Genomic DNA, 144179 nt, shown 5'->3' with positions numbered 1-144179 from the left:
GGACCCCCGGTGCTGCCGGCGGTGCCTTACCTGCGGGGGCCTCTCCGGAGGCTGCAGTCCGCGCCGTAAATCCGTGTGCCGGGTGCGGAGCCGGGCGGGCGGGCGGGTGCCCCCCCGGCCGCCCCGGGGCCGCGGAGCCCCGGCCGCCCCGCCGCTCAGCCCCGCGGCGCCCGCCGCCCCCGCCGCCCCGCCTCGCCGCCCGCCGCCCCGCCTCGCCGCATCGCCGCCGCTGCCGTCGGGGGCTGCGGGCCGCCCCGCCGCTCGCCGCCCCGCCGCCGGCCCCGCGGCCCCGCGCCGCGCTCCGCCGTCCGCGGGAGGCGCGCTGGGGGCGGGCGGCGGGGCGGCGCGCCGATGCGGTGAGGAGCGGGGGGCCGTCCCCACCGCCCCCTCCGCCCCGCGCCGCCGGGGGGAGACCTGCGACTCCCCCCCGAGCCGGAGCCCCCCACCCTGTCTGCAGGACCCGGGCGCAGCCCCGTCCCCCGGGATTCCCGTTCCCCGGAGCTGGGGTTTCCTCCACTGCCTTCCTGCGGCCGGGGACCCCCATCTCCGTTCCTGGCACCCGAGAGCAACCCGTCTTCCGGGATCCCGTCCCTATGTCGCTGGAGGCTGGGACTGCTCCCAGACCTCGGGACACCTGTCCCCGTCCCTGGGACCTAAGAACAACATCAGAGCCCAGAACCCCTGCCTCTATCTCCCCACCTTCATCCCCATCCCTGCAGCTGTGGTCCTCAGCCTAGAAGGTCCTGGAGCCTGGGGTCCTAGGAGTCCTCAGCCCCAGGCCCTGGAGCTAGTCTCAGTGCCAGAGGCCAGGACTCCCTGTAACCATCCTGGGGAGCTGTGATGAGGCCCAGAGCCCAGAACACTGTCCTTAAGCCCTTCTCCTGGCTATGACCCCGGGGTGGCTCACCTGCTCTGCTGGAAAATGGGGAGGGGGCTGTCCAGTCTTTTCCCCCACCCCGTGGCCTGTCCCCCATAGCAGAGGTCCTACACCATCCCAGGATGGGAGCCCAGGCTAGTCACGTGCCGTGTCTCAGTGTCACTTTTCCAGTCCCTCTCCTGCCCTTGCTATGCCTTCCTACCTCTCCCAGCCCTGCCCAGTCACAGGTACGATGGTTCACTGGGGGCATTGCTGTGGCAGCTCTGACCCCAACGGCACTGAGGGCACCCTGCCATAGGTGGGTTTTGTGTTTGTGGGTGGCTGACAGGGACATGGGACAGGACATGGGAACTGATGCCACAAGAAATCTCTTTAACTCCACGGGCCTTGGCAGCGGCTGAGGTGCGATGAGTCCCGTCTCAGATATCCAGCCTCAGTTTGGGTGTTTCCTGGGGTGCAGAACCAGTGACCCAGGAGAGGCGGCTCTTTGGTTAGCTGTCTTCATCACCGAGGATGTTCAGCACTGAAAGGTGACGGGCAGAGGGATGCCAGCCTGCAGCTCTGCTCGCACCCCTCCTACCTGCAGCCTCACAGCGCTTTGCCAAGAAAGAACCTTTGCACCTTCACTCTTTGCAAAGGAAATCACTGTCCCTTTGTGGCATGAATGGGGGACCCTTATGAGATGCAGAATTGGCTGGCCCAGAGTCTCCCACTGCCTCTGAAGAGCAGTTTCCCCTGACAGAGCTGAGTGGCTCAGCTCCCTGATGTGGCTGCAGTTCCTCTGCACGGGGATGCTAACTACTGGGAAATTATCAAACCCAGAGCCAACAGCTTCTTGAGGCTGGAGGCTGCTCTGTAACGCCGGGTTGGTCACACATCCCCAGGGGAGGCTGTGAGTGCCAGCAGATGGAGGTGGCTTCACAGCCTCTTGCCTTTAGCCAAAGCTGCTCCAAATGAATGAACCTTCTGCAATTATGGATGGGGCTGTGTGAGAAGGGGGCCCTCTCAGGCAGCTGAATGAAAGCAGATTAAGGCAGTAAGTGTGTTTATATGAATATGAGCTTAATCCACTAACCAGATCAATCAAAGCTGCAAGTGATGCTTTTCCCCTGGAGTGCCTTGCTGCTGCTGTGCCTGTTGTACATCGCTGCAGGAAAAGCAGCTCTGCTTGGTGTATACAGCAGCTACCCTCCTAGATCTGGACCCACTTTATCTATGCAGGCCAACCATAACCCTAATTTCCAACGATATTAACGAGCAATACTGTAGATTGCTATGAGGGACCTGTGGCCATGCCAGGTATGGCAGAAAGGCCTCTCTTGGAGTTTGAGCACCAATAATATAGTTAGAATGTGAAGTCTTGCAAAACAGGGCGATTTAGAGATCTCTCTGTGTATTCCTGGTCACTTATCACACTTATGCTGAATTATGCTTCACTTAGACAACCTCTAAGGTTGCTACTCCAGTGAGGCAAAGCCAGCTCTTATGCTAATGTGACTATTTGTTAGTTTAATAACTCTTACTTGCATTTACTGTGCAGCTTAATATCGTCAACACTCCTTAATTTCAGTGTGAGAGTGCTTTTACAGTGAATTATAACAGTAGAGGTTAATTTGCAGAAATGCAACTTTCCAACTAGCCCATATCTGTGGAGTTAATAGCAGAAGATATTTCCATGCCATCCCACCTGACCTCATGCACACCACAGACTGCTTATGCAGTTACTTCTACACCAGACCTTGTATTTGCCTTAACCATATCTACCCATTTCTTCAGCATGGAGCACGTCTGTATTTCCAGATCACTTGTGAGCCCTGCTGAACTTCCCAAGACTGTGTCTCTCCATGTTCTGTGCTTGCAGGTCCACTCTGCCTTACCTCCCAGGTATGCTGGGTGGCAGGAGACATTACAGAGCAGGCAGCATACGGGACATGAGCTTGGAGAGATTAACTGTGAATCAAAGCACTGGTTCATTTAAGCCAGTTCAGAACAAGGTTTAAGGATTTTAAGGGTCCCTGTTTGGAAATATATGTTAGTTGGTTGTCTGTGTCATAAATCTCCCCATTTATCCTGCTGGAGCTGGATGAATAATTGAAAAGAGGTTTGTGGCTAATTGATTTGCTGATCAGTGGAAAGAAATCATGAATAATTTATCTGACGAGTATTACTCAACCATCCATAAAGCTGGTCAGTTACTGAAAATAATTAGTTGCAAACACTTAATTTTTCAGCCGATGGCTTTGTCCATTTGCAAACGCACCTCACGTTTCTCGCCCTCCAGCGTGGGCCCCCAGGGATTCCTCCTGGGCCCGGTGCAGTGGCTGCTCTTCACCACAGCCTGAGCACTTCGCCATGGCTCTTCTGCTCCATCCACTACTTCACATGCCACTGGCAGGAGCTCTTTTCTGCTTCATCCTCACGTTGCAAAGTTTGCCCTTCCTCCCTGGGTCCTTGCAAGTACGGGCCCTCTGGGTTGCATCAAACTTTTAAAGTAGGATTCAGCACACATCGTCCGTGTGGGATCAAGGTGTTTAGCAGCTTTGTTGGTGGAAGGGGAAAATGTAAGTGCATATATGCGTGACACCATCTGCTCCTGGCTATTTTGAAGTGGCAGATTTGCTCTGTTGGTTTAGTCCCATAAAGGTACCTGTGCACCCAACTTTCTGGGCAGAGATGTTGCCCTTTGCCTGCGCAGCCGGGCTGGTGAAGGGACGGAGCAGAGGGCTGGGGTGAGCACAGCAGGGGAGGACTATCCCACACTGCCTTCCAGACACGCCAGGGCAGAACCAGGCTCCAATTCCATTTTTAAGTCTAAACCTTTAAGCAGGCCACATAAGCCTGTCATTTTTCCTGCATCTGTACGACTCCTGATCCGTCCTTTGCAGGTGTCCCTTGCAGCACCTTGTGCAGTAAGCACAGGCACCTCTTCTGGGTTCCAAATAAAAGAGAGGGAAAAAAGAGACTTTGGGGGTTCTATAGGATTGCTATTTATTTTCCAGTTCTCACATATTAAGATTTCTGAGAAAACAAACAACCTCTGGAGGCTGGTTGATGTTATTTGCCTTCTAGCAGAAATCCTATCAGATTCTCCTGTGGTTCTCAGATCCAGCAGGGGCAGCTCCCCTCCCTCCTCCTTTTCCACCCCCAAGCAACACACAAGCACCCTCCCCATTGAATTAGCAACGTCTTTGCCCTGCAGCATCGTCTGAGTGACTTCCCAGGCTCACAACCAGTTGCAAATTTGTTCTCTCCATGGCTGGGAACACGAAGCAGCAGGATCCAGGAGCTGCCTGGCACGTGAGTACTCCTGTGCCAGGCTGCTGTCGATTGGGAATGAGAATATCCTCTACCAGTTGAACCTGGGGCGATTCAGAAACCCCTACAGAAGTCATACTATGTTTAAGTTTAATGGAAATAGGACGCTTGTCTGAGCACATGAGCTTGCTGTCCCCGTTCGGGTGCAGGGAGCTCCCTCCCTGTGGGAACCCCAGCAGTTTGTGCCAGCATCCGCAAGCCTTGAGCAGTTTGGGGGAATGATTTTGTGGACATCTCAGAGGATGCTCAGCCTTGTGCAGAGCTGGCGAACGCCCCTGAATGTGAGCTGGTGCTGCTGCTGTAGCCTTGGAGAGCTGCTGCTGCTTTCTGCACTCGCCTGATCTGCAGGAAGTTCACAGCCTGGGACCAGAGGGCTAATTTCATTGTGCAATGTTTGTAGCCAGAGTCAGGAGTTTAGTTATGTCTTTCCTTTTTTTGCTGGCTCTCAACAAAGCCATGACCACTCTGCTCTGTGCGATGCTCAGCCATGCCTGCGAGAAAGGGGGCTTCTTATACCACATCAGGGAGGTGGGGGACATAGGTTGCAGATCTGAGGGTTTGCAGTTGAAGTCCCTGCTTTGGGTGCTTACCTCCAGCTGCTCGTCGCTGACGCCAGGCTGGGAATTTGCACAGGGTCCTTATGACCCAGAGAAAGGGGATGTGCACAGTCCTTCGGGTCTGGGACCCCAGTTCCCCTGATATCTTGGAGAACCCCACACACACTGGGATGCAGCAGCTCTGTTGCTGTGTGCAGCCCGCAAGAGTCAGGATGCAGCCCGGGACACCAGTTCTTCCAAGCCACTCACAGCTAGTGCCAGGGGACCAGCCAACATCCCTTCTCCTTCCTTCACTCTCTCTCTCTCGGGGTGGTCCTCCCCTGGGACTCTGCACACTGCCAGGGACAGCTAACCCTGGCTGCTGCTCCGCCACCTGAATTTACGGTGCTTTAATGTATTCCTCCCTTCCCCTTGCAGCAGATGCTCTGTGTAAATCAGCGCTGCAGATGAGCCATGCTGCTCTACACCAGCTGGGACTTTTGGCCCTGGAAGGCTTTGTTGTGGCCTCCAATAAATACCACGAGGCATTAGCCCGGGCTGAGCTGCCTGCCAGCCCACCCCACGCACCCAGGGAGGCTCCTGCAGCCTGTGCCGGGATCGGGTGAGCCAAGATGGTCCTGAGAGCAACGGAGAGGAGATGTCTCACGTGTGTGCATCTCTTCACCAGGGAAAAAGGGCGGTGAGAGAGATGTCCTGGATACCCACCTTACCTTGATGCCTTTATCTTTGCAACCAGCTTTGGAGAGAGCCTGCCTGGAAGCAACAGCAGTGATGCACGGGTATTTTTCACCTTCAGATTTGCTGTTGGGCTTGTTTAGGTGGAGGATGGGCTTAATGGTCCAGGCTTAGAAGAAAGAAGGGGGGAAAGTTTGCTCAAGACAACCTAATTGATGTTAATGAGACAGGAAGGGCTTTGTGCTGCAAACACCAGTGTTTGTTTTGTGGGTTTAATGCAATTTCTGGCTGGGTTTGATTACTCTGGGGAAGTCCTCTGGCCTAATAAAAGAGCCACAGGGAATTAGCACTGATAATTTCAGATGCTGCTCTCAACCCGAAACAGCACAGCCTTCCAGGGTGGAAGCAGAACCAGGGAAAAAGTAATTGTGAATGGATTCAATTAGCTCCCAATTACCAAACAGTTTGGGCTGCTCTAGTGGGTGGGCAGCAGCCAGGGCTGGGTGCCCAGGGAGAGGGCACAGCAGGCAGTGTCCTCAAGTGGGATGACACCGAACACTCTCGGGCACCCAAAGGGGGTTGATGCTCCCAAAAAGGCAGGAAATTGTCTGTGGAAGGTCTTGCAGGGTTTTTTTCCTAGTTGATAATGATGAAAGTGGTTGTTTTCAGGGCAAAAATTCTTTTTCAAACCCTGGGTATTTGGATTGTGACTTTCCTAGAAAATGGTGTAATTCCCACTTTCCTATAAACTGAAAAAATGGGACCACAATGTGGTTTTGTGCTTTTTTTTTATTGGTATCTCCTTAAATGGAAGGGGAAAAAATGACTGTGAATCTCAGTCTGAGATTCAGCCTGATTTTTTGCTGCTGAAAAAGTGTTCTCCAGAGAGCAATGTTTCCACTGAGAGGTTTCTTCATGCCTGCGAGTGGCTGCCTGTCCCTGTGGGCTTCCTGGGGTGCATCCATGTCCAAATTCACCCCAAGCAAAGGCTGGGGTGAGGAGACGGCTGAGCTCATGATGATGACACACCTTCCTCCTGGCTGTGGCCGAGAAATGCCCCCAAGATGCCAAGACCTGGCATGCTTTGGGAAAATGAGGACAGAGATGGTGCCCAGCTCCTGCTGCTGTTCCCGGCATTGCTTGCTGCACCCTCACCGGGCACCTCCCTGCTCGCCCTCCCCCCCCCTCCTCCCCGGGCACCCCCTTGGTGTGATGCCTCCTGCTGCTGTTGGTGCCAGGGGAAGGCAGGTATTGCCCTTGGAGGGACACCAACCATTTGAGTCAAGTGGCGCCTTCTTATGGCAAGGGGAGAAGGGGGCAGAGGGAAGCATTTGGTGAAAACACAGCAGTTTCTTAGCTCTTGCCTTCTAGACAAGCAAAGCGTGGAGACAAATCACCGCAAGCTCTCCTTGCTTCCATCAGTAGGAGGGAAAAGAAAATGCTATTTGTCTTTTTTTTTTAATTTCTTTCTTTCCTTTTTTTCTTCCCTTTGCAAACAAAACTCAATAAAATAGTCTCTCTCCCTGAAATTCCTTTCCCCTCCTCCAAATCCACCCCTGCAGACACAGGTTGTGGCCGGTACACAGCTCCGCACACCTGCGGAGACAAGGCAAAGCCACATCCCCATCGTCCCCAGCCTGTCCTGGCCACTCGGCCACCTGCCAGAAACATGCCAGGGCCCCGGGGACAGGCAGAGTCACGGTGGCAGGGGCTGAGCAGCACCGAGGGGCTGAGTCACAGGGAAGCAATGCCTCTGCATCCCAGGGAACGTCATGGGAAGAGCGGAGAGGGAGATAAAGATTATTTATAGCTGCAAGAGCAATTATACGGAGCTGGTGTAGAGGAGCTGGCGGGCTGCCGGCTGTGCAGGAACAGTCACCCCTGGGAGGTGGTGGGACAGGGGTCCAGGAGCTCATGGGGGGTTGGGGGAACAAAGCTGTTCCTGCTGGGGCCGGGGCATGCCTGAGCATCTGGCTGGCTATGCTCCATAGGAAAACCAGGAACAGTTACTGTCCACCGCTGCTTTTTCAACATCAGCATAGCTCTGGGTCACGGTCCCCAGCTCCACATCACTCGGCTTCCTTCTGGGCTTGAAAAATCCCCTTTCCTGTTTTCTTGCCCCCTTGAACAAAGGATTTGTTCTCCTCATCGCTTTTGCTTCCCGGATCAATTTGCTGCATTTCACATCGGTTGCTGTCTATTTTCCCACTCTGGCTGTTGGTGGATTTTGCTTTTTATTATTAATTACTCTTCTTGCTCCTCTGCTGGGGAAAATGCTTCCCAGTTCATTTTTAACTGGTGTTAAGGATGTTAAACAATATTTACTAGAGATAAATATTTTTAAACGAGGGGGTCTGGACAGGCTTCTGGTCACTGCTTTGGCTTGCAGCTCTTTCCAGAGGTCAATGATACTCTGAAATACTCCCTCATACCCAAAGCTGAGATGAGGCCGTGGTCTCACTGTGCAACTTATGGTTGGAGACCGAATGGCTGTATAGGGAATGCCCAGCTGGAGGCAGTGCAGTGAGACACCAGCTCCCCGCAGAAGCTCAAGCAACTGCAAAGTTGGCTTATATTTAATTTCAAATGCCTTGAAGGTTCCTGTTTGATTTCTGGGAGGATTTCAGACTAAGAGGGATACAGTTGAGGTACATCTGGGACTCTTTGCAGGGCACTTGCTGGGCCTTTCAGGAGAAGCTGGGGTGGTGCTGATTGCTTTGCTCAGTGAGGAACAGATGTCCCAGGTGGGACGAAGGCCAGGGGAAGAGGGAGTTGCACAGCACCATGCACATCAGAAGCAGGGCAGTGGGCTGGCAGGCTGCAGGCAGCAGTACAGCCCCAGGAGGGTGAACTGCCCAGAAATGGCTTTGGAGGCAACTGATGGCCTTTCAATGCATTTTAGAAAGAGACAAATGATTCAAGCCCAGAGCTGCAGAGGAGCAATTTGGATAACAAGAACTTCTGTCTGATGAGATAGATCTATCAGCTGAGGTTTATTAATCTGAAACTCCGGTTGAAGCTGTCAAGTCAATCAAGGAGGAGAGCTGCTGGCCTTGCTTCTCGCCCTGCCAGTCAGCCAGCCTGGTGGGGCGAAGGCATGGGAAGGCTCTGCACATCATCCATCCTTTCCCTTGAGTTTTATTTTAGCCATCGGAAAACCTTAAAAAAAAAAAAAGATTGGGAAATCTCGCCAAAGTCTCTGTTTAAAGGCTGCAAGCTCAAGCTTCAGAAATTAGGCAAGGCTAGTTTTATGGTAGGTGGTTTGACCTTCGTTCTGCCCCCATTTACATTACGATGCAGTGTTTAGTTAAATGATCACTTACTCCTTTCTCCTGGGGCTTTTCTCTCATTCCAGTGCACATGGAGCAAAATTAAAGTTACGTAGGAACCACAAATCTGGCCTTTCCCAACATTTGAGTACTTAACTTGCCGCCAGAGCAATATTTTTTTTTAGCAGAGCTTTTTGTCCATGGTATCTTAAATAATTTGGTATCGGTTCCATTCCCACGGAATTCATTGGATAATTAGCTCTTGGTTATAAGTGAGAAGCATACAGCATCGTTACCTTGCCTCCCCTAACGCGAGGCTTTGCATGTCGCCGTGGTGCGGTTTTTCTATTAAAGCAGACTGGTTGTTAAACGCCCCAAGAGGCTCTCTTGATTCACATGCTGCAGACCAGGCTTCTATATTAAAAACCCATTTAAAGTTCCCCAGCAAAATGCGTGAATTAGAAAAGTTAGATTGTATTAATTCTTTCTCGAATGTCCCAAGGATAAGCAAGCCCAGGATGCTGCGCTCTGTTCCCATACACTGCTCCGTGCTAATGTGCACTAATTTTCCTGGGGAGCTGGAGGTATTGCTGTCGAGCGGTGCTCTTACAAACAGGTTACTGGAGCTTTGTGCAGGGAAAATGGGTTTATTTTCTGCGGAGAGGATGGTGAATTTGCATCTCAATGAATACTTTTTCCTTGAAGGAATTTTCCATTGTAGGAGTAACAAATTATTCTCATGGGTAAACTGCTCCAGCCCTCTCACCTGTGGGATGGGCGTCCCCAACCCTCGCAGCCTCATCACAAAGGTGCTGGCAGGGAAACTCTGGCCTGGCCAAAGGGTGCTATTAAAAGGCAAAGGGTGAGGACAAGCCATCCATGCTCTGTGGGCTGGCTGCACGGCACAAGTAGCTGCGCTGGAGACGACCAGTACAATGGGCAAAGCTGCTCAGCATCTACCTGAGACTGAAAATGCCACAGCAGCTGGAGGATTTTGTATTCATCCCCAAACTCCCCAGCAGCTGGAGCCAAGGAGGGGCCGTGGGGAAGGGGTCTGAATTGTAGCTGCATGGGAAGACACTGCTCTGGAAAGGAGCAGATAATCGTGGTGGTGATGAACTGCATGAATCATTCAGAGGGATGTAATCTTGCGCCATATGTTATGTGTCAGTACGTGGAGAACATGTCGCATCCATTAGGATAATAATTGCATAGTTCATCTTCTTTTTTGGCAAAAAAATATACCCCATTCTCTAGACTCAGCAGCACTTGCAGGGCATAGATAGGCTGCCTGTAGCACTGCGTTCCTGCGCTGGAGAGACTGGGTACCAAGGGCAAGCGCTTGTGTGGAAGGAGGGGAGGGGGAAAGAGCTGGTTGGGAAGGGAGGTAGGGGGGAGGATGTACTGCTTCAGTAGGCCAAGAGGGCTAAATAAAACATGAGCTTTTCTGTGGGCATCTGCAAGGAGGTCAGGATAGAATCATAGAATCATAGAATGGTTAGAGTTGGAAGGGACCTTAAAGATCATCGAGTTTCAACCCCCCTGCCATGGGCAGGGACACCTCCACTAGACCAGGTTGCTCAAAGCCCCATCCATCCTGGCCTTAAACACTTTCAGGGATGGGGCATCCACAAGGATGGATGCCAGGCCCTGGGTGTAGGAAAGCCAAAGGCTTTTGCACACTCACATCTTCCTCATTTCCAGCCAGAAGTGCTCCAGCCTCTGAATTTTGTTAAGCCTTTTCTGTGAGATTAAACAGCCCCCCTGCTGCTAGAAATGCCCTCCTTGCTAGGGCAGTGCAGCAGTGACCGGTGCTCCTGCCTTTCTGCAGCTCCCTGGAGGGCTGCATTGGAGAACCTTGTGGAGCAGGATGGGTGGCATGGGCATGGGGCGAGCGGCTGCTGTCCCTGAAGGACCCCAGGCACTGCGGGCATCATGTGCAGACGGGGTGACAGCACCTGCAGCCAAACCACCCTCCCAAGGTGCGCCGGGTGGCGCAGCTCCGGGCAGGAATTAGTTTTCATTAGCAGTTTTCCAGGCTTTTAGGCAGCCAAGCAGCCATGCCTGAAAGACTCCGGGGTGAGCTGTCATTATTGCACAAAGGTAGCTAAGCTCCCAAATCCTATTAGTGGAAAGGGAAGAGACGATGCGAATGGCCTGAGGCAAGACAGCATCCAGCTGTGACAGCCATGGAAGGACAGCATCACCTTCCTGCACACCTTGTATTGCTTTCCCACACACCGGCAAGGCTGATGGTCTTTTCTCCCCCAGGCCAGCTGACCCGGTGCAGCCCACGACCTTCCAAAACTATGCAGCACCTGTGGTACCCACCATCCCTGCTGGGGACTGCCCAAACTGCCCACCTCCTGCCACCGTCCTCCCGGGCTCCTCTGCCCACTTCCTGCTCTGTGAATGCCTTTATACATCAAGGAGCTAAAATCCAGCCCTTCAGCTCCAATGTCAAGCTGAGCTGTGGCTGTGGCTCTCCTGCTGACTTACATTGGCTTGGTGGGTGAAGGTTACTGTGCAAATTAACTATATTTAGCCTTTCAGGTTTTTGTAAGACACTTGATTCAAGCATTAGATGAAATTTTGATTTTAAAAAAATAGCGCTGCCTAACATCAATAAAGCATACGTTAAGAGGCAGAAAAATTGGCTAGGCTGGAAATTGCCATCAGCAGGGAGTCATCACCCACGGCTGCCCACCGTCAAGCCTGGGAGGCCTCCAGGCTGTCCCACGCCGTGGGCAGGGAGCGATGCCCGGTGGCGAGCAATGCCTAGGAGCAGTCCTGCGGGCACACATGGGCCCTGGCACACACGCACATGGATGCCTGAGAGGATGGAGCCATGTTTTTTCTCTTTTAGAGAGCAAGTCATATGAGGAGAGGCTGAGGGAACTGGGCCTGTTAAGTTTGAAGAAGAGGAGGCTGAGGGGGGACCTCATTGCCCTCTACAACTACCTGAAAGGAGGTTGTAGAGAGGTGGGTGTTGGCCTCTTCTCCCAAGTGAATAATGACAGGACCAGAGGAAATGGTCTGAAGTTGCGGCTTGGGAGGTTTAGATTAGATATTACGAAGAATTACTTTACTGAGAGTGGTCAGGCACTGGAACAGCCTGCCCAGGGAGGTGGTGGAGTCACCATCCCTGGAGGTATTTAAGAAACGTGTAGACATGGCACTTCAGGGCATGCTCTAGTGCCCGGGATTGTTGGTTTGTGTCTGTTTGTGGGTGGGTGTGGTGTTTTGTGTGTAGTGGGTTTTTTTGGTTTTTTGTGGTTTTTATTTTATTTTTTTTTTGTGGTTGGACTCAATGATCTCAAAGGTCCCTTCCAACCATGAAGATTCTGTGATTCTGTGATTCCATTTTCACTCCAGGGGACTGAAGGAGAGCTCTTGTGCACAGCCTCTCCTGTCTCATGCTGCCCGTCTGCCACAGGAGCCTCCTGCCCGTCTTTGTGCAAGTCCTGCTAACAGTGCTCGCAGAGGTACTTCCAATTTCACGGCTCTAATTTATCCTCCCTGCTCCGCCTCCTCTCCAGCGGCATAAGCCCATAAGGCTTTTAACAGTGCAACAGCACTGAGAGACCTTCAAAGAGATATGTCCCCTGCAGCGAGTGGGCACCGGCGCCTCTTCTTTCTGAAAACGTGGCAGTGAGAGATGCCAAATCCCTTCCAAAACAAGAAGCTCCGTGGGGCAGAGCTGTGCATGGGTGATGCCAGCTGGTCCTGGGGAGCAGGATGGGTTGTGGGGCACCCCAGAAGTGCCAGGAGTAGCTGGGGGGAGACAGCATTGCCCCAAGATGGGGGTGCCTCTGCTCAGCTCACACACCATCGCCCTCCACGCTCCAGCATTGATTTTTAGGTCCAAAGGGCTGAAAATAATCACACGAGGGAACGGTGGGTTGACTTTTCTTTCCAAGCAATTTTTATCCTTCTCTGATTGCCTGGAGTGTCCCTTGGACATTCCAGTGATAAACTGCCAAAAAAAATAAAGCTAGTAGTGTTTGCCATTTCTGCATCCTTCTTACTGGCAGAGCATTGCAAAGGGCTTAACAAGCCACCTCTCGTGACACAGCGGAACAGCAGGTGTCCTGCATCTCCAGCTCCCAAACTGGGAGGACTGGGAAATTTTTCATTCACCAGAAATTCCAGCAGATATTTTAAGAAGAAAATGCCATCGCTCAGAAGGTGAGGTGGCTGTGGCTGGAGCTGTAGAGTGAGGACCAGCTGGGAGTTTGACAAGGAAATGCATGCTTGTCAGAGATGTATGGGGGTCCCTTTCGGGTCCAGCACCCAGCCCAGGATTTTGGGGAGCAGACACCAACCTCACACTACCCAGAGCCCTTTTTCTTTGCATTTCCCATCCTGATAGTGCAGTCAGGACTGGGAGCAGGGGCGGATGAGAGCACAGATAGCTCCAGCAAGCTTTCTGAGGCTTTCCGCATGTTATAGTCTCTGTCAAGTGATTTTCACCCCCCAGCAAGTTCAAGGGAACGTGGTGCACAGCAAAGAATTACAATAAAATTGAATTATTCTGGCGCAAAAAATTTTTCTCCTTGCCATTTGTCAAGCTTTCTGCATCTTGTTCCAAAGCAAAGAAAAATCACCCAGCAATCCATCAGAAAGGGGAAAAACTTTAAAACATCCAAAGCAGGTGTGCTGGATGGCACAGCATCCAAGCAGCCCCCGGGGTGCTTTAAGGCTGTCTGCCAGGCTGTTGAATCCCCCCCCAGCCCATCCCCCTGGTGTCATGCCCCTCCAGTGCCAGGTGATTTCTGACAAGATAATCTGCAGCAAAATAGCTGATGTTTAACATCAGACAGGACATTCCCGGGTGAGACTTCTTCCAGGGGGAGGTTTATTTTGCTTCCATGAGGACTGGAGGTAGTATGGTATTGCAGAGGTTGTGCTCTCCTGAGCCCCTGATACAGCGTGCTGGGGAAAAGTCACCTGCAAAGATGAATTTCCTATCAATTTCTATAGCTAGATGCCCAATCTTCTGCAATTCCTTATTAGGGAGGTAAGCAGCACACGGTGATGGGAAACTGCAAGGAGGGCTTAAACTGCAGAGGGGTTTTCTGAAAATCCAGGAGTAACTCATTTTGGCACACATCTGACAGAAATAACTTGGATTTTGTTAGCAATATGGGGAAATGAAGCAAATTGTTGCCCTTCCCTCCTCCACCCAAAAAAAGTCATTTTGAATTGGTCAAACTTTATGAAATTGGAATGAAATGGAATTTATCTTGCATTGTTATGTGGTTTTCCCCCAAAAACGTCCTGGGAGAAAAAATGAGTCAAAGATTTGCCAAAGTACGCTGAGATTTATTTCATTTAGAAAGCAGAATTCTGAATTTTGACTCTAATTAGATATTTGACCCCCTGATGCCATCCCCAAAGCTGCTCCATCGAACCGTAGCAGACCACATTCAAAAGAAAGACACCTCCAAATGCCATCCATCTCTCCTTCTGCCTTTGCTGTATGCACCGCTGGGCTGTGTCCTACCTAAGCTCAGGCCCTGAAAACTCAAGTTTAGCCTTAGAGAAGTCCAGATCCCACCATCCATCCTTCCTCCGTGCCGTCACACCCAAAAATGAAGGAAACGAGGCTGGGATGCACCCAGTGCCTTGCTTGGGAAATGTGGGGACTGCGGAGAACCCGTGAGTGCTTCTGGGCACAGCCGGGGGATGCTCTGGACCTCAGACCTCCATCTCTGCCTGAGCCCTCTCTGGATTCTCCTGCCCTGCTTTATCCTGCCTCCTTCGCAGGTCTCGAGCAGTGGATGCACCCACTCCTCCTCCAGCCCCCACCAGTTTGCACAGCGCGTAAGAGTTTCTTGCCTGCTTGTACTGGGGTTTACAAAAGTGTAAAGGAAATGCCATTGAGGAGGAAAACACACTGCTCTAAAAGGGACAAATAGGGAGAGGGGGAGCTTTGTAGGGTATGTGTTTCTTCTTTTTTCTGAAGTGAGATTATACCCAAATTCACATCTTCCTCTGGAAGATTTTCATGAAATAGTATTTTTTGGATGAAACGACTGAGTCAAAAGGTGTCCACCCAACTCTATTCTGCTTTACCACATCTATTTTATCTGTGAATACTGCTTTTCTCAGCAGACCAAGGACTTTCTATTCCTTTTTTCTTTTTTTCTTGGACTAGAAAAGGTCAAATTGATAGAGTTTGTTTGAGCTTCCTAGAAGAAGCTGTATTGGACTTGGCATATGTCATCAGGAGTGCAGGAAGCAGCAAGATGTGGCTCAGTGGCTGGATGGGTGAAGGGCTGGGGATCAGGACGATTCAGCCCACAAGGCAGCGCAGAGCAGAGCACCGAGTGGGGACCGAGGTGACTCCAGCAGCGCTGGGTCCCCTCACTGTCCCTTCCTCCCACACAACCCAGCTGGCATCTCTGCTTCCCCCACCACTCATTAGATGCCATCATTAGTGCTGCTGGAACTTCAGTGCTGATTACAGCCGCTCACCCCAGTGAGGCGTTTGTAGGGGCAGATAAGGAGCCACACTCTCCATCAGTCCCATCCCAGCAGATGTCTTGGGAGCGCTTCAGAGCCATCTATTCCTGGCTTTTCTGCTTGGTCTCAATGGATTCTGCAAATGTTGGGGACCCACCACAAGCACTGTGCTTGCCCAGGGTCCATGGGAGGTGAGGTGCTGCTCCTTGGCCAAGGAGACCTCCCACCTGACAGCCCCCCTGAGTCCTCAGCCTGGTGGCTTCATGGCTGCTCCTGTTGTATGGGGGTGGCTCCTGTTGCAGACATCGGATCCCACCAGTTAGCTAAGGGCAGCCCCCTAAAACACAGGCAGAAAGAGCAGAATATCAGCGATGCCAGAAATTTCGATCTTTGCCTCGCAAATGGTTGACTTTGTGTCTTAAGGGTTTCTTCCCTGCTCTTGGAGCTCTGGGTGCTGCCTGCAGTACGGTTCATCTCTCTTTGAGCCACGGTTGCCTGCACAGTGCCAGCTGGCAGGAGTTCACTTTGACAGCCCATATCTGTCAGCAGCCAAATAGCTTGAACTCCGGAAGGTATTGCTGTAGATAGTAAAGAAAAAAAAAAAAAAAAGGTGTCCTTTCAAAGAATTTTTTTTTTCTTAAAAAGAAAGGAAAGTCATAACCGTTTTCCTGTTTAAAAAAAAATAGTTTAAAAGTAGTGCTTTTTGTTTTGTTCTGTATAAAGCGATTCTTAAAAATTGCTTTTCAGAGAGGGTCTTTGCCCCCGCCCAGCAATGGTACTCAGGGCCAGGCTCTGCCTCAGCACCACCCTGGTTTTACTGGGTGCAGAGCTGGACAAGTCAACAACTCTGCTCTTTTGCTCCTCTGACAATTCTGAAGAGTAAGAATAATCTGTCATGTTTACTTTGTGTCAGTGTCAACACAACACTTCTTCAGACTTTTTTGGTGGCTTGGAAATACCAAATAAATTAATAATGTCATTCACCATTATGCAAGAAACCATTTCTTTGAATCCCAAATGAGAGAGGCTTTCAGTTGTGACCAGTTTGTCACTTGTCTTTACTTTGAATGTAACTAATAATTCTGTTGCTTGAAATTAAAAAAGAAAAAGGAATTATTACATATGGGGTGTTTTTTGCAACTGAACACTTCACCATTTTTTTCTCTTTTTTGGGAGAGGAGACAAATCCAATTTCCCAGATTCTTCTCCAAGACATTTGGCAGAAGGTTTCCCCCGGCCCTGGGCAGCGATGTACAGGAATCCCTGGCTGCGAACGTGATGCCAGGAGCTTCACCTCTGCCTTCCATGACCACTAGTGCTGCCGCTCCATCCTCTCTATCCCCTCCATCCTCTCCATCCCCTTCATCCCCTCCATCCTCTCCATGGCCTCTCCCAGCCAGCCCTGGGGAAACGTTGCTGCTTCTCAGAGTCTGCAGGCACACACGCCATAGGAACCTCTGTGCCTACCAAACCTGCTCTCAGATAAGCAAGAAATACACATTAATCTAATTACCAGAGTCCTGTAAGAGCAAATATTTAGCTAGTGAAATCAAGGTAAGGAAAAAGGAGCTAGTTTAAAATAGAGCCAAGAAGACTTTATACAAGTGACATCTTTTCCAAAAACAATGTCGTTCTCTGGGCTCGTGGAGACGGTGTGTCCCCAGCACAGCACCTCTGCCTGTCTGCATATCTCAGCCCACTGGAGATTGAGCACAAGGGACTTTGACCCAACTTTGAGCTCCAAACCTGGTGATTAGCTGCTTTTGCAGCGGAAACGCAGTTTGCATCTCATCTCCTTCCACAGACACCACTGTCCCTGGCAGAGCCAGCCCTGGGGAACGCACTGACCCCCTGCCCTGCCATAGGACAGCCTTAGGTCCAGCTTGCCTGGATGCTTGGCTGCCAGCAGTGTCAAGCACTCTTGTTCCAGTCCCCCTGGCCGTGGTTCCAATGGCTTCTCACCAGATACTCTCCTTGTGTTGGCTCCTGCCCGTGTCCCTCATCACCCTTCATCCTGCAGGGCTCATTTCTCCCACTCCACAGGAACGTGCAGCTCCAGCGTAGGACTTTCATGGGTGTTATTGGTGAGAACTGGTTGGGACATTTTTACTGGGAAGTGTATGTGAGGTTTGTAATCAGAAACCAGCAGTTATCTGATGAAACATCACACTTCTCATCAGCATTCAGCCTTTGCTTTACTGTTTGTGTTTACAAAGCAGGAGCAAGCAGACCCATGTGCCAGAGGTGACGCTTGGGAGGGATGAGCCTTTTCAAGGCTGCCAGAGCCAGAGTGTACCACCTCCTCGCAGGAGCAGAACATGGTCAGCCACCATGCATCACCCAGAGGTGCCAGCATCTCCCCTGGGGTTACTGCTACTGAGCTATGCTAGCTCGAGTCATTAAGCTTGATGCTTTCTTCCGTGCATTTCAGGTCTCTTTGGAGCTCCAAATCACACCTCTCTTAGGGTTAAAAGAGCCACCGCTCTGCTGTGTTCCCTGCAGGACCAGCTCCCCACATCCCTTCTGGGCCCCAGGCAACAAATGTGAGGGACTGCCCATAGGGAAAGCGAGAGTAGAGCCTTTCCTACAGAACTGGCCTTAACTACACACTAAATTTGGGTTAATTATGAACACATGCTCCAAGATAAAACTTGAAGGAAGAGCTGAGCATCAAATACACAATGAATCTAATTAACGTGAACACAGCTAATTAGATTTGAATCTGCTCACAGTATTGCGTGTGCGCTTGAAACTGCTGGCTTTATGGGAGTAATTAAAAAAAGTTAAGTAGGTTTGGATTCACAAATTAAGCAGCCCCAATGATGTCCTTTTAAGCATGTGGTATTTCCATATATTGTTGTTTTATTTGATTTCTTGAAGAAACTGTTAGTTGTGGACCATTTATTCCTCCAGAAGCTGACAGATTTGAGTTACCAGAGCTGCCACCATTCTTGCACAGGGAGATGGAGATTTGCAGGAGTGAATCAGCACAAGCCTCAAGGGGGAAAAATGCCTCCTGCCTGGGAAACCACCTGCAGAGCAGCAAGGGCAGGAGCCCAGCTGGGGTGCTGCCACTCCCTGCCCCACTCCTTTGGGGTGGTCAGATCTAAACTTCTCCCAAACACCCCCAGGGGCTTTCCACAGTTGGGAACGATGGAGATCAAGGCAGGTCCTAGCTGTGCAAGCTGTCCTCCCTGCCATGAACGTGCCCTACTCCTGAGGCTGGACCATGGCTGCTGAGCACACCTGGGTAGTACTGGGAAGTGTGAGTAGGAAGCGTCCCTGGGCTAGCTCAGGTGATGGCAATCAGCCTGGGGCAGGGCTGCTGAGGGATAAAAGGCAGCTCCAGGCTCATGGGAAGGTTTTGGGAATGGGAGCAGCCTGGGAATGTTGTACAGGCTCACAGGAAGAATTGGAAGCTGCTGCAAGGTCCTCACGCCAGCTATTGTTGTAAGTGTACAGAGAGAAGATGGTGAATTTATGACTGAGAAAAATAGTGTTGTGCTTCTCCCTATGATATCTAGAAATGGTGAGTACCTGTGTGTTAAGCAGCCTGCTGGGGCAGCTTCTCTCCCTGGGAGGGAGCAATCCAAGGGTGGAGGCTCTTGGAGCTCTGTTTGGGTGAGCCTGGAGGTGGGAAGGTTCCTGGAGAAGGGCTGTGTGGGACTGTCAGCAAATTCTGCTAGTCCATCCAAAACATAGTGCAGCTCCTAGAGTCCCTTGCAGCCTACTGTCTAGTGATGGAGGGGGCCTCTGTATGCAGTGGAAGTACATACATTAAATAAGATGTATCACATATGTTAGAAGGGCTTACCCCTAATGAAACTGAGCTATCCTAAGTCCTTAAGGCTGTTGCTTTGGCAATCTATTTGATTTTTCTTCATCCACTGTAAAGGAGGAGGGAACCGTGCTCTTGATTGGTGTCCCATGCTTCTGACTCTTGCTTCTTCTTACTGTCACATAAAAATGTGGTCTGGTTTAGGCTCCTGACAGCCTCTTTGTAGCTGGAAATCCACCACGGCTGAAGCTTGGCTAAAGATTGCCCTTGTGTTCCCATCTTCTGGCCAGTGGGGTAGGGGGTCCATTCTTGACTGAAGCCCTGCATGCACCCTGCACAGCCCCAGATGTGCATTTCTTACCCTTTCTCTGCTGCCTCCGGAGCCTTCTGCCTGGTTTTAAGGCCTGGTTTTTTGTGTGTAGTACCTGGGGAAAAAAAATGGCTTTTTATTCAAACTGTTTACAAAGTGGGAAGCAATGGAAACATGCCTGGGAATTTCAGATACTAGCACATCCAGCAGAGGCAGTTGGCTTTTCTTAATTAAAATGAGCGTTGTGCTGAAATACCTAATTAGATTCAGGCACCTGTAGCCAGACAACTGCAGCATTATGTGTTAGCTATCGTGGCAGAGACATCGCTGCTGCACTCAATGCCTCTTGCCTGGCACTGGCTCAGGTGGCTGCTGGGGCTCATTGGGCTTCCTCATGCCAGGCACAGTTCTTGTGGGTCAGAAGCAGGGTGCTGGTGCTGTGTCCCCCTCGCGGGGACAGCCTCCTGTCCCTGCCTGTGATACCATCCTGGAGAGATGGGAATAAGTGTTGTATCCCTTGGTCATGGTGCTGCTCCCAAGTTGCTACATGCTCCCAAAGCTGAGATGTGTGTCACCTCTGCCTGCTCCATCGTGCTGTGCTCTGCTCAGCATCCTCTGCCCTTCAGGCAAACCACTTCTCAGGCTGAAACTTGTCACCTAGGTCATGTGTTGTGCCACTTCCTGAGGCACTACATGCCTGCCACAGTCCTTGGTGCACCAGGTTCAGGTGGCACGTTCTGCAGTGCTTCTGGGAACAATTTTCCAGCATGAAAAAAATGAGCTTGACCCTTTGTATACAACTCTCTCAGCCAAAGTGTCTGAAAGTTTAGCTGATCAGGAAACATCTTTTATCCCCATCCTGGTAGCCAACACTCAATGGACACTGAGATAGACCATAGCAGCAGCCGTGGATTTCAGGAAAGTTGAGTTTTTAAAACTCCCAGCCCCAAGATCAGAGGCTGGAAAGGTTGGTTCCATGGGACACACTCCTTGTTGGAAATACTCAGCTCACAGAAGCATCTCCAGGGCTGCAAGAAGCTGGAGCAGGCAGTGATGTACCTGTTGGGCTACAGTCATACATGCTGCATACATGGTCCTGGGGATGGAAGATGATGTCTGCTTGTGCCAAAATGGCCATGTGGCTCTGTGCAGACCCTTGGGGTTGTGTCACTGCATGCCAGTATGGTGCAGAGCTTCCTTCCAGCTCTGTCAGCAGATCCCAGGACCTGCCACTTGCAAGCTGCAGTATGGTTGCCTGTGCTATGGTGGCATGCCACAGAGACCATCACAGCACCCTGCATCAGACCCTCTGGACCTCCCCCATCTGGGACCACTGGGTGAAATGTCTCTAGGGCATGGCTTGGGTGGTTGAGCTCAGCTGGCTCTGTCAGGCCATCTGCGTGGGAGCTTGCTGGGGTCGAGACCAGGAGAGTGCCAAGTGCTGACGCGCAGCTTTATCGTATGATCGATCCAGTGATGGAGGGAGCTGGGAGTTAATGAAGCCAGCCGTGGAGTTAGACAGGTGAGAATTGCTTGCGTTCCCTTAATGTGGATGAATCACCAGTAATGCCTTCCCATCCCTTACTGTCGGGGCAAGATGGATGGGCTCCCCTGCAGCCCCCAGCCCTGCTCAGGAAGTGCCGTAGGGGTACAATGCAGCAGGGTGCCTGGCCCAAAAGCTGGAAGAGGGATAACCACACCTCCTGAGGAGATGGGATGCTGCACAGGGAACAGCAGCCAGGCCACAATTTTGGGTGCTGAGAGGGAGAATGAAACTCCCCTGAGCCACCGGAGCAATTTCATGAGTCACTGAGTCCTGAATTACACTCCAACCCACCCATCTGTCATGACTTGGCTTCAAGACAGAGCCATGAATGAGTGATCTTCCCACACAGAGCAGAGCAGAAACAGACGGGAATACGCCCTGTATTTTCAAAGTGGAGGTTTTGATTACCACGGAGCACAATAACTGACAAGCGCCTTGTGGAGTAATTATTGTTGTGAAAGTAAAACCACCACCGCTTGCCGATGAATGTGCTGCGAAGCACTGCTTTGGCAACACAAGATACAACACCAAAAAGGGATGTCTACTTGCAGCATGGTGATGCATGCATCTTGGGAGGAGGAATATGGGGTCTAATGGGGAGAAGGAGATGTGGCTACAGAGCATTGAAGCCTTTGCCTCTGCAGGGCATGCAAGTTCCTCCGGGAACACAGCCAGAATGTGGCAAGGCTCCAGAAAAAGATCCTGTAGATCATTGTAATGTGACTATGTCTTACAACTGCACAGTGTGTGCAAGAAAGGGACGTTGAGATCAGCTGAGCCTTGTTCTTTTAAAAACTGTTAGCTGATCTATTTCCCTGTTTGAAGACCTCTGACAGCTCAGTGATGCTCACAAGCCCCTGTGCCAGCAGCAGTGGATGGGGAGGCTGGAGGAGATGGATGTGTGGTCTGCTCCTCATGCTGAGCCCTCTCCCTCCCTTCAGCTGCGCAGATTGGAGTTATTGCCACAGCATTTCCCAGTCTTCTTGGATCCAAAAGCACATCAGTACTTATTTTGTTTAATTTACGCTCAGTATCCTGCAAGGAGCTTCTTACAGTTCTATCCCCAAAAATATGTGCAGAGGAAAAGGTCAGCTCTTCAGGGCCCAGCACTTTATAAAGCCCATAGCAAAGGGATATAATATTGCAGCTAGAGTAGAATTGGTTTCTCTGTTACCGAACCCCCCCCTTAGGTCGCTGGTGTGTTTGCTCCGAGTAATTCATTTCTCTCCATTTCAGCTACTTCCCAGAGCACTTCCCGCAGGGTGCTCGGCACCCCCACTGCCCAGCTCGGAGCAGGGGGGTATGGAGAGCCTTGCTCTCAACAAGACTCCCAAGCATGACGTTAGGATGTAACCTGGTTTGGAAATGGCATTTAACCCTCCTTGCTCACAAAGTCTTTGCTCGTGGCAAAGTGATATATCTGTGGGGGCAAAAAAAAAATAAATACCCTCTTCATTGCTCAGTGAACAGCTCACTCGTTCAGCTTTTACTGCTTGGGTAGTACCAGGCAATTTTGGAACCAGTCCCTGTCCAAAGTCCATTTCATTTCAGAGCAAATCAGACTCAGAGGTTGTTTTCTTCCAATTGTGTTTCTGGCTTGTGAGGAGCTGAGACAGTTCCAAACAATGCTCTTTCTCTTGAATGCTAATGAATACTGGGTTTCACGGAGCTATCAGAGATCTTCCCAGCAGACTCAAGCTTTCTTAAAACGGGGTGGGGGAGTATTTTTCTTCCTCCCTAACTTCGGGTGGCTCCCTCCATGCTTCTGCATGTAGTGCTAAGATCCCAGATGACATCTTTGCTTTCCCAGGGAAAAGAAGCTGGTCCATTCTCCAGTGGGCTGTGTGACTTCCAAACTGGGGAGGGATGTGCCATGAAGCTGACATGAAATGGCATGATTGTGGCTATTTGCACAGATGGGGGGAAAACCGGATGTCAGTCTGGGTAAAGCCTTGAACTGTATTCAGGGAAGCATCCAAACATGCGTGTGTACCCATTATCAGCCAAGTTACTTCCCTAAACTCATTTGAAGAGATGCATTTCGAGCAGCATTCAGGAAAAAAAAAAAAATTGATTTTTTTTCTTACTGGTTCAGTGACCAGAGTTTTTTTTTTTTAAAAAAATCCTTATTTCACATTGAATAAAGCACTGGATTCAGCTTAAAAGAAAACACTTTGGCTTTGTTCTGCAGTACTTACCATTCTCATTTAAATTTAACTTAATTTCTAAATGAAACATTTCTAACGGATCACTGGAGCCTTTTGGGATTGTTTCTATTTAATATTATGACTTAGAAACCATAATATTTTGGGGAAGGAAAAACACTGCCAAATGTGCAAACATTTAGTTGAGTCCGAAATGGCAAACACCATCTAAACAGATGACCATGTTTCCTGAGCCTTGTTTGGGGCCCTCTGATGCCAGGCTGAGCTGGTGTCTTGGATGTTCCTTCCAGACCTGAAGAAGCTCTAGGTTTTTTTCCTCGTCCATGTGAGACTGGGTGCTGTTTTGGCATGATGCACAGGCAGGGCACTGGAGTTGATAGGCTTCATGCTGGGAGGGGATGTGTCTGGTTTAGGTTGGGGGGCACCCCCAGCCTCATCCTGGCTCTTTGGGTGCCAGGTGCCCTGCCCCAAGTCATGGGCTGGGGGGGGGGACTTTAAAACCTTTGCCCTGTTTTTCCCCCTGCCTCCCACACCCCTAAATTATTCACTTCATTGCAGAGATCTCATGAATTATTGATCCCAGGTTTGGTGTCTCCTAGCAACATGTTTACTTATTCCACCACCATCCCTGTCCAGTCCCTTGGACGGTTGGGTTGTCTCTGGCCCACCTCCCTTTGCTGAGCTGGCTGTCACAGCGTGGCTGAGACCTTACCTCTAGCTCTGCTGGGGGAGATAGGAAGGGTATGTCTGAAGCTCTGAAATGAAACTCTGTGGGCTTGATGCCACCTTGGGAAGAGTCAGTGCTACCCTGTGGATGCTCCCATCTAACCTGAGCTGGATCAGCTGCTCCACAACTGCTTGCTGCTGTCAGAGCCCAGATCAGCGTGTGAATCTGAGTCACTTCTTGGAGACCTCAGGGAATGGAGGATTAAGGAAAGCAAGCCAGCAGGGATGAACTTTTCCTAATAGTGTAGTCGGGAGAGGGAAAAACACCCCAAAAACTACCTCTGTCTTGTAGCAAACTCATTTGCTTGGCTGTTTCCCTGGGAGAGCAGATGAGCAAGTGGTGAATGAGAGAGAGCTTTTCAGTACCTCCCAGCTGTGGCCTCCCCCTTGTATCTCCACCTCTGCCCCATCCCTGCAGTGTGCATGGCAATTACTGGGGATGACCCTGCAGTTGGGTGTGTGTGTGTGCAGGTGGGCAGCAGCTGGATCCATTGCTGGGAGTTGACCTCTCCATCCAGCTGTGCAGATGCCCTAGTGAGTGGGTTCCCAGAGGAGCCCAGGTGAGCGATGCTGGATGGAGCTGGGCTTCCCTACACAGCACTACTTCAAGCGATACTTCTTTAGGCTGCTCCTTGGCACAGTTTTCTGCCTGGAGGCACCACACTCAGGTGAGTGGGATCCAAGTCCCATGTTTCTCAGGACTACCCCTGTGCTGTAGGGGCTGATAGCCACTGGGCAAGGGGAACCTTGAGCACTTGGGGCCCAAGCTAGTGATCCCTTATAGCTCCCCTCTAAGCTTCTCTGTGCTTTAAGCTGAGCTTGGGGCTGGCTTTGGGGCTAGCATGGGTTCAGAGGGTGTACCTGCAGCAACCCTCTCCTTGCAGCTCCTGCCGGAGCGGTCCTGTGCTTGCTGCAGGTGCCTGATTGAATCCCTACCGCCCATCTTAAGAAGGGGCTGATGCAGCCCCGTGCTACAATTTCCTATAAAATGCCACCTTCTCTCCCTATGTTTCATGCATAATTCAGAGGATCCTCTAAAAATAAAGTTCCCCAGGCAGCCTCTGAAGCCTGAGTAATTTGCCTCCAGGATCATGGGAGAGGTGAAGAGCTCCGTTCTCCTTCGGGGCTGCTCATTAGCAGAGAGGTTAAGGTCTGGCCGAGGTCCCAGGGGGGCAGTCACTGCTGGTACCGCTCAGGGAGCAGAAATCCGCCTGGTGCAGTGCAAGATCAAGGCCTTTGCCATTTGAGGGGGCACAGCCTGGGCTCTGCCTTTCTCTTACTGCAGGGCCAGCCTGTGAAAAACCTCCACTGACTTTTTTTTCCGTGTTGTGTTGTGTTGTCTTACCAGTGACCTGCGGTGACAGAGTAATGCTGTGGGGGTTTCGGAGAACCATGTCATACAGAGCAAGGATAGCATAGGTTGTTTGTTAACAAGATAATAACAACACGATGACTGTATTTAGCTGTTACATGTTGACTTACATGAGTATATACAAATTTCTGCTACCAAATTGAGAGCTGCATAAGGTGAAATACAGTACATCTTTCCATGGGAATGTGTTTTGAGTATGCTACATCACCCCCAATCCAAGGTTTAATACCCCTGGGTAAGATTAAAAAATAAAAAGGCAAAATCTCACCCTTCCCTCCAATGTACTCTGCTCTTCTGAGACACCTTGATGTTCTTCTGCTTTATGGAAACCAGGTTTTATGCACCTAGGTCCTCCTGTTCAACTAGTGCTCAACTTTACCCATGTTTAGTGACTTAGTACAACATTTGAAAGGCTGCAAAGGGCAAAGCTGGTAAAGTCTGTTCCCTCCTGGCTTTAGCGTGCTGGCAACCCGCAGAATATTGGCCAGAAACTCTTTTCTGATCAATGGGCTGATATAGCATAAGGGAGATCCTTGTTTAATAATAATCCTTAATTATGCTAATTAAGTAAATTCTCCCTCTGCCTGGAGGAAGATCCCTGCTGATTTGCCTGCCAATCTGTGACAATGGCAGGCATTCCCATGGGTGGGAGGGACAGGTGGGCAGCAAAGTGGATCCCAGTTCTTCCCTTGGTTAATGGCCTTGATAGCAAATCCCAGGAAAAGCAGACCATTATAAAAGCAGTCAAAATGCTCTGTTTGCTGTTCAGCCCTGGATGTTTCCAGGACTTGCAATGCACTCACATGTGCCTGAAGGAACCCTGAGCAGCCAGAAGTGGATGGTTTGGTCAGGAATAAGTGATGGGCAGCAGACAAGAGCCCCTTTGCATTTTCTCCTGGTCCATTAGCCCTCTCCTGATTTCCCAAAACAGCAACCAAAATAAATAGTTCTTTTGTACTGGTATGACAATAATAAATGGTTTGGGAATGGCTCTGTGCCCTGCTTGGGCAGGGATGCGGTCCTAAACTCCTCTGAATAAAGCATCCTGGTGCACATACCATCACGACCCCAAGTGCCAGCACAGGGGTCTGTGCTGCTGAGGTCTGGAAGACCAGGATAATCCCTGTACATTGGACCTCCTTGCTCCTTTCAGTGTGGTGTGAACTTACACAGTGGACCTCAGCATCACAGGGTATGGTGAGTAATAAATATCTACATGGCTTTGAAAAGTTTCTAAGCAATTAATTGAAAATAAACCTGTCATGGACAATTATCCACAGCAGCGGGACTAGGTTTGCTTTTGGATGGCTGTGCTCTGTCATGCCCGGTGTGTTGCCCATGACTCTGCTGCACAGCTGATGGTGTTCACTGGTTCCACGAGCATCTCTGCGCAAGTTCAGCTGCTGCCCTGCAGCAAGCTGCCTGCGTGCAGGCCTGGGATTTGCACAGGTAAAGGAGATTTGTCCAAAGGAATTATATTTGCAGCGTTTCCAGTACTCTGTGACAGGCAGGTGTGTGGAGATGCTTCTGTTACAGACCTGAGAGATAAGGGGACTACAGATGAGAAAGCAGCTGGGGACTGTGCTAGACAATGACTCCTAATTTAAAATAATGTTTCCAGGCTGTTGCTGTTGGTATGGGACTTCTGATGCTTTTAAAACAAACCTCACCTCATTTTTCCTCTTTGATTCTGATCTAATCTCTCTGGAAGGTGACGGGGAGACTCTGGGTCTTGCTGACAGGGCTCTCCTTGCCTGTGCCAGCCTGAGCGTGGGACTCCAGCCCCACGACTGCGACTTCAGCGAGGTTGGGAAATGGCTGAGATATATCTTATTGGACAGGAAATCAATATCTAGTTTTAAGATACTTTTCTATTGCTGTTGATTGCTTTATATTATATTAAGAGGCAGTATATTCACTTGGCTTGCTATCACATTATTTCAGAGCTTTGGAGCTCATGGCAATGTTGAACATATTTTTTTGCTCTTCCATCAAAAATGGGAATTCTTCTCCATCCCCTGACCTTCTGTGTTAGCAAAAATAATGCTTCTTGCTTCAGAGCTAATGTTTTCAGAATGGAAAATATGTGTAATTGAATTGGAGACAGCTGCTAGGATTTGCAGAGAGCCTGAAATAGTTACTGCAAGATACAAACTGCTGTGTGCATTTTCCTGTGCTCCTACTCATAGCGCAGGAGGCATTTTCATTACATGGTTTTCAGCACATCCAAGGAAGAAAAGATCAACACAGGAAAACGAAGGGCAGAAGAAGATGGAGATGTGCAAATTCAGCTGTGCCATCTGGTAGCAGGTTGTGAATGCTGCAAGCAATGTCCCTAGCTCCCTTGATGTTGCAGAGGCATCCAGCACTCAAAGTTTCTCCTTCACCATGGTCAGAAAGCACAAACCTTGCTGGGGTCCAGGGACTGGAGGAGCTGGAAGTCAGACTGGTTCCCAGTTATCCCCAGGGCAGTCAGTTAGGCAAACCCCTTGGCTTCAGAGGAAGACACCACTCCTGCACCCAAAAGCTCCTGCACCTGCAGCAGCTGGGACACAAGGCAGCTGTTTATTTCTTTTTAATCTAATCAAAGCAGGCACCTGGAGTGGATAGCAGAGCACAGCTCAGATGCCAGGGGTGGGGTTTGTAAGCAGGAAGACTGAGAGACCCTTGAGGGATCCTTGATCTCATTACCCATCCACAGGAACAGCAGGATTCGTTTGTGCTGTATCGTTCCCACCCAATTACCGAGCGCTGCTGGGCAAAGCTCCGGTCGCGGCACTGGCAGGATTCTCTCGCAGGCAGCGCCAGGGTCAACAGCTCTCTGTGCTCTTCTGAACAGATGGGCAGCGAGGACTAAATGTAAGAGTTGGGCTGAGCTGACATACGAGGGATGAAACAGCCCATGTGGGCTCACATCTCCCCACACCGGGGGCTCCGCGCAGCTAGGAGGAGAGGGTGAGCCATGGCTCACACGAGCTCCGGGCTGGGTCTCTGCTCTCCTACCAGCGAGACGCACCAATGTCTGATATCTGGTTCAAATGTTTTATTTCCCTTGGAGGTGGCCAGCTGAGAATAATGCTGTGGAATAGTTCAGGGAGAAAAGGAAATTTTGGGAACACCAACTGCCCCTCCCCACATCTGTGTTTGGTGAAAACAAGGTCATTTCGGCAAGCCCAGTTCCCTGCAAAATGTTTTGGGCAGAGTTGATAAGAAGCTCTCCCTTTTGCTAGCAGACTCCTTTGGGCCTTTTTCAAGATGCAGACAAAGACATCCCCTGTCTCACAGATCATCCCTCAGCTACAGCAGGAACGTGCAGTGCATCGAAACAACCCTCGCCACCACGCACCCCTGCTGTGGTGTTCTTGCAAGTGGATCACCAGACCCATGATGTTCTCCCTGTCCCTGTGCCCCCTCAGCACTGGCCGTGCTTATCAATTCAGCATTGGGTAGGTCTACCAGCATTCCTGGAGGTGCCATGTCAGGGACTGCAGCTGACTGGAAACTAAACGGGCTTATTTGGCCACCACTGAGGACCTCTGGGGAACACCACCTTCCCATCCTGAGTGGTGATTCCCTGCTTGGGGCAGGTCTGAGGACAGGCTCTTCCTCTGCTTTTTCAGCTGCTTTGCCTGGCAGAGAGGCCCACAGTCCTGCCAAGCCTACAGGTTGGTGCCACCTTGGTGCACCCTCCATAGCTGTTTTAGCCCTGAAGTGTGATGGGAATTGCTACAAGGGTCTCAGATTTAGTGTCTGGAATCAAAGCTTGGGGCAGGTGATGGTGCATCAGCAGTAAATCTGCCCTGTAACCGAGCTGTCCTCTGGTCAGCAGCAGTGGCAGCTGCCTGTGTGGGCTTCTGCCTGAGAAAATCAGGTGCTTGCTCCTCTGCACAGAGCAGGGTAAAGTGCTCTCTGAGGTCTAAGCACAGCTTTCTGCTCCTTAATCCTAAGGTGTCAGGGGCAGGCACTTTGTGTAGGTTACCATCGTGTATTTCCAGCCCTGGGTGGAGGCTCTGCAGCTCTGCTTTCCATCCTGCCCTCAGGCAGCTCAGTCCCTGCCCTTCTGCTTGGTCCCCACACGCCCTGGCCAAGCGCAGCCCTGTAAAATCTCACTGCTGCTTTTGTCCTTCGCTGCTGTCAGACCCCTCCAGCCTGCCCTGTGGGCTGCAGTAAGCGGCTGTGACCACCCCGTCCCTTGCTGGTGCATTTGTCGTCTTGCACGGGAATTTCTAGGCTTAACACAAAAGGAGCCTTGGCCACGTACCGGCACCTGAGCGATGCCGCGGCTGCCAGCTAGAGAGAGGCTCCGGATGCTGCAGCATTCAGATATCTGTCCCTTTACAGTACTTTATAAATTTAGGTTGGGAATATTTGTTTTAACGGCGTGACCCATTTAGCACATTCTAACGTCTCCTGCTGAAGTGACAGTTTTAACATTCCCCTTTAACCAGTACAGATTGTGCCACCCCTGGGTAATGTGTTAGCAAATCACATTGTTAGCGCTGTGCAATAAACCACTTTTATCTCGTGCTGAGAGAAGCTGCAGAGGCTTCGCCGAGATGGCACTTGCTTTGCGAGCCGGAGACCAGGTTTGGAGCTGGCTGATATTGGCTGGCCAGCACCATGCACAAAGCTTGAGCCTCCAGGAGGGGGTGATGGTCTGCCTGAAATAGGGGGCCACGGCTAACAGGGGTGCTGAGCACCACTACAGAAATGATCTCAGCATCACCTGAGGGTGGAACAAGCGGCAGAGGCTAAACTCTTCTCTTGCCTCCCATTGCTTGCTCTAAGCGAGTGCCCTGGGACAAGGCAAAGGCAGCAACAGTGAATACTGAATCCTTTGGCAGCGGTGGAAGCCCTGCCAGTCCCATGCTGCATCCCTGCATGCTGAAGACTTCCTAAGTTGAAGTTCTCAAGCAGAATAAAAGTTGTCATTTGATGTTCCTTTCAAATCCTGGAGGTGAGAAAATGGGACGAGGTCCCTCAATATCTCAGCATCTCACCAGAGAGCCTGTTACAGGTCCCTGTGACAGAGGACACCAAAGGAAGCTTGGCATGATATACCTATTATTCCCATAAAAGTTAATTCTTCGTTTTTTTTGCCGAATGGCTCCCCTCATACACACGTGTTTATTTACTGAAGTGGCCAGATCTGTGTAACTTCAAACATCGGGAAAAAGAGTAAGCATTGGAGAGCACCAAGTTATTTAGGACTTCAGAGGGACCCTTAAAGTTCACCCACATAAAGACCTGCTGCCTCCTCCCTCCATGCCCTCACACCCCATGCTATGCCAACAGTAAAGCTACAGGATATGGTTGGATTTTCTTGGCTGACAGAGGTGGGGTTTTGCTCAGCACCTCTGCTCAGCTGGGCAGTAATTTGAAAGCCAAAGGTAGCCCTTCGGGTTCTTCAAGATGGCAATCTGCTTTCTCCAGAAAAACTCACAGACCCAAAGGTAACTGCCATCCCAAGTCCAGTGAAACAGCAGCAATCTCTCAAGAGAAGACAAATGGCTTTGTCCAGAAGAAACACCACCAAAAATGGATGGAGAGATGCACAGCCCATGCACTACTCCCAAACTGTAGCTCTCTGGAAAACTTCTTCCTACCTGCTGGGCTCCAGTCCAAGCCAGCCACTTCCCAGGGAACGTGGGCATCCTGCAGCCACCTCCCACCTATGCCTGCTCCATGTGGTGCTCCTCGCACTGTGGGCATCCCAACCTCTGCCCTGAGTCCCTACGCCCACCTGAGCATGTGTCCAGGGTAGGTGTGAGGACTCTGTGACCCTTGGGACACCTTCAGCTGGATTCATGCTGCAGGTGATGCTTCCTGCATTTCTGTGCGCTGGCCTGGCACCATAAATTATATCTAACTGCTGTCACCTGCAGAAAGGGAAAAATAAATCTCTTTGGCCAGGCATGCCTTGGAGGGCAGATTGCTGTAGAAGTTCAGAGCAATTCTGGCAGCTTTGCAGGTCAGAGGTTCCTGTGTCTTGCTACGGGGAGGAGAGGGCAGCACTGGCCAACGCTCTGCAAGAGCTCTTAAATCCTGTAGCGGCACTAATGCCATGCATATCAATTTGCACTGACCCTAAAAGCCACAGGATGAATTTACTGCTTAAGAAGAGGTTTTTAATGTACTTTGCATGCTTTAGCATCATTAATGGATTAATGAATTAGGCTAATGATGACTTTTGAGTTGCATATAGGCCTACATACAAATGCGTAGCCTGCTCCATGGGACTGAAAAGATAATTTCCCTTTCCTTTCAGGCCATTAGGCAAGCTGGGAAGAGGAGGAGATGCACAGATGCTGAAAGCGGTTGGAGATGAGACGCTGTGTCAGGCAGCACTGGTGAGTACCTGATCATCTGACCAAGAGTGCTCTGAGTGATGGGTCCCAGAAAGGTGGCTGAGGCTGAGCAAAAGAATCAGGGAAACATGAGGGAGGGGTGTTACCTGCCCTTTGGGAGGGAGAAGGAGAAAGAAACAGGTAGGGGGGACCAGCAAGAGAATAAATGCAGGGGACAGAGCCTGGGATGGGGAAGCTGGGGAGAGGAGCTGTGGCGGCTTCAGTTCCTGCTCAAAGATCACTTGTGATGAAGCTACATGCTCTGCATCAGGACTATTTCCAGAGCATCTGATCCAGGCTGCTCCCTGGCATCCTTGCGCAGCCAGCCATAGCAGCTGGGCAGCCGGCCAGGGAGCATGGTCCAGACAGGTTAGTGACCAAGCAGCCTGTGTTTCTGTGCTACTGCTATCCTGTCCCTACCACGGTCCTACCAAGGGGACTCTACAAACCCTGCCCCTGCAGAGCGAGGAGGCCCTTTGTTTAGCCATCTGCCCTGGGATGGTCAGGGCCGTTCTCATCCTGGGCAGGACTTAGCTGATGTCTCTGCCTAAAAGTACATGATACACTGCTTCCAGATCTGTTGCCAGCATGATTTTTTCTTCACTAAGTAAAAGGGAGGAAGAACTGGTGCACTGTAATGATTTTCCTTTCCTTAGGTTTGGCTGAATGTTGATATTGGCTCAAACACAAGGAGGCACAACAATATCTAAGGAGCAGCAGTCGCAGGCAGACTCACAGGAAAGACTTTCATCTCTCAACCAGGCCTGGTCACATGGCTGCAAGGCTCAGAAAGGAGGAAAACAACCCTTTCCGCCCTGGGCACACATGAAAAACGAGCAGCACAAGAAGGCTGTGGATATACTGGAGTTAATCCAGTTGACGCCACCAAGACATCAAGGTGGACAGAGCACAGGACAGACAAAGGAAGACCAAGAGCACTGGGTCTGCTCAGAAAAGAAGCCTTGAGGGATGATACTGCTGCCTGCAACTACCAAATAGGGGGGTTATTGAGAGGACCAATGAATGCAGCACAAAGAAATTCAGAGTAAAGCTTCCCCAGGAACAGATCCAAAGGAAATGCCCCACGTCTCTGCCCCATGCTGCCTTTCTACTGCCCCTCCTGAACTGGCAGAGTGCCTTACATGGGTTTTTCCTTGTACACCTCCATTTGTTTTCTCCTGGTACAATCTCTTCCTCTTTAAATAGTGGTCCCAGCAGCCACAAGATGGAAAGATGAGTTATGTCTGGCTTATGAAGTTGCCAGCTGGAGTTACAATGAACTATACTTATATCATAAATCATGTGCCCGACCTCTCTTCCCACCGTGGTTCGGCTACAACTTCTCTAATGTGAAAAACACTCAAAGGGTGGAAGCAGCATTTTGTCCTGGTCAGAAATAAGAAGCTCACAGCTTCTAGCTGGTACTTGGGCGAGCGTAGGTTAGCTCCAAAACCTCTCTTAGAGGGTTATCCCTCTAAAAATATCACACTCGTGATTCAATAGGGCATTGATCATGCAGGCTTTTATTAATGATCAAGGACTGTGATGATCAGCCAGGCAGAAAATACAGTGTAATTCTTCCAAAGTGCCGTGCAGTTGTGGATGAAGACACTGTCAGGACGCAGAGGAATTATGAGTGCTCACGAGGAGTGTAATGCTGTGCACAAATGGACTGATGAGATCTTGGATGAATAAAAAGGAAAAAGCTAAGCAGAGATATGGGTTGGTATTGGCACTTACTGACTTGCCTACACATCTAAAAGCACAGGTAGGAAAACCAGGAGAGCTCAGAGAAGGGTCATCTCTAAAAGCCACTTTACAGGGAGAAACGTAATGGTCTCAATCCATTTAGTTTGTCTGAAGATTGAGATGGTTTGAACACAATTTTGTAAGAATCTATGTGAGGAGATTATACTTCCAGGTCTATTTATTTAAGGGCTTGTTTATACACAGGGCTCTTAAATCTAGCAGGCAAAGCCATAAAAAAGATTAAGGACAGAATGCCCTAATGTTTTTATGCAGGGAGCATAATTGACCCTCAGATGCTCCACCACAACTCCAGGCAAGCTATTCCATCATGTGGCATTTCAAAGCCAGATTTCAATGACTCTTTAAAGAACCAGGGTGTAGCTAGAGGTAAAGGCTCTTGCTAAGCTGGCTGGAACAAGCAAACGATGCTCTGGGGGGGTCTGAGCAATGCCCAGTGCTGGGTTTCTCAGAGCAGGTGCCCTTCCATGGAGCAAGGAGCATCCATGGATGGCTGGGGACTGTCCCCATGCCTTGCCAAGGAGTGGGCTCGTTGCACACCAGCCTCCAAACGAAGTCCTGGGGAGGAGGACAGGGGCCAGCCAGGCAGCAGCTGATGGCCCAGCAGATGCAGCAGTTCAGGCTATCCAGCCTTGCATCTGCAGGCAGAGCCCGCCAAGGACATCAGGGAGAAAACAGGCTCTGCTCCTCTACCTCCTCATCTCCTATTCCCTTTATTTTTTCCCTGCCTTGTTGCTGGGTAACTCTGTTTGCCCAGCATGGAAAGACTCTGTTTTCAGAAGAACTCAAAACCAAAGCGTTTCTTCTTCAAACATATGAAATGATTAATCAGAAACTTTGCTTGGTTTTTTTTTTGTTTGCTTAGTTTTTCTATATAACTACAGCCAGTAGGAAAAAGAAAAAAAGAAAAAAAAAAAAAAGGAATACTTTTAAAAACTTTTGACTATGAACATGAATAGATCTTTTTGCTGCTCTTGGCTAACCTCACCTTAAAATTAAATCCAACTTTGAGGTTTCAAGGCTGTTATCACTGTGTAGCGCTTAAGACAAGCAAAGAGTGAGGTGTTGGTGTGGCATGTGGGGGGAGAGTTCTTCCCCGGGCCAGGCAGGGGCCCTTGTCCTGTTTTGATGCACGGTCTTTCACACCATGGGCTGATTTTCCCTTCGAGGACATCCCACTTCTGCTGCTTCTCCTGCAGCGTTTGCAAATGCCTAGCGGTTTCTCTATGTTAAGCATCAAGCCCTCCATAAAGCCAGGGAAAGCTTCGATTTCTCTCTTCTTTCATGTCACAGAGCCTGCTCAGGGGGCTTATCACAGGCTTAAAGATAGCTTGAAAAATGGCCATCAAGTAAGACCTCCCATTGCTTTCTTTTGAGAACAGGTCACCTCTGCAGGGATGAGTATGGGAGCCAGCAGCGCTTCTGTCTCGTACACTGCCTTCGGGGACCCGGACTTTCCCTGGCAGATTTTTCTTTCCCAAGTGCAGATCAGATTAAACTGTTATCTCAATCTAAAATGCAATGGATTTCTCTTCTGGCTGCCGCAGCCCACGTCAGAAGCAGATATTATAGCACAACACAGCCTGTGAAACGCTAATCAGACACCTAACGGGAAATGCTTAGAATAATGAGCTGAAAAAAAAAAGCTCTGAAATTCATTCCCCGTGGCAAAGGGGAAGCTGGAGGGAAGACAATTTGCTGTGGTCCAGGAAAGCGCTGTATTTCTCAAAAAGAGAGATGTGAAGCAGTCCTAAGCCTATCTTCTGAAAATTACTTAGCACGCACAAAATCAGTTAAAATGGGCATGATGGGATTTTTCGTAAAGCAGTGGGTCGCTGCCTAGCTTTTATTTGTGTGTATAAATAAGAGCGTATAGGGAAGCGTTTATAAATAAGAGCGAAGAATAAGTTGCAGGGAGGCAGCTTTGCGCCCTAACCCAGGGAAGTATCACCACGTGCAGGCTGAGATGAATCCGCAGTGGTGATGGCCCAGAGCTTTGGGGTAGGTCTTCCTCCTCCTCCTCCTCCTCCTCCTCCTCTTCCTCTCCTTCTGCTCCTTCTGCCTTCAGGCTGTGCCCTGCCCCATCCCGCGCTCCCGCTGCCAGCCATTGCCATTGCGCTCAGGCTTCTCCGCGGCGTTCATCAAAGAGCAGGCTGTTGACGGATGCTATCTCATTGATCTCATGCAAACTCTGGTGAGAAATACATAATGCATGATCCTGGATTTAGGCACAGCAAGCTGAATCACTGCTGCTTCCCCAGGACATTTTAAAGCCTCTTTTCAGCTGTATGGGACCTTGAGTTGGATCAGGCGTGGCTGGATTGGCTGGCTTGCACCGGCTGCAGAGAAGCGATGCTCAGGCTTCGTCTTCTGCCTCCAAGGCCAGGCAGCACGGGACTGCACTCGGAAAACGCACGTGATTTATTGCACTTCCCTGCAGGGAGAGAAGCACCAAAGGGAAACGTGATTGACATCAATGTACATAACTCACCAAATCGTTTCATCTTGGTGCTGATGTTTGCGGCTCCCTGGTCGCAAACTCTGCTGGGGGGCTCTCCATGGGACGACTTCTCCTACATATGCCAAGCCTGGACTGCAACCAGCTCCAACAAATAAATGGGTAAAAACTGGGTGAAACGAGAGGCAGCCTATTTCTCAATACCTAATGCTTAAAATGCTGGGCTTAGTCAGTCCCCACCAGTGTGGGAAGGACGGAGGCCAGGGGAACCAGCGTTCCCCTTCCATCCATCCTGCTCTCCTGGCCGGGCAGGGCCAGGCATGGGCACCGGCCAGCTCTGGGCAGCATGGCTCAGTCCTCCTTCAGGATTTACTCCTCCGAGCAGCTGCTGTGGATTTTTGCTGCCACACAATCACGCTTGATTAGTTTCTGGAAATACGGAGCAATATTTCCATTGCAATTTATTACAGTCACTGAGACGTAAACTCAGGAAGAAGGGAACAACAGGATGCTGCAGGAAAAGGCTTTCAGAAGGCCGGGGGGGGAGGGGGGGAAGAAAAGAAAACCCTCTCCATTTATTAGCTATGAAAAGCTTATTGTAACCTAATGCTGTTGAGGAGCCACACCTGCCTAGAGAGCTGTTCTTAAGGACGCTGCTGGGAGGCAGTCCTGAAGAAAAGAAACTGGATGGCAGAGCAGAAATCAGGGGAGCAGGACAGGCACGGCGCAGCTGTGCGTGCTGAGAAAGGGCTAACAGGAAGAGAAGAGCTAATTGCAGGAGGAGTGGATTTAGCCACTGTCTTTGCTCTCGCAGGAGGCATTGCTCTTTGCTCTCCCTCAGAGAGAGATGGAGAGGAGATGTACTTCTGAATATTGAAAATCAATGCTTCTGTGGGTATTTAGAGAATTACTCCCAGGTAATACGTGTCGCTATTGCATCGCATAATGGAGCAAAATATAGCAAGAGTTGAGGTTTGCTGCTGTAGCTCCTGGGTGCCCACCTGGGACCACGTGCCTCACCCAGAAGCAGTATCCCACCTTGGGATGTGCTTATCATTGCACAGACACCTGCTAGAGCAGCAAAGACAGTCCTTCAGGAGGAGGAGGAGGCACTTCACTTGCACTTGGTTAAATTCAAATTGAAATCAGTCTGTGGGTGGTTGCTTGAATCCTTGCCAGTGGGAAAGAAGGTGAAAAAATAAAATTATTTCTTTACCAATGACCTTTTTCTCTTGCGTTTATCTTGATGCTCAATGTTGTTCTTGATCAGCCAAAGAAGACAAAATGAGAGGAAAATTCATTTAATTAAAACATTGCTGAATAAGAAAATATATTGGTCAGAAATGATATGCTAGTGTAAATGTCTAACACATCTCACTTTGCAAGGCCAGGAGTTGAATTGTCCCCCTGCAATCCCTGTAAAAGTTCCAAAAATGGAGAGACAGCTGGAGGAGGGAACCCCGGGAACAGATTGAGCTGATTTTGGTGTGCTTTGCGGGTGAGTCACGTCTGTGTGAGAGACGAAAGCTGCTCAGGACATCACGGGGACTTCATAGCCATACATTTCCAGCACACATGCACTGTGCTGTGCTGGCCATCCCACTGAGGGCCAGAAGAGCTTTTCTGTGCTCCAAACTCATCTTCTCCATGGGGTCCAGCCAGGCAAGGCAAAGGCTGAAGCGTGTTGATTGCTTTGTGCCAACAGACTTATGCAATGAAAAACCGCGGGGTTTTGCTCAATAACACACACGCAGGGGAAAAAAAAAGCCATGAATTTAAAGTTATTTGTGATTGAAGCATTGAGCTGCTTCTGCCAGGCTGGACCTTTGGGCAGGTACAAGTGTGATGGACACGCTCTGTCACTACTTCAGCAGCAGCAGGAAAGGCCAGGGATAAGGAATGTCCTGCAGGAAGGATGTGTCTGGGAGCAGCTTCCAAAACCTCGACAGAGTCAGTCCTCAGTACATCGAATTTAAGCACAGGGTTGCAGTCAGAATAATGCATGTAGGGGAAGACAGATGTGAGGATGGAAACTGCTCCAGCCACGTCTGTGGTGCTGTGGCCAGGTCCTGGAAGGCCTGAGTTAAAGGATGGGGCTGGAGATGTTGAGGTTTTCATGGGCTGGCTGAGGATGAGCCACGTGGCAACCAAGAGGCTTAAGGCATGTGCAAGTAGCATGCAGTCCCTGCACACCATCCTTCCCTCGTCGTGGGGAGAAATGACTGTGGAGCCAGGGCCAGGGAGGAGGGAGAGGGAAGGAGCCAGCAAGCATTATAAATATCCTCCAAAAGCTCAGTAGGTAGGTGTGACTCTCCAACTAAATGAGCGGTGATTAGAAGTGAAGCAGGAAATGTGATGAGGATGGAGATGCCGATGGAGTAAAATTCGTGCTCGGGTGGCCATTGACGAGTGTCAGCGACTTACCTTCGGTATCTCAGCACTGACGGTGCCAAGAGCCTGAATTTGAGGTTCAGCCTACACAGAAATGCTGTGTGCACACTGCACATGGGAAAAAACAGGTGGGGTGAGGGATGCTTGCCTGCGCTGCCTGGCAAGGTGGCCTCCAGCAAGGGACAGCAGAGCTGGGTGTGCAAAAGCAGTAATTGCCTGTGACCTGCGGCACTCCGGGGCTCAGGGTTTCCGATGGAGGCAAAATCTTTTGAGCTAACTATCTAATGAGGGTGGTGAGAAGATGTGGTCTAGCCAGACCCTGCCATAGAAATAGGCCTGGTGTTGCTGAGTCGGTAATTGGTGATGATTTTTACGGTGTGCTCCAGCCCCGGAGGAGAAGCTGCTGTGCTTCAGAGAAGATGAGCCTTGACACAGGTTTCTAACCAGGCCAGGCAAAAACACCGCAGCGAGAAATGCAATCAGAGATGGTCCTGCTAGTGTCAGCATCTCACTGGGGAACCGGTGTCAGAAGCAATAGGGCTGAGAGAGTTAGAAAGCCCAGGTAATACTGGTGTCCTGTAGAGACTTGGGCACCTCACAGGTCTGGGCAGGGAAGATGGGCATGCCCAGGCTGCGGGCAGGGTGACGGCTGGCAGTGCCCGTGAATCTCTAGGGCCACGTTTCCCCCGGGTTTTGAGCTTGGCAGGACAGATGGCTCTGTGGCTACAGCCAAAACTCATTTATTCTGAGAACTGAGCACAGACCCTCTGTAAGAATGACCCAGCCTGCAGTAACGCCTCGTGCCACTGTGAAGGGCCGAAGCTGATTTACTACCTTCCTTGTAAATTTAGTAACTTAGAGTTAACAAGAGCAAATGGAGGGCTCAAACCATAAACACGGGCAAGTGGATGACAGGTCTCTTCTCCCTCTGCAGAAGCAGAACTCTCTTGCGGCTGCAACATTGCCTGAAATGAGATTTTCCATGTTTTAAAGGCTTTGCATTTGGGGATGTACCTGGGGAACCCTAAAACCAGCTCAGAGGTCCCCAGTGCTGCCCCTCTGGCCCTCGGGGAGCTCACGGGGAGCAGGGTCTGGCTCAAGCAGCACCTGGAGGACGCCCCAAGAGGACTCCGGGGGTGTTCTGTGCTAAATAACACATCAGCCCCAAAGTTATGCATACACCAAATAATTCATAAGAAGAAATGAATTATTAAATAACTCCTCATTATTGCCATTCTAATTACACACCATTAATTTCATACCTAAAAGGTGCTGTAATATTCTTGCTGAATCATATCTTGCTAGTCTCAAATTTGAGGGTTTCAACATGCCTGTGGGATTGGAAGATAAAAGCAAAGATGGGGGGAGCCAGGGCAAGCATTTTAGGGGCAGATCTGCAGTTTCACCACTCGCCTTGCAGCAAAACAAAATCATTTTGAAAATCCCCTTCCCCCAAACCCCAGGCTATTTCCAACCCCCCAAATCACTGTGCTTTTTTCTCTTACTGCGTACAACCGAAATATATTTTAACAGGAGGGGTAGTCTCCTACCCAGAAGCCAGAGGGTCAGTCTGCAGGACAAGGATGAGTTTGTAGGAAACCAAATCTTGTCCAAAGGGTCTCACGGTGCCTGGGTACTCCTGCGGAGCAGCGAGACTGCCCACGGTGCTTCATCCATCCTGGGAAACTACATTTTCTGGGCAAGCCATCACATTTGGGACCTCTCTAGGTGGTTCCCCGTGGTGGGCTGTGTACTTTGGCAGCTTCCCCAGCATCGCCAGGGTCTCCAAGGAGTGCCACTAATGGGCTTTGCACAGGTCCCTGCTGCAGAAAGAAAAAAGAATCATTCCGGAGAAATGGCAGTTTTGCCTGATTTGTGGGAGTTTCCTTGTGCTTTTATGGCAGCCCATAAAATGGATCATCTGTCTTAAAAGACGTGGGCAGGTAATTGCAAGCTCGGCTGAGGTGTGCCTTGCATACCGGTGCCTGCTGGGGAGTGCGGGAGGACCCAGGGGGAGGCTTCTAGCCATCGGCCCCAACCAGCACACATCACTGCTGCATTTTCACCAGCAGATTGAGCTGTCTGGGGACTTTTCGGAAAAAGCAGCTGGGCGGGGGGGATGCTCCATTCTCCTTAGGAGAGCAGGAGACAGCCACAACTCTATTTTCAGCTGAGGTTTCCAAGGCATTTGTTTACCAGCACTGCCAACGAAATCTGTTATCGCATCGGCACTGCTGACAGCTCTGTTTGGAGCTGGCTTTTCAGGGAAAGCACCTCAAGAGTGCTAGAGGCAGCGCCGGGGTTTTGTAGGAAGGGCATGCTAGTTGCCTGCACTTGCCCATCCCTGAAACCCATTAATCAGCACCCCACTGCAGGGACCCTGCTCTCCTTACCCTTGCTGGGATGAAACCAGTCCCTGCTGACTGGTGCCAGGGGATCGGTGTGTCCCCTTGGGGTGCTACCAGCTCTGGGAGCAGGACCTGGGCTCTCCCTGTTGGAGAGCAGTCCCTGGCAGCTGGATGCTTACCGGCCATTGGCAGGGTTATGTGTCTGGGGTGGCTGGTGCCACCATGATGCCAGCGTCCCTGCTCATCATCACCCTCTGAGCCTGTCTCATCAGCCAGGTGCAAACCGGCCACATTTGTACCTGATCTTCTTGCCACACCTGGGATGTGCAAGGACTCAGGAGAGGCTCTCCTGGAGACTGTGGTGGTGTGTCTGCTGTGCTCCTCTCAGCTAGTCATTAGGTAATTACCTGGAAAGTCCAGGGTTTACCTGGATGAATTTATTTATTGCACCCATGCTGCTGATTTCTCCCAGACCCACAAGAAGTAAAGAGCTTTTCCCAAGCAGTGACACAAGTGGCCGGCATCCTTAGGAGCTGCATCAGGAGACACTGAGATGCTCTAGTGGATCAGAGAGCAGCGCCAGGATGGGTACAACCACCCTCTCTGTGCCCATGTGCAAGGTATCATCCATGTGGGGTTCTTGTCCTGTGCTCCTGCTGCTGCTGTTACCACCAGGACCCCCAATCCATGCACCCCGACTGCCCGATGCCACATCAAGGCAAGCCGGGGAGTCAGTGTGCTGCCACCCTGGCAGCAGCCTGGGGCATCCAGCCCTGGTCCGGCCGGGGTCTCCATCCCTGCAGAGCTGCCACGGACACCCAGGGGAGTAAGGGTATGCTTCTCCCCACAGACAGGGAGATCAGCCATGGGCCTGAGAGGTCCCATCTGGTCCTGTTTCAACAGCCCTTGGATCAGGGTGGGGGAAGTGATTTGGAGAGCGTCCTGTGAAGATTCCATCCTCATGTCAGCCTCCCATCAATTTCCTGAAGTAATGAGGAGGTAATTAAATTTTGCAGGGAAAGGGAAGCTTCACTGATGGCAGGAGCATATTGGAGCTCCCGACCTCATCAGGGAAAATGCTAGGCTCCAAATTAAATGCATTTACTGTTTCATGTACCCTTGCTTACAATCGTTGTAATGAATCTGGGAATTAATTGTTTGCCCATTTAAAATAAGTCCCCTCTTGCACTGTGCCGTGCTCCCCTCCTCCCAGCCCTCCGTAATTTGATATTCTGGTTAGAAAACAAATTGGCATTCATTGGAAAATCAATCTTTTCATTGTTTAACTCTCATTTCTCCGGGGAATGTGTGGGAATGGAATTACATCCTCTGATATGAACCCTCTCTGAATGCCTAATTGTGGCTGGGGAGCAGAGAGGCTGCCCACATCCCGGGAGCCGCCGGGACCCTGTGCCGGCAGCATCCATGGTGTTGCCTAAGGAGGAGCGCAGCATCGGTCCACACCGGAGAATATCAGCCAGTTGCCCCGGTAATGAGCCCAATAATAGAGTCTGTCATTTATTAGCTGGGATAAAATGGAAAGTGCTTGTTACGGCGGGTGAGATGACAACAAACAGTGCGAAGAAAAGCCTGAAGACACACCGTATTGTGTTTATTCAGGCTGAGGAGAGGAAGAACAAACAAAATATGTCCTTTCACGCTGGTTTGAGAAAAGCTCGGCTCCTGCACTTCCGCATCCTGACACGCTGCTGCTCCTGCAGCGCTTGGCCTCAGGCCACCAGGGTCCCCAGGGACAGGGGCTGGCGGGTCCCCAGGGTGCTCTCGCAGCTTACACCAGCCATCCCCTTTGCACAAGGACAGAGCAGTACCCACTCAGGACTTTTCTTTTTCCTTGAAAGAGGGCACTTTCTAAGCACGGCAGGCAGCTGGCCTGACAATGATGCTTTTGCTTCCCATGGAGACACTTGCTGCTGAAATAAACTGCTATTTTTATGGGTAACATTGGTTGTCTTTTATACTTATTGCAGGAAAATGAATAGCCACTTTTACGCAAAAAGGTTTTACTGAAATATCAGAAAACACTAATGAATACACAGAACTAAATTACATGGTACCCCACAAGTCAAAACTCCCAGACAGAGATTTACAGCAAAACGAGTAGCAGGCGAAGATAAAAGCCTGCAACCAAAGCTGGTTATACAGTTAATCAGGACAATAAATTTCTGAAAAAGCGGGCTGTCAGTCCCTTCCATCCAGATGCCCAGCTCCATTTCAAAGCTAAATAGCTTGCAGTTGCAAAGAGTTAATGCAGCAGATAAAGCATGACCGCAAAAGCAGCTTCTGCATGTCTGAGGGACGAGGTTTCCCCTGACCCAGCCAGTGCCTGCCAGGGTGAGCTGGGTGGGTGCTGTGGTGCAGGGAACCCCTGAAGCATCTCCCTCTCAGGGCACAGGCAGCAGAGGGGTTCCTTTCCGACCTGCCAGAAGTGCAAACATCTGCCACCAGCTTTCCCCCAGCCAAAATGAAAGGTCCCATCACTTGGCCCCATGGGACAACACTGTGTTTGTCTGTGAGCCTGGGGCACATGTTCATCCCCAGGCTGGGCTGTCACTCACTCGCTCGTTTGTCCTCTCCCCCTCCCTCTCTCCGTTCACAAATTAGCAACAAACATGTTCCAGGTTGTACTAATTAGTTGTTTGGAAGATTTCAAGGGACCGTTTGGGTGAGCATATGTTGCCCCTGGGAGCTGGCTCTGCCAGGCTGCCTCCCCACCGCTGCCTGGCAGCCGCCCCACAGCCACCCCGGGGGCACCCACTGCCCACTGGCGTCCCCCATGGGGCACCTGCCCAACACAGTGGGTCTACCCGCTCCTCCACACCCCCCCGGCAGGCCAGGAGGGAAGATTTGGGGTGCCTAAAGTTAGGTGTACAAGGTGCGGTCACACTGCCAGCATCCTTTTGCACAGGGGGGCTCCGGCTCCCTACATCCAGCCTGTCCCTCACCCATTTTGTCCCCAATGTGGGTTTGGCGCAGGGGGCATCAGCAGCGGTGCTGTGAAAGATGGCATGTCACTCTCTGCGGCCCCGTAATCGCATTCCCTTCCTTTGCTCATATTCTCACTTAGCAACACTATATGGGCATCTTTGTCAGGCACATATTAGGAACCATTTTTCATAAAAAATTAAGGGCTATGGAAATAAAGTGACCTCTCCAAGCACTTCAATTACACTGTAAGGTAATTGTGTCTTCCCCAGGCCTCCATCACGGTGTTTGGGAGTCTTCAGCAACAATTTATGTATTTATTACAGTTTAAGTATCCTTAGCCCTCAGCTCTTTCCAGTAATGAAAATATATAGCGCAAAACCCAGCAAATACAGACTGAGCCGTGTGTAAAATATGATGGCAATCCTCCTGGCCATCACACCACAGAGAGAAGTGGCAATAACCCTTCTACACCCTCACAGGGCTGCAAAGCTGGGCCCATGTGCTGGGTCCTATGACACCTCCATAGGGCATGCACAGGCGGCAGGACAAGGGGAACCGGGGCAAAGGGTTGGGGCTAAAACCATTCAGACTGGGGCTGATACCAAGGCAAGGCAGAAAGCCTTTCCCAGAAAAAAAATACAGATTTGTTACTGTTCTTGGCACTAAAGGTTGATTGCAACTGAGACAGAAAAGCAAAGCAAGCTTTTTTTTCTTTTGTTTTGCAAAGCCTTTTTGTGTGCAAACTTTTTTCTTTTTTTTTTTACAGGTAAGGGATGCAGAGGCTGGAGACAGGCTCAGCTCGTTACGCATCAGGGGAGCATCCCCAGGGCCAGCTGAGGCCATCTCCATCTATAAAGGTAGTGAGGCTGGGGCTGCCTCTGCTCAGGGGTTTGCCCAAAGCAGAGTTAGGACAGTGAGGCTTTACTTCACCTCTTGATGTGCTGCAGATGGGATGCAGGTGAACAAAAAAAAAAAAAACAAAGATAAAAAACAAGATAAATTGGGCCCTTCCACTGCCATCCCCAGCCTTGAAGGGGTCTGAGCATGTTGGCAGTGAAAAGTACTCTGAAGGGACAAGACTTTCTTTCCCCCTCAGCTCTGTGAAGCCGGTCCTCCTGGGCTGCTGAAGATGAAACAGAAAGAGCGCCTTGTAAGATGTCACTGGAATAAAGAAAGTCAAAAAGCAAATTTTTTTTCTTGTCAGAAAGACACCAAGTCCTACACCTTGGGTGAGAAAGAGATGATTTAACAAGAAAAAGATGTCACTAAATCCCTGAGCTATAAATCTCTCTTCTTGCAATCTTGCAGCAAAAGTACCTAACAGCCTTTCAGCGCAATGCCAGAGCAGGAACCTGTGTTGGGGATTGCAGCTAATGTAGGGTAAAATGTGCAAATGGGGCCTGGCTACTTGTTTTATAGTCATAGGAGAATTATACAGCAGCCGGGAAGTATTTCCTGCCCCTGCTGTGTTACTGGCTTATGCCTTGAAGAAGGTACAATCAGCATTAAATGTGCCTGAACACCTCAAGGACTATCTGCTGGGGGCACCCTGAAAGAAGCATGTTGTAATAAAAACCTTTTGATCATTCATTCATGTAGCATCATCAGGCAATTTAGGATTATTTAACTTTTTTTGCAAATTAAAAGGAAGAAGAAAAAAAACACCTGCTGAGTTAAAGCAGAGATCAGCACCTGCTCCAAACAACCGCCCTCCCACCGGGTCCAGCTGGTGATGCTGTGGGGAAACCTCCCTCCACCGGGGATATGGGTGATCACAGTGAGTGTCAGGCAAGTTTCCCAAGGGTTCAGATGGCCATTTCCTGATACAGAAACTGTTAAGGCTGATGCAAGAAGATGCCGTATTGCTGCAACGATTTAATTGCTGAAGAAGTGGTAATTGCTTAGGGAGTAGTGACCATGATCTGATTGTAGCCTGTACAAGCAAACAGGGGGCAGCCCCAGCCAGTAATCCAGCTACTAAGCGTTTCAAAAGGGCTAGCATAAATCAGGGGAAATTACCAGCAAAACTGACAGGGTGGAAAAAATAATAATGAAATGATTGTGAATAGAAAGTTAAAGAGCTCTTAAAGAAGCATTTAAGAAACAGTGAAGGAAAAATTTTGCCAGAAGTTTAGCCTGACAGTTGTTAAAAATAAGAAAACAATAATTGGAAAACCAGGAAGGGAAAGGTGTCCATGAAGAAGATGCTAGAAGAAGCACACGAAATTGGGGTGAGAAGCAAAGTAATAAGGTTTTCAATGTTGGTATAGATGCCGCTATTACAAGGAGGAGAATTTAAGCAGTTAGAAAAGAGAAAGCAGATCCTCCTGTGGGCAGGAAAGGCTCGCAACTCGGAGGGGGCAGGCAGGTGTGATTGAAAGAAGGAGGGCTCACATCTATACCATCTGAAGATGATGGATGCTTGCTCTTCTATTTGCACTAAAGAGGCGTATTTTAAAATTGGCTGACCTACCTAGCTACCTCTCCAGAGCCTGCAGCATTGCCTGGGTGACTCCTGCCCCATAGTTAGTGGCTGAACCAGACCAGAGCCGCCTGCCTCTGGCTGAAAATGGGTGGAAACTGTGAGTCTGCAGACACCATCCAGGGATGGATCGGGACCAGGCGAAAGCCATGGTTTTGCCACCACCCTCCTGCCCTCTGCTCCCCGTGGCTTTTTGAGGGCTGGTCTCCCAGGAGGACACATGGAAGCCATGAAAGTAGCTATGTGCCCACCACTCCCCAGTGCCCACAGACTGGGTGAGAAGGGGCCAAAACCGGTGTGTCCACCCCAGCCTCGGTATGCTGGCTCTTAGGCACCAGATATGGCCTTGATATTGACTTTCTGGACCTGAGCTCAACTTCTGCTTCAAGGGTAAATGACGAAGGCTTTCAGGTCTATAGCAACTCAGTGACACTGACACAGTAGGCAATGTCCCCTGGGGATAGTTCAGGTGAGCAGCAGCATCCCTGCCTGGAGAGGCAGGAGCTGCTGTGGATGGGCTGTTTCAGAAGCATTGCTGCTCACCCACCCTCCTCCTTGGAAGCTACTCTTGGAAGGGAAGTCGCTTCCCTTGGTAAGCGAATGCTCAGTATTTCACTGCCCTTTCCACCATGGAAGCTTTCTGGAAGAAAGTGCCACAGAAACCCTCTGCCCTGATTTTCAAGTTCAGCTAAACATCAAAAAGCAGATCTGCCACCTAGCTGGAGCACAATCTGGAGAGCTGCTGGCACAGCTGAGGACACCACTTCCTAATTGCAGCAGGGTCACTTCTTGGGTTGCCAGCTCTGTCATCGGAACAAATTGACTTGGTCAAGTTTTACTTTTGGGTTAAATCTTTCCATTTTGATCCCAAGGAGAACAGTTGGGAGTTAATGAGTGGCGTTTGTTTCCCAAACCCTGCCAGTGCCACAGCCGTGAGGGTGTAATTATCTCTAGCTGGACATAACCTACATACAAGCCTGGGCTTGCTGCTTTTCATACCCTTGTTTTTATTGATCCTTCTTTTTTGACTTGTTCTTGCTTCCTCTTTTTAAAGACTTCTAAATTTATGGCCAGCTCACAGGGAGCACTGCTGCTGTAATGAAAAAATATAGCTGTAACTTTCTGGCTGTTTTCTTAGACCCTCGTTATGTTTGTTTTCATCTGAACACCATTTCCGTACAATGGTTGCAAACAATATTGTATTAGCCTTAATTTTGACCTTGCCGCAATTTCTACCAGAAAATTGTTTCAGCTCGGAAATGGCCAGATTTACTCTTCCGGCCAATGAAAATAAGTCTGCAAGGTTGAAAAGAAGATGTCAAAAAGCAGGCACTAAAGATCACTTTAAATGATAACAGTTGCACTTGAAGCAAAAATAATATACAAAGCTTTCATCTAGCAATTTTCATCCTTGGACAGCAAAGCGCTTTACAGCCGAGTTCACTGTCAGCAGCCCTGCTTCTAAAAGTGAGCAGAAAAATGGCTTTTGCTTTCTTTGCTGTGCTCCTCTACCCAAAACCAGCTTGTTAATCTGAGATTCGCCAGCTCTCCTGCTCCCCCGGGACATGCCCGTGCCCGCCTGGCTGAGCAAAGATATTCGCAGTGACTGCCCCGGGGGACCTGTGGGGTCCAGTACTGAGCCCAAAAAGAGGTTTGCTCCTGCCTGATTAGCTGAATCCTCCTGTTTTTTTCTGCCTTCCCATTGAATCAGAGAGTTAGCTGAATCCTCCTGGTTTTTTCTGTTTTCCCATTGAATCAGAGAGTTGGCTTTAGTCTGAGAGGGGGTAACGCAGCTACTGGCTTTTGTGCCCTGTTGGCTCGTCCTCACGCTGCAGAGGTGGCTGGAGCTGAGGTCTCGCTACCCCTCCCAAAACACGTCACATATCTCCTGATCCCTGGGTATGTGGCCAAACCTGGGGGGCTGAGCACCATGGCATGGTCTGAGCCAAACATTGGCCCGGGACCGGGAAAACCCAGATAATGGTGCGAACACATCCTGAATGTCCCCAAACTTGTCAGAGCAACGCTATACATGAAGAAGATGCATCTTGCAAGAGGAAGGGCCAGGACTGGGCATGGATACCTGAGATTGGCTTCACCTCCAGGTTGGGGATCCCTCAGCTGCTGTCATGTCTGAAGGCAAAACACTTCTCCCTGTATTGAATGGGGCATCGGCAACATGCGGAGAGAGGTTGAAATAAGAGTTAAAACAGCAACCTCCTGCTCTCTAGGACTTTGTTCTGTTGGGGTCTTGCTGCAGCTCCCCATGCACTACCTCAGAACATTTCATCTCTGTGGGTGAATGTGGTTTGTTAAATAAACCTTGGTGTCTCACATTAATGGTTCTGGACAGCCTGTTTCTTGTCTTTGTGTCCCTGGGGATGAGGACTAATTGGGATAAAACACTCACTGCCGAGTTAAAGGAGCCACTGCTGGGAGGTCTCCATTGCCCCAGGAGTGGCTGCTCTTCACCCCAGAAATGCAGGCTGCAAAATACCTTTGGAGGTCTGATGCCTGGGGAGACACAGACATGGCACAGCCCTGCGATGCCGCCCACCGGCTCCTACCTCTGCGTCTACACGCAGGGTCCCGTGGGTGACAGTGAGGACCCTCCTCACCCCACGGCTTGGCTCGGCGGCTGCACAGGGCACGTGGTGCCTGTAAAGCACCGACACCAAACGCCTGGCTGCCGGCTGGGGGGCGGGGGGCAAAGCTTGCTATCGGGCACTTTCTCCCTCTGTGCTCATTTTCATCGAGTGCTTTTCTGAAGCACTGCTGAAAGTGGGTGGGTTTTTCCTGAGCTGAGCACTGCCTGATGACACCCTGCCACCTACCCACCGGTTTTCTCTTACACCTATGTACGTCTTATACCTGCCTTACACCCTTTCTGCAGAGAAGAGTACCCGAGTATCTGAGATGCACCAGAAATGCCCGCTGAAATCGCTGCAAAAGGTCTTTGTTTAATCCCATCAGCTGGCCAAGGGGCAAGAGGTTACACCCCCTTACTGCTATGGAAATGCTGGCACCGCAGAGTTTGCTGCCGGGTAAAGCTCAGCAAGGAAATCATTCCTGCTGGAAGTTTAATTGCAGCCATTAAGCCTTTAATCTAACTGTGGTCTGTATCCCTAAATGGCGATGCTGTCCCTGAAATACAGGCATACATCCACGTACCTGCTCACTGCTTGTTTAGCATTGTGTTTACGGCTATTTTTAGTGAACCAGAAGCAGGTAGTTACACACTTATTTGGCCATAAAATTCATTTTTAAAAAAATAAAAACAAAAAACCCACACAAAAGCAAACCTATTCATCCTTGAAAAATAACCCCCCAGCTCACAGTTCCACCAACCATGAGAGCCGTTTGCGGCTGGCTGCCTTTGCCTGGTTTTCTGCTGTCACAGCCCCATCATCTGAGCCCACATGGGATACAGAGGTCCCCCCACCCCACCAGCTCAGCCCCCTCCCTGCCACCGCAGCCGAGTCCTGGCCCCAGCCTGGGGCCAGAGCCACTTTGCAGGGTGTACAGGGGTGCACAGGTGAGAGGGAAAAGCCCATCAGTGTACGATGCTCTCCTCTCTCTAATTAGTGCAGACCAGCCTAGCCTGACTGAACTGCTCCCCTTCTTGTGCTTGTGACAGTGACTTCACCCAGCTGCCCCATCACGCTGCGTGTGGTCCCTCCAACACGCTCATGGATGCTCACAGCAATTATCATTCCTAGAGCTCAGGATTAGCACATGCACCTTAAGAGTAACAGGATGTGCTGCATGGTGATAAAAAGGGAGGACCAGTGTGGCTCACCTGCTGGGGCCAGGGAAGACTACGACGGTGACTAGCAAGGACTCGTTCACCAATGGAGGCTGCTGGTACAACTGGGCTGCAAGTCCCTTCCTCTGGCTCTTTGTGATCTTCATCAGCAAGGAAAAGCCCAAGAGGCCCCAGCAGAGCCCTCTGGAACTGCGTGACAGCCACGAAGCTTCCCCATGGAGATGGATGGCTGCCAGAGACCCACAGGCTTCCCAGCCCACCTTAGGACCAGGTTCAGGACTCTCAGCTGTAAAGCAGAAAGAGCTTTTATTTTTGTCCAGCCAAGTTTAAATGAGCTGTCCTGTGAGAAAACAGATGCTTAAAAGTTATAGACAAACACAGACAAAGTGGGATACCCCCCAAAAGGCTGCTTTAAATAGAGACTTCATTTCATCTGGATGTCTTGTTCCAGTAAAATCTTATCTGCAAGTTTCAGGGCTGCCTGGGAAATCTTGCTGCCTCACCAGGGTAAAGGATATTTAAAAAGGATTAAAGCTGACAGTCTTATACCGAAAGCGTATTTTTAAGACATAAGCAAAGATTCAAGAGGAAAAGGTTAGTGGGCTGTTGAAAACGCAACTGCATTTAGGCTAATAAAGCTTAATTTCTAGTTAGATAGTAACAGACTGACTGTGATGGGCCATGCTGACTGCTAAGCTCAGGTACTGGTGATGGCAGGGAGATGCTGCAGCAGTGATGGGGAGGGAGTGGAGCCAGAATCCTCCTTTCAGCACAGACTCCCACCAGGCCACTCACCCCCAAACACTGCTAAGGTCCTGGGTGAGCAGCAAGCACGTTTTGGGGCGGGGAGAACAACAGCAGCCTCATGAAAACAGGCGCTAAGAAAGGGTTGGCTGGTGTATTTGCACCCCACAGTTGAGAAAAATGTCAACTTGAGTTTAAAGTATATTAGACACTAAAGAGCCCACTTCTCCTTCTAGGTGGGAGGTCTTGCTCTTTCCCCCATCCCACATCGATGGCAGAAACTCTTGCATCGATGAGGGCTCAGCTCACCTGACAGCTATGCAGTAACTCAAATCAATCAAAAACATCGTCTCCTTGGCCATTACAGCTCGCTCTAATTAGCTTCAGCTTCAAAACAGAGCAAGTAAGATATAAATTCTGTTTCGCAAAGCTCCTGTCTATATTCCTCCCCAAATATTGAAATGACATTTCTGCCCACTGAAAATAGGACCTTGGAAAAGACTCTCTGGATAGTTCATTTGCTGGAAAAAGAATTGACAGACCAATTAATCTCGCAGCCTGTGACTTTTAAACCAGGGCTGTCAGCATAGGCACTCTGGGATGAGAGCAAGAGAGGCTGGATAAATATCACAAGACACTGCTGTTCCAGAGACATCAAGCCTCTCCCTGGTGCCTTGCACCATGCCCCAGTCTGCCCACCAGCCGCAGGGACAGCGTAACTGCCTGGGTGCCCATGGGCTCCCCCGAGCTCAGCCCCATGGAGAAGCCCACGGCTGGGCGATTTGTGCATGGCAAGCTCCTTACGCCAGCCCTCCATGGCCTGCAAACCCCAACGCCCCTTGCCAAATAACTGCATGCACTTGTGAAAGGCAGGCACCACCACGTGGCTCAGCCCCACCGGCCACAGCAGCCGCAGGTCTCCAAGGTCTCCAAGTCTCCATCACACACCTGCCCCCCAGCATGGATTGAGGGGTGCAGCTCACACCACAAGGCCTGGCGCCACGTTGGCTGTGCTTTAGGGAGGTGTGGGCAGAGGGTGGCAGTGATGGCTTTGCAGGCAGCTGGATGTGTCTGCGACCTTCTCACACAAATTATCGGATCAGCCTTTCAGTCCCTCTTAGAGCATTAATTACCTTGTTCCTCATTTTTATCATTATTATTCTTTTCTCTGCAGGTACAGAAAAACCTTGGGCTATCAGGCGCTGTTTGGCAACAGCTTAAATCCTCTCTGATTCCTGCACTTAATCTTTGCCATGCAAAGGGCCTCGGCTGGGTATCAGTTTCCTTGGCCCCATCTCTGAAGAGCCAGAAGAAACAGCAGCGCTTTCATGCCGGTTTGTTCTTGCTGCTATCTCCTGATCCGCAGATTGAATACATCACGCTGCCTTCTCCTAGCCTTGATCCCAAGGCTGGATTAATGGGATTAACTTCCAGCTTTCTTTACAACCTTTCTCCCGAGAGCTGACTTAAGTACCACCTAGTGACATTCCTCGGCATCCGTGCTGCACGCCGGTGGGCACTGGTGTCCCTTCCATCCTTCCCTGGCAGCAGTTTCCAGGCAAGAAGATGCCCCAGGAGGACAGGACAGTCCAAAAACTGATGGTAGAAATGCTGCCGAGGTGGGATTGCTGTGACCCGAGCTGTGGCAAGTGCCACTGAGAGCCTGGCAATTGCTGGGAGCTGCCCGCTGCCCCCCCTCCCCACCCACAGCCTGTTTCTAAATTCACCGGGAAACGGAGCCGCTCATTCCAATGCAGACCGAAAATTCCCACCGCGGCCCACACTGCAAACGAGTTAGACCTCTGCGCTGCCCCTGACGCACAGGAAAATTGCTTTTCGACTCGGCGCTTACAAAAAGCAGCCGTGCATCACTTACCAATATCGAGTCCGTTTATAAAAACATGTTTTTGCTCCGCTCTAATTGCTTCAAATGAAGCAATTGCATTACGTTCCCTCCCTTCATTGTACCTCGCCGACAGACGCTCTCCACCAGCTCGCTAAGTTTGCCCTCAACATGAATTAGATCTTGGTGCTCAGGTGGTGGAAAAGTGGCTGCCCTGCCCGTCATACCTTGCTGAGATGCAAATGGGCTCGAACAGGTTTCCCAAACCCCTAACGCAGGCTGGCAGCAGGGGACCAGGAACCGACCAGGCTGGGCAGAGGTCCTTGAAAGAGGAGGGCTTAATTTAGGAAAGAGAGAGACCAGGCAGACCTTCTCTGTGAAGCAGGGATGCAGCCACGCTCCTTTGCTCACTCTCAGCTCCCAGCCAGGGGCTTTTGGTGCTGTTTCTGCAGGCTGAGGCTCATCCGGGCTCTGCTCCCATCCCAGCAGGTTTCCAGGTACCTGGGGGGATACCTGGAGTCTTGCAAGCTCCAGACAGCAAAGTGTCACTTCTGTGCTAACCTAGCACTTAGAGTGAAAAGCAGAATAAATAGTCTTATAAAGCTGGAGCACTTAACTGTGATACAAGTTAGGCCATAACTCACCTGACCTTGTATTTCACATCATTTCTAATGACATTTGTCATTAACAAGCAGCTTGTCACTTCCCTCTCTCTCAGGCTGCCAGTGCAGAGCACGGGGCATCCCTCCTGCAGGCGTTTACACCTGGGAGATGCTCCTCTTCCATGGGCAATGTCACTGCTCTGGGCTTATTCCCTCTCCTGCCACAATTTTCCCGTGCAATATTCAGGAGCCAGCAAGGGACACAGGACCGAAGAGACTGGGACCATTTTGCTACGGGATGGCCCTATGCCACCACATCTGGGCCAACAAGCAGAGGGACTCACAGCTTCTCCAGGGACCGCACCACCAGGGGTGGAGTGGGAACGCCACCTCCAAGCCGAGCTGCCCTGGGCTTCGCTGTGGAAGAGCTGTGCAAAGGGGAGCACCGGGGCACAAGGGCTGCAGCACCAGCAGGGCCAGCACTGGCTCGGAAACCTGCGGGCTCTGGCCTGGGGCTGGATGCTCTCCCGTGGTCCCTGTGCCACAGCTCCCCACATGTGCACACACACGCACGCACAGTCCTCCTGCCTGCCTCGGGAATCTGCCCATTGCCATGGAAACGGTGGTGACATCAGGCACTGCTAACGTTACTCCAATGACTAATTGCGTTATGAACGGCAAGCCAAATTACTGAAACAATTCCCAGGCCCCAGAGCTCTGTACCTAACATCCCAGGCAGATGCCAAAACGTGTCCTTCACCTGCAGGGATGCCAGGCAGGGCTGGAGGAGTACAGCTGGGGACCTTCTCCTGGTCTTGGATGTGGGGCACAGAGGGGTTGTTTTGGCTCCAACCCACTTTTACTTTGAATCCTAATTTCCTAGGTTCCTTGAGAGCTGTTTTATACCTGTTTAAGCTGACTGGGTAGTACCTCAAGGGCTGTTCTTGCTGACACCTTGCTGAAGCAAGGCTGGTGGCATCATCATTGCATGGTATGCAGGCGGAGATGCTACAGCCAGGAGGGGAGCCCAGGCACACAGGGAGGGTGACCATGGACCAGTGGCATCTACCTCTGCAAAAACAGAGGCAGGCTTCTTTATTTCCCCCCTAACTTTGTTAAATTTAGCAATTTCCCCAAAACCTTTAAGGGCAGCCCAGGCACCTTTTATCCTGTTGGCGCAGCAGGGAGGAGCATTGTGCCTGGAGCCATCCTACAGCACAGTGAGTGTCTGAGCCAGGGGGTGCCTGTTAATCCCTCAGCACATAATTTGGAGATTTCATCAGACTTTAGAACAAGAAAAAACTCTGGGGAGAAGGCATTTTGATACAGCTGCTGATGTGAAAAAAGTCAGGGGTTAGTTATTAATCTATTTTGCTTTTAAATGACAAATACCATAAAAAGGGCCCCAGTCAGAGGCAACTCACGGGATGGGACGATGAAACCCTTGCTCTCAGCAGACAGCATCCGTGTGCAGGGCTGACCACTCGGTAATCTGCTGGATCCTGTAGCCATCTGAAAAAAAACCAGGCCTGCTCTGTTTGTTTATTCATTTATATATTTTAATTCCCTTCCTTAAGATAACATGATAGCTTATTGCATCAGCAATTTATAACTCCTGGCTCCCCACAGCATCATAGCTGTTTACAGCTCTGTATTATTTACTGCCTGACACTGAAATAAGAAACATTATGCAAATACGTTAAGGAATTATTCCCGCACCCCAGATGCAGCCTGAAACCACCGGTGTTCACATCCCTCTAACGTATTTAACCCTTTGTTGCCCAACCCGCAGGCAGAGCAGTAGAGGTCCTTTCCTCCCTGCAGCCCCCACACCCCTGCCACATCCTCCTCCAGGCCTTTGAGGACGACAGGAGTAGGCGCTGACTGTGCGTAATCATGTTAATTAATGAAAGACACTGATTTCACCCTTGCACCACTCTAGGAAACATTAATTACAGAAGAAAGCACGACTAACGCAGAGGCATTTCTCCCTGTGCCCGAGACCTTGGTGACGTCCAGCCACTGGGGAGGATGGGTAATGCCCCAGTATTTAGGAATTATCACAATAGGTTCTTACAGGGCTTCATGAATACATTTAACATTGTACTCTACTCATAAATCCCCACCCAACACAAAAAGTTAGTTCCTCCCAGAGTGATATTCTTTAAGTTAAGGATAGACTGGTCATTTTTTTTCACCAACAAATAAAAGAAATATTATTTTCCCCCCTTTTTTTTTCTTTTGGTTTTCTTTTCTACACAAAAGTGCACTTTCCCATGCTTGACAGAAACCCAGGTTTCCCCACAGGCTGCCGAGGGCTCGGGCTGTAGCCCTGGTGAGCTGCTCAGCTGCGGCCGATGGTGGCGGGGAGCCTGCATCAGCTCTTCCCCATTAATAGCCTCATTTAGGCAGCCGTCCCCCGCAGCGCCCATTAACACACATGAGAGAGTGCCTGGAGGTGAGAGCTTCACTAATCAAATGTGCTATTAAGATCCTAATCCATTTCATTAGCCCGTTTCATTTGACACTTAGTGAGGCTCAGAGATGCTCTGTGTAACCGGGACGACCAAGCGCGGCCTGTCCTGTGGAAAAATAATCCTTTTCATTAGACCCGTAATTCCCTTTTATCCTTTATTAGTTTATTTCTAAAGCCAAAGGGCACCGGGGATGTGCAGCTCTGGCAGAGATTCTCCCTTCATGTGTGTCTCTCCACACGGAGTGTAACACCAGGAGGGATGCACAGACAGCAGCAATATCCAAAAAAGAAAAAAAAAAAAAGAAGCCCTGAAAAATAGCCCACTCCACTACTTGATTACATATTACTGGACCATATTTTGGGGATGTTATCTAGAAGACCCTCCACTGAATATTTTGGAGACTGAAATAATTAAATATTTCAGCCCCATGTGAAATAATTTTCAATTTTTTTCTTCCTTTGATTGGCTGCCACGTGAGATGGTCCCAAAGGTTGGCAGAGAGGCAGGATGTGGAATTAAATACGGATTGTTCAGGAGGCTGATAAACCAGCAAGCTAAACTTGCACCAAGGCATTAGGCAGATAGGCTGACACCACCTAATTTTCAGTACAGATTCTGTATTGCTTCTTCAAAACCAAATTAACATGATGATGCGTGACTCCACCCGGGAAATGTACACGGCCATGGGGATTCTGTGCGTGGAGAAAGGTCTTAAGTTATCAGATAAGCAGGCCTTAAGTTATCAAATAAGCATTCCTAAATATGTGGACTTCCTGCACAGAAAGACACTTGAAACTGCATTAAATCTTCAGACTATTAAAGAAATATTTTATGAAATAATATTTTGTGACTATAATATTCCTCTCAAGGACTGGTTCATGGCAATTCTTCAGAAATAGCTGGGGAAATACCTACATCTCACTGAAATGCTCCCACTGAGCAAAGCTGAAATGGTTCCACCACAGATTTAACAAGCTCCTACCTGAAAGCAACCTTCTCCCTGCGTGTCTGAGGGTTATTTGGGAGCAGCCCCATGTGCCAGTAAGGCTTCCAGGCCATGTGCTGGCACTGAAACCTCGCCGAGCTCATCCCAGAGGGTCGCTCATGGCTGCTCCCTGGCAGGAGAGGGGATGAGCTGGCTGCAGCCGGGCTGGGCAGCAGCTCGGTCCTCACTTGGTCAGGCTGGCAGGGCATGAAGCAGGTAGATGCAACCCTCAAGCACCCTGTACCACGCTCCCTTGGCCACATAGCCCCACTGGCAGAGCATCCAGGTCGGCCCATCTTCACCTTGCTCAAGAACATACCATTGCCCTCAGTGCGGGACAGCAGCACACACCTCGGTTTCCATCCCCAAGCAACATGTGAAAGGAGAGGAGCTACAACCTGGTGACATCCTCCTTGCTGTTTCTCGCTGGGGTTGCTACTTGAGTCAGTGGAATTGGGGAGAAGCCTTGTCTCCACAGCCAGACATGGCAATGGAGGGGAAAAGCGGCAGACAGAGCATCTCTTACAACAGGACTCTTACGGAGACTTGGGCCCTTTTGATAATTTATTAGCATACAGAGTCCCTGCAGCCAAAACAACAAAATCCCTGTTTCTTCCTCTGTTCTAACCCATTTCTTTTGAGACAAACAATTTCTGAGCAATTGAGGCAAAAAAATATTTTTAAAAGCATCTTTGCCCTTAGAAATTCAATCCCATCTGCTCCCTCAGCGTTGCCCAGGGCATTCGCCGCCCCCGGAGCAGCCGGCGGAGGAAAGTCAGCTCCCACCCGGGAAAGCCAGCCGGGACTCTCGGGCTGCCGCTTCAAAGCGTTCCTGGGGGGGAATCCCTGGGAAAGGCGGCTCTGCCACAGGCACCCCGCTGCTCCTTGAGGTCCCTGTCAGAAAAACGGAGCTGAAAGCCAAATGCCACATTGCTGTGCTTGGGAAAATGGTGCTGAGAGAGGGGAGCGATGTGCAGCACTGCCGGTGGGGAGGGCAGGCAGCTGCTGGCAGGCTCCAGACCCACCGGTGCTGCCCTTGGCGAGGGACCCCAGGGCAAAGCACATGTCTAGCCGGGGCTTATGTCTGAGAGCAGCAGCAACACGGGCAGTAATGCTGAGCTGTAGCTGAAATGGGAGGGAATATCCCCACCAGCCCCTCGGTGCAGGCTCGGTGCACCCCATATTAACTATTCACAGCACGACTGTGTCAAGCATCACCAGGCCAGCAATGGGAAACTTCAGCTCTGGGTTTTCTCTTCAAGTGTACGAGAGAGATATTTTTTTTAAAAATGCACCATCATCTCCAAACAAAATTAAACACAGGCGAGTAAAAAATCCCTGCTGAGCAGCGAGACCATAAATCACTCTCTTTCCCATCCCTGCCGGCCGCAGAGGCTGGAGCGTGGCCATGGCTGGTGGGCAGAGGTGTGCTCTGGCAGAAAGCATCCTCTCCAACCCTCTGGGCTCTGCAATTGTGTCCTTGGGAAATTTCCAAGCCCTCTGAGCCCACCCCATCCCCATCCCCATCCCCATTGCAGCTCCCAGGGGAGCAGCAGAGCTGTGCACCCTCACAGGGATGGCAACTCGGGGTGACCCCTTCCCTCCTGGCTACAGTCCTGCCCTTCCCACCCCACAGCTCCCTCCTTCCCCACAGCACTTACAGCCCAAATTATTGCCGTCTGACCTTCTGCAGCAACGCTGGTTTGTGCCCGTCCTGTGCCACGAGCCACTGTCCCCCTGCCCAGCCACGGCCATGGAGCTGGGAGGTGCAGACCGAGCGCGTCAATGAAAAGCTCTTCTTGACTTAGTGATATGAATTACAGCATGATATAAAGGCCTATTAAAGGCTGCTTTCTAGAACAAATGCTGCCCCCGTGGCTAATCAGCAGAATATTCCCTTCATTGAGAGACAAAATTAATATCGTTGTTTGGCAGACGCAATGATGCCAAGTAAATAACTTTCAATTGAGCTTTATTGTTATGATGCCTTTTGTTGCTGGTCTTGGCCTCGAGAGGGTGGCAATGAAAAAGGGAGAATACAAATGGAAACCTGTAAGAGCCTGAAATAAATGTGTGCCCTGAACCTGCAGGGAGCCAGGGATTAATAGGAGACGTCACTGTGCTCAGCACAGCCCGGCCATACTGTCCTGTCCCCTGTGGTGCCACCCAGCAGCCAGGGGGACAGGCACACAGCCTCGGCCAGGACATCTCCCCCAGCCCCACAGGCAGCCTTGACCCTTGGCTGTGGGCTTTACAGTGTATTTTCATTTCTAAAATGGGTTTGTAAAGAGAGATGACACTCTGTCACCACCATGAAAGCTGGCGCTAATCAAGGGTGATAGCATGGACTCCTCGTGGGTGGTTAGCATTATAAAATACATATTAGCATTTTTAATATTAATCAAAAAATCCTTTAAAAGAAGCTAATTAGAAAGCTCATTTACTTAGAGGACCAGAATGAATTAGTGCTGCGTCTCAGGGCCATGAAGCATTCACACAGAGTGTATGTCCCCAGGCTCGCGTCCCCAGGATCCTCTCCTCCCAGCTCAGATCAGGGGCTAATCCGGCTCCAGGAGTCACAAACCACCTCGTGCCAAACAGGGAATGAACTGGCTTCGGAGCTCACCATCAGCCTAAGCCTTCCCCCAAGCTCCCTGCTGAGCCCCTGTCAGGAGTGGGCATTTTATGGCATTGATGGTGGAACCCGGAGAAGCCCAGTCGCTACAGGGGCCTGACGCTGTCGAGTGATGGGGCTGGGCCAGCACAAGAGGCAGCGATTTCTGTGCTTACCTCATCCTGCCTTTCATCCCTCCCCAGCAAGGGATGCAAGGGGGTCGCAGCAGCAGGAGAACGGGAGGGCTTGGGGACCCACCAGCTCCCTCGCTAATGCTCCATGGCCAACCTGATTCAACAGTGATCCTTCATGCAAAATCATCCCGAGAAAACCTCTGCCTGCCCCCTTTCCATGGCCAGAATCTTCATGCCCTGCATCCTCCTGGGACCTGGCTGTTAGCGCAGCCCCTCCACCCACCAGTGGACAGCCCAGGAAAGCTGCAAATCCCTTGTGAACAACAAAAGGCAGGCACGATTAAGTAAAACCATTTTCTTGCCCCTCAAATTCCAGGGAAGACTTTGCCAGCTGAACAGTTGGAATAGGAGCAAATACAAGCTTTTTTTACCTTGGATTTCTATTTGTAGCAGAAAGGGCATTTGGTGGCTTCTGCAAGACAAGCCCAAGGGCAGGCACGGTCCTGCTGTGCTGGCTCACCCCCTCCATCCCGCTCCCTCCCGGAGCTCCGGTCGTGCTCCACTGAGCCATTCAGTCCTTCCAGAGGTTTCGCAGCTCCGCTCCCTCCAGAGCGGCTGTGGGCTGCTGCAAGGCAAGGGAGGCGTCTTGCAAAACAACCAGGCTGCATTAATAAGGTCAGATGGGAGAAGAGCAGCGTTAGTGGGGGCTGAGAGCCTGCTTTGACAGCTACCCTAGTGAATCCCTTGTTTGCTTGTCTTTGAGGCAGTCAGCTACGCTAGAAAGCTAACGCTCAAACATTTCTTAGCCATACTCAGTGCTAAATGAAAGGATGGCTCCCTCCCAGCCCGGCTGCCCACCCGGACCAGCCAGGCTGCTGGGGCTGTGCCTCTGCCCTCCCTCCCTGCTGCCCCTTTCAGCCCTGGGAGCCGCAGGGAGTTGCTTTCCCCAGCTGCTGGGGGCTGCCCGAGGCAGACATCTAGCCGGGGGTCGCGCAGGACTGAAAAGAAGTCAGCCCTCTGCCTCCCACTTTAAAAGAGTGAAACAAATGAGAGCCAAGGGGTGAGGAAAGGTCAAACTCGGGGTAACTTGCCTTATTTGCAAAGTGCTTGCATTCTCTTTATTCATGTTCCTTGTCTAGATGTACCTGCACAAGGAGTATTTCTTGGTGAGTAAATTGGCTCTCCAGCCCTGCAGAAGAAAGCAAACCAGAGGGACTGCATGCAGACCCTAAGATTCATGCTGGGAAATACGGTGGCGCAGTTGACAGTGAAGGTACCCGACTGCTGCAGCTCCTCGGCTTGGCAGGGAACGGCTGCCTCGTCACTGGGGATGATGGTGGACGATCGGCGGAGTCATTTGTATGCACAAAGCCCAAGGGACCCAGAAGCTCAGGGCCAGGACAGCCATAGCCAGCCCGGGCTGGGAGCGTATGCTACACAAGACTGGACGCTTGCACAGTCCCCGTGGGCTGCACGCCTCCGCTTTCCTTCTCATCCATTTCAGAGCAGTCGGGGAACAAAACCCCTTGGACAGGGACAGGGAGAGGGATAGGGCTCTGGCCCCAGTGCGGCGGCAGGGACACAGAGCAGGTTCAAGGGAGCAGTTGGCTCCAGGAGGCAAAGGGTGAGGGTGAAAGACTCAAGGCTCTCGCTGCAAGTGGCTGAGGGGCAGAAGCGAGCAAGCAGGGACCATCAGGCGTGTGTTAACTCCCACCGAGCCTGCACCGTGCTGCCACACACACGCTCGCTCCAACTGCTACCAGCCCATCCTCCCGCAGGAGCTGGTGGAGGAATCCCACAAGGAACCCAAAACACTCTGCGCTGGAAATCACTACTCCCAGCAGCTCTTATTTTTAAACATAGGTTGCAGCCCTTATTTACCAGCAGGCGCAGTGTTGTCAGGAGCAGCGACTGCAGATGCCTTGCTTGCCTTTTGCAAAGTAAACCTCCTGTTTTGACTGCAAGCTGATTGATGCTCAGTTATTTGGGGAGGAGTATTTCTAGCTACACAGTGCAAGCCAGAGTTATCAGGCAATTAAGTATTTATGGCCAATTCCATTTTCCTTGCAAAATGTTTGGAAAGCAAGCACCGGTTACATCAGAGAAACGGGTTAAACTGGGCTCTTCTATAAACAGCTCCATGCTGGCCTACCAGAAACTACAGACACGGAAGTCCTGTAAAAGCTTCTCTTAAGGCTATGCTTAGAAACAATCCATCACCAGAGAGTGTGGTTTAAACACTGCAGCAGTAACTCAGCCGGTCCTCAGTGAAGCACTACCAGAGCATGAAGCAAAAGGCCATGGGCCCCTAGTCCTGCCAGAGGAGGGTTAGCTGCTGGGGGGGCCTCCTACGGACTTGCTTTGCTGCAAGCTCTCACCAGGTGAATGTCTGGGACAGATCTTTCCTGCCTGACCCTTGCCAGGTGCACTCCACGACCACGTGCAGCATCTCTGGCAGGTGCTGATTCAACCCTGGTTTCTGGCTTTCCCAGTATGGGCCATCCCCTCTAATATGCTCCCGTCTTCCTGAGATCACTGAGAAATCCTGAATCCAAACCCAAACCAAACTAACTCCCTTTAGGGTGTACCAACAGGGAGAACTGCTGTTGTAGCCTCTTCAAAAAAATCGAAATCCAAAACAATCCCTGCTGCCTATTCCAGATGTTACAGCACCATCACCACCACCCTTCACCCCCAACTTGAGTTCGGTAACCAGTCGCACACAACATGTGACTCCCTCTCCCCCAGCTTCTCCAGCCGATACCCACCCCTCTCTGTCCAACCCTATCAACAATTTAAGGGCAGACTCCTGCTTTCAGAAGGAGATGTACAGCCAGCGTGGTGATAGGGCAAAAGACAAACCACTCAATAGCTTCTATCTTTGCTTTTCAGTCCACTGTGGGTTGTTTACAACACTCTCCAATTTGTGTGAAGTAATACTTAACATTTACCGAGCACGCTTGAGCCCATGGATGAAACGTACCGCTTGAGTCATCTTCCGCCTGTCACAGCATCTGCCAGAGACCAACCCGTCATTTGGCTGCTGGTTGCCACAGGTCTCCCAGAGCAGCCATTCCCCCCTCTACAGTACCTTTGACTGCTGACATGGGGCCAAGCCCCGGGTGACCAAGAAGGTCACTGCAGCCTTTAAAACCAATGGGCTGTGATAGTGAGGTGAGGGAAGTCAGCCTAAACAAGGATGGGAGAACACTTCAGCTGCCACGGTAATGGCATGAGGTGACAAACACCTATTTGTTCCTAGGTTATAGCCCATTAAGTGTCACTGCAGTCACCCACTTCACTTTCCTGCCTTCATTGCAGCTGGTGTTAATTCAGGGATGATTTTCTTAAGCTTTTAAGCGATGTTTATCATACAGCATCTCCCAGCAGTACCAGAGAGAGATGGTGCCTCACCAAGCTCATGAGGACCAGAAAGCGTCTGTATTTCAGACACATCGGAATGCCTCAAACGCAGTCAAAAGCTGTGACCAGTCACCGAGGCATGACCACAGCTCAGTCCCCTTGTGTCCAACTCCTGTGGAGATGCTGTGATTTTTAAAAGGCAGCCTTCACAAGAAAAACCACCCTCCTAAGTATGGTGTGTGAGAGCATCAGGCCCTGGAAGTATCTCCTGCTTTGTGCTCTCCATGCTGGTCCTGAGAAGAGGTATTAGTCTTAAAAACGCTGCCAGCTCGAAAACGCCCTGCTGGCCTTCAGCAGGCGCTGCAGAATACCTGCTCTGGTTTAAACTGCTAATCGGCACGTGAAACAAAAAGCAGTGGGAAACTGGTGCCAGAAAATAAAAACTACACTTGCCTGTGGTTTTCACATGAGGTGTCTGAAGGGCGCAACGGCAGCGCGGCACCACGCCTGGAAAGGTGATGATCTTTTAAGCTGCTTTCAGCTGTAACCCCTCTCGATGTACACGCCGGGACAAGCAGCTCCAGCTCCAACCTGCTGGCTCTCCTGACAGCTTCCCATTCACAGTACAGCCACCTCGGTACAGTGACTTGTGCCAGGCAGTAAATGCAGCTGTCTGCAACTCACCGTAAGCACTTCTATACTTAGCACATATATATACAGACACGCTGAGGGCTCTCGCTTTTACATTGCACTAAAGAGAAAAAAACTATTCTTCAGGGTCAAGCAGGGGAAAGGCGTTGCAAGTTGTGGTCTCTGCTGAAAGGGGATCCTTGGATGAACACTGCACTAAGTGCTGCGCGGTGACATCGGAAATAAGTCATCCCACAAGTGGCTACTGTCAGCTGAAGTGGATGGCAGCACCAGACATCGGGGCATTCCACACTGAGCCAACCCCGATAAGCCACAGCAAGGCAGGAGCTAGACCTGAACTTGAATCTGAGTGCTCTCACCACACTCAAGAGTATTTGCCCACTCTTCTTTGCTGAAAATCCCAGGAGAACAGAAGATCTTTTGAGGGCAATGTTTTAAACCTAAATGTGATGCAGTATGAAAATTCTCTTGTGTAAAAGTTGAAGGAAGATATAAAATGCTGAGAGAGGGATAGACTGGTTCTGCCACTCTTGTTAGTTCTAGACTGTACTGTTTCTTTCCCATTCATGAATAATTTTCTGTGAAACCTGTGTCTGAATAACTCCTCTTGTGCATTGAATTTCAGCAGCCCTGGAGCCAACATCCTCCCAAAGCTGTAGCAGCTCGGAACAGTTCAGTGCTTGGTATCCTGCACCTACAGTGATGGTTTGAAAAGCAGAGCGATGTGGATTGGGTTTTTAAGGACAGGGTTATTCTTCCAGGAGCAGCAGCCTGGGGCCATATGCCCCAGAGATGGAGCTCACCAGCCCACTCGGTTTTTCTGCTCCAGGTCTATGTTTGTCACCCCTGGTGCCAGCTGACAGCAGGCACACTGGTTGTGACTGACAGCCTCGGTCAACGCACACGAACAGCCCGTGCCCAGGGCTCTCCCATGTGTGTAGGATTGACTGGAGCTGAGGTCTCTAGCTGAGAATTGCACTTCCCATCAGCCTTGTTCAAGCTTGGTCCTCGGAGAAGCCATCAGGTCCATGAAGAGGAAAGGCTGTCTGTAACTTGGCCCATATTAAACTGAGCTTCTGTACTCCTGGCCTACCAGCAATGCTGCGTTCCACTGGGTGGAACCAGGGCAAACCAGCCCTCCCCATGCAGCTCTCTGCTGACATTTGAGTTGACACTCACTTCTGCAAAACCTGGACGGGAACCAAGAAGGATGGTGCAGATGAGCAGGGTCTGGAAGCATCTAAAGTTTACTCGGCGCAGCAGAAACCAGGAGACCTGAGCCTTGTCCACCCACTCCCACCTGCACGTGGTCTCCCTGCAGAACAGCAACCGTACTGATGCCTGGGAAGAGGTCCTTAAAGGTTCCTCACGTTTGGCTGCTCCGTAAGCCAAGAGCAGCTGGGAAACAGAGACCACCAAGCTGGGGTGGTAGACAGAAATCCAGATGGAGGAAAGCCCATTGCTCATAGCAATTCACAAATGAAAAGCAAACAGGTTTTTTTTAATTTATTTATTCCTGAAAGTGTACAACTAGAACATAAAAATATTCCTTGGTGAAAGCAAAACAGAAAAGGGTAGGAAATGAATGCCAAGTGAAAAACATTTGCATGTTCCAAGGGAAGAAGCCTCCAGAGACAGAGCTTGGAGACTCCTCAAGCTTGGAAGTTAAGGTCATATTTCTATTTTACAGAAACTTCCTGCAGCAGATCCGTAAGTTATATCATTGTGACTCATAACTCGGTGGAATGAGTTTCTAGTTTGTTCTCTTTGAGAAGCCAATTACTTCAAGTGCATCACACCAATAAATGAAATCAGTGCACTGCTCTATTTATTATTAGGCATTTGTTTTTCCTTATGGTGACTGCATTACAGCTGCCACAAATATGCAAACCAGCTGAATTAAAACAGCACACTTTCTTGAACATTTCCAATCTCTCTAAACCTTGGTACTTTGTATGTTCTCCATTACCTGGATTATTCTGACTAATGAACTCTTCCATTTGCTGGAAAATATTGAATGCAATTAGTACCTCAGTGCGCAGCCTCCAAGTATGCTGTGCCTAGCAGCTGAGCGCTGTAAAAGAGCCCAGTGCTTGGCAGAAGAACTAGAAATCCAGAAGATAAAAGGGAGATTTACACACACTCCCACCAAGGCCTGCTGCAGAATTTAATTGGCAAGGTTAGCAATAAAGGGGCTGCAGAGAAAATCACGAAGGTTATGGCCCCAGTGCAAGTCACAAAGCAGTAACAAGTTATGATTCCCAGGCTTAAAAATTATAAATTACATTTGGTTCCTCACCTCGCACTCCCCCATGCCAAGCTGCACAATGTGCTCTGATCAAGCCAGTCTATTCCTTTGCTTTTCTGAGTCCGGCTTTATCTCTTCAAGGGGAGACACAAATCACTCCATCCAACCCTTCTGCAATTTCATCCAGCCTCTGCCGGCACTCTTCCTGCAGCTGCTTCAGCTCTCTCTCCAGGCTGGCCTCTCTCATCTGCAGTTCTTTGATCACCTCTGTAGCACTGACAGCTGAAACAGGCTCCTTGGATACAGACCTATGGAAGCCTGTTTTGCTGGCAGGATGTTTGCTTCTGAACACCAGTCTGCACGAACCGTGCATTTTATTTTTTTTTGGAGCACAAAGGTATGTAAGATCTAGCAGTTTCAGTTCAACGCTTTCCTGTATCTTTCTAGCAGTGGCAGAGAACCCCTCCTTCTGTAGTTCTTCCTCTCTTGTTTTCACCTGTAGAGAGAAAAAAAAAAAGGGGGGGGGGGGGGGGATAGGGGAAGAGTATGGTAGGTTTCTGTGAAAAAAACATCCCGCCAGGAAACAACACCAAATGTCACGTTTGGACTAGGATGTACCAAAGAGAAGAGAGCCAACTGTGAATGTAAACCTAAGTGCGTGGCAGTGAAAACTGAATTATGCTAACACGTGCTTTCTATCAGGTAGCAGCCTCAGTGACCAAAAAGCTGCCTGTAATAATTTGCTTGCAGATTCACAGCCTACCAGCCCCTCCACCGACGACTAACACACAAGGGCCCTACATGCTTCCCTCTTACTGAGGAGTGGGTGATTTGACTTCAGAGCAAAACACACGGAGCAAAAAGGCCAACCCAGCAGAGTGACCTTCATCACCATTGTGCTTTTTAGCCATCACATTGTCATAACAGATTAATTGCCTCATGACTAACAATACTAATTCAGTTTGCAAATGCTTTCTGCACTTGGCAACGCTAAAAACTAGGGATGACAACTGTAAGCTAGAAATTCCTTAATTCTCAATTCTCATTATGGGGTAACAACTAGGAAAAGGAAAATAATGGAGCAGAGACAAAAAAGTAGAGCCTAAGACCAAAATGAATACCAGGCAGCACGCTTTCACTGAAGACAGGCCCAATAAAACAAAGCTTTTCTTGTGACAGAATCACAGTCTGGATTATAAAAAGCAATTGTATATACTGGGATTTCTCCAAAGCGTTTGATTTAATGTTCTCTAACAATTTGATTTGAAGAACTTGCAAGATGGTAATTGCCTTGCCAATTTTACTAGTGGATTAAACATCAATTCAGTGACTCATCTCAAAATGTAGTCATCAGTGGGGAAACATCCATAAGAAGAGGTACCCTGTGCTAAGGCCTTCAGGGAAACAGCTCTTGGTCCAATGGCACTTTCCGTTTCTAGTACGGCAAGAAGCAGCCAAATCACCTCAGCCAAAAAGCAGCAAAGTTAAAGAAAAAGCAACGCAGCCTCTGCAACCTGCACAAGTCCCAGAGCTCTCCTGGAACTTGTGTGCAGTTCTGGAGTTCACGATTCAAAGAACTACAGGGAAAGAGAGAAGGATTCAAAGGCAGGTTGCCCATGACTCAGAGCCCAGAAAACAAGCGATATAGTTTGAGCTCTTGAAGTTTCATGCTACTTCATTCATGGGAGACAGACATATAGTCCATTTTAGATCCTAAAAGAAAGTGGAAAAGAAAGTATTGAGAGACCAGACTTTGCTGACAAAGCCATGAGAAGATCAAATGAATGAAAATTTGAGTTAGATATTCAGCTTCAGAATAAGGCATTGTTTCCTACTGTGAGGATAATAAACCATGAAATGCTTCATTGCAGCTTCAGGGATGAATCCTTTGGCCAAAGCTCAGCTCAGGGTAGGCTCAGTGCTAATGATACCCCCTTCCAGCCTTGAAGCTGATCTGCAACTCCTCCCTGGCTACGGGTGAAGCTGAAAAACTCCTTGGGGTTTTAAATCTGCAGATCTGCATTAAGATATTGGTATCTCACATATGAGGGCTTTGAGCAATTCCCTGTAAAGTCAGGGATGTTTTAGCATCTCTCTGAAGTACCAGCGATCAGTCAGAACTCAAAGCAGCAGCTGCAAGGACAAGAGTCTTAAGAGTACCAGAGATCCACCCCACCTTTGCCACTGCCAAGCTACAACTGCTCAGGGTCAATCCAGCTGCCGTATCTGGAGACAAAAGGAATTTTTTCCACAGATCAGTAAGGAAAGTTTTATTAGTGAAACAAATTCAGAAGCTTATGCCACAGAGGGGCTCAGATTACACTCTCTTATGGTGAGAAACGCTGCAGGCACGAGGGCTGCAGTCACAGATAAATCCCCCACTGACACCAACTGCACAAGGGCTTCACTCACTTAACCCAAGCCTTTCATCAGAATATCTTCATGTGTTTTGCAGCCAAGTAATTAATCCTCTCCATAGTTATCCCCACCCCGGCCAACCCCACTCAAAAAAGATGAAGAAAATCAATCAAATCAGAAATGGAGTAAATTTTCCCTAACACATTAAAGGCTTTATCGATGCAGAACCATCTGTTAAAGGAGACCTCCGTTGATTAAGGCATTTGAACAGAGAGAGTTGAAGCCCAGAGAGGTCTCTTTGCCCTTGTCCAAGAACCAAGGGACCCTCTTTATCATAATCCCCAAGGAATCCCAGGACATCTCTTGTTGTTGGCTAAAAGAATATCTGAGGTTCAATTCCCTAACACCACTTTAGAAGAAACAAAACTGAAAAAATAAATTCAATGTTATCTTGTCTCCCCACTGCCAATGAATAAGTGGAAAATGATGTTTGCACAAAGTGGATTTAGCACTGGAATCCAGGATGGGAAAAATTTCCTGTTACTTACAAAGAACAAAATCACTCAGCAAACAGAGCCCACAAAATGTTATTTATTTTTTGCATTAAACAGGCAGAATAGTGGGGCCGTATAGGAATCCCTTGATTCCTAATGAAACATAGGTTTTCATACTCTCCATCAGCCAAAATTGGAGAATTTTATTATCCATTGTGCGAGGCACATGATGAAGAGCATGCTCCTCTCGGCACTAAGTGCATTGAGCTCTAACTCATAGCAAGAACAGGAATAGGAATTACTACACTGAAGCAGGAGCAGCTGTAAGGACAAGGACAACAGCCTTACAGTGAGGCAGTCAGGGAAGCAGAGGTATAACAAATTCCGACATCCGAGTATCAGAAGGGCACTGCACATGTTATCTTCTGTAAAGAGGACCAATATTTCCTGGGACAACATTAGATAAATTTAACAGGGGAAATTTTGAAAATAATGAATATGAATAAGAAAACAAGTTCAGTAAAACACTATTTATTTCTTATCAGCACAATCGGGAGGTAAAAAGCTACCTCCAGTTCTTTTTTGCCGTGTTCTTCCTGGTAAGCTCTGCAACCATATGTATGTCCACAAATACTCCTGTTGCGGTTTGTAGATTTCAATAGCTAAAATTCTCTGAGGGTTACTGTCAAGCAATATTCTTTACTCTTCACATCCTGAATGCTTGTGAAAATGCTCAATAACCTCCTTGTGTATGGTTAATTGATGCACTTTAACAGCTTGATGTCTCTCATTAGTCAGCACACAATGATTATTCTACACTGCAAAACAATCTCAGCAGACCACTTTGTATTAAACAAACATATTGTAAAAGATTAGAAGCCTCAGCATTTTGTGTCTGCCCATCTCTATCCCACAGCTCTGCCTTTCAGTCTCAATCTACCAGCTGGAAGCTGAATTCCCAATTAGGTATATAGTGCTGTCTGACAACTGCTGCACATCCTCTCCGAATAAATACAACAACATGATAATAATTGTTTCCTCTTCTACAGAACCAACCTCATCCCAAAGGGACCCAGTGCATTTTGAGAAAAGCGACACCAAACGCAGAGGGAATCAGCTGATGAGGAATCAGCATCTTCAAACTGACACATATCCCGCCCTGGAGCAGCACTGATCCGGTGAGCTGTTCGCAACAGCACAACACAGCACTCACTCACAGACACTGTAACCGGGTCCACGTCCATGTGCTGTCCCTCTGGTCAGCTTGGTACCCTACCAAGTTTCACACTCCCAAGACCACGATAAGCCAGCAGGAACCTTCCATGGCATGCAAGTGTCCTCACCAGCCCTACAAGAGCTGCAGATGGACAGATGCTATGAATGTACACTGAGGCAAGCACTCCTCCTGCGTTCCTTCTAGCTCTTCACCTCACCATGTCACCAACCGCTGTTTGGGACAGGATAGTGGCCAAACTGCCCTGAGTGCTCCTAGATGGTTTCCTTTAAAATAACTTAAGTTTTCCAAAAAAAACCACCATACATTTTCAAAAGGTATTAAAAACTAAAAGCTAAAGGGAAAACTGCAATAATTTTCATGTTCTAAGGAGAAGCCAATGAGCTAGTGTAGCTGCAGAGAGGACTATTGCATCTTAGATCACACACAGAAGGGACTGAAGTGACAGCTTGCGCTGCCCTTCCCAAACCTGACACAGTGCAAAGGGTTGTGGTGTGCAGACGCTGCTGCCAGATTCACACGTAGGAATATGCAAAGGAATAAGCACTAGAACAAAACAGATCTCTTCAGCGTGAGGGTGGGCAGGGACAGGTGGCCTCCAGTTCCTGACGTGGTGGAATTAAGCCAGGCGGGACATCCATCAAGTGTGGAAAGGACTTCCCATCTCTCCAGGGACACCACCATGACTGATGCTGCGTTTCCAAAAATGTTCGGTCTGAGGTCTGATTGAGGAAAGTGGCCAAGCGAAAACAGAAAAGGGTAGGCCAGTCCAGAGCTGGAAAGGGGCACTGAGATGAGGCACATCCAAAAAACATGTCGAGCAGAAGGTTTGCCTCAGTCCCCACCACCATGGTGGATTAACTTCTGCACTGATGCACAGGAGAGACCTTAAGCCTGCAAATATCTACACACATGATTAACTCCCCCAGGACTTCCTCACCCCTACCTTCTCTGAAATTTCTTCTACCCTAAGGTACCACTGCCTGTCCTTTTCACCCAGACAGCACTCTCAGCTATTTTCAGTCCTGGGATTCTTCTGTCTTTGAATAAGTTTTACAGCAATGAGTTCAGTGGGCAAATCATGGAAAATGTAATGTGTCCCACATTTTAAATAAGCTGCCTTCCAGTTTCTTTGCATGTTCTGCTGTTTTGAGGCCAGAACAGTAATGCCCCAATTCACCTCCTCTAGACATGTGCTATTTGTCATATGGACAGTCCCAGTCTTTCAGTTGCCCATCTTGTGAAGGTCTACATCTATCGACTGCTTAGGTGACCTCGACATTTAGCTCATTTGATCTCTCCTCAAAGAGGAGACCTTCCAGCCCTTCACAATTACTGCTGTAGTTTCCTCAGCGCCCTCACATTTCCCTGCACCTTGTTGGTAATGAGCTTCCCAGAGCTTTGTGTCTCATTCCATGTGGCTCAGAAGCATCCCCGAGAGGCTGATCTGTCTCAGAGTTTTAACAGCTCACTAATGAAAAGTGCAGCAAAAATGATTCACAAAAAGGTTCTTTTTCTGCTAAGAAGCAAGCTGGATGTGAACGTATTTGGAGAGAATTTTACTAACATGCAAGACATCCCAAAGAGATGCTAAGAGATCTAGATAACCACCTCACATTATTTAAATAATTTCCAGTAATGACCTAACAAAAGTGACAATCTTCCAAATGCTGGAAGTCAACATTTCAGCTTTTTAAAACTTCACATGGCAAGCTGAAAGTTTCAGAAAGCAAATGAACACTCTGCCTCTCAGTTACATACTTGAATGAAGCCACTAGCTAGAGAGGAATTTTAAAATGCAGCAGCAATGAAAGGTCTAAACATCTATTTCGGGGAAAAGAGTGGGGGGAGGCATAGGAGCATTTCCATTTTGTGATCCATTTTGTTGCCAGCTTCGAGGAAGGAGCAGCAAATCAAATTGTTGGAGCTCCTTTTGAAGTGGATGATAAAGACCAGAATCATGTCATTATTTTTAAATCACAATCTCTTCAAATTATTCTAGGAGTTTTGCAGAAATGGCTATAATAACGATATTGTTCAGAAAAACAAACTGCACAAACAAGCCTAGAAAAGGCACATTTTCTTCCTCCAGTCCTGTCTGTCCACTCATTCTCTCCTGTACTTATCTTATGAACAGGGAGAAGACCCCATGTGCACACAGCGTGAAATACAAGTTATTCTTGCCATTCTATACAGGTACTACAAACCACGATGCCTGCCTTTGCTGGAAAACGCAGTGCTGCCTGCTCCTTTGTGCTCCAAGTCAGAAGGAACAAACAGAAAAATCTCAGATCTTGTCTTTTTGGGTTGGGGAGCGAAAGGAAATTAGGAAATATGAACGGATGCAATATCCAAGCCACCAAGTCATACTGCCTTTGCTATTGGGGCATAATCAACCAACACCTTTCATAAACTCACCTGGTTCCGCTGAAAACACCAGAGAGCATTTGACTTGCAGAATCTTTTATTTCTAAAGGAAGCTCATTTCTGAGCTTTATTTTAAAGCTATCACATCTAAGATGGCCCCCCCGTACCTGGGGAGGTGAAGAGGGTGAAGTGAAATATTACACACTTGGAAATATGTGATTAAGGAAGGGCCAGGCTGCAGAAATAGAAAAGACCTGCCAGGTCAGCCAGCGCACTCCCCTGCCTGGCTCGGAACAACTTCCCAGCACATCGCAACATCCCAAGCACGGGCAGCGAGAGGTGTGCCCCGGGTTAGAGGAGCTGCCCAGAGCTCTATCTCCATGTACACTGAGCAGACTCTCATTCAAAAGGCAAGCATTAATTATAGAGAAAGATCTGTGGGTAAAAAATGAAAGCGGGATAAGGACGGAGATACTGGCATCGCTCAGAGACTGCTGGCATGGACGCTGTGCAGAAATCCTGACAGTTGAGTGCTGGAAACCAGGCCTGGCAAATTAAGGTTAGTTTCGGAGTTTTCCGTTTCCAGACTGGAATCCAGATCAGTCAAGGGGCTGAACCTTGCAAACACTTGTCTTTGATCACTACAAGCCTGAATAACACTTTATAAATTATAATTATTTATACCTTTTGCTGCCTTTCAGTTTCTACCTAGTGTTTATTCTACCCCCCACCGCCCACCCTCCTGGGAAGAACTTTGTGGAGCTGCAATCCCAGCTGACAGTCTACCTGGAATACAGAAAACAGGATAGAGAAGGATTTGCAGACCACTTTTAAGAAAGCCCTCCTTGTCAGCACTGAAAAAACAGCACCAAGTACAAAAGGAAAGCGAGCAAAAGGAAATAATAAGCAAAAGTACCAATAACATAGAAGGGGAAAGAGCAGAAAGATCTGCAAGAATTAACTAAAAGTGGAATACAATAAAAATAGACACGGGGATCCCACAACTTCCACCTACAACCTTTTTGTGCTCCTATACAAGAATTTTTCCAGCTATACAACACACATTCTGCACCTTGCTGCACACAGAGCAGCACCGAAAACTGAAAAACATGCACCATGGTCTGTGAAAGAAGATGCCCAAGCAGAATTTGTCTCAAACTTCATTCGAGATAACAAGAAATGAGCAAGCCAACACCGTTGCTCCCCACGTTTGTCGCTGCTTTCTGTGCAGAACAAAACAGTTATGAATAACCCAAGTTTTTTGCGTGCCTGTGTGTCCCCAAAGGCGTAAGAATAAAACCTTTTTTCACGCGTAAGTATGGTGAGGGCTTTACACTTCTTTAACAGTAAACAAGTAATAATTTGGCTAGAGGGCCAGTTCTTTTAACAAAAATGTTTGGGTTTTTTTTGTTTTTGAACAATCATGGTTAAGTGTGTGACAAATACTTCCCTTCCTTAGCTATAGACAGTGACCCATCCAGCCTCAGGAAGCAGAGAAAGGCATTATTTCAAGGGATGCTATGAATGCATAAGTGATGGAAAATCCAATCCCGTAGCTCCTATTTTTGGGAAAAATTACAGAGCGGGGGGGGCAGGACCCTGAAGAGCCTATGAAATTCAAACATTTGCTGAACAATAACTTCCAAGAAAATCAGACCCCCAACCTTCAGAAAAACATCTAAAGGCATTTGCTGCTCACACAAAAACAAAAATACCCCACCAAGTTAAAGCAAAAGCAATATCTGCAATCAGCTGTTCTGGAAACACTATAACCCTGAGTAAGCAGGTGTTTTACTATAAAAAAATACTTTACTCTAATTTCAAATTCATGTCTTATAGTAACTTGCCCAAATGTAATTTCAAAGCTCTAAGAAAGTTATAGAGTTAGTACTGCAGCTCTATAAAACTTGTCTCATTGAATCAAGCTTCTTTGCTGTAAGCTTTCAAGGTTTTTAATTTTCTGCAGCAATTTCTACACAGTGAAGAGTAACCAGTTAAAAACGCTGGAAACCACCATTTTCTATTTTAATAGCTGAACACATCCCACACTGTCCTGCCTAAATGAGGTTTCTTTCTTCTTGTGAGATCTTTGATTGTACACAGAGACTTGATGTTCTTCTGAAATAGCCCATTTAATACCAATGCTCATGCATTTATGGATTTAAAGTCATAATAAACTGTTTGATTAGTCTAACCTACCACAAAGCACAGGCAATGGTATCTCACCTAGTAATTTCTGCAATGTTCTACCACATTTTGGTAAGCTACAGGGTCTCTTCTAGAAAGATAAACTTTTGTGGGTTTTTTTAACACAGGTTCCAGCAGATCAAGAAGCTACTCCATCAGTGTGATATCTCAGCAGTGAAACATATTTATGGTTTAAAATATGCCCTTTTTCAGTAAGTTCCCCCTTAGTCTCTGGGTCTTCTTAAACTATCTTTCATCTAAAGTCTTACACTCTCAAAACTTCACTTCTGTCTAAGAACCTACAGAACATGATCCAGCTATAACTTTGCCTTGGTTAAATTACACTTTTCTCACCTCTCAAAAAAACCAAATAATTCCTTTATTACCCCTCCTTCAATCCTTCCTAACCTTTCAACCATTTTCCAGTTGCGATGGTGGTATAAGTGGGGCCAACACATTTCATTAAGCTCTGAATTGTGATCTACATCTTACCCATCATTTAATGACCAGTAGCAGAGAGCAACACTTAGCTGCCAATAACTAACAACTCTTCCATGACCCATTACCATTACTTTTATTTCATAAGGCCATGAAATGGAAAGGTTTGCACATACCCAAAACCTGATGCTGTAAGGCAGATCAAACTGGTTTGAGGTACGCGCATGGGTATTTCTTATTAAACCCAAACCCCAGCAAGAAAGTAAAAAAATTTCTTTTGGCTTAACAATAATTACAACAGTTAAAGCAAAATTTCACCACAATATAATTACTAATTTCTAACACTCATTATTAGTTCAGCAAGAGGAAAAATCTTAGGCCTTTGGAACTGGAGGTGAATAAATGAAAGGAGTGATCCCAAAGTCATATTAATGGGGGCATTATTTGTACCATAAACTATGAAGACATTTTAGAAGGGTTATAAAGCTGAGCTATAGCAACTGACAGAAGATGTAATTATACAAGCAGCTGCATTCCAAATTTCACCCGGATTTGCAATTTCCTGCAATTAGAGAGAAATGTGTGCATCTCCGTCTTACGCATTTTAAGCAAGATATTCACTATTCAAACGCTAGCTCCCAGGCACACCTACTGTCATTCCAAAACAAATTGACAGGGAAGCCACAGAGAAGCAACCTATTTTATCTAGGAACAGAAGGCCATCTTTTAACTGGGGGAGGAGTCCTCTGAGGAGAATCTAAAAATATAATTTTAATACCAGGAACGCACATAGCTGCATCCGATGAGAACAGCTATGGCGGTCTGGCAGGGCGCTGCTGCTCTGCGCTTTCTTTTATTGTACACTGAATACTGCAAGGAACTTTGGAAGCTTTCAGAACATCATCCGCGCTGTTCTCCAACGGAAAGCTTTTAGATAGCGAGGAAGCACAGTAATGGAAAGTTATAAGTTAATTAGAGCATTTGAATGAGATAATTTCATAAAGAGGAGTGTGACCTGATCTTGTCTGAATGGGTAACATTTCTGCTGGTTTTGTTCGGTTTGTTTCGGGGTTTTTTTCCTTTGTGTGTGTGTGTTTTGTTTTTTTGGTTTGTTTGTTTGTTTGTTTTTAAGATAATCAAATGGGTCTCTATTTAGACACACGTATCTAAATACCACATTGACAGGAGTCAGAAAAGTCAGTTTGCCTTAGATAAAGGAAAAGGATATAGGATTAAGACAACAGGAAAAGAACATTAAGATTTTTCAGGGTCTTTACCAGAAAAATACAAAGTGCACCTCCAAATATCAATAAGAAGCACAAAAGCATATGACTGATAAAAGCATTGCCTGTTTGCTGAGACTACAAATACCTTTCATAGAGGCAAAGCAAAAGGCAAATTAATCCTCTTAGGCCTAAAAGCAACTGAACTTTGTGACTGCTGTGCAGTGAGCCCGTGTGAGCAGAGTTGCTTACAGTAAGGGCTTCACCCAGCTTTCCTCCTGCAACGGAGCTGCGCCGGATCCTACCCTTGAAGAGATGCACAAAGAGGCAGGTGCTTCAAGGACAGCCTTTGGGTTGGATTGCTAAAGGACATACCCGAGGCAAACAGCCCAGAATGAAGGCAGCTACGCTGAAAGACTCATGAGATACATCTCTCTTCCACAAAGCTATAAAAAAGCTTTCCGTTGTATGGTTATTTTCTGAACTCTCTGTTCCTGAGTTTTTAGCATAAATAATTTGCTTTTCCAGAGGTTAACTTTTGAGGTGAACAACTGAACCAAAATTAAAAAAAAAATAAAATAGATGGGAGTCAAAAATGTAATGTGATTATTCTATTGCAGCTACTCTGTAGGCAGAACCAGCCGGGGACAAATCTTAAAATAATAAATGGTCTTCAAAGAAATCAGCAATTTCTGCATCACCTCTGTTCAGCTAAAAAGGATGTCAGTGATGCCAGCACAAAAAGAGCAGACGTGAAGCATCAGCAAGAGCATACAACAAGATGGCCAGAATGACTGTGCTCCGGAGCCAGGAGCTCATCTAAACCTCTTCAGCTACTTCCCACGAGAATATGCAAGCCCACCACCAGTACAGTCCCGCTGCTCATTCTTTACCATCGACTACAAGGAGACAAAGTTCAGACTTCTGAAAGTCCCATATGCCACACAATTCTGAATGCGCACCACAGGGAATAAGTGATAAACACCTATTTCCTTCTCCAAATTATAAATCTTCAGCATTTTACAGTAATAAAAAAATTCCATTTTAACAGCCTGCCCTTTTATAATGCATTTCTTTTTAACTACAGTTTTATCTCTAGACTTTTCAAAATCCTTGAATTCAATTAGAAGATCACACATATTAATGTAGTAATAGGCACATAGTGAAAATGTATGATATGAAAACCAGAGTATGTCAGTGTAAGTAATTTAGATGCTTGCAAAAAGGCTGCAGTGCTACTTTGAAAAAGACCCTGACAACTACAAATTACAAAGGAAGGCAACAGACAAGTATTGCTTCGTATAATAAATTGCTCACTTATTTTTCAATTTGTTCTTCCAAACTTTTATCTTGGGCAGCAGAGACAAACACTGATGATTTGAGATATCATCTCAGATCTAAGTGACTCGCAAGAAGCTTGGAGGACTCCACTTTGTTTTAAGTAGAGCTTTATCACTGTGCAACATGAAAGTAGCCACTTTAGAAACTGTGCTGCTTGTGACTTGCACTTCTCTATAGCATCCCGCTTTTGGAGAACAGGGTGTGAAACAAATTCAAGCAATGTAGGCCCTGTATATACAGCCAAAAAAAGCAATGTTTATAAAAACCACTCCTAGAGTACACAGATGAGAGGAAGGTATTGTATAGTCATAAAAATTTTCTGAAAAGAGTCTCTCTCGTGGAAAAATTGCAAGGAAAATTAAACAAAAAAAAACAAACACCAAAAAACCCGAAAGACCAAAAACCAAAGCCCCACGACTTTTAGGGAGTTTCTTCACCCCCAAACCAGTTTAGTTTTCAGTTATAAAATACTCCCTTGTCCCCCCCGGGGGCTTTGCATGACCGCTGCAGAACCTCCACCAGCTCCCAGCCCTGCAGCTCTTACCTCGGCTTTTGGGGGCGGCAGGAGCAGCGCATCCAGAGTAGCAAAGGTCACTCCAGCAACCCAGCCTGTCCGTAACTATGGCATGATGCAAATGAACTTTAGCTCCCAGGTGGAGATTTGTCTACATAAAACATTTTCAGAGTTTCAGTGAAAAAGCAGACATTTTCTACAGCCACTACTTTTATAATGCATTCAGCAGTTTCTCTTATTAGCTCACAGTTTTGAGGGTGAGTAGCAGCTGCAGGTGGATGGGAATGGCCATCGTGACTCTTGCAGCAGTCAATGGCTGGGCCCTAACAGCTATTCTGTAAAGGGGAAAAAAAAAAAAAAAAAAAAAAATCAAACAGCTCTCAGGGTTTTGAGAGAGGCAGTAAGATAAGGAGTTAAAAAGTATTGAGTTCTAAGCTCAGAAGGGTACTAAAGCTTTATTTAGATGCCCCTCTGGCTGGGAAGAAGAGATGTGACAATATTAAATTACAGATTTACTTTTATGTCAGCTCTTCTACAAGCACAAGGGACAAAGACACAGAAATGAATTGGATACTTTTTCCTCTTATGATCAAGTACTCTCAATTTCAGGGCAGAGGACTGAGAGAACAAGGCCAAGGTTTTAAGAAAAAAGGACACTTAAAGTTAAGCTTTGAATGAATGAATGCAAACAGTCCTCCTAAAAGCACCTCTATCAACTCACCTAAAAACCAAGCCGTACTGCAAAGCGTGCAACGCTTGTAACTCCTGCTGGTGGTGGAGGAACCCATCTTGACAGTCTGTCCCGAGCTATAAAGCAAGCCAGATACCTCCTGGAAGTTACTGTCCCCAAAACCCATTCTGAAAGGTTCAGTAAAACACACTAATAGCATTTCAGGTAGAGCTGCTCTAAAATACAGCCGCTGGCAATGGTGTTTAACATGGCCTCTGTCAGCCAGAATTAGCTGTGTCCCCAAGATATTGCCCTTGTGGAGGATAACATTTGTTGCAGTGGCTCACCATTTGCAAGAGCCTCGAAATCCAGCAACCTCATGGTCACAGGTACCTCAAATCCCACCCATCAGCGTCTAAACTCTTCACATTCAAAGATAAAAGCAGTGCTGGGAGCTACGATCTTATATACCTTGCACATCAGAGCCCTACAGGCATTCCTCGTCTTTGTCCATGTTTTATTGTGTGTTTTAACTGTGGGAACGTAAGTACTACACTTATTTCTTAAAAATGCACTAAAACACTACAAAACATTCTCTCATTGGGATGGAGTTTTTTTACAGTTTATTGTTAAATAAAGCTCATATAAAATTTATTGCAGTATAATTCTTCAGCTGCATTTACTACGTTTCATTGCCTTGGTAGGTATCCAACATCTTGGCAAATAATGCGAGTAAAATATTAACACTGGTTATTGATTATACTTTAACTGATCCTGTCACCTGAGCAAACATTCTGCATTTCGGCAAAGGAAGGGAAAACAGCATTTTTTGGGAAGCAACAAAAACTTTCACCTACGCTTACTTCAAACCCTAGAGTTCTGCACACAAAACAGGAGACAGCACTCAAGTTTTTAATGTTTCTCTCTTCCCTAAGGAGCTGGAGTCTTTTAGAATATATAAGCCCCATGAAAAATGTCAGGCTGGGTAATTTATTTTCAGTTAGGTTTTTTTTGTGTGTTTGAAATCGGTTTGCTGATTTAGCAACTGGTACACAGAGTCTCTTTGTCTCTCACACAGTTCAGTACTCATTCAGCAATCTGCACAGCAAGTTGCATCTGCAAACGAAGAATACATACTTATCTTTTTCATCTCTTTGTATGCTGCAAGCTTAACGTTGACTGTTCAAGTCTGACCAACCTGCATAGGGTTCTCAGAAGCAAGCAAGATTCTTTCAATAAACTCCCAGCTCTGCTTATCTGCAGTAACTTTCCACAGGCACACCAGCCTTAAGCCAGGCTAACAAGGGACTCCAGGTCTAACGCAAATGTTAGATCCTGCTGTTGAGAGGAAAACCAATGCATGGAGATGGTTTCTTTCCTCCTTCCAAAAGAAGAGAGAGCACACCGCCCTCCAGAACAATCATTTGGATCTCCACCACAGCCACTTACCAGAAGTGAGCAGCCCCAGATCTCCTGCTAGGAATACTGATGAGTGACAAATAAAACAATGCAAGAAAATACACGAGCAAAGAGTGAAAACAAACATTAGGATCTTACTTCCTACTGTTTACAGCAGATCCATGCTTTCTAATAACCTAAATCTAATAACATGGCAATTCCATCAGCAGCAAATTTAATCCTACATTTAACTAAATAAGAACGACACATAAAAGCCATTAGTCTTGTCCCCCCTTGCCATCCTCCTGTCCATGTCCTCCATTGCTCCCTTTGATGGATGTTTCTGTTGATCTCTCTGGGTTTCCTCCCCCTATCCAGGCATCTGGGCCCAGCCAGCCATGCACTTCCAAAAGCTGCTCTTGTGGCCTTGCTAGTTCTTCAATTTCTTTTTGCATGAAAAGCTCCACTGACAGCTGCTTGGTGCTCCAGATGGAGGTTTGCAAACACAAAAGTGGAACAGAGAAACGCTCCGGGACCGGGGAAGGGGCAGGGGAAGAGAATGTGCTGACTGAGGAAATACGCCGGCACTGAACCATTCCCTACCAACTCCTCCACTTCCTGCACCCCAGACAGCCTGGATAATTAACTACTTGCTACATTAACATCTTCCTATTAGCAGAAAGCCCAGAGAACTCGAATGAACAGGAGAAGTGGCAAAGATGAAATGTGAACGGTTTGCTTTAAAAAAAAAAAAAAAAAAAAAAAAAAAAGCTTTTTACAAGCCTTCAGAGAGTTCTCCAGCGAGAGCTCAGCTGCCCCTTCGCCACAAGCCCTGGGTTTAACGCAGCAGAAACACAACCCAGCCCCGCACTGGTGGAGGAGGGAACACGGCACAGCAGGAGCCAGTCCAATCCCCACTGTGTGCCCTCACCATTCACATGGTGCGGAAAATAATGAGACTTCAGCATTTCCCTCATCCATAATACACGGAATGCACGTGTCTTTATTTTCACGCGGGTTAGCCGCACACACAACACAGCCACCAAGCACTGGCAGCGGCTCCCAGGGTACCCACCGCTCCTCATCCCCCCTCCAAATTCATTACACGGCTTACAGAAAAACTTTGGAAGTGCACTTGTTTGAGTAGCTAAAATTCAACTCAAGCTCAGTAAGAAAAAAAAAAAAAAAAAAAAAACACCACCAAAAAACTCAACAAAACCAGAAGGATGTAGGACTGTTCCAGCATCAGCCTCTGGAGCTGCTTCCGTACATCAATAGTGAAGCCTTAAATCAAAGTGCATCAAAAAGCATTCAGTCTTTTATAAATGTAAGATCCTTGGAAAAAAAAAAAAAATATAAAATCTTCTTTTATTAGACTCTACAAGGTCTCCAGGAGCGTGCTGTGATGAGCTGGTAGTGGCAAAATTCTTGAGTGAATCACAGGACTCTTGCTATGGAGCGAAAGCCTCTCTGCGTTTCAGCCCACGCCATCGCCACTTGACGGAGCGCCCCAGGTTATTCCTGCCACCACCAACAACCACCCCTACACCTCCCCTCTCCCCAGCGAGAGAAAACAAAGCATCCCTCTCCCGTACAGCCCCTCCCCAACACACTATGAATCCAAAGGGCACCGTCTCTTCTGAAACAGGCAGCCCTGCATTCTCCCACCCCTATCGAGGCTGTGGGTGCAACAGTTCGGGGAGTTTGGGGGTTACTGAACGGAAGAGGACGCAACCAATCAGGAGAAAAATACAGAAAACAAAAACAAAGTGCAGGTTTCGGTGTGCTCTTCCACTGTCATTAAGGAAGTCTGATATGGACCAGGGATTACAACCTCGTAAGTCTCCCCTCTTGGTACTCAGGCACAACATGAGCCAAGCATGCAAGCACAGCCACCAGTATTTCTGGAGAGGACTCCAACAAGGAGGGAGCTTGTTCAAGATCAGATTAATGCCTCTCAGCCTTTCCAGGCCATGCTTCAGAGATGTATGCATGAGCAAGCTCCATCCCATCATATCGCCATCTCAAAAGAGTCTGGATTGCTTTAAAATGCTAGTGAACACAGAGGATCCCAAGATACAGTATCCCAAGTTTCAACAAAAGCTCAGTACGGTGTGAACATTTATGTGATTAGAACTGAAACGATGAACATTTGAAGTCAAAATATTCTGCATTCCAGCTTGTGGATGCCAAATGTTTAAAACAGCCTGAAATAAAATCCCCCCTCAAATAGAGGAGTAGATAACATGAAATATTCAGAAACAAAAAAGCAAACAAACAAATTCTTTTCTGGATTTAGTAGTTTTTGTCTTTTACAGTTAAGTTTGTTTCCAAGGGGAGAAACATTTTTAAAGCTTAACCATTTCACTGAACTTACAAATCCCCAAAATGTCACCAAAGAAGTGATGGTTATTTGCCCAGTACTGCATAGAAAAGACCAAAGCTAACAGTAAGAAAGCGCCGTATTCAGATCACACCTCTGTCATGTGCCTCTTCTCCTCCAAGATACTGAACACATTGCTGCCTAGAGATGGATATCAGTTAAAATGTCATATTAATCAGGGTTTCACAAATCACCCAAATCCCACGGCAACATTCAAATGTCTTCTAGTGAACGTCCCTGAAAGAGGAAATGGTTTCAGGGTCATTCCAAGCACATAACCAAAGAAAGAGCCGGGGGCAGGCAGAAACAAACAAAAGAAAAGAGCAAAACAAAGAGACAAATGAAAGAAAATAAGGCAAATAAGTTCTTTAATTTTGAAAGATTTAAGATCGATAGTTTTATCTACCAGCATCACAGCGTGCAAATGGTCACACTTGCAACAAACAGACACATTGCCCCTGAAATCACATCCCGAATAATAAGCAGTTGTGTTTAGTGGTTCAAACCAGACATCATGGTGTAGTGATGACTTTTAACAGACCTGAAATAACTCTACACAGTTTTAAATAAATAAATAAATCGTGTATTTTTCAGAAGCGAAACAGACTTCTACAGGTTTTCAAGCCCAATCTATAGCCTTAGAGCAGGTCCAACTCCTCTTCAGCCATCTCTGACTGATACTTGCATAACCTGGTTTGTGCAGGGTCCAAGGATGGAGACTTCACAGCTCAGCAGGCGACCTACTGCAATGTTTCTCTGCCCTGGGCATTAGGAATTTTTTTCCTTAGTACCTAATAAGAATCTCTGTGTTACATTTTATACCCTTTCTTGTCCCATTCACTGAGGACATGCAGAAAAAAAATTAAAAATCATAATCTTTCCTCCACAGAAAACTTCTTCATATTCAAAGACTCATACACCTCACCTTAGTCTTTCCATTTTTAACATGAAGACCTTACATTCCAGACTTAGTGTTGATTCTAATTTTTCTATTCTGGCTCTCCCCAATTTCTCTCCTGAAACGTGATGCTCAAAACTGGATGTAAAGAAAGAGCACCTGTACCTTGTTACATCAAAGCTCCATCTAACCCAGCACTGTCTCCAATAGCTGTCAATAGCAAATAGCTAGGGACTAAGTTTAGGAACAAGAAAATACATATATATATAACAATACCTCACTGGAAGGTACAACTTCCTAAACTCCAGTAGTTTGCAGCTGAATGACTTTCCTGACCAGAGAATATTTTTCATATTTCTTGCTTAATAATTATTTTTTTCTTCATTAATTTGTCCAGTAATTTCCTTTATGTTCACCCACCATGAGAACCAAGGAGCATCAGAAGAACACTCAAAAATGTTTCCTCCTGCTCCAGTGCAACACCCCCTCTTCATTCTCTCCTCTTCTAGTGCAAGGAGCCCTAGCCTAGTTAAATTTCCCGTGCAGAAAAACACTTTCACAACTCGGGTCATCATCGCTTCCCATTCCTGTGCTTTTCAGCTCAACCACATCATATTTTTTGAGTTAGGACAGGGACCAGAACTGCACACAGCATTCCAGGAATATTTTAAGTTTTGCTTTCTTTTGCTTTCCTAACAATTCTTAGGATTCAGTTTGCTATTTTTGACCACTCACATTGCCACAGAACTATTGTTATAAACCTAAGAACTCATTCACATGACAGAAAAAAAACCCACCACATATAAAATTATGATTCTCCCTTCGGATGCATTTTGTTAGATTTATCTCTCTTCATCCAATTTTATCTGACATTACCACTTCACTACTGAGTACAAGGGCCCTCAAAAATCCTTTGCTGTTGTCCTTCATGTGCTCCGAGGGATTTAGCCCCATCTCAACCTCATCTCAACCTGGGTACCTCACTATCCACCTCCTTTCCCAGAGCAGTCATGCACAGGCTGAGCAGCGCAGCCCGTGCGGCTCCACCAGTGATCGCCTCCGCAAACCCATCACAGCCGCCTCCTCTCTGCTTCCTGCTCAAGGGTGAGAGGAAAGACGGCCACGTGGGCAGGTTATTTTTGTTGAGAATCTTTTCAGGGACTTTATCAAATGCCATTTGTAAATGCAATTAAACGACGTCAATCCAACTCTCTTGCCCACATGCTCACTGGTCCCTTTAAAGAGCTCCAACAGATTTTAGATTCATGATTCTTCTCCGCAAAAACTGTGCTGTCTCCTCCCCAGTACATCACGTTTCATCACGTTCCTTTAATTCTTTTCTTAGGAGCCGTTTCTACTCAGTTGCCTGGCACAGACATCAGGCCTACTGGTAACAACACACATAATTACTCTGGATTATCACATTCTCCGTGAAGTACAAGGTAGTGGGCACAAGAGCTATAATAAACTGTACTGTTCCTCAGCTGGGCATGCCTGTGAGAGCCAAAAGAATTTCCAGATGTCTCAGTATCGCAAGATACAAAGTTAGAGATAATGACCACTTTAGCTACTGCTATATCTTGTCTTTGTTCGACTGAAAAAAATAAATACAGAAGGAAAGATTTGATAAGCTTATTTCTCTAGGGAAAAGACTGAAGGGGGCAGAAACATACAATTGATAGAGGAGCCTGCATTCAGCAAGAATCCTGACTGTGGGAAAAAAAAAGACAGGCTACAGGCAGAAAGCAACACATAAGCAGCAACACTATTCAAAGGAAGGGTTGATATGAAGAGGATTGATGGAGAGTCATCTGACCCCCAGCATTCCTAAAAACATTGTCATGTAGCATTGCAAAACAATTCCGTTTCAGGGCATGTAGAAGGAGGCACTTCTGATAAACCATCCTTTTAACAGCACGCTAAGATGCACTCCATTTGTTTCCCACAGTCATAAACTCAAATTACATTCACTGAATCTCAGGAACACTGGAACTTGACCAGCCATCATTCAAATCTAATTTGAATATTTCAAAGTACAACACAGAATTCATCAGTTAATCTTTTTAGACTTCATTTCCAAATTTAAGCATAAAAAAATTTCAGTGTGATTATTATATAACATTCAACACAAAAACCAGGAAAAAAGGTAGAGTTTATGACCTTTGGAAGAAGAGGCAGGCAATTCAAGAGGACTACAAGGATGTTGTGAGGCTATGCAGGGAGAAAATTAGAAGGGCTAAAGCCCAACTAGAACTTAATCCAGCTCCTACCATAAGAGACAATAAAAAATGTTTCTACAAATACATTAGCAACAAAAAGAGGACTAAGGAGAATCTCCATCCTTTACTGGATGCCGGGGGAATAATAGTGACAAAGAAAAAGACTGAGGTACTTAAAAGTACTGAGGTACTTCTTTGCCTCAGTCTTTAATAGTAAGACCAGTTGTTCCCTGAGTATGCAGCCTCCTGAGCTGGAAGACAGCGGCACGGAGCAGAACGACACCCCCATAATCCAAGGGGACATGGTTAGTGACCTACTACACCCCTTAGACATACACAAGTCTGTAGGCCAAGGTGGGATCCGCCCAAGGGTACTATGGGAGCTGGCCGAAGTGCTCAAGAAGCCACTTTCCATCATTTATCAGCAGTCCTGGCTAACCTAGCTATCAGCAGAGAGCTAACCTGGCTATCATCTAACCTGGCTTACTGGAGGTCCCAGTTGACTGGAAGTTAGCAAACGTGACGCTCATCTACGAGAAGGGTCAAAAGGAGGATCCAGGGAACTACAGGCCTGTCAGTCTGACCTTGGTGCTAGGGAAGGTTATGGAACAGAACATCTTGAGTGCCATCACGCAGCACATACAGGACAGCCAGGTGATCAGGCCTAGTCAGCATAGGTTTATCAATGGCAGGCCGTGCTTGACAAACCTGATCTCCTTCTATGACAAGGTGACCCACTTAGTGGATGAGGGAAAGGCTGTGGATGTTGTCTACCTAGACTCTAGTAAAGCCTTTGACACCATTTCCCACAGCATTCTCCTGGAGAAACTGGCTGCTCATGGCTTGGACGGGTATACTCATCGTGGCGGCTGGTAATAAGCGGTTTTCCCCAGGGCTCAGTATTGGGGCCAGTTCTGTTTAATATCTTTATCAGTGTTCTGGACAAGGGGACTGAGTGCACCCTCAGTAAGTTTGCAGACAACACCAAGTAGGGCAGGAGTGTTGATCTGCTTGAAGGTAGGAAGGCTCTACAGAGGGATCTGGACAGGCTGAATCGATGGGCCGAGGCCAATGGGATGAGGTTCAACAAGTCCTGCACTTGGGTCATAACAACCTGCTGCAGGCTTGGGAAAGAGTGGCTGGAGAGCTGCCCAGCAGAAAAGGACCTGGAGGTGTTGGTTGACAGCTGGCTGAGTATGAGCCAACAGTGTGCCCAGGTGGCCAAGGCGGCCAACAGCATCCTGGCCTGTATCAGAAACAGTGTGGCCAGAAGGTCTAGGGAAGTGATTGACCCCCTGTACTTGACACTGGTGAGGCTGCACCTTGAATACTGTGCTCAGTTTGGGGCACCTCACTACAAGAAAGCCATGGAGGTGCTGGAGCATGTCTAAAGAAAAGCAATGAAGTTGGTGAAGGGTCTGGAGAACAAGTCCCATCAGAAGCAGGTGAGGGAACTGGAGAAAAGGAGGCTTATGAGAGATCTTCTCAATCTCTACAACAAGCTGAAAGGAGGTTGTAGAGAGGTGGGGTTGGTCTCTTCTCCCAAGTAACAAGTGATAGGACAAGAGGAAATGGCCTCAAGCTGCACCAGGGGGGGTTAGGATGGATATTAGGAAAAATTTCTTCACCAAAAGGGTTATCAAGCATTGGAACAGGCTGCCCAGGGAAGTGTCTGAGTCATGACCCCTGGAGGTATTTAAAAGACACGTAAACACGGTGCTTAGGGACATGGTTTAGTGGTGGACTTGGCAGTATTAGGTTAACGGTTGGACTCAAAGTTCTTAAAGGTCTTTTCCAATCTAAACAATTCTATGATTCTATAATATTTAACAGCATATGTATTGTTATATTTAAGACAAGTCAGAGCATATCTTGCTTTGGAAATCACCCATTGGAAATTGTATTTTTAGAATTCAAGGTCTGAGTTGTCCTGCAACAGTCATGTCTAATTTGCCATAAAATCAACCAAATCTGATGACACTAGAGACCTGTAGTACAGTACCCCATCACTGACAGTGATCGACAGAGCAAATGCCTAGAGAAAAGACAACGACAAATATATGGAGATACTTCTCAGAATATGCATCCTGCATGCAACAATTTGTACTCCTGCAACGTCCTAAGCTTGCAATTCATATCTGTGTATTTAATATTCTGTGATGGATTTATTCTTCCAAGAATGTGTCCAACAGATTTTGAATCCATGTACACGGCTTATATCCACCGTACCCAGTGGGAAGAAGTTCCATACTCTGTAAGAAGCAGCAGCTCCTTGTGCCTGTCTCTATCCAACCGATCCTGACTAGTTCCTTATCCTCAAAGGAAGACAGAGTGATCAGCTCTACACACACTTTCCGTGCCAGACACTTTTGAACTTTTGGGCAAATACCCCTTGATCTGACAACCTGTCACTTTTCATTTTGTTAGCTGATCTATAATCCTGTCTGTCTACCAACACTTCAATCAAAAAAACAACAACAACCAAACAAACCCCCTCTCCTGAGTTAACACAGACACATAACAGTGATACAGCATTTTTGTTACTGCTCTATGTGCCCCAACTGTTTCTTTCACTTTTTCTCCATCCACAGGCTTCATAGATTCTCTGGTATCCTTCTTTCCTCTTGATGCCTGAAAGAAATTACTAGTTTTTATGTCTGCATATTCATCATATCTTCTCCTTGTGCCAGCATGTTAACATTAAGATTCACCTTCTGCATTTACATTAACAGCTCCTTTACTTACGCCCCACCGCCCCCCTCCGGGTGCTTCCCAGTGTCTCCCCATCCCTATGTCAGCGAATACCATGTACGCTTCCTGCATATCACCTGCTTTCCCCCACAGCCAGCCTCCCACGGCCAGTCTGTTATTCCACCAAATCTTGTGCTTAGTCCCTTCTCTCACTTCACAGGTTTCAAATCCTTCTTATTCCTTCCCCCATCAGACATTTCAAAGATTACTAACTCAGTGAAAGATGACAAGCTCAAAGGTGAGCCTCTCCCACCCTCCTTTCCCTGCAAATACCTATCTTTATTTTTCTCACTATAACCATTACCAATGCGTTCAACCTGCTGCCTCTATCCCCTCCGGGGGCTGCCATGATTTCCTTCTCTTCCCTTCTCTCCTCTGCAACCCCTATCCTTTGATGCTTTCCCTTCCAAAAGAGCATTTATTTTGTTTCAGCATGCTGTCTCTCTGGGACAGATGCCTACTTTGTGTTTGAAAGATGACCTGGCATGCTGTGGGCATAAACAGACAAGTAACTGTAGATCTGACATTGAGACGGCAGCAAGGCTGACACAGAGCAGCAACAGGGAGGCTGCCCTAGGACGGGGCGTAGCAAAAGAGTTGAAAAACAGAGGATCTTAAAAGTCACTAATGATCAAGAATGCCACCCAAAGGCTTACCTTCTCACACCAGGCAGCCTTTCGGTGAGTTACAAGCTTCTGCAGTTGGTCACGGAGAGTCGTTAAATCTCTGGATAATCTGTCAATTTGCCCAGTCAGACTGTCAGCCCAGGGGCAACTTGAAGTCGCCTTCGGCAGCCCACTTTTCTCTACATGAGCGTCCTGGGACTTGCACATATTTCCCTCTTCAGCCATATTATCTAGCACAGTTTCCTAGAGAAGAAACAATAAAAGTTACTTTTCAGCAGGAACTAAAATGATTTCCCTCTCTACATCTTCCTGGTAATTCATAACTAGGAATTCACTGCTGCCATCTCAGTGTACAGTTGCTCCACAATTTCACAGCTATTTTAAGAGATAACCTCCTCAGTTCACTATAACATATTTCTAAGTTAACAGAAAACTTATGTTACTAAACTAGCTTATTTCAGGAAGCGCTGCATAGCGTAAGCTGCACTAAAGCATAAAGTAACACTCCTGGAACAGAGATTACCAGTGCTGCAGAAGCTCTAGATATGCCCTTCCCCTCAAACTCAGGAGGTTGGATGCACTTCTATGACTTATTTTAAGAAAGTGATGACCAGGAGGGAGATAAGTGCTTACACTGTTCGGGAGAGCCCCATCTGCTGTGTGGCACAGTAAGCTGTAACACCCACAGGATCACTTGTGCCCATGTAAAACTCTACAAGTTGCGGGCTCCCAAGAGATCCTTGCTTCAGGCTGGTCAGGAGCTCTGTCAGCTCTGCTTGACCATGACCACCTACCTGGTTCTATAATGACTTCTGCAACTGCCCTTGGAGATAGCAACCATTATTTGAAATACTCAAACAAATACCAAATAATTTCAGAGTCCTTGAAATGCATGGACCTATGCACTGTGGTGCACAGATTATGTAGAAACAGAGTTTTCAAGCGAGGGTAGCAGAGCATAACTAAAGGACCCAGGCCTCCTCATTCAAAAGAGCATTAAATATTTATTTCCATATTGTTATCAAGAAGACATTAAATAGGAGAGGTCATAATCTCTTTTAAAGACATAATTTGCATTCAAAATTATCTTCACGAATTGGAGAAGTAATTTGAAAACAGCAAGAGGAAATTCAGCAGTTGAGCAGCATGGTCTACACAGGGGCAAGGAAAAACCAAATGCATAATTACTGGCTCAGCAGCAACACTGCTGGAAGAGAAGTCAGAAAACCAAAAGTCACCAATGTCATACTGTTAAAGTCAAGTACCATTTTAGAAAGTATCAACACAAGTCTTCATGACAGAAGAGCGCTGACTGTAACACTGACATACGGGTGAGGTACCTGAAGTTAAACACAGACAAATGGGAGGGAAAGTCCCATATGGGAGCAGCAACAACCATCAAAAACTTGAATGAATGGCCTACAAGAAGACATTGAGAGAACCAATTTTGTTCAACCTAGAAACAAGGACTGGGAAGGCATTGACATGCTAACAGCCTTCACTTGCATAAAAGACTGCTATAAAGAGGATGGGAATATTTCCCCCCCCTCTTTCTTCTCTGCAGGTAGGTTAAAAACTCTGGCTTAATTCACAGCAAGAGATTCTTAGGCTCATACAAGAAAAAAAACTTTGTAAGATAGATCAGAATGGCAAAAGACACCCTACAAAACCTCCTTTCTCAGCGAGCATCAGCGTTGCAAACTGGGACAAGCAGTGCCGAGGTCCAGCAGCTCATGACAACGCAGAGATGTTCTGGGCACTGACAAGCTACAGAAACTGCACAGAAATAAATCTTTTTGGTTTTGTTGGGGTTTTTTTATTGGTTTGTTTGTGGGTTTTTTTTTTAATTTTAAATTTATTACATGACAGAATTTTAAAGTAACATTACCACAGTCACTCCAGTTGCTGTAGTTATGTCATGCTCCTGCCCACAACCCTCAGGAAGACCTGGCAGTAGCTCTGCAAGAATCACCCCATCCATCAGATCAGCAACGCAAAACACGGGTTAAGTGGAAAGAGAAAATTCCTGTATCCTCAAAGCACATCTCATTCCCACACATCCTACAGCATCTTGGAACAAAAACCACCTTCAGCAAAACAAAAGAAAAAGGCAAACAGTCCATCCAGCCTGTTGAAAAATTTAAAAAGATGTGCTGGTCAGGTTTTTTGCAAGCATTTATTTAGGACTTAACTCCAGGAAGCACATTAACACTCAAAATACTCCCCACACTGTTCAACAGGTCAGAGGCAAAGGTTTTGGTGGATACACCAAAATGCTGTAACACTTGCAGCTACATTTTGCCTATTTGGAGCCAGGCTTCTGCTAGTGTTGATGCTTTCCAAACGACCCTAAGATGGTAGACACGTAAAGCAAAAACCGGCATAGAACTCATGGCAATTTTAATGGCTCTGCAACAGAAGTACTCTTCAAGACAGGTGAGGTAATTTTACACTCCTTTGCCTCGCTTTTAATATAGAACATGGCATATAGGCAATTAACAGTCAGCTCACTGATTCTCAAAATTTTGTAAACTCATACTGCTAACGTGCTGCTCTAAAGAATTATTTTCAGCAACTGTGAATGGGCAAGAGTTGTAGAGAGAATTGAGATGGATGGTACCGTTTACACTCACTTGAAAAATCCTAAGATGCACAGAGAAAGGCTTATTGATTTTCTTATGATCATTCAACACAGTTCAAGGGGAAATCGGCAATTTCAACACACTATTTGGCTGGGAAAAATGAAGTTGTTTTCAATATCAGCTGCTTGCAAATTTAGTTGTTCTCAAGTCTGCAATAAAGCTTAGAGCCCCTCTTCTGAAAAGCCATTTAATTTTAAGAAAATGTATGATTGTTATGTTTAAAAAACATTAAAGAGATGAAGATCAGGCAGTTTCATTTGTGTTAACTATATGAAAATCTGCCACTCTGCCCTCTTAGCTGAGCGAGTCTTATGGAAGAAAACAGAGGGATGACGGAGAACTAAGAAAACATGCCTTATTTTACCAAAGGCTTTTTTTCTTTTTTCTCAAGTGCTGTTGAACAGTTGGTTTGCAGCATTTATTTTTGTGGGAAGGGGCCTTTGGAAGTGGTCAGCTATTTGTTAGAGTCAAAAAAGCTGCACCCTTCAAAATCAGTTTGATACATTACCATCCACTGCCAATAAACTGGTTCCAGTTGCTTCCACTCCAGAAAGGCTTCTAGTTGCATGGTTTCAGACTCTAGAAGCTGCAATAGCTAGAGGAAAGGAGACAAAGGAAGGAAAATCAGGTAACGTTGGTCACTTGTGAACTAAACAAAATGTGTGTTTGGTCTGAAGTACAAGAAGAGTGTCAGTAGTACACAGGACAACACTACGTTACTTTACAAGAACATTGTAAAACCAGCTGCGGAAACGTGATGTGAAACGCTTTTCCCAGCATCACCAATTTATTCCTCACCCCAAATGTACAAACACCATCAGCTTTTGTATAAATAAATGTGAGTTTCCATATTGTTTTGAGGGATCAAAGAGCCATAATTCTGATATATTAAAGCCTAGATACATGACCATCTTAAAATCTTCTATGCTTCTTGACTACCAAAATAAGCTATGTTTCTCCAAGAGTATTTTTTTCCATTCACTCACATTTATCAAGGCTGTAAGGTCTAAACATCTTATTCTCTTCCAGGCCACACACAGCCTTCTCTCAGCTAAACCTTACACCATTGGTCTTGGACTGGGTCTCCTCATACTCAGTAGTAATGACTCCAGCTGCGATATACAAGTACCTCCACTAGTCCAATGTATCTCCTTCCCATGCTGCTCTCACACCTGTAGAAAACTCAGAACTCCAGTATCTCCAGTCCCCTCTGCCTCCTCCCCGGAAACCTTTCATCCCTTATTCTGATCACTCAAATTGAGATGATCTCTGATGCTCTGAAATAGCATGGAAGAACTCCCTCTAAAAATGTTATGCATTTTATAAATTGTCTGATCTGCTGCCTGAGGAATCCCTCCCTTTACCTGAGAGCACTTGAAGGAGAGAGGTTATGTTCTAGCTATACGAATTATAATTTTTTCATAAATATATACATAACACGCATGTATACACACACATATATGAAGAAAGAATCATTCCAAGACTAAGCATTTATATATCAGTACAACAGTTCTTGGAAAGAATGATAGATGAACAAATTAGGTATAACTCTGAGCTTACCAGCTTTAAAAATTTCAGTACTGGCCATATATTTGAAATTAACTATTTTATCACCAATCTGACGCCGAAGGCAACTTTTTAAGATGACACACAAACAGTATATGGTCTCAAAGATAATGATAAGGACCAGATCAGTACCAGTTAAATCCACCTGATATAGACAACTATCTTCTGCCATCTTTCTTGGGTTTAGTTACTTACTACATAGCATATAATTTAAGTAACTGCAAAGCATGAGCTGACTTTGCAATTTTATTCCGCAGATATAACTTTAAGATAAAGAAATCAAAGAAAAGAATGCACTTTGCAAGAGTAACTGCTGGAAATTATGAGCAGTTTGCTCTAAAACACTGCTGGATCCAAAATACAATTATTACACATTTGTTCATGCAACTGACACTTGGCATTAGGCTTAATGACTTTGGTAGTTTCAAGCTCAGCTGCTATATGAAAGGTGGAAGAATGAGTTTCTGTCTCCTTTTTTCTTTTCTCCTTTTTTTCATAGGTATATGTACAGCACAAACAGCTTACATTATGTGATCTGATGCTGGCAATAAAACCCAGCCAAAAAGTTGATTAAATATTCAGGCAACAGCTAAGTTACTTGATTTTAAAGTAGCTTTGTAACGCAGTCATGAGCTGTGTATGATTGCAGTATGAACATGTCTTGTGACAGCTAAAGAGGGCTGAAGGTTGAAATGGGGAGCTTTTCATTTTAAGCCTTCAAAAAAAAAAATCTTAGTAATAGTCATCATCTTTAGTTTTAGTCTCATTAGAGGAGCTCCTGAATGTTAAAAAACCATATGCCACTTGCTTTCACACTACAACTGAAGGGATATGGTTCTGAAACTTCACTAGCAGATCATTTACAGGCTTGGAGTTAACTGACCTTAACAACAATCAAAGCTTCCTCTGAAGCCTTTCAGGATCATTTGTGTTTTGGGGTTTGTTTTTTTCCTTGGGTTTTGTTTCGGTTTTCTGTTGTGGTTTTTTTTTTTAACTGCTCCATTACTCATGCAAAACTTGAACAGCTCATTTGAAAACATTCATCTGACTCACCTACTTATCGCATACTCACCATTCACTAAGGTATTACCACCCTCAGAAATATCAGGCCAGCAACTGCATGCTAGATTGTTTCAGCCATAAATGAGTAATGGGATGACTACACCGCTCATCCTAGGACGAGAGTTTTCAACCTAGCTGGAACGCACCGTGACAGCGTGACAGCGCTAGGCAGCCTGCAATAGCCAATATTTGAGTTTCTGCCCCAAGGGACTGAAGGCACTGTTCCTGGATGCCAATATCCTCTGCCACTCTTTATTTGGGCTTTGCAAGACTCTGATGTTATCGCAGCATGGAGAATAAAGCAAAACACAATAAAAACTAATGTACTACAAATATCCTTGAGATACCTTAGCAGAAAACATAAAAGCAAGCAAACATTCAAGGCGGGGACAGGACATTGGATTGTATGTCTGCATGCCATGAATTTGGTCACAAGGAGAATCTCCACGTGACCCAGAGGTGACAGCCTTTCATTCAGACATACCTGCACTTAGCAAATAAACAGCTGTCTATACCAGCCAGCTTCTTTCCCCCAGCCTCATCCTTTACTCAAGCTGCTCTTGAGCATTTAGCGTTCTTTAACTAAGCTATGCATTTTGTGACACATACATTTTCTTAGGTCGCTCATCGCAGCCATGCCACAGCTGGCATTTCAGCTGCGTTTGCAATTGTGGAAACCAAAGCCCAAACTGTACCTCTGCATTTCCCCAAATACAGTACCTTTTCTTATTCATTTAGTATCAACTACAGTTCTCGCAGACGTGACTTTATATGCAATAAGCAGTTCCACTTCTACCACATAAACCGCTCAAGGTGTAAGACAAATTCGCAAGCTGCAACTAAAGCTGTCTGCTCATTTTCGTTGACCTAAGGACACAGATGTTGTCATGCCTCCTAATGAAATTTAAAGACTAACATCTGCAGAGGAGCATTAATTTTGTCTCATGAACGAAGTGAAGCAGCAAGTCAAAAATGTGCCTCACGTGGATATCTAAGTGATGCTTAGGGATAACATATGAAAATTGTCTTCCCCTCCACATAAAATTAAGGCAATGAAATCCGTTTCCTTCATTCTTCTGGAGGAAGTTGTTCTAAAATACTTACACTGAGAGAAAAAGTAATGACAAATTCAAATTGCTTATCTCTGTGGAGAAGTAATTCCATAATGAATGCTGAGAGCAAACACTTTGCAGTAACAACTTCTCTAAACCATTGTAAAGAAACCATCACTGTTGCAAACGACTTGCAAGCAACAGCTTTGCCATAGAGGGTAAACTGTGCTTAACTGAGTCTTCTCAGAGCCGGCTGCCAGGAAACCTCAGAGCGATGCAGAAGAATATAAAGAACAAGATTCTCTGTAAAGAACAAGCTTCGCTCCTTCTGACTCGCAGCTGCGATCTCTAAAGCCAAACATCCCACATCCAACTCAGCTCACAGAACTCAGGAAACTTTGGAAATTTCAGCTGCAGACAACATCTAGGGGGACAACATCTTCTAGGTGGTTTTGGATACTCAACAAGAGGCCAAAGTTGAGTCCTCTTTGGTATCCACAAACCTAACTTGCACAAAAATAATTATTTAAACATATTTGTAATTACTTTTTCTGTTGAGATATTAATCTTTTTCATATTATTTACTAGCATATTGCTAAATTCATTGATGCCTGCAGACTGTTACAGAAATCAATATTTAATAATTTGCAGCATAATACATCCTTTTCACAGGTTCAGTTCCAGAGAGCTCCACGCAACGAGTATTTAATCTCTAATGCCCACAGATCATAATTCAACTACCGTATCAGTGGCAAAAGTATTTTTAATCAAAAATAGCTCTGCCAAAATATTCAGAAAATTATCCTATTGTTAGACACATAAAAAACGGTCTTTTAGCAATAAATTATGTTTCTTGGCTCAGAGACAAAATACTGCTGATTCATCACATATTCACATATGACTGTAGATAGAAAACTTGCCTTGGACTCCAGATCACTGCCAACCTCACTCCAAATGCCAATATCTCAAGCGTGACTCAAGTTTTTGGGACTGGGTTGGATTAGTATGAAAGCCTATACAAGGAAAGTATCAAGGCACTATTTCATACTTGTATTTGTTTAATAATCATAGAATCATAGAATGGTTCGGGTTGGAAGGAACCTTAAAGATTGTTGAGTTCCAACCCTCCTGCCCTAGGCAGGGACACCTCCCACTAGACCAGGTTGCTCAAAGCCCCATCCAGCCTGGCCTTGAACACCTCCAGTGACGGGGCATTTCTGGGCTGCCAGCGCACATTGCTGGGTCATCTTGAGCTTCTCATCCACCAACAGCCCCAAGTCCTCCTCAGGGCAGCTCTCAATCCATTCTCAGACCAACCTGTATTTGTGCCTGGAATTGCCGTGACCCAGGTGCAGGACCTTGCACTTGGCCTGGTTGAACTTCATGAGGTTCACACAGGCCCACCTCTCAAGCCTGTCCAGGTCCCTCTGGATGGCATGCCTTCCCTCCAGCGTGTCAACTGCACCACACCGCTTGGTGTTATCAGCAAACTTGAAGGTGCACTCAATCCCACTGTCCATGTCTCCGACAAAGATGTTAAACAGCACTGGTCCCTGTACTGATCCCTGAGAAGCACCACTCGTCACTGGTCTCCACCTGGACATTGAGCCATTGACCACAACCCTTTGAGTGCAGCCATCCAGCCAGTTCCTTATCCACCAAGTGGTCCATCCATCTAATCCATGCCTTTCCAATTTAGAGACCAGGATGTCATGTAGGACAGTGTCAAATGCTTTGCATAAGTGCAGGTAGATGATATCTGTTGCTCTGCCCTTATCTACCAATGCTGTAGCAACAATTGAAGAATAAGAAATGGCTTTAGTCAACCTGAGTTTTGGTAATCTGAATACTACTTCTAAATATCTAAGCACTGCAGGAGAAAAGCAGAGAAGTTCCTTCCAAAAAAATACAAAGAGGGTTAAACACACATGAAAAAGTTACATTTTTACATTTACAATTACAAAAGTTACAAAACTTAGGTTACCAGAAGTAAACCATAACTGGGATTTAAGGCTTTAGATACCTAACCAAGCACCAAGTGAAATAAATTACAACACAACTTCATGTCTGCTACTAATACAGAACTCCCTTACCAAAAAAACAAGCAAATCTTGACCAATGAGAGCCTCTCAGCAGGCAGGCTGTTAGCTGCATGACATTTGGTTTTAAATGGCATGCACTGCCCAAATTGCACATTAGCAGGGCTAAGTTTTGAGACCCCTTCACCAAAAAAATAGAGAAAATCTTGATACCATAAACATCTGAGGCTGGGGAAAAAAACAATACCGTAGGTGGACACACTTAGTGCTCCAAGATTCAGTTCCACATTGTGATTTCTTCAGAAGCAAAGCTGGTTTAAGACATTCCCACATATCCCTTGAAGGCTGAAGCTAAAATAAATAGGCCTGAAAACTAGAAAGTCACGCTGGAGTAGTGTGAAGTACAAGCAGCTGAAGACCAAAAACCAACAGACCAATAAGCAGCCTCCAGCCACAAGGCAAATAAAGATCTACTCGAGTCATTTCTCTGCCTGTGAAATATTGCTGAGGGTTGAGACAGAGCAGGAGAAACGCTGCAGCCCAAACATCATAAGGCGGGTGGATCAGAAAGGCTCCTGGATGACAGAAGTGGTTGAGAACTTCTCCCACTACTAGTTATGGACCCCACAGGGACCTTGACCAATACACAAGTAGGAACAGGGAAAGGCCCTCTGTGGCTCCAGAAGCAGGTATTTCTGTGTCTGGTAAGCATCATCTCTTTTGGAATTGTAATGGTTGGGGTTTTTTGGTGGGGTTTTTTTGGTTTGTTTTTTTTTTTTGTTTTGTTTTGGGTTTTTTTTGTGGTGCAGACTATAAGGGAAAACAGGACTTGGACCTTTTGCAGAAGATAAAATACATAAAATACAAAACACAGCAGCTCTGGGTGAAGGAGTATAATTCCAGATGCTTAGATGTGTGCAAAACATCCAACAGCTAAAATAAAATATGTGACTTTTCCATTCACCAACACCAGTTTTATACCACCACAGCTCAAACTTCACTTCAGCTGTCTCAGGTTTACATTGCTGAGAGCACGGAATCAAACCACTAGTTAAAATCTTAAGTGACAAAAATAATCATTATAAAACATAATTGCTATTTGTGGAGGGATTTAGAAAACAGCTGTTTAAAATGACACTGAAAGAAAATGGAATTTAAAGCAAACAAAATGAGGCATTTGGCACATAAAAATTGTACTACAGCTTTCACGTTGATAGGCAATGAACTGAGATGTACTAACAATGACATTCATTTGCAGAGGAACAGGTCAATGAATAGACCACTTCGCTTTTTTTTTTCCCCTGTGGAAATGGCACAAATTAAAACAGGAAAAAAAAAAGATCACGAGAGAGAAGACTGAAGCGTGAGTTTTATACTTTAACAGCCAAGATCAAGATGTATGAGAACGGAAAAGGTACACGTTTTCTTCCCCAAAGGTACCACTGATTTTGGTGCCTAAATTGGCATACCTGAAGAGCCAAATTTTTGGGCAGTAGTAAATTACCCGTAGCTGAATATATGCTCAGATAAAGCATATCCAGGACGTACCAAAAAATCACAATTTACGTTAGAGAAATCTCAGCCAGAAGATTTCAAAGGAAAGCACCAAATTGTATCATAGTAGTGCCTGACCGCTGTTCATATCATACTGCCAATCAGAACCCCCATGTAGCTGATGTCAAAAAAAGACTTATTCATCTGCTTTTATTCAGACTGGTTTTGTACACAGAACAAAGCATTAACCATACTCATTTTTTTCTTTTTATTCCCCCGTATACTTTCCCATTTTCCTATATTTTTAACAGACCACAAGAACTCACAAAGAAACCAACAGAAACAAGCAATTTCTAATTTTTTTTTTAAACTCATCTGAATTCAGAATTGATGCTACACTTCTGAACAGTACCAATACCCTGGTTTCTGTATGTCTCCACACTGGATGTTACTACACTATGAAGAAGTGCTCGTCATAAGAGGAACATTTCCTTTCCTCTGTATTTGTTACGACTACGAATTTCAGTGGGGGAACAAACCCTTTAGGTTTTACCCTCCCCTCCTTTATTATCCCATCCATCCTTGCCACCAGCTTATTATATCCACCTACTGTGTCCTTCCTTGACATCCTTATTGCACATTTGGCAGTGAATAGACAAAAACACTACCCTTATACACAGTTGAAGAAATGCTGCTGCTTCTTTTTCCTTTTTTTTTTTTTACCAGCCTGTATTGCAAACACCTACTAAGCCAAGAGGTTGGCTTTTTTTCTTCCTTCGAGCTTTAGTACTTTCTCTTCAAAATAAAGGGCTATGTAGTAAAAGTTGTGCATAAGTGATCTCTTAAACTTTTTTCTGTATGCGTTCATTGTTCTCAACTGAGCAGACCACAGGCTTCCATTCCCAAAGGCCACATAAGGTTCCCAAGCCTCCACTTCCTTCCCTGTCTGCTCCCTGCAAGAACTGGGGCTTGGAGGCACCACAGAAGTGCCTTCCTGGCGTAGACCTTCCCACAGCTGCCTGCCAGCTCCCTGCCATCTTCTTTTGCCCTGTAAGGACCATGTGGTCCCTAACCTAGGACCGGATGAGCAGTGACACCCAGGGCTTTCCCAGCTCTGCTTCAAAGGACAGCTTGTCCAGGACGGAGCTGCCTGGCATCACATGCCCTCCCAGGGCACCATCAGATGTACATCATGACTAGGACTGGCTTGTACAGCATCCACAGCAACAGAAACCCAACCTCTAAGCACTAATAAATGTTAAATAAAATTTAGCTCTCACTGAAAGAGAAACATAAAGAAAAACGGCTTTCACCACTGGAGACACAACAGTACACAGAAACATCACAGATATTCGTGTTAGTTAAACACTGCGGATTAGTCTAAGCTTGCCAACTTGATATGAATACAGTTTCTCCCAGCCTAGCTCTTCTTTGACAAGCCATCATAGCCTATCATGCATGCAGATATTTTCATACATTTTAAAGTATGCACTATTGACTAGAGAAACTACTAATTTGAAGTCTGCTACAGTCTCCCTTGTGTCAATTCATTTCTCTTGCTAGTCTCTTAACACAGTCCTTTAAATTAAGCAACAAACATATTTAAAAAGAACCACAATTTTGCAATAACTTGCAAAGCATGAGGAACAGCTGATTTTATAACTTTATTTCCTCGGCTACTTAAGAAAACCAAGAATACCTGCCAGTAGAGCTGAGTTAACATTATGGGCCAATTGCACAGAAGTTTAATTTTGCAAGGCTATAAAAAAAGCTCTATCAGTCTCCTCCCAATCTGAGCTGCATTCTCACCTCTAAACAAAAAATTTCAGTTCAGTTCAGCTTTCCAGCAACAGTTTAGTTGTGACTAAAACCATTGCAATATATGAATTTAACTGTAGCTTGCTTCTTTAACTAGCATGAGGCTGGAAAATGCAGTGCTTGACTTTCCAGGCAGGTTAAGTGTCTTTTTGATGCAGCAGTGGATGCAGGACAGCAGAAGTCCCAATGAGCAATCACAAGATCATCATAGCTCTGGGGCACTTCAGGATCAGCCTTCATCAATAGCCATATTTTGGCACAAGAGCAGAGTGACAAGCCTCAAGTCCCTTTCCTGTTAGAAGCTCATAACTGATTTGTCTTTTGGATGAAAACAACAGTAAAGACTCCACAAGCAAAGATGCTCTGCACTCTCTAGTGGCTACTGTTAGCCTCAAGGCACAATTCAAGAGACAGGTTATAAATTTTAAAGCTCCTCACCTTAACATTTCTTTCCTGAGATTTAATTTGTTCCTTCAGGGCCCAATATCCCAGTTAAGATCCACTAGACTGGACCAATGAGACCCTTTCAGACTCCATCACCAAAGAATGGCAGCATGTAAGTAACTCTCACTCTGAAGTCTCCTACCTTCCAAGGAAGGTCAAGAGGCAGCACGATCAGGGTATTTTGCTATGAATGTGGACACAAGACACACCTCTCACACCACACATGCTCCTGCACACCAGCCTCAGCTGACCCAGCTGGTAAATGGGAATTTCATCATTCAGCTTACAGACACCAGATACGATGCTGGTACAACCTTTTCCGAAGCACCGTATGGGACCACAGGGCCGGCCTGGCCTCCCTGTGCCGGCCCAACCATCACCTGAGCTGGGGCAGTTTGGTCCCACCACTGGGATTTTTAGCACTTCCACAAAAAAAAATTATCCAATACCAACTGATGACAAAGCACCTCAGCCTTGTCTCTCCAGCTTATTAATTCCAGCTGCATTGTCTCAGGTGGAATTATATTATAGTATGTCACTGTCATTGTCACTGTCACAGCATTCAAATTATGTTAAGTATGGCATAAAACAAGCAAAAGCACAAAAGAGGCAGTGAAACTCAGTATCATCCTATCAGTTTTTCTGTCACTGGCAATCACAACCAAGTGTTCATATCAGTCAAGCCACATAGTGCAGTTCCTACTTCAGTGCAGAACCTATCTACTGTGTTTGAGAGATACCTTCCTTTCTTATGGTGTAGGAGATACTGCTGCTACGTAGTCCAACAATTTATGGAGTCCGTGATGAACCACTGCATCATTTTTCAAGGACCAAGAACTCTACATGCTTGGTCAATAAAATGTACTAAGTAATAACTCATCCAAAAAAAAAAAGGCGATGGCAACTCCAAAACTGCAGCTCTATTAACTCCTCTTTTTTTGTATGGATAAGTTTAGCTGAAGGCAATATTAGTGACAAATTGCAGCCTGGGGAAATTTTCAGATCAAGGTAATAATGCCATGAGATAGAATGATTTGCTTTAGTGTTGCTATATAATGCTGCCAGTTCTTCCAATGGGACACTAATTGCAGCCAGAGGCCACCTTGCTTAAAAAATATCTAAAGAAATATTTTAGCACTAAAACTGCCTGGAGTAATCAAAAAATAGAGCATCCTTCCCAAGAAGGGGCACTGGGAAGGTGAAATCAGGTACAGAGTTCAACAATGAAGTGATTCATGGCTGGGTGACAAGCTAGTGCTTGTCAGCTGAAGAAGCTGGTCTCACGTCAACGCTGTCTTCTGCGGAGCAGAACCACGTAGGTGAGAAAAGACCTCTGGAGGTCTGTAATCCAATCTCCTGCTGAAAGCAAGGTGCTCAGGGCTCTCTCCAGCATGTCCCGAATACCAGCAACAGACATGTCACCCCTTCGCCAGGATCTGGTTCCAGAGTTTGACCACCCTCGTGGCAACATTTTCCCCTTATATGTGGCCAGGATTTCTCACGTTCCAGCTTGTGTCCTTGCCCCTTCTCCTGTCCCAGTGCACCTTTGAGAAGAGCCCAGCCCATGCCCCAGCCCTGGCCACCTCAGTGGCTTCAGTGCACTTGCTCCTGTATGCCACTGTCCTGTGCTGGGGAGCCCAAACCGGACACCCTGCACTCGGTCTCACAAGGACCAAGAGAGAGAAGATCCCCTCCATCCTTCTTTCCTTGGCCCTGCTGGCTCCACTCCTGCTGACGCTGCCCAGGATGCAGTCTTTGCTGCCTGTGCGCACTACTGGTTCCTGGGCAACTTTTTGTCCACCTAGACCCCCAGGGGCTGGTCTTTTTTTTCGCAAAGCTGCTTATTAAGCAGTTGGCTCCCAGCCCCATTGCAAGGGGCTACTCCATCCCAGATGCAGACCTTTGCACTAGCTTTCACTGAGATTCCTAAGGCTCCTCTCAGCTCTTTTCTCCAGCCCACCTCAGTCCCCCTGAAGAGCAGTGCTTCCCTCCAGTGTATTATTCACTACTGTGCCCAATTTGGTATCGTCTGCACACTTGCTGGTGGTGTGCTCCATCCCATCATTCAAGCTACGAACAAGATGTTAAACAGTACTGGCCCAAAAGCTGATCCCAAAGGGATGGCACTAACAACCAGACACCGATTGGAGTTCAGCGGCCCAACCAATTTTCCATTCACATTATCACTCACTTCTCCAGCCTACCCTTAACTAACTCGGCTATAAGGATCTAAGGATTTTCTGTTAGTGATACATAAACACAGGCACATTCTCTGTCTCTGCCTTTTTGAAAGCTCTTTAACTACATGTCTCTGCCACCTTCTGGGATGGGACGCTCCACACCACTTTGAAAGAGAACCACCAGCAGGATCTGAGGGGACTGCGGAGGTGGAAAGTGCATGTCCCAGAGCAGGCGGAACTGAACCAGACAGTAACAGCAGGCATTAGATGAGCAGAAAACCATCTGACACCACAGACAGTTGCAGGGAAGGAGAAACAGAGGAGATTGTTTTGATCATATTCATCTTTGAGATTTAAAGCAGTTTAGCTCCTGCAGAGGCTTCTTTCTTCCTTTCTACAGCATGAGGAAGAGTCACTATACACGTTTCTAGCCTCTCCAACCTCCCTAAATTAACTCTCCCACGGGTACCTATTCATCCCTTTTCCTGTCATCAACCCCAAACTTCCACTCTGACTTCCAGCTGCTTCTTGGCTCTGGATAGTCCTTGTCCATCTTCCAGACAGGATCTGGAAGTCAACCCCCACTGCTTCTGGAGGGGGGGTAAAACCTCCAGCAGCAGCACAAGGATGACCAGGGAAGTTAGAAGAGGACTTACTTACCCAAGACAACTGGTCCACTGTCTGCCTCAACAGGAGACCACACAAAGCATCCAAAGGCAAGTCATTTATATTTACCTTTTTTCAAAGTCATCCTTTCTAAAATTGACTTGAATCTGTCTTAGAAATACCAATATACATTATCTTGCACAATTTGCTTGCTTTTGCTTCTACAGTGCACAGCTGGACAGAGTCTTTCACTTTCTTAAGGAGTATCAGGAACTCAGCTACAAGTAGACACTGTCTTAAAAGCAGCTTTGAAGCCATCTGACCTCTGTAATTCTTCCTGATTTTACACGGATGACGAGGGTTGCATCTGCTCTGCCTCATTTTTGCAAATGAATACCTGATCCACTCTTTCCAACAGGTTTTAATAACTACTATAGCAAATCATGTTTTATGTGATAAATGTCAGCAAATGAACTGAAACCCCAATTGCCTACGGTATTTCGGAAGGAAAATGACATGGCAGCTTACCCTCTCCTTCTGTAGAGGGAATCATTAAAAAAAGGCAGGAATAAAATTCTTTGTTCCTGCCACGCAGCACGGAGTGGGCAGCACACTGTCACTGACAGTTTCTTTGCTTTCTTAGTGCTTATTCTTTCCTTGTGATGAAATGTGAAAAGGAAAAATGATATCTGAATCACTGAGAGGTTTTTTTTATTTCATTTTTAAATTGTTTTTCTCAGTAGCCACTCTCCTACTCTACAGGAAATACATAACAACAACCAAATCACCCCATTTGTAAGACAGTATTCATTGCGGCTCCAGCAATTGTGAGGGGTTCCCAGGTACACAGATGGAAGAAGCCAAATATAACACCTTTTTCCAATTTTAATAACCTTCCATGCACCAAGCTTCAAATCAACAGAGCCTTCTCCCAGAAAAACAACAGTAAATAATATGTATTCTGCATTTTGAAGGTGATCTAGGCAGTCCCACTAAGAGGGCCAAAGGACTTTAATATATCGTACTGAACATACTCATGCACAAGGAAAATGTGGGTTTCCCAGTACAGCTCATCCTCCCTGCAGGCTTTGAGACTCTACCCATCGCAGTGTAGCAGATTTCACTGTGCACAGCACCGCAGCAGGCACTCTGCTCCTGACATTACACCACCAAAAGACTAGAGATATCTAGAGAGGAAAAAAATACCAAATATTTCAATCAATGTAACCCATGGACATTTAAAGCCAGTTCTTGCTCCATCATTCAGCTTATATATCACTATCAGGGCACCAAGAGGAAAGCATCAGTCTAGGACAGGGCAGGACACTCGGAAAGGGTCAGAAAGCCAGCTCTGAGCAGCCAAGGATCACTGTTGTGCTCCTGACCCTGCTCATCATACACCAGCACAGAGGGTATATTTTGTTTGAGCCTGCAGGTGACCTTCATATTAAATGCATCCTTAGAGCCTCCACTCTTTCTTCTTTGAACAACCACCATCAAAAATCAAGTACTCGGGATCATTCAGTTCCCTCAAGCTTTCTTGCATAAAGCCTCCAGGCCTCCTGCATTTAGGTGCTGGAGCCCCATATATAATTCAACATGTTATCAGATCTGCTCTCCTCTGCAATATTAATATGTCAGCTCCCATGTTAGTTCTCACCAATCTGACTACCATGCATGTAAAATGTCTAAAGTAACTGCGGCTGGAATGACAACACAAAACACTAAGTAATTTAACAGGGGAAAAAAAGCATTGGCTTTGACTGGCAGTGTTGTTCAGAGCACATGGCAGTAAGTATGTTTTACACTTTTAATGCACAATCCAGCAAGATAACTGCTAAGGTTGGAAACTGAAGCATTCAAAGTTAAAAAGTGCCAGAATTTAAGCTGCCTAAACAACCCTAATTTGACCATCCCATGTGTATAAGCTCTAGAACTACATGACCAAAATATTTCCGTTCATAATCTATCTCACGAAGGGCACAGAATGGCTGGTGTTCACTCCACAAGCTGTTCCTTTTCCTTTTAAATTGCATATTATTCTGTCTATTCTTCAGAGGGAAGCCATGGACTTATTTGCTATACATCATTCAGATCCCATTCTGAAGACAGAATTTTTATCTTCCACATAAACAAGTTATCTTTCCTAATGACCCATGTGAGATGAGATGATAGTATTATTGTCGCTTTACAAATGGGAAATGAAAGCAGAGAGATGAAAGTTAAATGCTTCCATTTCTTTTGGATGCCTTAACTGAGTCTTCTGAGACCCGACTTTCAGAGAATTTAAAAATTACTGTAAAGCCCTTCATGGATACATCTACCCAGCACAACTCAACAACTTGCAGAGATGCTTTAGGTAGTTTTCATTGAGTTAGTTCCTGAGCCAACACAGCCATGACACACTGCCTCAGCTCATCAGCTCTACTGGAAGAAACCAAGCAGCTGGCCCAGGTTGCACTAACACACACCACTCTACTGACTCTGGGATCCAGCCTAATGCTTCAGCAGAGCAGCATGCAGCAAGGACCTACTACACCATCCGAGGTTAAATCTGGCATTACTAGATGAGGCTGCCTGCACTGCTGAAACTCTTGAGGGGCTCCAAGCAGAGGTCCCGCCGAGTTCAGTAGCAGCTTGGAACACTCAACTTTTCCAAAATCAGTTCCCTCAGCATCAAATAGGATGCATGAAAACCAGGAAGCACCCCATCAGCAGCCCACCATGGAAAGTCTAGTTTAAGTAACTTGCCACAGGGAACTTGAGAACTCAAAGGCCGAGTAGTATTGCAGCTCCCTAGGTCAAAGTTCCACTGTCTCAGCTATTAAAGTGTCCTTCCTCTTCCAACAATTCTCCCACTCTTACTGCTATTTCTTCACCTTCATCAACCACTTTCTTCACCGCAGCTCTAACTCAGAAACAAGGCATTCTGCACTCTGAATGATACAGTAGTTCTAGGATAAAATAACCTAATAAGCATACTTAAAATAATAATGTTACACTGCATTATCTTATCCAATTTAGCTATTTATTTATTTTTTTTTTTAAAAAAGATACTTCTGAAAATTCCTCCTGCAGCAGAGATACCAATTGCTTATTTGCAGGATCAGACTCTTGGGTCAGACTAACAAGCAGCAGCAGTAGGCTGTCTGCAGGTCTACTGGTTGCCCACTGGACCATCATTGGAGGGTGATGACATTTTCCTGTAGGTAGGAAGTTTCTCAGGACACTGCAAGGAGCAAAACAGTGATTCAAGTCTCTAGATAGACTCATCTTCACATTCATGGCTTGCTGTCATAACCCTTCTCTCCAGTCTTCGTCTTTCTGCCCATATTCAGCCCCTTCTGCTGCAGCCTCTCTTCAGTGCCTCACTCAGCCTTCTTTCACCCAGATAGTCTGAATTCTTTCATGTCATCACAGCCACCGTGCCTCCCCACTCCCCTCGTGCAGGCTTCTTGTCCAGGGATCTCTTCCAGCTTCTGACTTCACTGAACAAGAGCCAATGCAAAAAGGCTCTTCAGTGTCCATACTACCCATTTCCTCTGCCTGTCCAGAGCCTTATTTCCGCTCCCAGCCTGCAGCTCCTAACACAGTCAGTCCATGTTCCCCGTGTTCTTCAACAAACGATGTTGGAGTGGTTGAGTAAAAGTAAGTTAAAGACAGGAAGGAAGGAAAACCTGAACACTTTAAAAGGCCAAAGCATTTGCTATTTTTATTCAAAGTGCTGCGGCAAGCGTAATTATGCAAATTCAAAAAAACTTGTCATAATTGACCTTTTCAAAACATGTGTGTCCATGGGTCTAACATACAATTCATTGGTGAACCCTGAAATTTATTAAAGGTCAACAGTTCTACAACTTCTTCTCAGCAGCAATCATCAATGAAAACCAAACTTGGTTATAAACAGGTAAAAATTGTGATGCACTGGGTTAGAAAAACCTGTACCTTTAAAAAAATCTGTAAAAGGAAATGAAAAAAACAAATTGTTCTTGCTACAGAATATATCAGCTTACTTGTTGTTCTGAAAATTCAACAATGCCAGAATCCAATGATTCTGGTCATCTGAAGCCTCGTAAGCAGATTCAGTTAATGGTCAGGAGACACTACTGATTCAAACTAAGTTTATTCTGGCAGTGCATCAAGTCTAAAATCTCATTGGGTCTAGATCCCTTGTGCCTTGGCTGTCTCTTCTACCCTATTGCTCCAAGAACTGGGTCACAGACTTCTGTATTCCTTTGGGGAAGACTGTTCTCCACCTTTCCAATCTCATTCTTAGCAACACGTTCTCTCCCCACCTTGAAATGGGTTTGTGCTACAATCTTTCCATGAAGAGCTCACAAAGAGCCTGGCAAAACACCTAGTAAAATGAATCTTCATGAAGATTTCTGTGGAATCAAGACTGGCCAAGGTGAGATTTCAGACAGATCATGCACAGGAAAAAAGCCCAAAACAAAAAACCCCACATTTTCACAAATACTCACAAGCCATGCAATTACTCTTGAACTTTATGCTCTATTGTTTATGCAAGGTCCACTTGAGAAATTTCAAGTATTTTTTCTTTCAAGAAACTGAAACACGATGACAAATAGGTAAAGCTGTCCTTAATCAGAATGGCAGTTACAACATGAAATACTGATCCTGTTCCATGATAGAAATGACAGAACCATGGCTTTTACCAAGGGAATGAAGCAATTAACATAAAAAAGCTGAGGACCAGATCAAACAGAATTATTTGCCAGAGCATCACAGAAGATAATGAATCTACAACAATTTATACCAATGAAGGCAGCTTGTCCTTGAAGCTCAAGGTCAATTTTTCAGAAAAGAACTAATCTTTTTTCTGCAATTTGCACACAGTACAACCTTTCACTTCCTGAATTAATCTTCTACAAAGCAGCATCACAGACTATAGCATGAATGTGATTTTTTTTTCCATTGGTACCTAGACTGAGAAATGTGTTGGGTCAACTCTTTCTTGTACAACAGATGGAAGGACATCATAAAATATCAGATGGTCCCCTAGCAGGCTCTTTAAAATTCAAATAAGGCTACATATCCTCCACCCCTGCCATACAAGACCATAACAGGGTTGATTACAGAAATACTACATACTAGCACAGGTCTGTGTCAAATCAGTAATGTGACACAGCGTCAAGCTTAGCAGCAGGGTTTTAACTGTTTATTTTCATTTAGCCCCTGCCTGCAGCATCTGTCATCACCAGGAACATTCCATGAAGTCCCAAACAACCAGCACAAGGACACCAAATATAGCCCAGCACTCAGCAGCTGGAATTATCCTGCAAAAGTTATTCCATTTTCATCCAAGACATTCAGCAACTTAGGATCCATTTCTAGAGACAATGCAATACCATAGCAATTATTCAGTAACCGGCTGAATAACTTGTATTAGGTAAGAGGCTTCAGTTTTGCTGCTCTGCCTTCACATACCTTCCAGGAGGCGATGCTGTCACTGGAATGGAAATGGACCAAAAACCCTCACATGCTGTTTGTGCACTGACTATACTGGTTGATCTTACCGTTTAACAGATATAGCCTATGCAGATAAAACACATCAGCAGATCAGGATGGCTTTATGCAAGAAATGCATATGCATGCACATGACCCAAACTGAAGACTCAAATTTCATGCAAAGTAACTAGTAAATGCATATTCAACATTTTTGAAAATTCAAAGCCCATCAGTTTCTAATGCACTTGTTCTGAAAAGAACAGAAGCTCTTTAGTGCTTTGCGTGAATTCAAACCATGGGCTATTACTCACAGAGAATAAACCTGTTGTGTCATCCATCTGTAACAGCCATCTGGGACAGATGTTTTAAATGGGAACTGCCACGAGATTTAGGGCCTACAATCAACTTATCTTACAACTTGATCATTTACCCCTGAATGTCCCAATAAGAAATTATGGAGTCCCATCTGACTGAAGAAAGAAATGCACATACTGTACATTGGCTTCCTTCCCTGATAATGAACAGTCCAGAAAGCAGATGAATGCTATGTCTATACCATCCTATCCCATCCCACCCAATCCCTGCTGCCTGGAGAGCTAAAACTCACCTGAATTTTTTATGGGCATGAAATGGACCATACATAATGCATGCAAAGTCAGACTGACTATTTGTTTGCTCTTATTTACTTGCTACCAAGGACCTGAGTTCCTTAAGACAAAGAAATGACTTTTAAAATGTGTTAATGATCAGCAAGTATAAATATTTTTCATAAAATTCTGAAACAAAATTATTAGGTATTCACACCCAAGTTCTATGAATTTTTCTGCATGTCCATCTGGCAGACAGCTGCATTATTTATTTGCTGTCACACTCAGTAAATTGATCTACTGGCATTTAAAGGTGTCATCTTTACCCATTACAATTTCAATGATCACTCCAGCACTGCCAGCATTGTACCAATGACCTGAGTCCTGACTACAACTTTTAATCTCTGCTAATCACAATACCAGCAAGATTAATTCCACATAGAAAGCAGTACAAGAAGAGACAGAAGAAACTGAAGGACCGGGCTGCTTTGCTTCAGAGTTCATTGATCTCTATACAGTAACAATTTGATGAGAACTTTAATTGAATGCATCAGAACTGTTGACACTACAATGTAGAATTAAGGTAAATGGGCTTCACAGACAAGAATTGGATTATATTATGCTCACAATGATGAAAACCTACCCAATCAGTCCCACCGCACCACCACTGTCCTCACAGTCACAAGAGGAATCTGACTGCCTCCTCACAGATAGGCCGTTCTGCCCTGAAGAGTTTGGGGCAGACATTACTTACCCTTAGCCACATCTTCTGCATGCTCTCCCCAGTATGTTTCCAAACTATTTTAGTGGCAGTCCCAGAGATGAGAACTCCATTTCTGCCCTGAGATAATTCAGGCTGGCAAATAACAGCAGCCCCCTGGTTACAGTGGGGAACCATTAAGAAGCAAGCAGTACTGATACAGCTTGGAAAACGTACCAAAACACAAGACACTCAAGATGCACTAGACCATGTTGTAACACACAGAGTGATAAGTGCAAGAGGTTCTCAAGAAAAGACACAATGAACATGCAAGCTCCTAGCAATGCACAGGCTATTGCACGCTGCCACACTTTAATTGTCCCCAGTTTGCACACTTTAGCACAACCTAGGAGGCGAGTGGCTCCATAACCATCACCAGTGACTGAGATGCTTCTGCTGAGAAAATGACCACTAGCATATTCCTCGTGCAACACTCTTCCAGCCAGGGAGTGCTCAAAAAGACATCTTGGGAAAGACAGGACATACATGTAGAGGGCAGGAACTAACATGAGCATGCCCGTGTGCTTCAAGTGGAAACTGAACACCAGCTGAAATAACGTCACCTCCCATGCACTGACACTCCTGGGTGGCACAGGAACTAAACACAGTGGTGACCTGCAACTCACAGCCACACACATACATCACCCACAGCAAAGCCAGACCGCAGAAAAAGTTGGAATTTTGATCATGCCTCACTAGAGAAAAACATAATTAAAACTATTACACTTGGAAAACTTCCAGCTCTATGAATCTGACAAAGACATTTATGATGATAAAAGAATAATAATGTCCAGTAAAATCCCTGTACATAAAAGCACTAAAAGAGTTTTATAGTTAGAAATCCAAAGGAAGAACACTTTAAACAAGTTAATGTGCAACTACTATAGAAAGGGAGTAGCATGATTTTTCCATTTCCAAAACTGATATTTAACTTCACAGCTATCTGTGTCTTATCACACTTTTCCTGCCAGACTAAACATGTCTTGTTTTATTACAGAGCAACTTATCTCTCAGGATATTTTTGATGAAAATGAACTCTAGGCTTCAATAAAAACAGCCCAATGTCCTCTCTATGATAGCTAATTTTTGACACTTCGATCCACTTTGCATTTCTATCCTTTGACGGATGCCTAACATGAGAAGGAATTCATAACACCATGCACCAACAGGGGTGCATTACAGGAAGACATATTGACGTGCTTGCTCTTTTTATTGATCCATGCAGCAGGTTGTTATTTGAGGTAACATTAACAGAAGTGTCACATTACTTAAAGAGAAAAAATTATTTCACAGTTTTTGGAAAAAAAACATTTGGCAGAATGCTGCCATCTGCACCAATATTTGAAAACCAAGCTATTCAAATATGTATAATTTACTTAATCTTATCAAGATATTTAAAAATTTGAGGCTTTTTATTACATTTTCCAAAGAAGCAACACTTTGCATACTGAGTTTTATATCCATCTGGAAAACTGACACTTGAAACAGCCTTGCCTTTTCAAGTCCATACCACCTTGTTATATTGGGGTCTTCATACATACTGAGCATATGACTTCTGGAAGTTGCTTTTGGGAAATAAGGGTGAGGGGAGACAAAAACTACAAAGATTGCACAAATGATGACAATAAGAATTTTAAGTCTCTCAAAAATATGTATATTACTATTATGTATATATACTGTTTTGATGATTTCCTGCAATTTTTCCTGTTTATTTTAGAATTGGGCACAAGAGAGCAGGTCAGAAGAACCTGAATAGGTTCAAAAGCTTCAAGAGGTTAAGAATTTCACAGCTGATTATGCTGAAAAACAGTTCCAATTTTGGACCAGTTAAGCAGTAAGTGACATAAGGAAAGAATTTCCAACACTCATGCACTAGAGCTGGAGCCTGTTTGGGATTGCAGCCATCAGAGCCCAGAAACTGGAGATGGAGACTGCAGCCACTCATAGCTTATTTGAAGAAAACACCTTCTGCCACCCTGCCTCTGTCCCTCTCAGTGATCACCCCTGTTTTGAAGGGGTGTCTCTTGTTTCATGTATTTGCTGTTTAAGCCTGGGAAAGGTGGAATGAAGCCTCCGCAGATTTTAACAAAGCAACATAGCTGCCCACTAGTCACTTCCTTGACTATAGCACTTTACCCAACCACCATGTTTAAAATACAAAAGGATTCTTTTCATTTTATCCTGAGCCTCCGCTGAACAGCAGACCTGAAGCAGGCATCCAGGAAAGAGAACAGCGTGCAAAAAAGAAAACTCCTGGAATGATTCATTAACAGCACAGTCAAATAGGCTTTATTAGAGTATTGTTACACTTTACTGTAACAGATTAGTGAGATATTCAGGATAGGGCTCCGGAAAGAGGTAGTTGGAAAGTCCTTTTACGCAGCTGGAAGTTTCTAGTACCAGTCCACCAGACCTTTCTGGACATTTGCTAAGCTCTGGAAGACTATAAAGTGTAGGCTTCAGACGACTGTGCTGCTGTGTGTTCCAAGCTGCTGAGCAAACCATAGGAGTGGGACTGTGAAGCAGAAACGAGAGGAAAAAGAAAAAAAATATCTCAAGCTGACTTAGCCATTTGCTCTAGAAAAACAATAATTTTCCAGGAAAATATTCTAAGCAGCTGAACCTTATCAAGAAGCTGGATGTGAACCATTCCTCAAAGGAATGCTCAGTAATGAAAGATTAATGTGCACTTTACTTTGGGGGGTTTGAACATAAGACTATCTCCCACCTTCTAATCTACTTTTCTGAATTTCTTTGTGCATGGTATTTACAATGCCCACTTCTGTTCTTAAGGTAGCAGCAGAAAGAATATCTTCTTTGAGTAAACAGATTTGGACAGACAGCAGAAATATGCCAAATATTGATTTTGTTAGGGCTAAGCTTAAAATTTCAATCTTGTTTCAGTTTCACATAGAATGAAATCTTACAAACTGATTTGTAAAACAAATGTATTATATTGTATTAAAACAAGTGAATTGTACTACTTCAAATAATAAATCGAAACATGAGTATTTGAGAGCAGCAGAAATATATAAATAAGGGTACAACAGTACTCTAGGAAAAATGTTGTGTCCTCAGATGTTCTGTCTGAACACATAAGGAAATACCTTTTCACTGTGAGGATGGCTGAGCATGAAGCAGGTCACCCAGAGAAGCTGTGGAGTCTCCATACTTGGGAGATGAATAAAGCTATCTGGCCGTGGCAATGGGCATCCTGCTCTAGGTGACTCTGCTTGAGCAGAGTGTTGGACCAGAGGACCTCAATAGATCCCTTCCAACCTCAACTGTTCTGTGCTTCCAAAATATTCCTCAAAATAAAGTCCCTTACTACCATCCAAAAAGGTAGTCAACTTGCATGATTCCTCAAACTAATCAATGCTAACATCATATGTGCTTTGGTTCTCCTTGAGAGATCAATCAGATCTTTCCATGTTCTCACTGTCAACTCACCCAAGCAAGGTCACAGGCAGACACTCTGCCTGGCTGGCCCCGATGTGGTAGTGTACTGGTAGTATACAACAGCAGTCACCCAACTGATCTAGAATGTTTTATTCTAAAAGCCTTTTCTTCAGTGGCATTTTCAGTCAAGTCTCTCCCCACTCCCCGTCTACCAGTTTTTACAAAGCTTAGCTTAATATCATTGCATCTATGTTCTATCAAACTGAAAGAAACTATTTGTGGAATACAAGTTATAAGTGAGGAAACTGACAATTCAATATATAAGCCTTTATTGGTGCTGGAAACCAAGCTAAAAACATGTTACAAGGAGTGCAGTTTTCTGCTGAATGATGTTTGTGTAAAGCATACTAAGCATCCAAGAATTACAGGAGAAGCATTACCTGCTTGTAGTTCTCCGGTTGTCTAACGAGATCTGTTTCTGTGACAGAAAAATGTCCAAGGACCTGGTCCATATGAGAGCCACTGGTGAATAAATGGATCTGGAATAGATTAAAAGATATTAGTCGAGTACAAGGACCAGATCATTAACAACATCATTAGCTACCCTCTAACGGCTGCATGGATTGAAATGGTGATATGAACCAGTGGTTACAAGCCCATTCCCAATAAACAAGCACAAATGTAACTTCTACCACCAAAACAACAGACCTTTTTAAAACAGCCCGCAGGAAGTGATGATCACGCACCACAACCATCTCACAAAATGGTCCATCTGGTACTGCTACCAGAACCACACGCAGGAATTGCTACTGCTGCCACCACAGTAAAACTGAAAGATTTCTCTCTTCATCCTGTCTTAGTGTGTTTTCCCTTACACTACACACGCTCTTGTGCATAGCATGAAAGGAAAAACCATGTACACAGATAGCAGAAGTCTTAACAGAGGTAAAGGATACCCTCAGCAGAATTTTTGATTTCTTCCTTTAAAGCAGAACATGCTACCTAGTTACAGTAAGTTTCTCTTTTGCTGCTATATATTGTTGCCTTTCGCTTACTGGGACCTTGTCCCAGCTGCGCTGGTGATGGTATCATCAATTACTTGGCGAAGAAGCTTCCTAAGTTAGTCAAGGGAACAATAAAAAGCAATTCCTCCTATTCAGAGCTGATCCCTTTGTTACTGTAATAACTGCAGCTGCCAAACAAGATAGCAGTGCACATTTGTCAGACAATCGCTCATATTTCATTAATACTTCTGCCAGAAGACAGAGAATGTTTCCTGCTTTTCTTCCTTTATTCTAATATGAACTTTATCATACACTTGGGTATTGACAACTATTTTAAAGTTGACAGGCACTGGGTGATTATCAAACCTTCCCTGAAACTTCAGAATATTTTAGCATTCCTTTCCCAAAACTCACTTCTGGTGACAACCATCTGTCACATGTGCAGAGCTATGTGAGTTTAAAAATAAAAGAGCACCTCCCCACACAATGTTCTTCCTTTCTACTTGCCACTCCTCTCCCTGCTGCATTCTTGTGTAACTCCGGCTGCCAAACCTTTGGGCCTCCAGCACCAGGGATGAATTTCAGCTCCTCTTCAAAATTATGTTGCAGCAGCATCACCAGCTTAAGCTCAAAACAAATACTCTAAAGCTGTAACAACAGAGGAATAAGGTGTTCCCCTGAGACCAGACTAGATGGGTATTGGAATAATCCAGTATTTGTAACTGGAATAATCCAGTATTTGTATTTTTGCTTTTACAATCTGTTACTGATAACCGCAACGTACTGAAGATGAAAGTAGGCTTAGGAAGGGAGACAGTACAAAGGTAAAAGCAGGAGAGGGTGAGAGACAGAGCATGTGTTGCTGTTGTGCGTGGCACTGTGATGGACTGAGGAGGCGGCAGGTCCGACTCAACCTTACACTAACCTTTGCGTGAGAGTACAGGGGCAGCTCCACCCTGAGCACCACTTTGGGAAGTTCCCAGTATAAATGCTTAAATGCCTTTGAGCTTAGATACCCTGCAAGGGAGATCAGCTTGACTAATTCACCTAAGAGATGAAAAGGGGGCTTGTTCATAGTTCACACACACTTGCACAAGAGGAAAAACTTCTCCTGCGTTAAAGAATGCCTACTGAGATCTAATGGCAAATTCACTTTAGGAAAAAATAAAGATTTTCAAACAAAATATATCAAGACAAAAAAAGCTATAATTAACCAATGTAGTAATTTACAGAGTAACATGATAGATTCTTCATGCCAAGATACAGATGCATCTAACAATTGCAGTTTAGCTCACTCATAAATTACTGACAATGAGGTAATCACCCAGCACCAGTCTCTGCCCTCTGTTTTTCAGAGATCAAGACTTTGTCCTTGGCCCTTTACTCTGTTACTACAACATCAGATATATAGATACAACCAATCCAAGCCACTGTAATATACCTTATTTTATATTGTTTATCTTAGAGAAGGCACAAGAAACTACTCCATCCATAGGAGGCATTTCCCAGCGCCGCTCTGCATTCTTACTAACAGAATAAAACACTTTCTCTTACAGTTTCCAAGCACATTACAACCATTATTGTCATTTTACCATGACCTGATACTGCCAATTATGTTAAACTCTTCTTCTATCATCACAACTTCCATTTAACATAATTTTAGTTGTACTAACTTATATCCATAGTCCACAATCAGACCTTCACCTGCTTAACAAAATTCATCTCTGAACCTGATCCAACCTTCCCCATACTGCAGGTGTGATTTCTGTCCTAGTCTTCAGTGGATGGAGGACAGCTGAAAATACCTGTGGGAAATCCATCGGCTTTGCAGAAACTCACTTGTTCCGCTATCTCTTTTCACATGCTGATTGTGGCACAGTGTATTTAACAGGCCCAAAAAACAATGCCAGTTTTAAACTACACAGGTTCCTACCTATTTTTCTGAAACTATGCAAGGCTTCGTATTCACATTTTTTAAGGCAAAGTGGTAATTCAAAGCCTAACTAAAAACAGCTGTTCTCCCCTATGAATTCAAAAGGCATCAAAAACCAGGCAGATAGATATTCCTCTGGCACTTGACAGAAAGAGGAGGAAACAGAACAGAAAGAACCAAGAGGCGTGCCTTAACACGGTAATTTATCCTTCACACTTCCATATATTTGAAGGTATATCAGGTAAATATGTACCACTGAGAATTTCGAGGGAATTATAATGGTATTACTGTATTATACTTTCAAAGCAGGCCAACCTGTCCATGTTGAGAAGTCATTATAATGTTATTCAACAGCTCATAGCCTCAGGCTGCAAAATTCCTCAGCAACAGAGAAGTTAAGATTTCCCTGAGGAAGTTTTCCTTCTACAGCAGGACATATGTAAGCTTCAACATGCCTTCTGGGGGCTGAAGTCACTGAAAAGCAGCTCAACAGAAGAACTAGCAAAGAGGAAAAGCCAGTCAGACCACCTAACAAGCAATCCCCAACACGTGACTGGCTGTGGCTCCAGAGGGGCTTCCCTCTTCAGTAACCTACGCTGGTTACTGCAGAACTTCATACCATCAACATAGAGTGGCTGCGGGCAGGACAGGGTAGATAGGGCCCCAGCAATCACTTTCAGTTGTCATCTATGTGCCTTAGAGAAAGAACAGCCATGAATTTTTGTCTGTTTCCCCCTCATATTTCCCTCCTACTGCTCCCTTTCCCTTTCTTTAAGCAGTGCAGTACAGTACTATTTCATTAAGACATGACTCATCACTTCTAACCTGAAAGTGCATGTCCCTGATCACCCAAGCGATTCAGAATTTTTTCACAAAATCATAGAAATGGAAAAGACCTGTGGAGGTCGTTAGTCCTACCTCCTGCTCTAACAAGGACTATCACCAACATCAGTTTGTGGCTTTGTGTACGTGGGTCTTGGAAACCTCTGAGGATGGAGACCATTCAGCGTCTCTGGTGACCTGCTCCAATGCTACCTATCATCCCAGAGAAGCTTTTTCTAATATGCCTGAACGTTCCAAGCTATAACCAGTGGCCCCTTCCCCTTTGTCTTCTGGTACTGCTGAGAAGACCATGGATCCATCTTTGTAACTATCCACCAAATAGCTGAAGGCAGCTACTAGGTGACCTCTTCCTCAGCCTCCTTTCCACCAGAGCAAACAAGCCCAACTCCCTCAACCTCTTCTTGGAGATCATGCCCAACTCAGCTAGTCCTTGACTAACTTGGTAGCCTCTCACTACAATTCTTATTTCCAGCAGCAATATCCATACTTACAAAATACAGAGTGGCAAAGCAGTCATCTCCTGAATAAGAACATATTTTCCAAGTGCGATGCATTTTTCTCAAAAAGCCCCAAATAGAGAATATGGTATTTTAGAGCCTATGTGAGTCACAGAACAAAATCTGTGGAAGTGTCGCCACTACTTGGCAAAAATTATAGCTCATGATCAGCAGTAAATAAGACTATTCTGCAGTTGAGATACATAACCTGTTAAGTTATTAAACAGAGCGAGTAAAAGCCATAATTACCATTTTGTAGAGAAAGCCCTCTGTAAATCTGTCAGCATAATTAAAAAACATAACACTCATTAGCCTCTTGCATACTGTGTTTGTGGTTTATATGAGAAAAGCGGCAGCTCATATAGAGGTCATATTGAGTCAGCTCAGTCTTCTAACACATAGCAGACCAGTTTAAAAATTTTAAAATTAATGCAGTAGCACAGCCAAAATTTCTCTATAAAGAGTCAGGAAATACCAATTATTGTTTATGCAGCTGTTAAATTGTGTAAGTATGTTATATTTTGTGTTACCATAAATGTTAACATTAATGTAGCACTGTAATGAAGTCCCTTCCAAAGTCACTTTTGCCTTTCAATTTTCCTGCTTTTAATTCAGATTAAAATATAAATCAGAGCACTGCACTTTATTACAGCTCTGAACAGAACTCCCACAGTTGCACATACGTATTTGAGCATGCATAATATTGGTGTATGACCATATATGCAGGAGCTGGGCTCCAGTCTATCCTCCTATGTACAATATTCATGATGGCAGCCCTCTACACACACTGCAGAACATAGTCTGATCCTAAGAATCATCACCAGCACCGCTTACTGCTTTCACTTTAGTCCAGTGATGACTGTTGCAGAAGGCAGTAATGGCAGCTTTGGGAAACTGGATGAACAGAGAAACATCCTCCCTCCTGCTTATTATTCCAGATTCTGGAAATCATGGTCCAGGGAACTGCAGCATAACTAACCTGTCTCTTACGTTTGTCTAACAGCCCTAACTTTAGCAAACATTCTTCCTTGGATAGCCACAGGGGAAAAAGAAGTCCAAGTTTATTTCAAAGTACAATCCCCACAGGAGGTCATCATCTCCCTGTCAACAAGTTTAGCATATTGCCCGATCAGCATCTCTTCATCATTTCAGTGCCTGACCCGGACCATTGAGAGTATCTATGTTCGTACTCGAGGCCCCAGGTTTGACCTGCTCTTAATTCTTCCTTGGTCTCATTAACTGCAAGCTGAGGTATTGAAGCTGCCTAATGATTTGTTATTGCCAAGTGCTACATAAATCAGAGAACTGATAATGAGTTATGGAGATATTTGCTTCACCTACTATAAAAATCAGCATACCTTAAATAGAGGTAGCTTATCAAGGGGAGAAGATGCCAATCATTTCATTTGAGTTTTATATTACTAAGACACCTCTCCCAATAGCATCAGTGTCTGTAATCTCAGCGCAAAAGCCAAGGACTGCACCTGCACTTACGGTGAATTGCTATCTTAGCTCCCAGATCAGGAAAGCACATTCACAGTGGGCAATGAGAAGCAAAAGGTTATTTTAGATGCTGCACACACAGCACCTGATTTTTCCCTTGGGCTGTCAATCAGACATCTTCCCTAGCAATCAATTCATGTAAAGAACAAAATGTAACCTCATTATAGTTTTCAGCATTGCTCTGTCAGACACGGGATTAAAACCAAGAAGGCATCTTCAGTCAAAACCCTCTTGTTCTGATCCTGACAACTTTCTGATAAATGTTGGGTTTTGAGGGGAAATTTCTCAAAACTGTTCTTAGTCTCAAAAGGTTTTCTGTGAAGATTCTGAGTACAATACCAAAAGGGTCCATACAAGTTACCTGAAGAGATATGAGCGGAGAAAGGGGGCCTAGCAAAAACATTTCTGAATAACTTTTGGTACTACCTTTAGAACCATTTTTTAAAAATTTGTCTCTGCAGCCACCACCACTATCAACTTTGGGACTGCAGGCTGTTTCCAGCCTGTGCAGAAGTGATGCTCCCAGATGTCTGTGATTTTCAGACAGGCATGTAAACATTATTTGTAAATGGGAAGAGAACTGTAATCTTAGCAGTGTAGAGACTGCTACTGATTCCTGATTTAAAAGCAGGTAGATTTTGGGTTCTGCTCAGATGTTCCCTGGTATTTCTGAAAGGGAAACTGCATTTTATTTTGCTGCTATTACTTCCAACCTCCACGCCCAATATTTTGAATCCACATTTTCGATGAGTTTATATAGTTCTGAATCACTTCTTCTGATCTGTGGGACCAGCATGCTCTGTCTTGCTTCTACCGGACATTTTCTGAGAAAAATGGAAACACCGTATGGTTGCAGAAGTGACTAATGTGTCAACCTGCAAGAGAGACCTTTGTACAACAATTATGACCTTACGAACACTGCACATACTTTATTTTATCATGGTTCTGCCACCGCTGGAGAAATGTGGGGATACTTATATTTAGAGTAATTCACTCTTACCTATAGAAAATGCAGGAGTAGCAAACAAAAATAATTTGTACGTTTAGCTCTAGCTGACAAGGCTTTTAAATAATAAACAATGCCATAGTGAGTTAGAAGAATCATTTACCTTGTGCAAAAGTTTGCATTGCTCTTGGTGCTGAGCGTGCAAACTCTGCCACTGGAACCTCAGCCTCCCATTTAACCACTGAAGATATCGAACGTCTACTCTGTCTTCTAGTTCATATTCAGGTGCTATTTCAGTTGTGCTTTTCTGGCTGTTAAGCAGATCATCTTCACACTAAAAGCAGAAGAGAATACCAAAATATTTTGAGTTGGCTTCAACACTTTCAAATCATTCAGCAGTGAAGAACATACAAGGCAAATAGGCCAAAGAGGAAAAAATTGTCCAAAAAAGGAAGTAAGTTCCAGCAGTAGAGAGAAATTGGAATATTTTAGAATACAGGACTGGGAACACCCTAAACAAGTACTGAAGTCTGGAACAAATATCAGCTTCTCAGCGATGACGTAGTAAGCTGTCTTCTCTCCCGTCTTTCATTTTCCATACCCAGGAAGACACAGTGTTCCTGACACAGCAAGCATGTTCTTTACGCAGATGGGAAGGGGAAAAAAAAAAAAAAAAAAAAAATCACATTTTGTCTAGATTCTAATAAGTCAAAGAACATAAAAAACAGACTTAGCTCCTCCAGTGTCTTCCCAAAAGTGCTGCAAGCTGGTTTTGGTGACCCCATTTTGTAAATGCCTTATACAAGGACAAAATTGTGGGCCCGTGCTTACTCAGATATTTTCTCTTCTCCACCCAGCATTTCCCTTCTTGCAGGACAGAGGAAAAGAAACAATCATCCGCCATCCAGGAGTCCACAGAGGCACTCCCAGCTACAGCTGCACCACCTTTCTCTAGAGTAATTTGGAAAGAAGGGAGAAGCTAAGAGTTTCCTTTTGTTCATCTTGTCCCACTTACCTTCTGCTGCAGAAAAAAAAAAAAAAAAAAGAAAAAGAAAAAATGAAAACGCCAACCACCACCTTCAGCAAGACATTTCTGTCCTATCTCTTTCCCAAGGAACATGGGGGGAATTCCACCTCCCCCAGCCTCTTGCACAAAGAGATCATTCACATGTACAAACAGATCTCTCTCCATTTTCAGCTAGGACTCCTGCAGATTGCAAATTAAAAAGGAAGTCATGGGTTGTTTTACTTCTGATGCCAGTAATGTCACTTAAAGTAAGGCTATCAACTTCATCCAGACTATAGAAAATACATAAAATAAACATAATCCATAATTCCCAATTTTTTACTACAGCATATCATAAGTAGAAATAACACAGAACCGTGATGCCCTGGTTATTCAGAACATGTGTTCGCCAGCTAAGAAACTGTCTCCCAGTTGTTGGATTCTCAAGACATTTCTTTAAAGTGGAAATTTAGAAAGTCTACTTCAAACATGAGTGTTTTCAAGAAAACACTTAAGCAGATATTTGGACCCATAGACCTTGATGATATTTAAACATGTGCTTCCCTCCTTCACAAACTTCCATGTTCAATAAAATCTTATAAAGATTCAGTTGGCAGGCAAAGCTTGAATGTAATTCCAATTTGGATCATAAACTAAAAATGCAAACTGTAAAATGAAGAGAGTTTAATCTTGCCTTAAATGCAGATTTCAGCAGAAGTGTATCTATGACCGTGATCAAATAACCTGTTGATGCTTGTTTTAACCTAAATATCAGCTCAGCTGACAGGACCTCTTTCTTATTATTTATAAGCACAAAAATGCTGTTCTGGTCACATAACAAAATGTATCAAGATTACAAGTTTTTTCCCTTTGCTCTGTGGCTCAGATAAATGCATGCTATAAATCACAGGGGCACAGGGTTGGTAAAGGGCTTTTCCTTTTAAAGGCACAGATTCATCCTTGAAAAAAACCACAGTATCTCCTTTGCGCCAACTGCAAAGTCACTCTTTTTCCTCAGACGCCTTCAGCCCCGTGCCCCTAAATCAAAAGGCACAGTGTTCTAGGGCGCTGCAGTCCCAGCTAAGTACCTTCGTGGTTCAGCTTGCCTTGCCCCCACCAGGAGAGGTTTCTGGACTATGAAACCATACAGATACGATTGCCAAGTTGTCCATAAACACGATGAGCCAAGCAATGGGATATTAGTCATTACAGCAGAGAAAACGCATGTGTAAACAACATCAAAACACTTCACATAAATGGCCAGAAAGCTGCAAGGCCAAAGACAGACCTGGGACTCCCAGATTAAAATCTGCATTTTCCATAATTTACAGTTCAATTCCAACTTTCCTGGTTAGAGGTTTCAGAACAGCACAAATACTGCTCTCCTGGGGATTCACTTCAGGAAGGAATGGCATTAGACTCGATTGCTTTGGCAGTACAGTGACAAACACCATGCAGAGCTACTTTTATTGTAGCAACCTGCCTTATTAATATTAAAATAAGGAAGCCAGCCAATGCATTTTTTAACAGGATCTCTCTATTATTTATTTCACAAACTGCACAAAAAATTTATTTTTGCTATGAAATACTTAGCCTGGCATAAAGTAAACAAGGTAAAAAAAAAAAAAGGTCTTCATCTTATACCGTGCCCTCAATTTCTAGTCCCATCTTTACAATCTAAGACTATTTACTGCTCTCCCAGTGGGAGAAAAATCACTAAAATACCAGCCCAAGCTAGAGCCTTTGCTTTAAATATCACTGTGAATTTATCTAATCTATACAGCAATATGGGTACACACCTACATTCACTTCTGAGATACAGAAGTGCATATTATTTAGTCAAAGTCATGAAGAGAGCAGCCAAGACAACTACCCAGGGCTCTCAATGGCCTCCTCGCACTTGGAATGCTCCACATCAGCTCTGGAAGAGATCATTTCGTAGCCACTTACCAGAAAAGCTTCTTGCTTGTAAACTGTTTGCTGCAATTAATGTTTCTCTTTGATCTGTTTCAGCGAAGTGAAGCGCATGGAGTCCAGCTACAGAATGGTGCCACAGGCTTGCAGTACCAAAGCCACATCAACATGTATCAATACTCTCATTGCAGTGTCAGAGTCTTTTCCCATTACACTGGCGATATCAGAGATAGTCTTGTCAAACTGGACAATGTGGACTTGCCAGAGCACTTATGATTAGCATAACGTAAGCAGAAGCTAGAATGAAGCCCCTCCATTCCACTCCAGCTATCACTCACCCCAAACAAGCCTTTCTGCCCTAAAAGCTCAAAGTACTGCTGTTAAAAGATCTCAATATCCATTTATTGGCAAGACTCAGAAAAGCAAGCACAAGCCTGATGAAGGTGACGTGCATATATTTACATGAACTCTCTTTGTGCCAATTCCCTGCCCGCACTCTGGCAGAACTTAAACCCAGCTCTCCTGTGGTAAAAGATCCAGGCAAATAACCAGCCAAGCCCCATAATAAATACACATTCTAGGACATCACACATCACCATCCCAACTAAGGTAGCTCACAAACTACAAAACCTACCCCAAGCTCATAAATACATCTCTGGCTTAGAGCTAAACATAGTTTATGTCCTAAGAGCATATATTCAAAATTTTTGCAAGGGAGCCTAAAGTTCAGTCTCAAACACCACAACAGTTTTGCTCTAAACATCTCCCCCCAGGCTATTTCAAGTCCAGTTGTTATGAAAAAAGATGCCAGATCATTCTCAAAACGTGTGAATGGACTTGTTGTAGTTGGACAATGCAGGAAGTGCAAAAAAAGCCAACACAGTTCTCATGGCAGAAGTGCCCTGAGCAGACAAGTCAGATTCACAAAATACACTGAACTGAAAAAAGCCATTCAATATAAAAGTACTTGGGGGGGTGGAAAATAAGGGGTGGGAGAAAGGAGGGTATGAAAAGAAGACATGGTGAGATATCAATTTTCATTCACGTTCTATACATTTGGGCAAACAACTTGCATGCAACTTGCTTAGAGAGAAATTAAAGATTAAGATTTCAAATTTTAAAGCAGAAATAAAGCTTTTCTTGTTGGCTTGAAATACAAAGCAATCCCATGTTACTGGAAATTGGAGAGCAGTTCTACCAACAGTGAATGGAGATAAATTAAACAACTACTTCATTATATAAATAGTTTATCAAAGAATATAAGCATCCATGTGTTTGTAAACATGTGAGAAGGGAGCATTTTTTGCACTACTTGCTCCATTTGAGAATTTCAGTGACCTGGCATGCAGTTGACCTTGCTCTGTTCATACACTTTGAATTAAACAAACTCCCAAAATTGTTTTAAAACAAAATTCCTTGCGGATTCAGTGGTGACCTTGCAATATGCCACAAACAGTACTGCAAAGAAAACCCTTTGCTGTGCAACTTCATCACACTTCTATACTTTCTGTACTTTCCTAATTCATATAGGTATCTTAATGCTTATAAATTCTTACCTGAATAAATTTACGATGGCCTGTACACACAAAGGAAATGAAAAGGCCTATGCTGCCTGCACTGCTGTAAAAGCAAGGCGATGGCAGGGCTAGTTCCCTGAGAGATGCTCTTTTGTGACAAGGAGCTGCCACCTGTCGGTAAATGACAGACCCCCGCCACTGCCGGCTCAGCCCCGGTGCTGTGGCTTTTCCCCGGACATCTTCCAAATCCCTCCAAGGATCAGCTCTCTGCATCCATATTTGGACAGCCAGCAAGCAGCTTGCTGCCCTTCCCATGGAGAAGCAGCCCCTTCTGGAACATGGATAAGCACGTTTAACCCATGGATATATACATTAAGTCAACTCTCTGACATTAATCCTTGAGCAGAGCGAAATAAAGCACGTGCCAGTTAAAACCACTAACACACACTCCCACCCCACTACTCATTTTCACATGAGTTAATCTGGGTCTAGACAGAAACTATTTACTCTCAGGTACTACTCAAATGTTAACTACACTAAGCACGCAGCCTGATATCCCAAAGGTGGGAAGGAGCGTATCTAGATCCCTGGCTGCAGGACTCAGGGAAGGCAAAGCAATCACATAAATCAAGCTAATAAAGTGCTTCTGCAGCTTTTACCGAGCACTCATTCTGAACTGCTCATAATTCAGACAACGGTTTTGATGTGACATAACATATGTTAACCTGTGTAATCACCGATCTTTAAACAGAGTGTAATTTTTTTAAAAAATTAAACACCATAGCCAGAAATAACAGTATCAGACATGCTTTCCTAATTAATACAGCCATATATCTATCTGCAGGAGGGAAAAATGTGAAAAGGAACAATTTGAACAGATGAATGTGAAAGGGACAACACTATTTTCATTAACTGCACCATCAACAACACTAATTGGATTTCCTCCTAGACAAGGTAGGATCCAGATTAGATGTTTGCAAGGAAAGATAGATGGTGTAAGAACCCACTCCCAATTAAATATCCAGAAATTTGCACAGAAGAATGTGTTTCCACAAACGTAAGTGCTCACAACATAGAAGTTATGCTCATAGCATCTTCAGCAATTAAAAAAAAAAAAAAAACAAAAAAGATGTTATGTTTCCGCAAGGCCTTTTAGTTTTTAAATTTCAATGCATTTTGTAAAAATTACTACTCACAACAGCACTCCCAAGAGTTCTGCTAGTATCTGATTGGCAAAGACTGAAAAAAAGAAGGTGCTGAGGGGAGAGAGAAAATGTGAACGCAGCTCCTACCCATTCCTGCCTTGTTCAAACAAGCCTGTCTGGCAGTGGCCACAGGCCTGAGGCACTAGAGCAACTCAGTCCCTTATCCCATCCCTCCTCGCTCGCTCAGGAGGTTACTTAAGAGCTCTGCAACAGCGCAAAAGCACGATGCCTTTAACAGAGCACAGCAGCGTTGCTTAATCTTTGGAGCTGCAAGGTCGAGGGTATTGCTTGCATTTAAAATAACATTTAAATCCCAAAGCTCACTGCATCATGTATTCAGACAAAACGTGGAACCCAAATACACCAAAACAAACACGTGGCGGGGCAGACCTCAACTCACAGAGCACTGCATTTTGCAGGGCTCAAGAAATGCCAGTATAGATAGTGCCTTGCACTGCAGTTCTGCCTGCAGCTGCAGCCCCGCTTGCCCACGTCCACTTTGCTCCACTGTGGCAAGTTGCTGGAGAGGAGGCAACCAGTGAAGAGAGAAAGATGCAGCATGCTATATCAGCAGCAAATCTGGAGGAAAGAGGCCAAACTGGAGAAGCAACAGCATCTGCCCTCCAGCAGAGGAGAGGCCGAGCTCTGCCATATGTAGAAGGCCTGCCATGCCTTTCTTTCCACGCTCCTTTTGTCCTCCTGAGGAAAAAGTGCTTTATTTCAAAAGATCCTCCAGTGAGAGTTAAACCCTGATCACTTGAAGTGGGACATCAAAAGCAGAAAACTTTTTCATTTGTATCATAAGACCATAGAGCAAAGATAAATCAGATGGTGACAAAGGTACTGACTGCTCCCCGCCACTGGAGGGCAGGAGAGGCAATAAAACATATTAAAAATCCCCCGGTTTCTCTAACGGACTGGGAAGGAGCTCCCTAAACAGGACTTCAGCAAAGTACAGAGTACCAGTATGACCATGCTAAACCTTCCTATTAGCACACCAGTCCTCCTCTTCCTCTCCTCATGTGAAAGCTCACACTTGAGCATGTTGGTAGAACCCCATCCAGAACACATCAGCTGTAATGTCAGGTTCAAGAAATCTTGAATTTATTTGAAATTCAAACATTACCAGAGAAACAGCAGATTAAATAAACTATAAGCCTTTCTGATTATTTCAGACTCCTCTTTTAGAGCATTTTACCTTGACATGCTGTCTAAAAGAAAAAAACCAAAACAAAACCCACCACTTAAAAGTGTATTCACTGTGGCAGGCAAAAAAAAATGCTATTAACCTCACATTTAACAGTGCACCAACCACCAATCACAGGAAATTGTTTTTCATTGGGAAAAAGGTTCCATGACAAGTCCGAAGCATGGAATTAAAAAAAAAAAAAAAACAAAAAAAAAAAACACAAAAGACCAAAAGGAATAGCATGTACATATGCACATGCAGAACAACAGAGAGACAATTTCAGCTGTCACCTGTAACTTGTGCTTTAACACATACAGAAAGTGGATTTCAAAACTCCAAACTGAAAAGCGCTCTAGTTCTTGTACAGCAAAAACTTATTCCTAATTTAATCACCTCTGACCACAAAATATATTTAAGCCTATAGGCAATACCAGTACCTAAAGACAAAAATTAGCACTTCAAAGTTCAATAGTTATGTATTCTGGAAGTGACTTTTAAAAAGTACAAAAGGCAGAAAAGCAGAATTCAAGCATTTTTCTCCCTTAGTTTCTGGTAGAAGCCTTTACAGGGTGGGTAGCAGTGCAAGGAGAGGGTAATAGCCTTGTCAGCCACACAGGAGCCCAGTGAGCTGCAAAAGTGGGGCCCTGGTGCTCCCCCAGCAGAGGCGGCGTGGAGAGGGGTGCAGCGCTCCCCAAACACATCAGGCCGCCACGAGCAAAGCAGCACTCCTCACCGCCAAAAATGAGGCAAGGGAAATCCTGCAGGAAAAGCTTTAGGGATCCTGTGCCCTCTGTTTCGGGGACAGCTTTTAAAAAAGTGTTGCTCAGCAGCTACTGAGCACGGCACCAACAGTAGCAAAAAGGGGCAAAAAGATAAATGGTGAGAGTTACTAGGAAGACAGGAGGACAAAGAGAATAGAAGTGTAAGCACAGGGAACAAGGGAGGGAAATCAAAAAATGAAAGCTGACAGACTAATATAGCCCATAAAGATCTGGAAAGTAATTATGCTTCTGAGTCGGAATCAATATGTTAATAAAATTCTGTCCTCCGCCCTCCACTGGAATAGGTGAAGAGGGGGAAAAAAACCCAGAAAATTTATGTTTACTGACACTAGTGCCTAAGTTTTCCTGGTTTTCTTCTGGGGGGAACATCAAGCTTGGCTGCTATGTTAACACTTTCCTCTAATAACAGGGTTTATGGAACAGCAGTGACGGTCAAGATTTCTATAAGAGAAAGGCATTTCAACAACAAAATTAGACCAAGCATAAGCCTTACACTATACTCGAAATAGCCAGTGAGCAAAGCTAGACCGTGACAAACAAAAGATTAATGAAATTGCAAGCCTAAGAGTCAGAAGGCATGTTTAGTTTCATTTTTCCCCACCAGAAGTAATTAAACTGAGTTCACTTTGGCATGCTAGACAGACACGCATGAATTCCAACTATAATAGCCATAATAGCTCTATTTGTCGATTACTATAAATTCCCAAAAGGGGAGGGGCATCCAATTTCACTCAGAGGGCAAGAAGCAGGCGGAAGGAATTAGTGGAACCAAGAACCAGTGTTTGTACAACATATCCTGGTGATAATGAGGGATATAACATCACTACCACCATCTAAAAAACTCAACAGCCTCCACACATAATTAAATTATGGGTCACAGATAGATTCATTTCAGCTCTAGAAATAATACCAGTACAGGCAGTACTCCTCCCTGGAAACAGAGAGAATACACGCTCACAGAGTGCTGCTATTATCTGCAGCAACCATCATAGATTTGAAGAAAGCTGTGATGATATCACTAAAATTTAAAAAGCAAGGCAAAAATAATTAAGTCAAATACTGAATGTGCTAAAAAGACAGGTTTATATCAAACAATTATCTGCTTCTCTGAGAGAGAGAGAGAGAAAGTAAGAACTCCCCAGGTCTGCCTTACAGATTGAGTGAAATACAGTGTTTCACCTACTGGTTTTCAGATGTGTTTTGTACTCCAGGATTTTCATGTGTAAATAGGAATCAATGAATGCCACTTGAGAATAATCTGCATGTACATGATCACCAAAACAAGAGAGGGTGTTAAAACGGACATCACAGCAGTGGATATTGCAGACAGAAATCCACAAGGGGTGTAAACAGCCTTTGAAGAAAACGTCCATCAATTAATTGCCCAGTGCCTTAAGGCAATAACAACAGGCGAGAATTCCCACGTAGACACTTCTGTAAATCGATGTGAACCTCCAATTCAGGTTGTACTTAAGTCTTTATAGATGCAATAGAATTAGCGATTACTAAAGGTTTGAACTTTAACTTACTGCCTCTGGAGTCACCGACCTACTGACAGACCAACACAATAAATTCAGAGAGGGGACAGGCACTACAGCAGTCAGGTACTAGAATTTGACATTCACATCCCCTCGTCCCTCTCCTGTTTCTCCTGCTCAGCAACATGGGCTCCAGTCAGCTCTTTTTAACTGTCACCCCCCTCAGTTCATAAAGTCCATATACTGGAAGAGAACCACAGATGGGAGCCTAGAGAGGGCAGTGGCTCCTTCAGTCCTGCTCATTGGGGCATCCTGCAGCAGGCAGGCAGTGCCCTTCTAGAAAAAAAAAATAAAAAAAAAAAATAAACTGGAGGCAACCCGAGACAAGGTGCCCTGAGGGATTTTCCTACCTAGCACACAAAAGCAGACAACCCATATAACTATTCTAGGCTACTAACCATACTCATTTTTTTAATTACATTAGCCACATTAAGCACTATCTCCCTACCACCTTAGCCCTTTCATCATGCTTTTACCACTGTTTAGTTTATAATTTTAGGAATCGCTTAACTTTTGATTCTGAAGATGTAAGTACATGTAAAATTAAGCTTGTGGAAGCCTTCCCCAGCTCAGCATTTTAAGATTATGAATTCCTTGCAGCAGCTGAGCTCCATGTCCATCATGTGTCATGAATACCCTTGTCCCTCTATAAATAACCAGCCTGAAATCCTTTAGAGCTGATGGAAGTGTTCAATTTGCAGGAAAAGAAAACTGTTGCTAAGGAACTGCAAAGAAGAAAAGGCCAGAAAGTGGTAATCTGAAATGAAATGAAAGGAATTAATTTAATTGGCCCTTGATATGTTGGGTATTTGGCATATTATCAGCAATTTAGCAGGCTGTAGGCTTTGTTTCAAACTTAGGCTGAAACAACAGTCAGAACACAACTGCACCCTTAATTTAGGGATTAGCTACATTCCCTCTTCTTCATACAACAGATCCTGTCCACTTTTCAGTCAAAATTTTAAAAGCAAACCACATGAATATCAGTTCGAACAACAGCTATGCCTACAGTTCTGGAGACTCCATTTTTTTTAAGATGAAGACAAAGGGTAAGGATTTTCTTCACATTTATTCTCACTAGTAGACCAACATGTGCTTTGCCAGTAAGTACTGGCTTTCATGCTTTGCTGATTTTGGCAGAGATGTCAGCAATGCACTAAACCAAATACTATTTCATGGATTTTTGTTTTGTAACATTTTCATTTCAGGAAAATATTTTCAACCGTTTATAATCATTTGGGAAAAAAAAAAAAAACGACTCCATGCAGTGGAAGGTTTTAAGCTCTTCCTTAGCTGTGAATTTCAGTTGTTTGAAAGAGCCCTTCTTTTTCTTTCTTCTTTTTTGAGACACACCTTTCTCTAGTGAGGCTGTTTTCCTCTTCTTTTACCTTTTTCCTTCAATTTACTTAAATGGAAGAGAGTTACGACTGGCATGTTCGATCTCTGGCATGTTTAGCAACGCCTTTACAATTTGTTACACATCTTCCAACACTTCAGCTTAAGTATCACAAATGTCTGGTATGTAACATTCCCATAGTCAAAATTCCAGCACTTCAGTTGTTCAAGTTGTACTTTAACTCACAAGATGTCAGGTATCAAACTGACACCCTCGCCTTCTTCCTTTCTTACTAGGATTTTAGGGTCTATGTTGTTGAACACTGACTGATGAGAAGACTCTGCCACACGAAAGTACCCCATAAAATAACAATAGCTACCAAGTAACAATATATAACAGTAAGAAAACTATCACACTTCTATGCAACAAACAACAGGTTTTCAGGAGTGATTTACAAGGAACCGATGACTTAATCAAAATGAGGTGTGACCCACCTACCTTCTCCTTTACACTCACCATTACCTCCTTAACTGTGCACTCATAAATCTTAATTTGGTTGGGTCTCACTGGTTGAATTTATTGGGTTTGTAATGCCTAGTTGATCAAATAAAAGATAAGACCTGTCCCTCACAATTCTGTTTACCTTTCTTGTGATGCAGAATCACAAAACACACTATTTACACATTCTCCACTGTAACTACATTCTGTCATTTTTCCCATGAACGTTATTTTTATTGGAGTATGAAAACTTGGTAGATGAACACCAAACAAGAAATGTTGCTGTTAATACAATGAGCTTCACATACATACGCTAACTCCAACTCTGCGTCTATAAAATTTTTGTCTGGCCTATTTAAAAAAAAAAAATAACATCCAGACCTGTAAACCTTACCAAACACTGTTTGGGACTATTACTGGATAAAAACATGAAATATGTATTCCATGCTTTTTTAAGAAACACAGGTAGAGCAGGCTAGAATTGCAGTGAAAGGCACAGCAATAATTTTCTTAGTGTGCCTCTGTGTGGCCATAAGAGATAACATTGTATTACCACAGTTCTTTCATCTCTTTTTGGCAAATGCAAAACTTAAGGCCTTCAGAGAAAATAACATAGGTGCTGCCCCATTTCCTGAATTCATGTTGCTGCTACACTTCAATCAGCACTCTTTTGTAATAGAAATTAAGGACACAAAAAATAATCTGCTACCACACAAACAAAACAAAACAAAAAAAAAAAAAAGCAAGAAAGAGAAGTTTAAAGTAAGAAGTCCTCCAGAAGTGTGTTTTTCCTAAAGACTCGAGGCAGCCTTCACATCACCAGAGGGCACGCACCAAGCACGGCCTCTTGTGCTCCCCGTTCTGTGCAGCACACAACTGTAGCATAGCAAGAGCGGTCCGTTTGCTCAAAATACTGCTAACGATGTTGTTACAAAGGTGACTCTCCCCTTTGAGCTGCTTTCCATTTTTACAAGTGTTTTCTGTCCGAAGACCCTGTATCTATATCATAGCTTTCCAAACTCTCGCTTTCCTGCTTTGCTATCCCCTAGAAAGTTTCTAGAAAACCAGGCAGCCTACAGTCTAAGGGAGCACGTATACATGACCACGAAGATCACAAGGTCTTAGACATTACAAGATATCAGGACATAGGGTTTCTGACCTACAATGTCCTTTGCCAAAAAATGAGACAATTCTGGGAGCCTGTAATTTTGAACCAAACTAACCAGTAATTAATGTCTGACCAGACAAAAATAACTTAAAACTCACAACCGTCTAGAGAGACCTCGGTCACACTAACACATTGCACTGATCAGTTTAAATTCAGCCTACATTATCTGTTGTGTTAAGAGCAGGGACAGTTTATTTGCAACAAACAAGATATATACATGGAAAAACCCATCATTTTCTCTCCTAAGCTTCTCTGTGCTCCAGGGCAATTGTTTATACATGCGCATGCAGTCTTAAATGTAAGCAATGGATTTTAAAAGCAGTATTACCAAACATTATTAGACTGTGTTTTTCTGGGGGTTTTTGACTTTTTTTTTTTTCTTTTGATCACATACATATATTGCAGCTAAAGCAGACATACAGCTCTCCTTACCTTCAGAGCAGCCTTCCTATGTGCTAACATCTTTTTATTGATGGAAACAACCACATACCCCACTGTGGTCTCAAGGAGGCTACAAGGTCATTACTAACCCCAAGAGCAGTAGCTGCCATTTGAGCTCTTGATGTTTTTAAAAAGTACTATTTGCCTCAGGATTACTTGCTCTACCCAATGTCAACATAGCCAGCATTCACAGAAAACCTGTTTGCCTACACTGTAGCACTACCCATGCTGCAGTCTGGAAGCACAAAACCCAGAAGCACAGAGATCAAATTCACTTACTTGCACTTCTTCACACTGGTGTCACCTATACTGGAAATAAAAAGCAAGGAATTCAGGCAGGGGTGGGAGTCTGAGAAAGTAGAGGAACCCAGATCACCTGCACACAGAAAATTTAGAAAAGGGAAAGAATATGGGTTCCAGATGTTGGCCCCTTTAAGTTTTTTTAAAACTGGAGTAAGGCATTTATTTGTAAAGATACCAAGACACAACACATTACACATCAGCAGTAACACAGCTGCTGTCACAGAACATTACTTCTGGACAGATAAAGTGGAAGGACACAAACATGCTCACCATGCACACAGAGGTTTCATCTCCAGTCTTTACTCTGTTCCGAGCCAAAAGCTGCTCCAAGAGGCTGATTCTGTGCAGCAGCCAGGAAAATGCCAGCAGCAGCTCCCGACTACCTGCTGAGCCATCCGAGGGGAGCCGGTAGAGTTCTGGCCTGCCATAGCCATGGTACCACAACGCTGATTTTACAAACCTAATTTGGTTATCTGAAAAGAAGAAAACAATTAAGAGTAACACATTGCACTACTCAATCCATTTACCCATTCAGTTCCGGAAACTGCCATCTCCTCCGAGAGTTAAGATTTTTAATCAAGCCTAAGATTAGTGGAGGACAGCAGAGACTACAGTCTTTATCAACAACTGATAAAGGACAGGAGGTAAAGGGTAAAAGCCTTTCTTATGCTGCCCCATTCTGATCTACAGGAACTACTGCTAAGGGAAGAGTATTGGGGATTGGAACTAGATGATATTTAAGGTCCCTTCCAACCCAAACCATTCTGTGATTCTATGAAAAGAAGAAATTTCAAAGTTGAGATCAAGACCAGTAATGGCCTCTGGAAGATTAACAAAGGCAAAAAAGATAAATAGCTGTCACCACCATAACAGGACTCCAATTCACCTATTCATTTTTTATGAGCCACCAAGCATGCTATGAATTAGTAAACACTGAGTCACTTTACTCCTGAATGAAAGTGGAATTTAGAGATAGGAGTTTTACAGCCTGCTGCAAATCTCTGAGCACCAGTGAGCAGGCAGAGATAACGGAGCACTCCACACTGCATACCAGACCACATGGACTATTTAATTCTCAGGAATGCTCTGATCCATATTCCTTCACACCAGCAAATGTTACCTGACAGCTACAAGACAGGCCCTACAGAACCGTAAAACACTGAGGAAAGCCTCAGCTCTGTACTAAGTCAAAACTATAATAAAGAACATAATTAGGGAGCACAGTGATAAACAATACATACTGGGGAAGAAACAACAGTTGTTTTAAAAGGAAGTCCTGCTCAAAAAGCTACTGGAGTTCTCCAAAGCCAACAACAAGCAAGTGATTAAAGAAAATTCAACCAACACAGGACAGTTAGATTTTCAAGTGGGATTCAACTGGCACAAAGAAACTAAGCCACTGTGGTGGAGGGAGAGGGAAGGCCCTTGAATCAGTGACAAGTGCCTAGCAGACAAGAACCAGAGTGTAGGAACAAATGGTGGTTTCACATGAGGGCTCTGTGCTAAGCAGTTGCTGTCCAACCAACTCAAAATGACACACAGACAATGTGATAGTGACAGAAAATTTGGTGCTGATGTGATATTACTCAGTAGTAAGGAATGCAGGCAGATCGTGAAGGATTGCAGAACCAAATAAGCCCAATCTTTAAAATGACAGCTAAAATTCTTTCTAGGAAAATGATGCACACAACGGAAAAAACGATCCTAACTTCAGTGACATAGCAATGGGCTTGGAGCTGACCACTGGACTCAGGAACGCAATTGTAGATCACAAGATTTTTCAGGACAATATCACACTTCGTTCTCATATGCATCCAAAAGCAAACAATGTAAGAAACCTAGAAAGGAAACTAAACGGATCACAGGGAACAACATTATAGTGTTGTCTATATTCACTGTGACCCCCACATCTCAAATTCACAGTGTTATTTCTTCAGTCCCAAAAAGGCTACAGAAGACTCGGATAAAAAACAAAGAGAAAGGACAAGTACAATCACAAGTACAGAACAGCTTCGTTGTAAGAACTGGTGATGTAGGCCAAGAAGATGACTGAGAATGGATAAGCCAAAACTGTTTAAAACCATGAGTGCTGTGGCATGGGTGAATAGGGAATAATTTCTTTGCACAATATTCAATACAAGAACTCAGAGCCTCCAAAGTTAGCAAGCTTGTAAGTCGAAACAAGTTAAAGAGATGTTCTTCACGCATACAGCAAAGCTCTATAATTTCTGGCCATGGGACCCTATGGACACTCAGAGTCACACAGGATCAAAGAGGAACTGGATTTACAGAAGAGGAGTTCATGGAATTTTATGAAATACAAAGAAATCCTCCCTGGTTTGGAAGTCTGAGATGTAAATCACTGAAGGCTGAAAGAACAGCCCCCTGAAAGCATCCTTCTACATTCGCTCTTTCCTTTCCCCTGGGCATCCATTTTGACAGCTGTCACAGCTGGATGAAGCTAGAGGAACCTTCAGTTTGATCCAGTTTAGGCATTCTTACAAAGTAAGAAGGAAAGCTGTTCCCCTTTTCCCAGTGTAATGCTTCTGTATCTCTTGTACAGTTTCATAAAAAAGGTACACGCTCACACACCTAAAAATAACAGGAAGTACAAGCCTCATATAATCAGGGATTGTCACTGCTGTCCTTAATTAACATACCAATTCATCACATTACTTACTCATTTACCTCCTCCTTGCCACTTGTGGTAAAAACATCCCTTAGCACTGACACATATTGTAATCTTTGTCTGGCATTGAGTGCTGCAGCTCAAAAACCACATAACGACCAACTTCAAAACAAAAAAAAAAAAAAAGAAAAAAAATCCTGTTGCTTTCAAGAGGAATTTGTTAATTACAAGAGACTCTCACAGTGAAGAGTGGTTGATTTAACTTGATTTGCAAAATGCTAAAGGAGTAGTATCCACCAGAAGTAATACAAAGCCAAGACACAGGGAGGAGCTATAAACTGACCTATGCTAGTAATCCTATAGGAGCAGTACATCACTACAGCTCTGCTGAGGTTGGAAGGAGCTGGTAGCAGTAGAGAGCCCCCAAGCCCTTTGCGCCTTGACAAACCAGAGGAAGGTATGTTGTTTGCACTGTTTGACCAACTTTAGGATTTAGGGAAACAAGATTGCTGATCCCTAAGGAGATATGCCTACTTCCAGAGTGCTCCTCAGTCCAAATACACAGCTGAAAACTGTTATACAGATGTATTATACATATCTTCAGCAGCGGGAGCAGGAATACGTGATTGGGCACGTGACAGCTACAAATGAATTCCTGACAAAGACATTAACCGTGACTGAAGAACAAAAAACAAGATCAGGAGCATGATTAAGCAGGTGACAACTGTGCAGAGCTACTAATTTTTAGCAGGACTAGTGTTTTGCATAGCAGAGCTTCTGCAGAGGCAAATGAGAGTTGGACAATTGGACCTAGCTTGTTTCTGCATTACAGACACAAAAAGGAAAATCAAACACCTAAATCATTCCATTTGCTCTTTTTGCAGAACCTGTGAATGTAAAAGCAAGCAGCTTCCCTTCACGATGCTAGGGTGGCAGAAACACGTATGGTTTGCTAAAAATCTTGCTGCAGATAGGCACTCCAATCCCTCATGCATAGGGGGAGCACTCAGGTACTAGAGATTTTATTTTGATCACTCTTGAACATTCTCACATGAGCTAGGTTTTCATGTTGCCCTTTCCTTTTCTTTGTGTATTTGTCAAGAAAGGAACAGGTAAAGGCAGAAATACTCCAAGAAGGAGGAAGATCAGTACATAGTTTCCTCCTTTTTCAAAGCAAACAAGCATCACATGCTGCCATCTGCAGTTCAGGGAGCTCCCCAAGAAATCACACATCAAAGAGAAAGAACAGAGAGCAAGCCAGGTGTTTGTTTTTTTTTCCTTTATCACCATTTCCCTGCTCTGAAATACCACTCAGGACCAGATCCAACAAGGCACTTCACCACCTAAATTTCTGTGTTGCTTTGGTCCTTTATCTCCCCCTGTTTCATTGCTCCCTCTGCAACACATTGCCCTCACATGAGAGGGTACGAATGGTGAGAGTATCAGGCAGGAATTGTGGTCAAAGCATGGACCTGGAACTGGGGCTCAAAGAGCCTTTCCATGACCTTAGAGAAGTCATTTAGTTTCCTCATCTCTTAAGTGCTCTGCTTACAAGGAAATGGTCCTCAGATAAATGGTACTAGAGGCTATATAGGTACCCAAGACCAAGATGGATTCCTCCCTAACATTCAGCCTAGAGAAGAAAAACGCTCACTCAGATAGCAGATAACACCAGTCACTCAAGCACCTTCTCTTTGACAACATGTTCTTACGGCATTTCATCAGGATTAGGCAATTTATAGACAGAGAGACCCTCCTTCCAGACAGTCTTTCCAATAATCCCCTTCTGCATACACACTATTTATAAAAGTACATTCAGTAAGTAAGACCAAGCTGTGGATGAACCTTAGGGTTCAGCTCTCTTAAAACTATACTCAAGCTGTGCTCTTCCACTCTATGAATCCTGCAGAATATTTTCAGTGAATTACAACATGATATTCAAATAAGGGTTATGCATTCACCTGGCAGGCTAAGATGGAAAGAAACTAAATCAAGTACAAGAATAGACACAGATACATTACTTCACGCACTCAGGCAAGAAACACCTGCATAGGTAGTGGTGTTATGGGAAACTACTGCTGCAGAAGAACATTTTCTGCTTCATTTGTCAAACAAACAAAAATATATTGCAGCTCCAGTCCTCTTTCCCATACTATAAAAAAATGAATTGTGACTCCAGAAAAGAAACATTTCCTCCAACTATCTAAATGTATATTGCACTGCTACTTGCTGTGGTTGTTAGGTTGTTAACCAAGTCTATCAGCTCTCAGCCTCTGTGAAGAAAGAGCAGCGTGAAACCGCTGATGACGACTTCATCAGTAAGGTTGTGCCCAGAGTACTATTACACAGCTTACTTGGACTCAAACTCCACTGACAAGAGACCCACTGTTCTGACATGTTGAAGGGGCTGGAGTGTATTGATGGCTTCCCACCAAAGTTTACAGTAAGTGTTTTTTTATTGTGTGAAGAAAAAATTCTTCCAAAATGAGAAACCAAAAGAGCCATTTGCAGAATTTTATATCCACTGACTGGCAGGCTTCAGTGCGGTTTCTGGTTTCTTTGCGCAAGAACACAATAGTTCCTTCATTTTAAAACATCAAATTGTGTAGTTTTATGTGTGAATTTTTGAATATTTTATTTGTTGCTAGCTCAGCAATAAAATACATCAACCATTTAAAAACATGATGCAGAAAGTTTTTCTAAACAATATCACATCACAACCATAACAAGGGCAAGACTAGTAGCTGTTCTAGTCAAAGCAAATTTAATCTCCTCTAAAATTCACCTACAGAACAAGATTAGATGAAAAACTGACTAATGAAAACTACTAACTTGAAACAGAAATACACACTGGGGTCTAACTTCAAAAGTCACTTGCTAAAAAGTATTTCCCAGATCAAGGACAAACTTTCTGGGAAAATCTGTCCTATTCCATGGGCAAAATCTGTAAGAGCATTCTGTCATTGTGATGCACCACCACCTTCTAGCGCCTCACAACTGCAAATGGCCCAACATCTGGAATGCAATCCTTGAAACGTAGGTCTCGCTCTAAAGAGTAGTGAGAAGAAACGTTGTGACCTCAACACCACAGGCAGACTACAGGCCAAAACACAGGTGTTTCCTCTGGAAGAACTTTTAGCCTAAAAAAAAGGAAGGGTACAAGACCATTTGAGTATAGGTTCTCTTTTCCAGAAAGGTGTTCCTATGTCTGTGCACACTGTAACCCTCATACTGAAGGAGTCTTCACAGCCTTCCTCTGGGACTTGGCACCTGCTGCTCTCCTTGTTTTAGCTAAGATAATTAAGAGGCTGTACTAAAACAGCAAAGAAAAGAATTCCTGATCCATGGACTAAAGCACTAGACATGAATTAAAGGTATCCATTTCAATTCTTTGTGGTGCTACAGGATCCTGTGCAAACCCGAGAAAGTTATTTAGTCCCTATGCCCAAGGATTCCACTTCATTTCCATGAAATAAATACATGAAAGACCATAAGCGATCCAGAGCAGGGACAGAGAAGAAAGGCAGTAAAATATTGATTGCATTTCACAGCAGACAACTCATTCACTTGGCCAAGCAAAGGCAATTGGTGTAATTTGATAAACTGAATGGCTATCCAACCCGAGTTTCAGCTTTAATCTCTGTGTTGAGACTAAACAAGTTCCTTAAAAATCAGCTCGACAGTTCTGAACAGAACCCCACATTCCTACCTTGCAATCTATCAGCAGAGGCTGGGTTTGTTCTCTCTAGAGCCAGCAACCTGCCACATGCACACGCAAATCCTGTTTCCAAATGCTACAAGTAGTTAGCGTGGGAGCAGCCACGATTCAATGAGGCTGCACTTGTGCAGGACCACCTCAAAGCAGCTGTAGGACACAGCCAATAAATTGAGTTACCATCCACAGCAGATTGTGGATGAGTAGAAAGGCAAAAATAGCCAGATGAAAAATAGCAGTCCTGTGAGTAACATAGAACCACGCTGATTTCCTGCTGAGCTACCAACAAAACTATGCTGGTTTTGCTCCACACTCCTTGAGACCTCATCCACAATGCACAGCCATTTTTAACTCCCTTTACAGAGCAATCTGATTCCCAGCTCTTCAGGGGCTAAACCAATGTTGCTTAGGTTTTTTGCTTTCAATAGCAAAAGTGGATTTAAAGTGGATTTGGTCTGAGGAGACCTCTACCCATCACAGACAATCCCATTCTCAAAAATTTCTCTGACAATGAAACGGCTCTAGACAGACAGCTTTCAAGCCTGGGGAGTTGTATCGTACAGGGAAAAACATTTATTTAAGAAGTAAATAGTGCTCTCTCGTTGCAAGAAGCCAACATGCATGCAGCTTCTCTCTGGAATAGTGGCCCTGTCCATAGAGATATTCACACACACTTTACTTTTGTTTTTTCTACAACTTCAATGCAAAACACTGCCTTTATGGTTTGTATGCCCTGACATAGCACTTGATAGAAAATTAACCACAGAATCATGCATCATATGTGGAATGGGGAAAGAAGGAATCAAAAAAAAAAAAAAAATCTACTTCTGTAATTATCTCTGCAGATGCTGAGAACGCATAAGATCATTGCAGAGATTTACCTGCAGAAAGATGTCAAACGGAAGCAAGAGTCCCTAGCAGATGCAAGAGCATACCAGTTTCCTGGACAAAGCAACCTAAAGGGGAGTACACATGCCTGCACAGCTGTGATGCAACAGTAAGTTGGTGGCACAGGTATTCAAAGCGGAGCATTCCTGACAGGGTGCAAGTCAAAGAAGAGATGCTACAAAACCAGTCCCTGTATTTCCCTGGGACAGATGGAAATCACATAGCCAGCCAGACTGACTAGGTTACCTGTGTCATCGGACTCAGTCCACTTGCCTCTGTGGATTTGTTTCAGAAGAGCATAGAGCAGCCTCCAGAAATCCAGGCTCTGCAAAAAAAGGAGAGCGTTGGGGGAGATCAGCAGGCAAAATATCTGCCATATATTTAGTATTAATTAGGCAATTAAACCCGTATCTGAGCATCACTTATTACATGGAGGAGCACAGCTGCATCCTGCCAACACTGTTGAATCAGGCAGGTTCATGTATTAGCTGTCTTACAAATGCTACCTGCAGTAAGGGGCACTCAAAAAGAGAAGGGCTACTAATGCTGGCTGTACAGCAAGACCCAGCACTTTAAGGCACAGGCATACGGGATGACAGCTTCCAAAATATCTGCTCTAATATAACCATGTATCACAGAATCACAGAATGGTAGGAGCCGGAAGGGACCTCTAGAGCTCATCTAGTCCAAACCGCCTGCTAAAGCAGATTCACCTACAGCAGGTTGCACAGGATCGCATCCAGGTAGCTTTTGAGTATATCCAGAGAAGACTCCACAACCTCTCTGGGAAGCCTGCTCCAGTGCTCTGTCACCCTCAAAGTAACGAAGTTTTTCCTCACGTTCAGATGGAACTTCCTGTGTTAAAGTTTGTGACCGCTGCCCCTTGTCCTGCCACCAAGCTCCACTGAAAAGAGTCTGGCCCTGTCCTCCTGACACCTGCCCTTTAGATATTTATAAGCATTGATGAGATCCCCTCTCAGTCTTCTCTTCTCCCAGGCCCAGGTCTCTCAGCCATTCCTCGTAAGAGAGATGCTCCATTCCCTTGATCATCTTTGCAGCCCTCCGCTGGACTCTCTCCAGTAGTTCCTTGTCTTTCTTAAACTGGGGAGCCCAGAACTGGACACAGTACTCCAGATGTGGCCTCACTAGGGCAGAGTAGCTTTAACGCACCCCAGGAGACCATTGGCCTTCTTGGCCACAAGGGCACATTGCTGGCTCATGGTCAACTTGTTGTCCACCAGGACTCCCAGGTCCTTCTCCGCAGCACTGCTTTCCAGCAGGTCAACCCACAACCTGTACTGGTGCGCAGGGTTATTCCTCCCTAGGTGCAGGACCCCACACTTGCCCTTGTTGAACTTCATTAGGTTCCTCTCCGCCCAACTCTCTAGCCTCTCCAGGTCTCACTGTATGGCAGCACAGCCTTCTGGTGTGTCAGCCACCCCAACCAGTTTTGTGTCATCAGCAAATTTGCTGAGGGTAAACACTGTCCCCTCATCTGGGGCATTGATGAATATGTTGAACAAGACTGGGCCCAGTACTGACCCCCGGGGAACACCGCTAGTTACAGGCCTCCAACTAGAACCTGGGCCATTGATCACAACCCTCTGAGCTCTGCCATTCAGCCAGTTCTCAATTCACCTCACTGTCTACTCATCTAACCCACAATTCCTAAGCTTACCTATGAGGATGTTATGGGAGGCAGTGTCAAAAGCTTTGCTCTCCACTGCTCTCCCCTCATCTACCCAGCCAGTCATGCCATTGTAGGTGGCTACCAGGTTGGTCAAGCATGATCTCCCTTTGGTGAATCCATGTTGACCACTCCTGAAAACCTTTTCTTCCACATAGAGATGACATCCAGAATGAGCTGTTCCATCACCTTTCCAGGGATGGAGGTGAGGCTAACTGGCCTGTGGTTTCTTAGGTCATCCTCCTCCTTGCCCTTTTTGAAAATTAGGGCAACATCAGCTTTCCTCCAGTCCTCAGGCACCTCTCCTGTTCTCCATGACCTTTCAAAGAACAGAGAGTGGTTCTGCAATAACATCTGCCAGCTCCCTCAGCACTCGTGGCTGCATCCCGTCGGGGTCCATGGATTTGCGGGTGTTGAGTTTGCCTAAATGACAGCATGGCACAACCCGCCCATAGTCAAACAAGCACTTGAAGACGCTGAAAAGATCTGACCATGATAGTATCAAAAAACTCTCAATCAAGAGGCTGCACACGAGTTGGAACTGGAAATCATTTCTTGGCCACACAAGGACAGCACGCTGACAAACTGAAACAGTGATTCTTACAGTTGGAATTTCAGTCAATGCTCATAAAATGCTTAAAATAGCTCACTGAGCAAGTGGAGCACCCTGTGTGTGAGCCAGAAGCCTCATAAGCATCGCTCCATAAAGCCCCAAAGCAGAAAGACCCAAGCCGGCATACAGCAAACCGCAGGTGACACTAGCAAGGTGTTGCCAACCACAGAGAAACACCAAGCTTTAACTTAAAACCACCAGAAAATAAAGCCCTTTCAAGAGCAGCGAGTTCGCGAGTCGCACAAGGCAGTGCCGGCTGGGGCCCACAGAGAGGTCTCCCCACCCAGGCCCTGGCCCCACACAGATGTTTCTCTCCCCGGGCCCAGTCCCACTTGGGTGTCCTCGCCCACACACCCCCCCCAGGACTCTGCCCCCACCCTGTGCCCCCAGGAGAGGGGGGGGGGTGTCGCTATGCAACAGCGGGGTCCGCCGGCGAAGGCCGTCCCCGGGACGGCCCGCGCTCACCGCCTGCGGCCGGTCGAACCTGGCGCGGCGGAGGGTGTCGGGGGCGGGCCGGACGCAGGGCGGCAGGGCCCGGCACAGCGCATTGACGGCGGCCGACAACACCCGGCCCCGCCGCCGCCGCTGCTGCTGCTGCTGCTGCTGCTGCTCCTGCCGCCGCATCCCCTGCCGCCACCACTTCCCGCCCTGTGGCGGCGCGCGGCGGGCGCATGCGCAGTGCGGCGGGGCGGGCCCCTCTCGCCCTTCCGCTGAGCCCCGCCCGCTGCGGCGCCCCCTGGTGGCTGGGAGGGAGCACCGCGTCCGCCGCCCCCTGAGCCGCGTGGGGGCGACACGCATGGCCGCGTCCGGGGGTGGGAGCGCTGGAGCTGCGCCGCGCCGCCTTTCTCCCTGCCTTCTCCCAGCTCAGTGCTCTTCCCCTTATCTGTTCTCCCTGCGCTCATGCCTCGGGGCAGAGAACTCACTGCTTGCCTCCCCTGGGAAGTGACCCGAGTGGGAAGCACCCAGGGGGGCGGCACACCTGCGGGTCACCTCTTGCCGCCCACCAGAGGCGAAGGCAAGCACCACGGCCGCATCTCCTGCCTAGCCAAGCACCTCGAGCGAGCCCTGCAAGCTTTCCCCACCCTTTCTGGCTGAAAGAGTTATTGCAAAACCCCACTTTGGCTTTTCTAAGAACACGACTCGGCCGCCGTCAGACCAACAAAATGTTTCTCGGCCGAGTGGGTTTTGGCAGCAGGGTATCGGCTCCGACCCCTGGCTTCCCACCTTCCTCTGAGTTCCATGAAGTGCGATGCAGGCAGCTTGGATCCTCAGGCGTATAAACTCTTAATTGAAGCAACCCCAGGGATTCATCCTTGGGGCAGGGGGAGAAACGGTTCTGCCGTTTTGGAGTTAGCCTGAGTCCCTGAGATGAAAAGTCCACCTCTTGGCTGGGATTTACGTGTCTGAAACCTGGCCCTGAGATGGATTCCCACTGTGGGCAGTACGGAGGGACCACCACTGATGTGTGCCAGGGAGAGTGGTCCACTCCACCAGCACAGCAGGGATCCTCCTGAGCCAGGGCTGCCTCTACCTCTCTGTAAGACCTGCTGAAAAACTCCAGTGATGGTTTCTTGGCCAATT

At 45.9% G+C, this 144179-nt stretch overlaps 1 protein-coding gene across 1 annotated transcript; it reads right to left on the bottom strand.

Annotated features, from left to right (window-relative positions):
• Positions 1 to 64491: 64491 nt before the first annotated feature.
• TEDC1 (tubulin epsilon and delta complex 1) lies at positions 64492 to 143247 on the bottom strand. Its single transcript, XM_074152215.1, has 8 exons — positions 143064 to 143247; positions 140545 to 140623; positions 133337 to 133539; positions 120333 to 120503; positions 113884 to 113982; positions 91476 to 91562; positions 88356 to 88568; positions 64492 to 65720 (listed from the first exon to the last, which is right to left on the bottom strand). Exons 1-8 carry the CDS (start codon positions 143220 to 143222, stop codon positions 65361 to 65363), a joined length of 1371 nt encoding a protein of 456 aa, XP_074008316.1. The 5' UTR covers positions 143223 to 143247; the 3' UTR covers positions 64492 to 65360.
• Between the last annotated feature and the right edge of the window lie 932 nt (positions 143248 to 144179).

This window comes from Numenius arquata, chromosome 8 (genome assembly GCF_964106895.1).
Source record: "Numenius arquata chromosome 8, bNumArq3.hap1.1, whole genome shotgun sequence".
In the NCBI taxonomy this organism is placed as follows: domain Eukaryota; kingdom Metazoa; phylum Chordata; class Aves; order Charadriiformes; family Scolopacidae; genus Numenius; species Numenius arquata.
The sequence above is the reverse complement of the archived record's forward strand: the minus strand, read 5'-3'. Positions and strand labels throughout refer to the sequence as shown.

Bases quoted from the DNA above. Each gene is read 5' to 3' on its own strand.
- TEDC1 (XM_074152215.1), bottom strand. From the start codon at position 143,222: ATGCGGCGGCAGGAGCAGCAGCAGCAGCAGCAGCAGCAGCGGCGGCGG. The intron at 120,504-133,336 runs GTGAGCATGTTT...TTCTGCTTTTAG, and splicing joins ATGAAACCTCTGTGTGCATG to TGTGAAGATGATCTGCTTAA. The intron at 88,569-91,475 runs GTAATGTATCAA...TTTCTTCTCTAG, and splicing joins CAGTTTATTGGCAGTGGATG to GAAACTGTGCTAGATAATAT.